The sequence below is a fragment of the Centroberyx affinis genome, unplaced genomic scaffold (genome assembly GCF_046629955.1).
Source record: "Centroberyx affinis isolate AG114_WGS23_722 - 3 ecotype Tasmania unplaced genomic scaffold, CSIRO-AGI_Caff_v1 ptg001495l_1, whole genome shotgun sequence".
In the NCBI taxonomy this organism is placed as follows: Eukaryota; Metazoa; Chordata; class Actinopteri; order Beryciformes; family Berycidae; genus Centroberyx; species Centroberyx affinis.
In genome coordinates this window covers 91,469-235,647 of record NW_027279960.1, presented here as the reverse complement: position 1 = coordinate 235,647, position 144,179 = coordinate 91,469, and the positions used below count along the sequence as shown (strand labels likewise).

Here is a 144,179-nt window from a genome sequence, read left to right as displayed (position 1 = left end):
AGACCAACACAAACCACTGCATCAACAAAGACAAGCAATATCGCACAAAAACTAAACAATCGATGGGCTGGTGGGGACAGAGAGGGGAAAATGGCACCATCCTCCTGTGTAAGGCCGGCCGCCAGTTTCCAGCAGTTATAAAGAAGTGTGGGATATTATTCAAACCAAATTGAGGGTTTATTTGCCAATATGCAATGCCAATATATTATTTCATAATTTATAATAAAATTGCCCCAGAAAAAAAGGACCAAAATGCCCCTAAATATTAAATCAAGGGGGCAAAAATTACCATCTGGAAAAAAAAAAAAAAAGTGATTTTCTTATCCTGGGTTACGTTTATCCTTTTCGTGTACTGAACTTGCAAAATAGCGCGACCTCTCCAGACGCCGCAGCAAACACAAGCTCCGCCCCCCCCCCCAGACTCGACAGGCAGTGAACTTGAACCGTCTCCTTTTTTATGTCTCCGTCGCCACGGTGACAGAGCGTCTCTCTGCCCCGCGTCCCTCCAGGTCACCGCCGAGCCTGCAGTCTAACAGGCCGCTTAAAGGTTGACTTCATTAGTGAAACGAGGATCTGACGGCTCGAAGACTGACGCTGTGTTTGTGTTGCCGCTCAGTGTGTGTGTGTGAGTGTGTGTGTGTGTGTACTCAACCTGCAGTGTGTACCTTTCTCTTTAGCACCTGGCTGGTTGTGTGTAGTCAAGGTGTGAAGCTTAATCCTGCTCTTCACAAGCGGGCAGAGTCGCTGTTTGATCCTCATCTCTGAGCAAACATCAAGGAGAGGGGCTCTGCAAATACACACACACACACACACACACACACACACACACACGCTCATACCACACAGATATGCAAGCACAGACACATACAGAATGAACATACACACAGACACATAAACATGCACATATGCACATAAACACACAAGCACTCTTCACGCACGCACACACACACACACACACACACACACACACACACAGTGTTGTAGTAAAGTGGGACGTCTGTTTATGTTGTTTGCAAAACTTTAAAAATGAAGACATTCCTGCGCGCTGCTTTGGCAATATACACCAATTCTTTTTTTATGATTTATATTTTATTAAAGTTTTCACATTTCTGTCTACACAGACCTTCATCAGATCATGGAGATTCTTAGATTCCTTCTCTATATTCCTTTGCACCTGCACAAAGAAGATTGGATTTGCGAGTTATCCTATTTTTCTTCTCAAAGTTTGCAAAAAAATAAATTTTAGAGGTCATATTGATTATGATAAAGTAAAGTAAAGTTGGTATATTATACACAGGTGACCACCTATGTAACGTTATTGTCACCAAATCATCATCAGCCATTTTTTTTCAAAATTTAAAATGGTGAAACATTACTGTATGTTTTCTACTGTAAGATATTTTATTGTGTTAAAAGAAAAAGAAATAGTTCAGGAATCCAGTCAAGAATACAACTTCCGGTTAACGGACAACTTCCATCTTAACGGGAGTCAAGACGGACTGCGGAAAACACAAAAGTTGAATTTTTCCAACGTATCCATCACTCCACCGTCAAAATTGTCTCCCATAGGAATGAATGGACTTCCGGTGTATCGTAACAGTCAATTGTGAACGAGGCCAACAGAGCGTGACACACACCCAGACACACAGATATGCAGACATCCATGTGCACACGCGCAAATACAGTGTTGACGCAGATTTCCACTGCGATACACACTGCCGGCCGGTGACACACACTCCTTCAGACAGATCAGAGCCAGCTGCAGAGTGCAGAGCCAGGTGCACAGACAGGGATTTATATGCTGCAATGATGAAACGCCGCACTGAAAACAGAGGATCCAAATATTTCGGGGGGGTCACTCAGATGTGGTGTGTGTGTGTGTGGAGTCAGTTTGGCACATGTTAACATACATGCCACAAACTGTATACACACACACACACAGGAATGTTGATATATATATGTTGATCTAAAGAGTCTATTCAGTTGATTTTTATCAGTAGGCACACACACAAATTTTGCGATCTTATACACATTGAACAAGTCCTTTAAGTAAATTTTATCAGTACAAACACACATGGAAATTTTATCATATACATTGATCTAACGAATCCATTCAGTACATTTTTATCAGTGCACACACACAAACACACACACACACACACACACACACACACCGGCATTTTCATTCGCGCATACCCCGTCCAATCAATCCTCCCAACCAGCAGTACATGTTTATATTCCACTGAACTGAATTTACACTAGGGGGTAGCTTTGTTTTAACTCGGCCGGTTATTTGGGTGAGCGTGTTGTTATAACGAACACATTTGTACCGGCGGGGGAAGGCGGACAGATGCGAGGCTGATTGGATCCAGGCTCGCCGGACTGATTGCGGTGATAAAACGGGTCAATCTGCGATGATGGCATGGTTCACATGTAATTCATGGCGTTTTAATAAAGAATCCCTGATGAGCCGCACAGTTACGATATGCTGGGAATCGTTCCTGCGAGCGGGGCAAGGGAAATGGGAATTGCTCCAGGATAATATGAGCTCATTAAGTGTGAATTACTGCAACACTTAGACTGACATGTATAGTCTACTGTCCACAGTCTTGTACTGTGTGTGTGTGTGTGTGTATTGGATGTGTCACTTGTCAACATGTCTTTGCACCAATTTCACCAAGACAAATTCCGCAGTTATTGATCTTGACAATTGAATTGATTCTGGTTTTATTTAGTGTCTAGTTTCACTGAGAAGACAACAACCACAAGATATAGGTAGATTTATTAATATTACAATCAAGAAAGTACATCATAATATTACAATACTTTTGCGAAATGCCAATGATTTCCCCACAATATCGTATCAAAACGTCAATGGAACCTATTAGTAGTTTCATTCACATTTCAATGATCTAAATGTTCTCTCCAATGACGCTCTCAAAAATGAAGATTATTTAAAAAGTGCCTGCAAGTCTGAAATGTCTTCAAGTTAATCTAGTAATTCATTCTTATCTTTTTTTACCCCCCCCCAAAAAAAGTATAAATGACTGGGACATTTCATTGCCCCGAGTGTTACTTGAGCTTTTTATCTCTGTAAAATTAATAGATCCCAATCTACTGCGGTAATAAACGGCCCGGTTTGATACTTAAGACAGAATTGAGAGTTGCAATATTATGGTCCGAGTGTTATAAAAAATATCATACCAGAGACTCAGTGATGCGTCCCGTCTTCAGTCGGGACCGCCGAATGCCTCTGAAACCAAGAGGAAGTGTGAGGAGAGAGGCTAAGCTGGATTAGCCGAGCTGTAAACACAAACACAAACACACAGGTATCAGGTGGAGGAGAGAAACAACACAGGATGATAAAAGCTGATTCAGAAGATAGTGTTAATCCTCTTATCTCATCGGCCAGGAGTTAAAGGTTCCCATCATTCCCATAACAAGTGTTTTTTTTTTTACAAATTACAGGGACAATAATCATGAAGCCTAGTTTTTATAGGCTCATAAGATAAGATGACAATAATATATGAATGCAGGGTTGATAGGGTTGTAGACCAATACCAGTGACTCCAGTGAATGATGACCTCGCCAGTTGCTGAGAAATCTACTTTCTGGCCCGTTTTGGATCAAAACCTCTCCACCCATTTTGATTTCAGGACGCTCCCAATCTCCTCCCCACCTACTCGCATTTGCCCAACAATGGAGGCCGATGCTAACCTGACTTGCCAGATGGTTTATTACACAGAACCATCTGTGAAGTTGTCCTTGGAAACTGTTTGGAAAAGTGCAGGCATGTTCAAAAAAATACTTGGCAGGTGATTGGATGAATCATCTGTCTATCACCGTCTATCACGGGCTAACTTCAACCAATCAGATCAATGAACCATATAAACAAACTCTTGCCGAAGCCAGGATCTGGCTCTACTCAGCTAGTTTACCTGTCTCAATGGTGAAAATGTGACTTTATTGTTTGTGTCAATTACAGGCCACTGTAATTTGAGAGAGACTTGAGTAGGAGGAGTTAAGTTCTATCAATGTTGTTGCAATTCCTGCTGGTGGCCAATAGATGTCGATAAAACACACAGATAACTGAATGCCCCTTTAAGTGGAAAATTTGAGTTTTGAACTAATATTGCTGGAAGTTACCCGTTTCAGCTGTTTTATAAAAAAAAAATATTGAAGATTTTGAGGAATTATTCAAAAATACGATTTGACCCAGGTCTGGAAATGAGATACTTTATCTTTTGCATAATTGAAAAAAACAAATCCAAGGGGAAAGATGAAAGTAAGGGTGGCAGTAAATAAACCTGAGGGTGTAATGTTCCTTAATTCCTCCCTGTAACCCCCCTCACACACACACACACACACACACATACACCACCACCACTACCACACAAACAACTTTATCTTTCGCCGCACAAACCGAAGCACTTCACCTCCTTGAGACCAAATGTCCAAACAACTGTGGGACTTTCTCTCTGCCCCCGCACCCACTGCCACACCACTGACCTTAATGGAGAAAAGCACTTGTCCTTTTTTTTTGAAGGCCAAGGTAAATAAACTGAGTTGCTGGAAACGCAGACTGAGGGGAGCAGAGAGAGACAGAGAGAGGGAGTAAGAGAGGGAGCGAGCGATCACACAAACAAGCTAAAGAGGGAGAAAGAGAGAGAGGAGAGAGGAACAATGGGCCAAAGATTCCCGTCACGGAAGGCTTGGAGGGGAAGAAGAGGCCGGCGGTCAGGTCGGGTCGGCTCTGTTATCATAACAGCAGCTAAAGCAGCGCTAATGTGGGAAAAACGAGTCGGAGATGTGAATGGAGCTAGCAACTCAGTCCTCTGGTACTGAGTGGGAGAGTGTGCAGCGGCTAGAGCGGCTAAAAAAAGCTCTTGAGGATGGAAACAAAGGTGATCGGATTTGCATAATGGGAACTTCCAGCTCAGTAATCAACACCCAATACATTAGAGCAGCGTGCAGGGTTGGGCTCGTTACCCCAAACAAGTAAAACATTACTCATTTCAAAAGTAGTAGTATTTATTTTACATCCCCCAAAATAGCGATTGAATCCTCTCTTAGCTTCAAAAACCAGGATAATTCCGTTTGATCTATGTAAATCATCACGTTAACTAATGTTCTTGTCCTTTCCTCCTTAAATAAAATCAAAGTAGTGGGAATACTTCCATTCAGAGAGAGAGTAAAACTTTCTGCTATTTCTCATCTAAGCTAGTGAGAGGATGATGATTCATTATGAGGGAGTAACAACATAGATTTTTAATTGGCAACTGGTATTATTACTGAAATTCAAACAGTAAATGAGCCTACTTGTTACTAGGACAAGTAGTAATATTACTTATTAAAATGTGTTGAGTAATGGGTAATATAGTAGCACCCATCACTGGTTACATGTGCTGTAGTTAGTAACAACCTGGAGGCCAATAAACAGCCAAGATCAGAAGCTGACAGTCTGCTCCTTTTTGAATTGGGTCGACTTTTTAAAAACAAAATCCAGATATCGTAGATGAGTCAACATCAAAATGATTAACCTTAGTTATGTATCAGTACCTAAGCTTTTGACTGTACTGGGAATTGGACTTGGGATTAGAAAACCCCCCTGTAGCTCTCATGCATCAAGTTTATGCACCAGCGAGCCATTCCTCACCTGTCAGCTGCAGTGAGGCACAGTGAAATATGCTGAGACCAAGTAAGGACAGTGTTAGTGGCCCTTATTGAAAGGCTGCATCAGTGGCAAATGTTAATCCACAAAACTAATGCTGCTACATGTACACAAGCTATCCTTCACCGCTGCATCTGAAACCATATCGATAACGGCACCTGTTGCCCTGATGATGGCTCTGTGGGGGATAATTCATGATCAGCTGAACTTAAATTGATGCACAGCACAAGGCTTAAGAGATTACTGCAGAGCAGAGGGGCTTATCAACACCAGCAGAGGTGTTCAAACAGGACAGGGCAGTGACCTTGTCAACCACTGACCCGCTTTCTTTATGTTTATTAGCCCTTCAGTTCAAGTGTAACACTGAAATATGGTCGGAGGAAACTTATGCAGATGGAAAACGTTTACCAATAATTGTAAATAGCCGAGAAAAAAAAAGTATATATATTGGAAGAATCTGCTTCGTCAAAGTCCTGCCTCCAACTTTTTTTCTATTGTCTATTAATTATTGGTAAACATACTTTCATATTTTCTTTGTTCCATCTGCATACGTTTCCTCAGCCAGATTTCGGTGTTTAGACTGTGCCAAAGGTTTTTTTACATTAGAGCTTGCGTTTCTGTGAAATCGACAACCACCTATTATTATATTTGTTAGCAATGCTAGCACAAGTCAATGAGGTATGAAACCATAACTCTTAAAATCACTTGCAAGCCAGTCCATATGCTTCCATAGCTGTTTAATAACAGTAAGAATAGTAGAACTTGCTCAAAGCACTTGAATGGGATTTTGAAGGCAGTGGTTTCATACCCCATTGACTTGCACTAGCATTGCTAACAAATGCTAACAGGAGGCTGGTGCTGATTCCTCCAAGACAAAAACTCTGATGTAAAAATGTTTTGAGTGTCATAATAGTGGAAATGGTCAGTGATGAATAGGCCTCTAAAATCACTGAACCTTCCCTTTAAGCAGCCAGTTTGCATTTCAGACATAGAAACACAGTTTAAAAAAAAATAGTTGGTTACCTGCCCAGGTGGCGGCAGACAGGCCCACCGGCTGGTTAACCGGCTGGATGCTCGGGCTTCACCCAGGCTTTTGGTTAACGTCAGACTGAACAATACAGCCAAGCGTCTCCGCCATCATTTTTTCCAGCCTCAGCGGTCGGGACTAATTCTGGGTTTGATTCCCTGTCCATCCCACACTCATCTTGGGCTCACTTCTGGTCGCAGTTTTGGTTCGGGTGCTGATTGCTGCCCCACAGCCGCTCCGTGCTCGAACACAGTGTTATGATAAAAACAGAAATTCTTACGTCCATATAGTGGCTAAGCTGTTTCCTTTTCTCTTATTTTTTTTTTTCTATCCATTATTTCACGGCGGTTGCTGTTTTTTTTCACTCAACTGCTGGAAAATGAATTTATAGCGCCGGTGCAAAATATTAGTAACGCATTTTCTAATATTGAGCTCCATCCCTCTTGTGCAAAAGCTGCGTCTCAGTTGTCTCGCAGATTAAAAATCCTCCTCTGACGTGCTTCCTGTCCTTCATCGCCTCACCTCATAACTGAAGTGGATTTAATAAGGAAAATCAATAAGGGATCATACAGCTTCCACCTGGATTCACCTGGTCAGTTTATTTCATAGAAAAGACCATGGACGATCCTAGCATTTTGTACACTTGGTGTTCAATAATAATAATAATCTTTTCCAGACAAAGTTACAAAGTGCTTCACAAGGGCAGATCAATAAAACAGAGAGCTCAGTGAGTTGAGACAGAAGTAAATAACAACATCAACAACAATAATAATAATGGAGATAATAATAATTATAGACAAAAAGCAAGATAAGTAGATGCTGCCATAGGGATAACAACAAGGTAACGGGGATAAATGAAGAAATATCAAGGATTATAAAAAGGCCTTATGATAAAATTATGTTTTAGGAAGAGATTTAAAAGTTGTTCAAGACGGCATGCTATGTATGTGTGTGTGGGTGTGTGTGTGTGTCGGGGTGTGTGTGTGTGTGTGTGTGTGCGTTCCTTGACGCATCATCATGTGTCCTTCTCTGCTCTCTGCTGTGTGTCTGCCTGCCACACCACAACCACATCATCATTTGTGAGTGAACGCAACTGTAAAAATGTGTATTTTTGAGCGTGTGTGTGCGTGTGTGTGTGTGTGTGTACGCGGCTGCCCGGGGCCACAGTGCTCCCATTATCCCTGTCATCTGGATCAGTCTGTTTACACGTGGTAACAGGAGGAGAAATCCCTGGCTATCGATCAACCTCCCACAGCCCGGCTTGCAGAAACACACTTATTGATCCGGAGACCATCAGAAGTCTCTCTCTCTCTCTCTCTATCTCCTTGCTTCTCTCTCTTACACTCCCATACTCCACTACTACAACCTCTCTCCCTCCCTAAATCTCTCTCTCTCTCTCTTTTCCTACAGTCAATCTCTCCCTTTACCTCTCCTTCCTCTCTCTCTAATTCTCTCTCTGTTTCAATCTGCTGAGTCTTAACCAGAGGAAAAAAAAAAAAAAGAAGTTGTGATTAACCTTGAGAAAAGGTTGAGATAGAGCGAGGTGGAGTGTGAAGTGTAAATGGGGGCTGAGACTGGGAATTAGCGACTGCTGTGGCTGGGAATCGGAGCAGAGGCTCTGATGCAATAGTGTGAATTTCGGGGGGGGAGGAGGGGGGATAAAAGATTGAGTGTGAGAAAAAAATAATAAAAAAAAAAATTCTGAAATTTTTTAACACGATCAAGCAGATGTTGGAGCTGGACTGAAATCAAAGCAGGAGGAGTGTAATGTTTGAAAAGGCTGCCGGATATTTTGTTAACTAAATTTCAAGTTTCATACTCAAGGCATCGATGAGATGTTGCTGCTCAAAAAAATTGCGAAACTAAGCGTGTAATATCATGCAACAACGCTTGAAATCCACCCGTCAACTGTCAAGAGCAACTCACATCTCTCATGACTTCCTGAGATTAATATTCCTTTCTGAAGCGAGCGCTATCTTTCAACTTAAACGGTTCCGGCTATAGAGAAAATGACCAGAAAATACTTTGATAGGAAGATTCTTGTAACAAAATATGAAATTGCTCTGTTATTGTCAAATTGTTAGTAACACCAATCCATAACACCAAACAAAATGGTGATCGCAATATAATTTAAGGCAAAGATCCAGCGAGGCAATAAGGACAGAGCACAGAGTGAAGGAGAGGAGGGCGGGCTGCTGGCAGAGGAGTCGACTTGGCTGGTTCCGCCGTGCATGACCAGACATGAAAGAGCGAGCTCAGAGCCGCTCTGAGAGGATTAATGTCCGGGACCGAGCGCTGCAGTCGGGGTCAAAGGTCGTGCAGCAGTTACAGGACAGGTAGAGGACAGAGGAGGGAGGTGGTATGTATGTGCAGGTACATATGCTTCTGTTTTTGAGTGCGTATGTGCACGCCTCTGGGGTGTGTGCATGTGAGTGTAAGGCTAGTCAACATGATAAGAACACGTATGTACATATGTGTGGCCTTCTGCAGACTTAATGTGAATACAATGCAGATTGTTATTGCTGTAAATTCACACACTCGCTTCTTCAGTTTTCACATATCTTTCTGCATTTTCATAATGGTTCTACTAGTTCCTACTGTAACACACTGATATTTTAGATTCCATCAGCTTATATTTATGCATACTTACTTATACACATATATTTATATCTATATATATATATGAGTAAGCAATCATGTCTGCTGGTAACATCTGTACACTTCCCACCAATACAGTCTACTTAACGTGTTTCAACTGTCACCAGCATATGCTTACATAATGGCACAACTATTTATATTTTATTTTATTGCTGTATTTGGATTTTGACCATTTTTATTGGTCATGGTAGCATCGAAACTGTTGGCAAAAGGAATGGCTTTAGATAATTTTCATTTACACTTTTTACCAAAATGTCTCATTACTGAGCGAGCAATCAATTTATTAAAAAAAAAAAAAGCTTTGGATTCTTTTGGGGGTTATTTTTGGTGTCCATTAGCCCCATAGGACTGTAGTGGAGAACTGTGGCAAGATGTAAGTAACTCTGTAATGAAGCAATTCATAAGATTTTGGTCAGAATTAATTGGTGTGATGGAAAAAAGATGGGAAAATTTGGTCAAAAGTGATTGGAGCTATTCTATAAGGGCCGTATTAACAGCATCCAAGGACTTTTAAGGCCTTGAGTCTAAGCAATCAAGCTGAAGACATTTGAAGACTGTTTTAGGACGTGCCGACACACCCTGGCATGCTCCCGATGTCCACAATATGTATCGCAGGAGACCTTCACATGTTTCCCCCTCATCTCTTTACTGTTTGACAAAGCCATATATCAGACAAAACTGTTACTTCCCTTCCATCTTATAGCCGTGACCGTCCCTGCCTGTGATGCTCTTCCAGAAGTCTGAAGTCTCCGCATGACGTTATAATCATGTCATCCAAATCGAATCCCCGTTTCGTTTTTAATGAGTGCTGCATGACATCGTGAAACACTTAACCGCAGCGCTCTACAAGAAAATCCACTTCGCCTATCATCAGCTATCTGGACATCAGATTTGTCTCTCTAATCAACATTCAAGGGCCTAATGGACATTCTTGGGTTTCGGCAAGGCTATCAAATGAGAAAAGGGGGAGGTTTTAATCTCTCCAATTACTCTGTATCTCCTGGTAATACAATCAACCCGCACAGGCATGATGGCAAGCCTTCCATGACTGCAAATCAAAAACAAATGCCTGAGAATCGTGTATTGTCTGCCGCTCTGCACCCTCAGCTCTTCAGAGGGAGAGGGAGGGCGAGAGAGGGAGCCGGAGAGTGGGAGACAGAGAGAGAGAGAGAGAGAGAGAGAGAGCAGAAAAATCCCTCAGCAAGTCAGATGAGGGAGCCGATAAAAAGTTTTTTTGGAACGGAATTGCACACCACCATGAAATAGGATTTTCTGCCCCAAATCAAGAAACGCTGGAGCTCCTATCACAATTTTTTCTCTCTCTCTCCCCCCCCCTCTTTTTTCTTTCCTTTAATCTAATTTGAAAGTTTTAATGGGAGTAAGGAAACGATTTGGGGTTGCTGGATCTCGCTCATCTCTCATTGCCTGAACGCTCGTGGATGTAACTGCGATCCTGCACTTAGGAAAAGTGCTTTCTGAGCTGGCTCCTCCGCCGGTGAAAACGGTGGTTTTGGACGGGAGGCGGAGAGGTGGGCCTCCGCTGGCACCGCCAAACCACCGGGCCAAACCCCCTTTCGCTCTTTACACCCCGTCTACTGACTCACCTCGCGCCGGAGCCAGAACCACAGAGGCGTTTGGAAAGAAAACGAGTGCAAAGGGGAGAAAAATTGAACGCGAGGGTGTGGAGAGATGGAAAGGAGATGAAAACGGTCGGAGAGGACTGGCAGAAAGTCAGGCTCCGGTTTGAATGCGGGGCTGCTGCGCTCTCTCTCTCTGTCTCTCCAGGTCCCTCTTTCCTCTTCCTGGAAACCAGATCCTCTCTGTATCACACTCCCAACACTGCAGCTCACATCTTGCCTCCGGATTTCAGCTGGATCCAGTCTGCAAGGCCAGCGAATAAATCAAGCCGTCCCACTCATCCCTTCTTTCTCTCCCTCTCTCTCTCTGTCCTTCCATCGCTCCATCTTTCCAGCCCCTGTCCCTGTAACCTTCTGCTGGCTCCGCTTCAAACTCAGGAATGGCAACATAAACCACGATTATGGGCAGATAGATCGGACCGAGCTGGCCGCAAAGACCGGGAGAGAATGGGAGATGAGGAGAGAAAACAAAGTGGAGAAATGCCAAGTTTAGGGATAAAGAGAGAGAGAGGGAGAAGTTGTTGGAATCTGAGGAGAAGAAATAAGCATGGGAAAAAATTTAAAATCTACTGAGAAACAGAAAGACACAGAGAGAGAGAGAGAAATGGACAAAGCGAGAGATAGCAGGATGACCTTTCAGAGAGAAAAACAAAAGGTTATCGGCAACAGAAGAAATAAGGAGAGAAAAAGATGATAAAAGCGGCTAGAAAGACAGCGTGAAAACAGAAATGGAGAGATAGTTTTGTGAGTTATCGGGGAGAAAAGTTGCGGGCGAAAGAAGCCTAAACAGAGAGAGAAAGAGCAAAAGTCTTCTGAGACCGAAAGCTAGATGGAAACAGACAAAAATCGAGTGCGAGAAAGAGAGAAATGGAGAAAGAGGGAGTTATCAGAGGAAAGAAAAGGCTGCAACAAGAACAAAGCAGAGAAAAGGGATACAAATCTGAAAGAGATAGTTATCTGAAAGAGAAAAAGAAAAGTTGTCAGCAACAGAGAAGAAGACCTAAAACAGAGAAACGATAGAAAAATATCTAAATCTAAAAATGTACTGACAGACAGAAAGACAGAGGACGAAAACAGTGAAAGAAAGAAAGAGATAGCAAAGTGAGTTAGCCATGAGAGAAAGAAAAGTTAAGAAAGGGGGTAAAAGTCAGAAGGAAAGAGAGGGAGAAGACAGTGAATGATTAACGGAGAAAGAGAGAGATATAGCAAAGCAGAGAAAAAGAGATAAAACACCTACACATGGACAGAAAGAGAGAAAACAGAGGGAAAGAAAGATAGTGGAGTCAATTAGCTGTGAGAGAAACAAAAATTGAGCAAAAGAAGAAAAAGTGGATAAAAATCTACTGAACAGAAAGACAGACAACAGAGATGGAGAGAGAAAGAAAGCAGAATGACTTATGAGAGAAAGAAATGAAAGAAAGAAAAAAGAGGGTGAATATCTACTACGAGACAGAAAGATAGAGAATAAGAGTTAGAACCCAATGAGAGAAAGACTAAGAGGCAATGAGAGGAAAGTAGAATAAAATAAAAAAAAACAGAGAGTTAGCGGAGTGAATTATCCATGAGTGAGAAAAAAAAAGAGTTGAGAAAAAGAGGTTAAAAAAGAAAGCTAGAGAACAAGAGGTACCAGAGAATGAAAAAGAGAAAGAGAGAGATGGCGGGGTCGGTCATCCGCGTCTGCCGGCGGCGGGGGGTAATTCACCGGTAACCGTGGCGACGGCGGCGGAGCTCCAGGTGATGCTAATTGCTCCCATCCGTCTTCCTTAGCGCCGCCGCTAAAGCGCGTTAGCCGTGAGGCCTCGGAGCAAATCGCACAGATAGAGTACAGGTAGATAAATAAATAAATAAATAACTGCGGCGCGTGTATTGGAGGATAAATCTTCCTCTTCTCCCGGGCATCGGGACGGCGGCGGCGGCTCCGGCCCGGCTTTACAGCTGCGGCGTTTGTCATCCTGCCGGGTGGAGCGGCGTCCCAGTGGTCAGACTCCTAAGGTTTTTAAAAAAAACAACAACAAAAAAAAAAGTAGTAATGGAGATACAATAGTACTGAAGACAACCTGATCTCACACAAATAAGTGAAATCAACATTACTTGTGAATATCAAATTACGGTAAGGAAACAGGTTACATGAAGGAGATACGAATATTTACAGCAAGTGGAAGGTAAGGCTGTGGTGCCCAGCTAGCAGGCAACGTTCCCACAACATTGGCTAACGTTACCTACGAGTTCTAATTATGTTTTAAAGAAAACGTTTTAATCTAATGTTCAAAGAATGTTTGAAGAATGTCAGGGCATAATGTTCTGACAATGTTATCACTAAACATTTTATGAAGGTTATCGCCAAACATTGTTAGAATGTTTTTAGAGAACGTTATCCTAGAACATTCTGGGAACAAAAAAAAAAAAAAAAAATTCCCACTGAAAACGTTTTAAGAATGTCAGGGCATAATGTTCTGACAATGTTATCACTAAACATTTTAAGAAGGTTATCACCAAACATTTTTAGAATGTTTTTAGAGAACGTTATCCTAGAACATTCTGGGAACAAAAAAGAAACTTCCCGCTGATAACATTACTAGAACATTGTAGGTAACATTCTCAGAACGTTTGTAGAAAAAAAACATTTCTAGCTGGGTGGTCGGGTGTTGGATGGGCGGATGAGTTTGTCTTCAACACCGGTGACCGAGTTCAATTCCCAGCTTGTGCGAAGGAAATTTCTACCGTGAGTCCAATTAAAATTTTTAGCGAAAGTTTTCCTTATGTAACCATGACCAAAGTTTACATCTTGTTTCATGTCATGAACGTTTTCATTCAAGCATTCTTCCTAGTCTCTCCTGATTGAAGTTGTTTTAGTTGCCTAAATTGAACCGTTACCCAGCCTTCAGCTGAAAATGCTGTGCCCAATTCTTGCTGTTGCCACAGAATCCAATTAGTGGTGGAGGAACATAATTCGTGTCCACAGCACTTAAATCTGCGTTTCAGAGTCCGTGCTCATTTCACAACTTTTTATGAGATCATGTTGGCCGAAGAATTTGGTTGGAAAAAATAGAACCAAAATATACAGTACCTACTTGAAAACCAGTTCCCTAGATTTCAGACCTTTGTTCAACACCATGATGAGAGAGTTTTATATAAACACATAAAAAGTGCAAGGCCTTGGATGTTGATGTTGCTGCAAAACACCCCGCTTCATCCAGCTGTATCTGCACCCGGCATGAAAGAGATGCTATTTCATGTTGTGTAATACTTTCCACTAAGGGGACATGAGTTATCATTAATTAATGCATGAATTGCTGTGAATTAATGCATGATTTAAAGCTGCACTAGGCAAAGTTTTTATGTAAAAAATGCACCCATTTTATCATCTTAAATTACAAAGTGGGGCTGCAGTAGTGAAGAGCGTCCCGTCCCCACTAACTGAGACTCTGTAGATTCACCCAAATTTTCTAAACCCCTACAGCAGTGTTTTTCCTGGTCTTCAGGTCCCTGCTGGTTTTCACTGTAGCTATCTAATGAGGAACTGATTTGGGATGCAAGGAGAATGCAATTAACTGCAACTAACTAGACGGTAGGATAGAAAACCAGCAGTACTTTCAGGCCCGAGGACCTGGACCCGAGGATTGAAAGCCATAGAGGACCATGTAATCCTTCAGTTGAAGTGAAAATTGAGTTGGAATTAGAGTTACAAGGTTTTCACTGGACAGCAGTCATATTTTCCAGTGGGAAAGTTCCTGATGACACAATCGTCCTCCTCTGTTCTCTTGACTGATCCAGTCCAGTTACTGCAGTCAAGGCTCAAGTTTCTGGTTGAACCCATTGATGTTTGCTGTACTGTAATGTGTATACTAGTTATACATCTCACCTAAACTTACATGCAAATATAGATACATTGTGGAGAGTGTGGACTGTGATTAATTCTCAATAATTGATACATTCATTCATGAATTAATGATAATTCATGTCCCCTCATCAGTGTTACCCATCATTGTATAGATCTATTGACATAAATGAAATGTTTTATTATGTTAAAAGTCTGGTGAATAGCCATTGCAGAGGCCCTCCTTCATCCGTTTACCCTGCATCTCTCCATGCATTAGTACTGCTAACCACTCTTTCTTGAGTCTTACACAGTAGAACCAAATTAGAATACTGTAACACACAAACTAGCATTTCTCTATCATTCTAACTTGGAGAGCAAAGCTTGATTTTTCCAATTAATTCCTTTTTCAGGGTGGAGCCAAAAAGTGAGACCTTATACAGCTCTGTAACTGTTCTCTTTTAAAGCCCTGAAGTGATTCGTACATATCGTCAAGTGAAAACCTTGTAACTCCAATTTTGGTGATTTATACATGTTTGAACGTAGATTGAAGGATTACATTGTTTTCTATGGGTTGATAAAGGTCCATGACCCTTGTAGTTACGAAACCTTTTCAAAACTCCTTGGATAAACTAAAAAAAACGCATTGTCGTCAAGCTAAAACCAAGGCTGTTTCTCTTAATTCCTGTAAAGTCAACATTTCGGAGACACAAGGTTCTCACCTGACAGCGGCGACATGTTGATCTGTAAACATTGGCTGCTCCTCCTTCCACCCCTCCACACGGTCCATCCCCACCCTGGACTCCCATCAGGCATTAGACGATATTGATGGGTGCGCTCCACCAGCACATTAACTCTCATTACTGCTCCAGTGAACCGCCTGGCATTTACAATGACAAATTCCTCTCACCACAGCCCCACCAAGACCTGAAATAAAGATCTTCTTACCCCACACATATATCATCAGCCCCAAACCAACCTGCAGCGACTGGAGGAGTTTAATACTTTATTGTGGAAGGAGGGGAACATGGATAAACACACAATATATCCACATACCTGATGTTCACTGCTCAATTTAAAAAAAAAAAAGGAGATAATTAGATTCTTTTAAATGTCACTATTTTGCAGGCAAGGGTATAAGATAGTTCCTAACTTTAAATGAATGGCTGAACTTTGGTTTTCTAGCCAGCAATCACTTTATTAGAGCACGCATCCAATTTTTCAAATGGATAATATATCGCATTTGGAAAGATCACTCAACCCGTAATAGCACAGGCCAGTTGCCTTTTGTAGTATTGAGGTGTTTTATATTGGATATGTTGTGAGAATTACAGTTTGATTAATGTTTCCAAGTAATAAAGGAGATGAGGAGAGTAGCGGGACTTGTGGGGAAAAAAAAAAAAGTTTTTTGTGAACCTTCCTTTTGTGTTTCAAGCCCCACTTCAGACAGTCTGTAGACAAATTGAATTGTCCTCCCACAGAAAAGCTCTAGAACCTACTTCATGTTGATTGATGTCGCTCGGGTATGTGAAGGAGGAAGAGCTCAATTAATGTGTGTGTGTGTGTGTGTGTGTGTGTGGGGGGGGGGGGGGGGCAGAGTGTAATTGTGTTAAAGTCTCCCTAGGCCAGGATTGAATTAAGAGCAGATTAGAGGCCAAGTGCTGAGTGTGTGAGAGTGTGTGAGTTTGTGTATCCTTCTGGCGTCTGAATTGCTCCCTTGTGTGTGTGTGTGTGTGTGTGTGTGTGTGTGTGTAATGCTATTGAACGATGATAGCTAGAATATGGTTTGAATTTAAAGGCATGGCTGGTTATATTTTGTTTCATGACACCAGCATCCACAGGAATAGGAAGCGCTGTCCATAAAACAATAAATGGTTATTCAACATATAAGATGAAACTTTAACGATCCTGAGGGGAAATCGGATCATTGCAACAGCAAAGAGCAGCATATAGATGAATACAACAAATACAACATATTGAAGATTTACGATACAGCATCTTTATCATGCTAACACACCGTGTAACACACTTGTTGTGTGTGTATGTGTGTGTGCATGCATGCAGTGTGTGTGTCTGACTACTTGTATGACCCAGCTGCCCCATTGATGTCTAAAGTGCCACACCAGGTGCCTGCAATGACAAAAAAGTTGCCCCAAGCAAAAGTGCCCTGCTCCCATATAGAGGCTTTGCATTTGTATCCTAGCAACCTGGCGCCATCATGGAGGTCCAGTGAAGAGCTGGCTGTGAGTAAATTACAGCTAAATATTTAACGAACACGATAGAAAAAGAGAGATAGGCTACTTGAAAAAGACTGTTGCAGTGTGGTTGTAGGTCAACTCATTAACATTATAGGTCAAATTCTGATAAGGTAGATTTGTTTTCATTTCATTTAGGCGACTGACACAGTAAACTATCTTGGCCCATTTAGCTCTAATCACTGCTCTAAATGACCCAGCTGTCCCACTCATGTATGAAGGTGCCTGCGATGACAAAAAGTTGCCCCAAGCAAAAGTGCAAGTTAGCTTGAGAACAGTAAGTTCAGTTAACCTGAACTGTTAGCATTACTAGCTAGCTAACTAGCCAGCAGGCTAATAAAGCAAAAACGTATACCGCACACAACATAATAAAGTTTTGTTTATTATCCCACTGCACCAGAAAAATGCATTCTCTTCTAATGCATGACGTAAGTGACCAGCGTTAATGCTAGCTATATTAGCCACTAGCTTTGAGTAGATACGTTAGCTAGTGTGCTAATCAGAAGTGTCTACAAGACAGTGATGGTTAGCTGACCAGATCCTATGGTTAGCTACTAACAAGCTGACATTATCTAAACAAAGTTGATCCGATGTATCAATCGTGAAATGATTAATACCCAGTCAAAGACAGCATAGAAATTAGCCACATGTATTGAGACAGCTAAGTCAAATGTTTAGAAACACAATTAGCTGTCTACATCTATTGTTGCCCATGCTGAGGACCTCCAATATGGCTGCCAGAGGGTGCATTACATCACCTGGAAACCCCCTATTGTCCCACATTGATGAGGTAACTACAGTGACAAATGGCTATTCATAGTGACTCATAGTTGCATTTTGTGTGTCCATAGGGCCACACATGGGGGTTGTGTGTGTCTGTACAGTTATTCTGAGTGTGTTACCTGCACTTGCCAAGATTTCCAAACGTGCGTCGGTCTCACAGACAACGCCATGAGTGCTTGTCCGCAACTGCCCATCAAATAAAAGGTCAACTGACTGGTCAGTTACATGCCTTTCTTCAAAACTCAACACAGATGTAAAAACAAAACAAAAAACACAACTCATGTTCTGACTTCCTGCTCTGACTCACTGTCTAAAATGCTGAAACTGTGGATCGTACAGAAATATAAATAAGTAATGATGTCATTGTCCCGCCCTATATCTTGGCAGAATCTGGGCTAGATTAAGAGAGTGATGACCAGTCACATCTATTATTCTCGTTCACTTTGCTCAGCCAGGACTGTGTGTGTGTGTGTGTGTGTGTGTGTGTGTGTGTGTGTGTGTGTGTGTGTGTGTGTCAGAGTTTCCCCCTACTATTGAATAGGTGCAGTGGGTCACCCTGCTTTAAGGAGCTGCTAATCCAAGAAGAATTTCACTGTGGATTTCAGTGGAGACTTTTAGTGTCACATGATGGTTTAAATGCTGTCTCAGAGGCTTAAAACTCTAAGGGAAACACTGTTGTGTGTGTGTGTGTGTGTGTGTGTAATGTGTGTGTATCTGGCTGTTCCTGGATGCACTCATCTGTTTCCTTCCCCTCTTTGTGTCTGCTGTGTGACTGTCTACCACATCACCAGGCGTGTGTGACTGAATGCGTTGTAAAAATGTCGTACGACGAAGTGATAGAGAGTCTGTGCGTTTAATGCGCGGGTGCGTTTGATTTGCGTGCGTCGCCCGGCATGTGTCGTTGAAAGAGGATGGTGGAGCGGCTGCCCCGGGGCCATTGTCCCCTCCAGATGTTTCCCTGAGCCACCCAGAGTGTTGCAGCCAGAGAAAGAGAGAGAGAGAGAGAGGCCAAAACCACTATAGGCCATAAAGCCAGGCTGTAAATTTGCTGCATGCTTGGCCTCTATTTGCACCTGAATAGGGCCAAGCGGTTAGGCTGGGGTGGGGGGAGGGAGTGGAGAGAGGAGGGAGGAGGGAGGGGGGGCTCTCAGCTTGTGGTGGAGGCCTACCACACACACACACACACACACACACAGCACAGATCTGCGGGCACATTTCCCCCTCACTTGTTGACAAGGACGTGCGAGAGGGTTAAGATGCTTTTAAATGGTAATGAGAAACAATTGTGAGATTGCAATTCCGCAACGAGTCGGGCCAAGGATGAGCTAACGGGGGCAGCGATGACAATAGCCGGGGTGAGAAAAACCATTATCTTAATGTAATGACAGATTTGGTCAGCTGCTCTTTGAAATACATAAGTGTGCTGAAAAGTGTACTTGTTGTGATAAAATCGTTTTTCTGGAGGAGCGGAAACAAATGCATTCAAAGGTGAATGCGGACTCTTTTGCGAAGAAGATCTTTCAATCAGTTCAACACATGTGGTCCAAGAAGATTGGTGCCGGTTTCAACTCTGTGTGTGTGCAGGATTAAAGGATAATACTGGTATTTTTTATTTTTTTTAAGTTTCTGCCAACTGTCTACTTCCCCTCTCCTTTATATTCCTCCTGGTTTGTCTGCACACAGACAAACCATCAGCATCACAGCTGGTGATATCAGCACTCGTTTTCCTCCCTTCAGAAGAAGCCATTTGCTGCCATTCATTCTTGTACAGTATGAAAAACAGCTTCCACAGACTTGAATATTGCCTGAGCACCATCATTTTGGTGCACAATCTTAATTTGGTTTAGTCAAAGTTTCCGTTTTCTTGTAATTCATTGTGCCCAAGTTGAGTGTTTCCTTATCAGCGCTGCACCTGACACCCACAGGAAGAAATGGAAGTCTCCTCCAGGAAATAATCCCTCAAAAACATTACAAACTTTACTGTCACATCCTTGTCTTTTTATTTAGGGCGTCTTTGTTAGCCGGGACAGCGGTTAATTTCGAGCTATTTTCGACACTATTAAGTTTGTAGTCTAAAAACAACAAAAATAGAGTAAATGTTAAAAATGTAATTACATATGGCATGCATTGCAAAATGATTAGGGGAAAAGTAAACTAGGTGTAGACAGAAGTAAATGGACTACAAAACCAGTATTCTTCTTTAAGTGTGCTGTGGTGATTTGAGATGATGCGAAGCTTATGCATACTGGCCAGTACACATACTCAATGTGTTAAACCATAACAAACCGCCATAATGAGCTACCTAAATACTGGACACACAGAGGTGACACTGCTACTAATCTTCATGACAACAGCGAGTCGATCAATCAAAGAGCTTATTTGCCAAAGAGTTGGTGTTTTCCTTTAATCACACTCTCCAGCTCTCGTTCACTCCCTTCCCCCTCCACTCTCTCTTTCTCTTTGCCTCTCCCTCTCTTTTCCTCACACACACACTCACTCACATGCACGCATGTTTACCCTGTTTGAGCCGTGTACTGTGAACGCCACATTAACTCCGTTTTGTCACTCAGCACAGAGCGGTGTTAACGCCGTGACCTTTCAGCATGCAGACTGACGTATCATTACCGATGCTGGAGGAGCCTGGGACTCCACACACCACAGCATTAGAAAATCACCTAATGGGCTTCATGTAATGGCTCAAGTATTCCCTTACGGTGTAATAGAGGCACTTAGTGGAACTGCCTCATATATAGTAAGAGCAACAGTCGTACCTTAATCTGGGTTAGCATCAGTTAACGTAAGATCTGAGGAATGCGCAATAAATAAGGCGATCTCTTTTTTTTTTTTTTTTTTTTTAATACCCAATAGATTCACCGCAAAAGCCGAAATGCGCTTTTATGAGATGGGCCGCGGTCGTCTGGGGTCGTTGTTGGGCAGAGAAATTATAGCCCACATAGTCTGGAGTCAAAGGAAATGAAGAGCCTTATGTTTACTTAACATTTCTCTGCTAAGTCCAAGTAAAAAAGAAATGCAATTACGGCCTTTTTTTCCCCTCCCTAGTCGATTTTAGAGGGATGATTTCTAATGAAGGGGTTAGGAATTATTTGATGGTGAAGATGGGGAGACCGTTTGACCTACTTTTGGTAAAGCGACGAGAGAGAAAGCAAGTCGTTTTTCTTAAATGCTAACATCTGGGCCAGGCAACAAAATGGCCGACAGTTTTTAGGCCTCTGAGGGCCTAAAGATGGGACTGGCCCCTTGAGATGCTCTCTGAAGTCTAGAGCCGGCTAAAGCAGCTCTAAGCCGGCTTTTATTATGGATCGCACACACAGAAAGAATAGGGGAATTGGGAGTGGATGGTGGGGGGAGTGCGGTTAAATTTTACAGAGGCACACACTTGCAAATACACAGTGAGGCATGTATACACACACACACACACACACACACACACAACCTTCTGCATATATACGCGCACACACACCCCTCACATTTTGGGCTTGTTTGATTGAGAGAGCAAGAGGACATGCAAGGTTGAACTCAAACACACTAGTTAATTAATGTTTGCTATTAAAATTGTATGTTGCTGCCGGCGACCAGCGTTCCAACACACCACAGCCTCGGATGTGAGATGAATTTCAATGTTCCCAAATATGATCCCATTCACATCCAGCCAGGGGAATCGTTAGATATGTAAACATGGTGACGGTCCAAAAACAACCATCGTTTTTTTGTTTTTTTAATGGTGGCCTGTGCAGTCTTCCGAAGACTAGCCGCTGGTCAAAGAGTAACTAGTCTGGAACATTCTTCTTGCCTAATTAAAAAAGCAGACAGGCTGCCCTTTCAGAAACCGTTAGCCTTGATCTCCTTACAAAAAACCATGAGAGAGTTAACAAATAGTTCTCATATTTTGTTCTGCATCTTCATCTTCAGCTGTATGACTATTCTGCCAAACTCGGCTTAGCAGCTGTGGCCCTGAAATGGAATTTGAAGTTTCACTCGCATGATGGGTGTTGCAGTGCAGCGGCCCGTCGCCTCACGCTACACGACACACACAACATGTTTCCCATTTTAAAAAGCCTGGACATAATGCAGATCGTTCATCAGTGATGGCGAAAACAGGCGAGCGAGCTTAAGTCCTCCCAAAGTGATTTGTAACAATATTGCCTCAAACATAAATCAGGTGCTCCCAGCTCAACAATGCGAAGCCAAAAGCCGCCATTTAGGTTTCCTAATTCAAATCACTCAGCACTTTGGGGGGAACGGGGGAGTCTCGGTGACTCGTGGGTACCTTTGCCGAGGCAGCAATATCCCCCCCCATAATTTAAAATCAACAGGCCGGCGGCTCAGCAAGCCAGACGAGGATCACCTAGTAAAACAAATGCTTTAGCCCCGGTCCGCGGCTATCCAAACAGCCATTAGCATTTCCGCGGCTGGTAATCGCGGGCGTTGAGAAAACAGGGAGGAAGCCCTCGCGGCTGGCTTCCCACACATCGCTACAAAGTGGGCTTAAGCGCGGCTGCCACTCACTCTGGGAGCCGTGCACGAGCAGCCGGTGCACACCCGGGCTCACGCACATGCACGCCTACCCCTTGCGTGCACACACACACACACGCAAACATACACGCACGCATTCTTTCCTGAGGACACGCGCATACACAACTTGTTGCACGAATACACAGGGACACACATATGGAGACATTCTCTTGTGAATACACGCACACACACACGCACACACACACACACACACTCTCTGGTGAATTAATTGTCTCTTGAACACACACGCTGCGTCACCGGATTCCATGCCCCGAGGGTAATGGCAGTCGCGGCGGGTTCCCAGGGGCAGACGTTGTCGGCCAGTTTGAAAACCAGTAAGAAAACAATTAAGTCATCAGCATCAGCTCTGTGGAGGAGGAAAGGGAAATTGCCAGTAATAATTGCAAGGGGGAAATAGGATTAAAACCAGAACAATAGAGCATTCTGAGATATCAAATGGGTAAGTCTGTATGTAGATTCCACACCGGGACCGACGTCTCCAGTCTTTGATTCAGTCGCCTCTGAGGTGACCCCGAGGCTCGGGGACGGGCCTGCAGCGGCGCCCCGAGGCCTTCGGGGGGCGCCGCTGAGCGGGCGGGTCAGGAGCCGACCTTTACACAGAAAGTTTCAGGAAGTGAGTTAATGAGCCGGCGTCGCTCCTGGCTCAGCGTTACGTTGATCTTTCAGAACTAATCTGCAGAATGAGGAGAGAGTTTTAATACAATGTTCAGGTATGTGTGCTTTATTTTAAAATAACAGTGTTCTCTCCTGGCTTTCAAGTCTTCTGTTTGACTGCACTCATCACGCATTAATTACTCTTATGCATAAATCCAAAGAAAGAAAATACAGTACTTGAATTCATTGTATTATTTTAGGCTTGTGTTGCGTTGAGTGGCATTGTGTTGTGTAGGAGTTATTTACATTAATACATTCCGAATACATCAGATGAATAACAGCATTTGCATATATTGCATTAAATAAACCACACTTTGAACAGTAGTCCACCAAAAGGGGGGGGGGGGGGGGGGTTGGTATAAAAAAAAGAAAAAAAAAGAACAGTAGTCCACCTACACAAATTAGTATTTGCATATCTTCTTTCTGTTTTTTTACCACCATATTTTATTTTATTACTTCTATGATTTATCGTTGTGCAAATAAAGAAACTCTGTCAAGGTTGACTGTGGGAAGTTTATTAGTGTGTGTTCAGTCAGTACATGTGTTTACGTCTTTTCCTTAACACATTTCTTAGTTGTGGTAAGAAAAGTCAACAGTGAAATATACAACAGCGGCTTGTGGATTGACATTCAAGTAGAGCATTCAGCGTTCGAAAGAGGGGTGTCAAAACACACACCGACACACACCGACACACACCAACACACACCAATACACACACCGACACTCAGTCTACAAGTACACAAGTTCAGGTTGGTGTCCTTTTGCCTATCACCTAGTCTTTGAACTGCTAATTGTTAATTACTTCAACATTTCTCAAATGGCTGAAAGGCTTGGAGACCATCTGTGATTGATTGTGCTCTGAGTGTGTGTGTGTGTGTGTGTCTGTGCTTTGATGTTGATTTATTTCCTGATAGCCACAAAGCAGAGTCAAGGAAAGGGTAAGTCTAGTATCTGAAGATCACAGTTGTATATTCAAGTAAAGGCGATTTGCAAATCTAAACGATTGTTTAACAAATGTGCCGTGGATCAAGTGAGCATGACCGGCATCGGGGTTTGTGTCCGGTGGGTCTGGAGGACGGATGTCAGTGAGTTAGTGTTTCTGGCACGCATGATGTCGGTTAATAAGTGTGCATGTGAATGCTGACAGTACAAGCAGACCAGGTGAGACCACTTCCATCAGAATCTGGTGCTTGTGGGCGTTTCATTGGGTGTTTTGGGGACAAGCATCCGAGCAAATTCTCAGTTTGTTTAACATTGTTTATTGAGACTTTAAGACTGTATTTTATCATTTTCTTCATTTCATTTTGTGCAGATAATCCAATAGCATACTAACATACACACCAGCAATAATCCCCACATTTTTGACTGAGTGTCATTGGTTCTAATTTCTCAACTTTTCCCATTGCATCATGGGCTTGGTTTGCACCTATCACTTCTGATAGACAGTGAATGGAGTAGCATAAGGAGTGTGTGCTTGTGTTGTGTGTATTTGCAGGTGTGTATGTAAAATGTATAACTACAGTAGCTGTCGTCAAATGAGCTACCATTTGTGCCTTGTTAAGTATGTGTGTGCGTGCATGCGTGAATGCTTCAGTGTGTGTGTGTGTGTGTGTGTGTGTGTCTTTGCAGAGGGTCCAGGGAGACAGTTGAGCCATCTGTCCTCACCGCGGTGCAATTGATGAAGCTGTCAGACCAACTCCCTGTGAATCCTTCCCCTCATCATCACCTCCATGTCAGTCATTACAACCTGCATGTGTGTGTGTAGGTGTGTGTGTGTGTGTGTGTGTGTGTGTGTGTGTGTGTGTGTGTTTATGTGTGTGAGAGAGAGAGATAAGGTCATTGTTAATTCATGGTTTTATGAGTGTTTGCAAGCACATGGATCTGTAATGAATCTTGATGGGCCTTTGCAGTATGATGTGGATTGTGTGTGTGTATATGTGTGTGTGTGTGTTTGTGTTTGTCTGTATGAATGTTAGTAAGCCAGTTGCCCTACTGTTATCACATCAAGTCATTTTTACACAAATTAAGAAAAACATTTTAAGAGTTCTGTTCCTAAATGAGATATTTTGGAAGAAAGCGATAACCTGCTGTTACAGAAGAATATATCACACAAATTAACACTATATTAAGGATAGCAGATAAAATCAAACTGGATATATAGCAGTTTTAAAAAGTCTTAAAAGTTTTAAAATTACTCCGGGTTTTATTGGGTTTCATCCACTCTGGGGCGGTGAAACATATTTTGCAGGTAAGGTACCATGTAAACTTTTAGTTCAAGTGAACATTTTGTAGTTTTTGTAATACTTCCTTTCTGTAATGAATGCGTATAGGCCCATGAAATATTACTTTGGTTCAGTGTGTGTGTGTGTGTGTGTGTGTGTGTTGACAGGTAAATGCGTCACAGATGGTGACATCACAGCAGGGTGCTGCTCTCCAAAGCCGGTAGCGCGGCGGGGGAGGCGGTGCCGGTGAGGGAACGGTGACGGGGCCGTCGCTACGGGAGACAGATATACCCTGACAACGTCCTGGATACGAACACACCCACTTCCTTCCAACCTCACACACACACACACACACCTAAGAGGGAGGGTGACATTTTCACATTGCTTAACAGATCCTGTGATGCTTATGAACGTGGAGAGCTCAGCCGTGACTCTGACTGCAACTTCGGCTGTAGTTCCAACTTTTACGATTATCTTGCAGCTGATTTTTGGGCGGAGGTTAGGAAAGTACTTGACATGTTGAACTCTCATCCTGCAGCTTTCTGCTCTTCTGCTGTTATCCTAGATCCAAGGTGAGCTCATACTCACAAACGGGAGAAAGAAACTTCTCAAGCCAAGATGCTAAACTGTAAAGTTACCAGCGAGCTCAAGTGGAGAAGTAGTAAACTTTTGCATCAAACTCAGAAAAAATATGCAGCCTGGTTCCAGACTCCTGAACTGCATCCCGCCCACCAGAGAGTCTAATGTTGCTCTAGTCAATGGCTTGTTCTCACTTGGAGAAACGATCAAACCAATCAGTGCCTTTGTGGGCGGGACTAAAGTGTGAACCGTTCGTGCGACGGTTTTTCATTGGCGTTTCGGCAGAACAGATTTGTTGAAATCACCTCCTTAACCAACATATTTGTCTTTGCAAAGATGATACTTTTGTTAAAATTGACTGACATTCTTCTTAACTGGCTGCAGCATCAGTTTGACTGAAGTGACATCAGAGCAGCCGGATACGTCAGTCAATAGTGATTGGTTCAGGGAAAATCAACAGAAATCAGCTAACTAGGAGGCAATCTCAGGCTGAATAATGGAGTGGGAACGAAATGGCCGTTCAGTCTGAATATCAGGCTATAAAATATGGTAACCTTGGATTTTAACATCACAGTTTGACTTTGGTTTTCTTCTATTTGTGAATGAGTCCTTTCATCTTCATTGGACTTTTGACCCTATGCATGGACTATTTTTGCACATCCAGTTTCAGTTTGTGCTACCTTTCTCCATATAATGTTATAAAGTTTCAGGATACCGATTACAGCAGGATCAGGTATGAAACTGCAGGAAAAAACAGGATTTCACAAGCTTGAGGGGATCACTGATGTAGAAATGGAGTCTGTTGAAAAAGTTCTCTAAGTTCTCTGGAAAAATCATAAATGTCCTTGCAAAATTAGTTAGTGGTGTGTGTGTGTGTGTGTGTGTATCTGTGTGTTTCTCATGGTCATTAGGGAGGCGTGTTTTGGCTTGTGACCTATTAGGCAATACATCTCTAGTTGTGACATGCATGTGTCCTTATCTGTGTGTGTGGTGTGTGTGTGTGTGTGTCCTGCTGCGTGTGTGGCAGTGGGAACCTGTGTGTGTGATGGTCTCCAAGGTCATTTCTCCTCCTCATGACCTCACTCTTTTCTCAGCCCCGCTCCGCTACAATATCACTTCCTCTGCAGGCAACAAAGGGACTATTTTAGAGTACAATGATCTTCCTCTGACAGAGACGGAGAGAGACAGAGACAAGAAAACAGAAAAACACATACAGAAAGTGTGTGAGACAGAGAGAGAGAGAGAGAGAGGGTCAACGAGAGAGAGAGAGAGAGAGAGAGAGAGAGAGAGAGAGAGAGAGAAATGTTGCTGCTTCAGCTGCATGGCCCTGACATTAATGACTGTCTTGGCAAGTGCACACACACATGCACAGGCACACACTGATGTACACACACACCCACGGACATGTACTTTCACAAACACCCACGCACATAAACACACACACACACAGATCAGACAATGTGGTAAACAAGATCAAAAATAGAGCGGACTCAGATAAACAGACTAATGGTCCATTGATTTAAACTGGATGTTTGGCAGTGTCACTTTGGCTGCGTTCACACTGCAGCTGAAAGTGTCAATTTTCTGTTTTTTTCCCCTCACATGTGACTCAGATCTGATGGTTTCTAATCAGTGTGAACAGCAAGAAGCTGCATGGAGTTGCATTTTTTCAGATCCTGAGGCATGCAACCAAAATGCAAATTGAACACTCAAATCGGAATTTATCAGTGTTGCCATGACAATAAGTAAATATTACGTCTTTTACCTGAGACAACTGTCATAATATTGGTGCCACAACATCTTGGCTGAGCAGCGTTAGCATGGAGGAAACGAGACAACCATGGAAAGAAACCAAAGCCGATTTGATTGGTATTCGGGGAGGCGCCTCGATTCAGTCAAACCTCAGAGGCACAAACTGTAACTTAATGTGTTGGAAACCAAAATGGATGTGATGTATTTTGTTGTTGGTACTGTGCACAGGCATGTCTTTTCCACATCGCTGCCAAGTCATATCGGTATCAGATATGGGCCCCAATAAACATGAACAGTCATCCAAAAAATACGATATGACGAGTACTTTGGAATTGTAGCATGAGTAGAAACTGGCTCTTGTGAAATAATGTGATTATTGCCAATACTCTGATCAAGCTAACAGAGCGACTAAGCCCTTTACATGATTCTTTAAAGCAATAACTCCCCTAATAATCTGTTTACATGTGACATGAGGTTATTGTGAGTATATTCAGACGGAAATTATGACAAATTGACAGAACAACATTTGCTTCGTCTCCCACAACACACAAGCAGCTTGCACACACTTAAAGAACTATAATGAATATGTATACATGTTCTGACTGGTCTCTTTTACAGTAATGCCAGTAAAATTACTGTACTCCACATATGCACTAATGCTTACTTGCATTATTATCTTAATTGCATTGCAATTGCATTTTTGTGTGTGCATGTAAACGTGTTGCACAGGGAGACGGCTATGAAACAGACGTCATTAAATGAATCGACGACAGTTTGATAAAGAGCACCATCTGCACTTAGTTGTATCTCTGTTGTTTTTCTGTTTTCCGTAGATGGGTGTGTGTGTGTGTGTGTGTGTGTGTTTGTATGTTTTGGCCAGAACACACACACTACCTCTGATACTTTGGTGGTCTGCACAGTGTGGGAGTTTGAACAGAGAATAAGAGCAGATGGAATGTGTGTGTTTGTGTTCCTGCACGTGCGTATGTGTGTGTGTGTGTTTCTGACCTTGTGGGTGTACGCACACATGCACATGCGAGTTCACATGCATGTGCGTGTGTTTGCATGTTCACAAATTCCTGTGTGTGTCACTGCATTTCTGTTATGTCGGTACAAATTTGCACTCCTGTCCGCATGTAATGGCCAGAGAGAAAGTCTAGCCATGTGTTTCTCACTGTGTCATACCTCATTTGTCTTTTTGTGTGTGTGTGTGTGTGTGTTTGTGTCTGTCTGTCTTCATTCTGTCGAGGTACTGTGCAAACCTTAAGGCCACACTGCAGAATAAAATCCTACTAACTGCCCGTTCTATTTTATCAGAAATTCAATAAGGAAAATTCCATTTTGCCATTATTGAAGTAAACCCTAAATCCACCATGGTTTCCTGTATTAAAGCTACATTAGGCAACTTTGCACGTTGTTGGCTTGAAATGGCAGCAAGAGGTAACTGTTTGAAAAATGTGGACTACTTCTGAATACCCATAAATCCTGTAAAATTATGTCAGTAAACTGCACACAGCTCGCTCATATTTACCAACCCGGCCGGTCTGTGATGCTTTATACCAAATGAAACCAAAGAGACGAGAGAGGAGAAGATCTAACGCTGGTGAATCCAGCTTTCTCTGCACGGAGCGCTGCTCACTGCTGGTTAGAGAATGTTTGGATTTCACTTTTAAGTTTGGATTTGTCACTTCCGGTAGGCGGAGAAGTGACCAAACCCGACACTAGAATTTTATTTGGGCAAATAGAGCGAATCTACAGGAGGAGATGGGGATGAGGATGGGAGGCAACTTTACCATCCTGTTTTATCTTTACTGTAGGAAATCCTCGCTGCTGATATCAGACTTCTTTCTCTTCCAGTCCGTTTGTAAAGGCAAAAACCCTGAGTTGCATTCTTGGGAGAGAGGAGGTTTTGTGGTTTGGATGTTTCTGGCCTTGGGGCCACGGATCTGCCGGAGTGCGTCGTTCAGCTCCACCTGGGCTTTGAACCTGTGACCCGCCGAGGCAAAGGTTAGAGCCCACAGGGCCCGTTGCCACCCCCGCAGATCCGCCCGGCCTGCTGCCAACTCCCACCCCCCCCAGCTCACCCCCCCGCACCCCCGCTCCCTCTTAAACACACACAAGAACCTGGTTTTTCATCAGAGCGGCTGCTTCATATTCTTCTGATTTCCTGAGACAGCGTTCGCAGTGTGTGGCAGAGGCAGCTCGCCTGTGTATGTGTGTGTTTCTGTGTTTGTGTGTGCTTAGGGGAGGCACACACACACACAGACACACACACACACACATAAACAACTACACAGAAGACCTTATGCACACAAAGCATGCACACAGCTTCGCAGACCTTTGGGTGTGTAAGAGTTGTGGCTCTGGTTCCTTGGGAGAGGGAAGGTCATGCGAAGTCATTACTCTGATCCAGTGATCTGAGCTTGGGAATTAAAACAGTTTAGTCAGCTACAAGTTCTGACATCAATCTTTCCCAGATCAAACAAACAGTGATAGCAAATAGCTGCAACAACGGCTATTTGAACAATAAAACCAGCGAAATGTGTTGTTGTGGTAATCTTCTATTCCCAAGTTTGCTGTTTTTGTGATAACTGACTTTATCATGATGTTTGTTTCGCACTTTTCAAACACAGAGTTCACACAGTGCATCGCAATGAAGAACAAAGACAGAAACAAGGTTACACAAGAACAGAAGAGGACAGTGGCAAAAAACAAAGACACAATATTGGAAAAAGAAACATCATTACATAAACTCTTGTCTTTAGACGTACAGTAGGTCTTCAGAAGTGATTTAAAAGACAGTGCTGTCTCCCATGTGTAGAAAGTGTTTTGAAACCTTGTGACCAAGCCAAACTGTTGAAACTACATTGTGAAAATACATGGCAGTCAAAAGGCAAAATGAATCAGTTTTCAAAATTCCTGAAAAACTCATTTTTTGGGATGCATGCAGTGTTCCTGCAGGTTACTGAATATAACTAAATATTACATACGTACTACATTCACAATGAGTATGAGTAAACAGTACAATAAGCTATAAATCCTAGATCACCAATGTTACATGCAACCAATAGAGATTAATAAAGAGTGTAGAGTCAGAGCCATAGTGGCCAGAAAATATTCCTGTGTCCTTAGAATAATGATGAAAGTTGTTAGGGGAAAAAAAAGTCAAGGGGAAACTTTTTTTTTCTTTTACATCAAGATAACAGCTTATTAAAGTAGCAGAGGAAGAAGATAGAGGGATATGAATCAGGGAGAGAGGGGAACATGATGTGCATCTGTATAGATTGCTGCTATGGATCTCCCACCATGCCGTCAAGTGAATCTATCTCGACTGAAGGCAAAGACAAGAAAGCGTTCGACCCCTTTCTCTCAGGTCTGAGGTAGGGGAGGGGGAGGGGGGGGGGGGGGGGGGTCGTTGCTCTCCCACAATGCCGTTCTCCGCATGGGGGGGCAGAGAACAGGAAGCGCAGGACTGGGCGTCGCTCCTCGGCGCAGGGATGGACGCAGCGTTTGTATTCTTTTTCCCAGAGGCTGCTATATTTATGGCTATTGTTTTGGACAGGGAGCTCCCCTGTCTCTGAGCGTGTGTCCAATGTGTGTGTGTGTGTGTGTGTGTGTGTGTGTGTGTCACTGTCTCTGACTGTCTGGCCGAAGTCCAGTAATGAAAATAACATCTTGACCAAAGGATGACCGCAGCGACAGAAGATGACAACGACGACTTTCTTTCTTTTTCTTTTTTTTTTGTGTGCGTAAGATGTGAGATTCCCACCATAGGTCACTGAATAGAGTCATAAACAAAGGCTGACAGGCAGCAAAACAATGACTGGGAAGATGTGTGTGTGTGTGTGTGTGTGTATGTGCTCTGTGTGTATGGGTGTGTCCCCTTTTGCCTAAATGTGCTTCTGTCTGTTTAAAAATGCAGACGTTTTTACATTTTAGGCATTTAGCTGATGCTGTCGTCATGACAGCATATCTGGATACAGGTCAAGTTTTAATACCAGGTGTAAATGGAGCCAGCGTCAGATATAAGAAAATGAACACTGGAGGTTTTGGGTGTTTGCAGGACACTAATCACAAATGCACAAACTCCTCCTCTGTTTTTCGTGTAGCTTCACCTGATCATATGGCATCAACAGCACACTGGAATCCCCATTATATCCCTGCTCATTAGGGATGATTCCACATTTTTTGGAGTCAATTCTGACTCTGACTCCTTGTAAAGGAATTGATGGAATCGATTCTAAATCAATTCCGATTCCAAATGACAAACAACACAGAAATGTAAGTTTTACACCGGTTGGCATTCAACCAATGAGCCTTGAATTTCTCCCTCTCCCCTCCACAGTTGTTGTGAAATGGATCGGACCAAGGCAACTGAACACAGATTAGTATAGATAGGCCTAAATCAGAATGAATTCATTACAAATTCGTTTAAAGGGTTAGGGGTTCTTCGATTCCAGAGTTTGGAGTCGAGATTGCAACAGGAGACAACTCTAATTCTGTTTATTGGTAGAATCAATTCCCAGAATCGACGTGACGGAATCCAGAATCGACTCTCCATCCGTCCTGCTCATGTTTTAGAGGTGCTATGTCCCTGCAGCTCTGCCTCTAGCCAAGCATGTCACTGTAGTCCAAATTGGGACTGTCGCTGTGACCCAGAGAGACTTCTGGGCTCGCTCAGCTGAGTGGAGTTCAGTGTTCGCAACGGAGGCTGTTAGCTCGTTTTAGTTCCAGCCTCGTTACCCATCAAACCCACCTTTGTGCATCGTTTCTCCGAGGTTTAAGCGATAGATGAGGCCCGGCTTAACCCCCAGACAAACACTCCACCTGAGCTGTGAACTGCAGGTTAACCACACTTGAGCATGAGAATCACAAAGAGGGAGAGAGGAAGGAAGCGAGAGCAGAAAGAGGGAGAGAGGAGGGAGGAGACGTAGAAGAAGTGAGGGAAGAGGAAGCTTGAGAGGAGATGCAGAAACAAGCAGAGGAGGGGAGGGAGAGCGAGCATGGAGAGAGAGGGAGAGAGAGAGAGAGAGAGAGAGAGAGGGTAGGCAGTCATAAAAGGGGGAGAAAGAGAACCGAGAAAGAAAACGATGACAGGGAAATGAGGGAGAAAGAATGGGGCTGGTGGACGGCGAGAGATAGAGAGCAAGATAAACAGATGGACTATGAGGGGAAGAGAAGAAGAAGAGCCTGACCTCTGACCTGGCGCAATGATACAATGTAAGAGAAAGAGAGAAGGTGGGAGGGGAGTGGAGTAGATAGAGAAGCGGGGGAGGGGAATTTAATAAAGTGTGAGAGCGATGGGGGCAAAAAGGGAAGAAAATAAGTGAGAGGTGCATGGTCGCATAAAGCAATTATGACCCAAAAATATAATAAAATGTCGCTTTTAATGGATCGTAAAAGTAATGAAACCTGACAATGTGATAACACCTTCAGGCTGATGTTCTACTAATCAAAAAAGATACACCTCTTATGATTTTTTTTTTTTTTTATGGCTTTATTTATTTACAATGATGACCTGGCCAAGAGGCACAAACAGAAGGCAAGTCGGTGCAAGACATTAACACATAAATACAGCAAGTATATAACAGCTTTAGTCAAATTTAAGACATCACAATATATACAGTATATACAACAACAAAAATCTATGTACTATGGACCAGAAGAAGAAAATTCAAAAGCATTCAAAAACTGGAATGAGTGCCGGCCAAAGGAGGTGCGGACTTTAGGAATGACCATAATAATGAATTTGCCAGAACGTAAATTGTGGTTACTGATGGAGATATTGAGTAGTGAGCGGAGGTTGATGGTTGATGATGATGTAATAAGTATGGTTGATGTGATGATGTATTACATTATTAGGAAAGATTATCACAATATCAGGTTTTATTCAATTCTGGACTCATTTAGAAAGACGTTTTATTACATTTTGACAAGTTACATTATCAGACTGTTATTACGTTATTAGTTTTGGTGAGGGTGACATGTTTTGTAAAGCACCACAAGTGAGATCCTGCCAAGGCTTAATTGTTGACATCTTTATATTTTGTCATGGTCACAGTTTCGGTCTATAAATGCACATGTGCGGTAAGCCGGCGTCCCCCGTCCCTCTTGCATTTGATACAGTCCATTTTCACGCATTCTTTGTCATCTTGCCTCCATCTCTTTCCCAGTGTGCTTCCCATGGCTAATCCACATTAGCTCTGACTCATTAGTCTACACTTGTGTGACCAGACTATTGTCTCCTGTGCGGGGTAATCCTGTCTGCGCTTCCTCCCTCATATGGTAACGATAACATTACATTCCGCGGCGGCTGAGCGGGGTGCACGGCTTGGAGTTCGCTCTTTATTACAAACAGAAAGTGTGCCGTTTCATTCATAACTTAGAATAATTCAGGGTGTATAGCTTGACTAACGCTGCCAGGCTTGGGGTTTGATTCTAATCAGGGCCACCCATGCTACAAAATGCGTGCGCTCATACATCAGGTAAGGTGTTTCGGTTTAGCGTCTCCCAGATGGCATCTGTTACTCAAATGACATATATCCAGTGGTGGAGAAAGAGCTCAAATCCTTTACTTAAGTACAAATAGCAATACCATAATGGAAAAGTACTCAAGTAAAAGTAAAAGTATAGAAGTATTAGCAGCAAAATGCACTTAAGTGTCACCAAGTAAAAGTATTAATTCTGATGTGTTTATTTATTGATGCATGAACCTGTCAGAAGTATTTTAATGTTGTCGGTCTAACTGCTCCATATACTGTTGGGGAGTTTAAACTCTAACAATGCAACGTATTTTATAAGCTTATTGTATGTTTTGCATGCAAAACCTTATTCTGCAAAGCAACTAGTAACTCCAGCCGTTAGATACATTTAGTGGAGTAAAAAGTACAATATTTACCTCTGAAATGTTGTGGAGGAAAAGTAGAAAGTCTTATGTACTTAAGTTGATTGGGAAAATGCCACAGGTATCAAAAACTATCTACATAAACTCCAGTCTTGCAGCACCTAATGTACAATGCCTACCTCTGTATAAAGAAACACTTTGGAAGATTTTATGGAGTTAAATACATAATGTATTGAGGAGCATCAATGTGAAAAACCGTCATAAATATCAGCTCTAATTGCTACAGCAATTTCAGAATCTGATGTCTAAGTCAGATAGAAAAGAAAAGAGAAATCTCTCTCACGTAGATTATCACAGCTACACGCATCAGGCACTTTGCCAAAACATTCAAACAGCATCTTTAAATAGTATCACTGGTGGGAAAAAAAACATTTCTGAGTGCTGAATACATTTCCTACATCCAGAGCTTTAAAAAAAAAAAAAAAAGCAGAAAAACACTTTGAAAATGCATCATTCACACAGAATCAACAGCACAGTTGCATGGAGAAAAGAGGTTAATAACTGCATTTTGTGCACAGTTTGTGGAGTTCATTTCCAAAATGCTATATATTACCATTTTTGGAGAAAAAAAATATGAAGTTCTTAAGTGTAGAGTTACTGAATGATGAAATTTAAAGAAACTTTTAGTTGTTCCATAGTCTAGACAGAAAACTAGAGGATGCAAGTCTGAGATTTTGTCAACAAGGGACTGAAATGACCCACTAAATAAAAAATAAAAGCACCATAATTTGCTTTATTTGTATTATTCTGCAAGGGTATGTGACACTTTTTTTCAAATTATGGGACTGAACATTTCATTTTCGGTCCCTGCTCCGCCTTTACAAGCACAGCCCAGGCAAGTAAGCAACAGTTGTGAGTGAAATGACACGAGGCAGTGGAGCATTGTACTGTAACCGGGTACTGAGTCTGAGACCGGGAGGGTGAGGAGAGGAGGCGAACGGTTTGCTGCTATAATTAGAACCGAGCTCCGACTCCAGCAGCCGACCGGAGGAAATGGCGTCAGGCGGCCATAAACACAGAGGTGGAGGAGCTGGGAGCTGGAGCGAGGCCAGAGGCATTGTCTTCTAAAGTCACAGCCAACAACTTCACTTTTTGGAAAGGGGGTTGGGAATGGAAGGTGGATTTGTATGTGTGTGTGTGTGTGTGTGTGTGTGCGTGTGTGGGTAGGGGGAGTTACGCCACTGCTGGTGCACTCACCTTGGTTTAACTTTGGAAGAGTTACATTCAAAACTGAGATCTTGGCTCTTGCAAAATGATCGATAACACAAAATGAAAATTATTTATAGTGCTTTTTACAGGGAAGTCGGCAGCATAAATCAATGTTTGACAAAATGATGACACTTTAACAGATTGGATATTTTAGAGATATTGAATGATGAATTTGAGGTAGTGATTTTTCCCTCCAAAATAGAAAACGAATAGATTTGGCAATTTACTCTCTATTTGTTATAGGAGCACGTCTATAAGAGCCAGGCGCTGAGTTTGTGTGTGTCAGTGTGTGTGTGACGCTTTTTACAATGCACACTGCTCAGGGGAATTACAGTCTGCAGTGTTTAAGCTGCAGAGCCCCGGAGCCAGCTGCAGGAGGAAAATCCAGTGTGTGCTCGTACTCCAGGCAGTACGGTAGAAGTCAAACAAGCATCAACCAGCTGGAGGCTGGAGGCTGGTGGCTGAACATCCACAGACCAAGAAGTAGTTTGCTGACCTGCTAGTGGCTAAGTCAACGTTTATTCTAAGGATCCCCTTTGGCTAATGGCGTAGCAATCAGCTAGTCTTCCTGGGGTCCAAAGTAAATCTTCCATGTAATTCACATTCAAATATGCTCATAATGAGCAACATCAAATACATCATTCAATATTTTTATTCAGTGATTCTCTTAGTTCCAACAAAACTGTGTCACCACAGCACTTTGGTGTTAACAGGTTGAGTTTTTTATAGTTTCACTCTCTCCCATCATGCATATCCTCCCCCAGTCCACTCCAAGCACCTAAAATCGCTCGTACACTTGCTGAATGCAGATCCACGTTATCCTTGGGGATGTTGCTTACTTACTATCTCTGTGGTTCTGGCAGCCGGAAAATCAGAAACACAACATAAAACAAGAGGATTTCAAGGCCTTTAGCACCGAACACCTGTAGGCTGACAGCAGTGGGAGAACGTTCCTGTTTGAACCCACCGAAACTCAGTTTATACTGAGTTAGCTTTACTGAATAGAAAATAACCCTCAACTCCCCAGATTGTTGTCGACAGGGTGGCCTACTGGTTAGAGACACCAACCTGCGGTCAAAGGGTCACAGGTTCGATCTCTGTATCAGTCGACATGTGTCCATCAGTAGCCTTGGGTCCTGTCAAAGACTGCGTTCACACTGCAGGCCTTCAGGCTCATATCTAATTTTTATGGATGACTGTTAATATCTATTCTAGAATGTAACTGATATGTGATAACAATATGAACTGACAGCGATTTCCAAAAGATATGCAGAGTAACAATAACATCTGTTTTCATACCTACACTTTTCGGTTACAGCACATGCCTTTGAGTTTTGACTGAATACCAATCAAGTCGACTGTTTCTCTCTCTCTTTCTATTGTGTCTCATTGTTCTCCATGCTAACGCTGACTCAGCCAAGCTGCTATGGCGGCCAAAATGATGACAATTGTTTTAACTTTACTGAAAAAATGCGACATCCGATCTGCATCACATGTGAGGGGAAGAAAAAAAATCACAAGTGGGACTCTTTTAGCCGCAGTGTGAACGCAGGAATCCCCACCAGCTGCTTCACTGCAAGTCCCTCTGGTTAACAGTATCAGCTAAATGCCTGAAATCTATGTAAGTGCGTCAACCTGTCATGGCGTACAGTGAAAAATAAAGGCCACCCACCATGAAGGAGACCAACAAGGTAGTGCGCTCTGGGTGCTGCTGAGAGCCTCGGTGTTATCTCAGGACCCTCCCGTGTTGTGACAGTGGAGCGGCTGTCTCCAGCAGCTCTGCAGGGACGGGCCATACCACTGCACTGAGAGGAGGGGGAGGAGTGGGGAGGTCAGACCGAGGTTCCTCTGATTGGGTAGCACTTGTTCCTGTTTGTTTTGATTGCGATTGGACGGTTAATTGTTTCTGAGGAGGTCGTCGCCGGGCTGAGAAAACAGAGGAGTTTGTTGGAGGGAGCGCCGTGTCGGAGGGACGCTGCAGGCGGATCTGAAGCCGCAGCGGTCGAGTCCAGTCAGATTTTATTTATACAGCTCAGTTCATTCGACACGGATCTCGATGTGCTTTACACCGAGAGAAAAAAAAAAAAAAGGAATAACAGGTTAAAACAACAGTAGTACTGAAAGGGAGAATGATTATGTTTTGCTTTTCTGCTTGCCTCTTCTCTCTTTTTACACACACACACACACACACACACACGTACACCCATACACTTTGCCTCACCCTGTCTAATGACTAAACCAGAAGTCTTACATGTGCAGTGGGGTGAGAGTCTAACCTCTGTGTGTGTGTGTGTGTGTGTGTGTGTGCATTTGTGTGTTTGTCTGTGTATGATATATGAGCGTACACACACATATATCTGTATATATATGTGTTCCATGTAGAATTTATGTGCAATTCCAGGTGTGTGTTCGAACATTGCATGAGTATATGTCTGTCTACGTGTGTGTGTGTGTGTGTGTGTGTGAGAGAGAGAGAGAGGTCACCTGATGGATGCTCCCTCTATCCTGATCACTCTTCCTCTCTGGACAGCAGATCCGCCTCTCCATCGATTACACCTCCTTCTCCTCCGTCGCCCCCTCTTCTGCCCGTCCTCCTTTTCCCACAATTCCCTCCTTCTCGCATCATCGCTCTCTCGCATCTTTCGCTGTTTCTCACACTTTCTATCTCTTTTTTTCAGTCTTTCTTCTCTTTGTCTTTCCTCCTTTGATTTCGGCTCTTTCCCTCCGTCGCTTTCTATCTCCCTCTTCTGTTTCTCTTTATTCCCTCATATCTTCTCTCTCTCTCTCTCCCCCCCCCCCTCTCTCTCTCTCTCTCTCGCCATCCCAGCTCAATCCAAAATCAGAGAGTTGATGATCTTGCAAGAAAAACTCCATCGCCAACACTAAGGAAATCAATAATGTGAGTTAATGCCAGTTAATGTGGAGTAAAGGCCGTTTGCGTGCCACACTGCATCGAGCCTGATAACATGAGAGGATGGCTCCGACTTAATTCTTGGTTTCCCTCTCTTACTGTCTCATCTGTTTCACATAATGACTTAATCTGATGTGAAGTTCATTAAGAAGCAACAGCCAGGCGTTTACACTATGAGGATATAATGCAGATAGCTCTACCATCTGCTCCTCCGCAGTCTTGACAATCCTATTAATCCATCTCAGCCCGTCCTGAGGTTGACAGTCATTACTGAGGCTTTCAGAAGTGAGCGATCATTAGCTAAAAAACAGAGTGTGTAATCTCACTGATGAGTTAAGCAAGTACCATGCAACCTACTATTTTGTTGTTTAGCTTTGTGTAGAGAGGCAGGTAAGGTGTGTGTGTGTGTGTGTGTGTGTGTGTGGAGGGGGGGGTGACGTGAGCAGCCCGCTCTCACGAAATGTTGTGAAATGAAAGTCTTAAAATGCAAATGGCGCGCTCCGAAAAGTGAGAGCAATCAGTTCCCCCCGCCACCGACGGATTACATGGAGGAGACATGGCTGGAAACAGGCAGGAGCTTGACACTGAGGCAATGTGTCGCCTTCAACTCTGATAACCTGGGCTCCATTCCCGACTCATGCCAAGATGTTTTCTACTGTGAGTGGAGAAGTTTTCATTTTCAGCTCAAGTTTTTCTTATACCCTTTTACACCAAAATTAGCACGTGTATGTGGGTTTTTTAAATGTGGGTAAACCCGCTAAAAATAGGCAATTGACTCCTTTCCCATTGCCAGTAGACGAGTTTGCCTTTCTGTTTTTTTTCTGGTGTGTCACGTTCGACATCACGAACGTGCCGGAAAGCAAGGTTAGCAAACAATTAACCGTCCAATCGCAATAGTAAATATCTTTTACTTCAGTCTCTCTTTCAAACTCAATGCCGACTGAACGGTGCCATGCCATTGTTCCGACGGCCCATTATTCCGAATTTTCTCCCCTCCTTTCTCAAACAAACAGAAGCGCATGGCTAATTATTATGCAGAATGACGTCATCGGACATTCCCGGGTGCAACAGAGGAAGCTGGCTGTCGGACTTTGCGGTCGGATATTTACTCTAACAATCCTTCTGGTTGGAATTATGCAGCGTTCCATGCAGCAGTGATATTATGTTGGTAGTGAGGGCTTAATCCCCTAAGAAGAACAAGCTACTCACGTTTTCTTCATGGACGCACATGGTCTGATGTTTGGAGCAGCCGAGTGGTGTAGTTGGTAAGTTACCGGACGTCAGTTCCGACAGCCATATATATAAAAAAATAAATAAATAGCAATAAATAATTTTCCTGCCTGGCTATGTACGCGCCAACGTCCGGAAATTCAACGCGCGTCATAGCGTCGCGCCGGAAAAAGGAAGGAAAATTTGCGTGTCCACCCGAGTGTCCTGTTTCCATCACTGCCGATCGGAGCTGGAGCCGATAAATACCTGTGACTACTGCAGAGTCATTTGACCCGGGAATGAATGCTGACTGTACTCTTTCACACTGAAGACAAAAGCCAGATGTTAGTGGGTGTTAGTGGGTTTTTTTGTCCAGTGTGAAAGGGGCTTTATTTAACCTTGGCCAAAACATCACCCTGACCTAACCTAATCAGAGTCCAGTCAGAAACACTTAGGTCAAAGGAGTTTGGAGCATCTATAGTGACAAATAGTTATGTTTCTGTTATTTTAGGGCGTAGAAACTTACAGAATAGACTTTGTAATGATGGAGATCTACAACACAGAATGTACCAACTGCTGATAGATCCTCCTGAGTAGGGAGCAGACTGTCGCTCATGGCAGGTTTTCACATCTTGAGATACAGTTTGGGACTTCGCCAAAGTCTGAGTTCAGGCTCATGATAGTAACTGCCAACATTTTTTCACTGTAGCCTGAAGCTACGGTACGGTTGCTTGTTCCCTTTGCAGGAGATGGAACATTCCAGCTAGCTGATCACCTGCAGTTCGGTATCTAATTTTGTCATTCCTGTGAATAATACTAAATGAATTTTTATGAAATGAAGCCTAACGAGATGTGTTGATGCTAACTACAACATATTTCAAAATCAAAGTCATATGCTTTTTAGATTGCTTATATGAAGTAACCTCCCATACACTGACAGAGGTATAAAGTAAACCTCGGCTGTTGAGGATGCTCCCCAATAAATCCAGCAGTATGCCAGGGATTCTGCCGGGAGCACAATAGGCATAGCAGACATTTATAATTCAGTTATAAGAAAACCAAAATAAAACCAGATATAATTCGGAGATAGCTTGCACGGGCGTCCTGTGTACAGATAACAGCAGCAGGAGGTTGGGGAGGAGGGAGGTTTTGAATTGACTTGTCAGCAGCAGCAGTGGCACGAATGATCAGCAGAGTGAGCTGTCAGATTCTAAAGAGTGATTGTGATGTGTATTGAATGTGATTGGTGATTATAAGAGTCAGCTGATACTGATCAGCTGATGTGCTGTTTGGATGGGACAGCTGATAGCCGATCAGCTGATGGCCTGCACTACTTCATGCGTGTTCTGTCTGAACTTATGTGATGATCCATTTGTTTTAGTTCCCTAACCCTAACCAAAGTTGTTTTAGTTCCCTAAACATAACCGTCAGCTAACCTTTGTTCACATGACGAACTCGTGGAAGTGGTATATTCCTTTGTGTTATTGTCACATAATCCTTTCCTGGAACATAAGCTTCACATTATTCGTTTCTACAACATACAGTTGAATCCAGTGGTTCTCAACCTTTTTCATATCAAGGACCCATAATTTAGTCCACATTAGGGCCACAGACCCCCATCTGATGCAATTTTGTCCCTCGGACCCAAATCTGAGAATATTTTTATTGTTAGATATGATTTTGTCCAGTCACTCCATGACTATCTGTATTGTAGGGAGAGAGATAACAGTGAAAGTATGATATAGTCACTATGAAAATACTATGAAAATAGTCAGTCTCCTACATTCTATAATTGTTCTTGAAAATGAAATAATGAAGTTTAACGATTCATCAGTTTGCTGGGGACCCCCTGGGATGCCCTCAAGGACCCCTGGTGGTCCCCGGACCCCACGATGAGAACCACTGGTTTAATCTGCCTTTCAGTGTTTGTGCTCATTGTGTGAAATCTTGTCAGACGGTGTTGCATGCAAGCTATGCAGGTTATGACTGACATATTTTGAAGTTGGCGGAGGTGGATGAGGTGAAATAGGTTAAGGCCTGGATTTGAACCAACATCATAAGTCCTACATGGTCTTTGCCTAAGCCTGTTGAACCACCAGGACGCCCCGACGATTACATATTTTTTGATGAAATCATCTTCTCAGTTATCAGAAAAAATGGCCTAAAGGGGAAAGCTGACAAGACAACACATACAATTTAGTGAAGCAAGCACTAACTCAGACACGCAGATTACAAGTTTACACCCATCCACCCCCCTGAACCCCCCCCCCCCCAACATACACACACACACGCGCACACACTTTCCACCACGCAATTTCAACATCTAACTACTGCCTGTTTCTAGTCGTGGGGAAAAAATTATGTTTCCCCACCTTGTCTAATCCTTTCGTGGTGGGGAAACGTACTTCTCTTACTTTTTGTGCGCAGACCACATTATTTGCATTTCAAGACATCATGCTCATTTCACAAAATTTCAAGACCCCGGGCTGAATCCGAAATTAGCGATGGAGTTCTTCCTCTGCTGTAGAAATGGAGTTCAGCTGAGGAGGCTGACAACCAGAGCGGGCAAAAATATACAGTACAAGTTTGGGTGCAATTCCCCCACTGCTTCCATTCACAAACACACACACGCACACGCACACACACACACAAACAACACAAACACTAGCTGGCTCAGAGAGGGGGGGAAGTGAAAACACTGTCAAATGTTACTGTCATTCTCTGCAGGCTGGACGCAGAGGTATAAAACAAACATGCAAGGTGGGCAGCGCCAGCTGGTCGAGGGATTATGCGTATTCACCGGGGTGCTGGATCTGCCATAACACCTCGCAGCCTTATTCACAGTCACCTCCTGTTGTGGCAGAACATGTCAGCCGGTATATTTAGATCCCCCTTCTCACAAACGACTGGCAGGAGATGTGAGGAGAAGTGAGAGTGAGATGAGACACGCGCTCTCTGTCGTTCGCTGTGTGTGTGTGTGTGCGTGTGTGTGTGTGCGTGTGTATACAGTATTTGTGTGTGTGATTGACAGCAACAGATGGCAGTATGGTCAGGGTGATCACTTGCAGGCCTGACCAGGGGGTTTCCTCTGTTGACTCCAACAATCACCACTGGACACAATTAGTTAGTTCCAGTGGTGAAAACACACACAAAACTCACAGACACACACATACACACACACACACACACACACACACACACACACAGAAATACACACACACAGACACACACTGTCCCCGCAGTCACCTCATCCTCACTCCACATAATGCAGCTATACTCCCCAGTCATTTGTAAAAGGTGATCTAAATATACCAGGTGACACGTTCTGGCTCAGCAGGAGGTGACTGTGAATAAGGCTGTGGGGTGTTATGTCAGATTCTGCTCCCCTGTGAATATGCATGATCCCATGGCCAGATGGCACTGCCCATTTGCAGGGATTCAGCGCCGCTGGGTGTGATGCCTGCGCACGATTCTACTGATGGATAAGCCAATAATGCTAATGTTAAAACTGTGTCACGGCTGCATTGCTAATTAGGCGTCGCCACGTTTAAGGATTTGACAAAACTGGATTGTGTGAACACATGTCAGCATGTAGGTACATGAGGGGGTGTCAGATGGTGCAGAGCCAAGTCACGTTCCATAGCTTTAGGCTTGCGAAGTTTATTTCTTCACTCTATCAAAACTTTTAGAACATTTGGATGTCATGAATCTGACTTAATACTACAATTTAAATTGAAAAACCTCCCTAAAACACTAAAAAAACAGCTACTGGTGCTGTGCCTTGCATTTCTGGGTTCATGTTGTTTGGTTCCAGTGCAGCAACAATGGAGTTTGATAGTAGAAAATGTTTTAGGATCTAAAACATTAACGGTAAATGTCAGGTTTTGGTGTCAGTCCCTCAGAATCAAAGATTAATTTAAGTGCATATATATAAATTCAAGTAAAACAGCAGCAGACATTTATGCTAAAAACCTAACATAGTGTATTAAGTCTAAAGACCTAGTTAAAAGCAGCAGTAAAAAATAAATGTTTGAAGTCTACTTTTAAAGGAACTAAGTGTTGTGGCCCCTCTAATGTCACTTGGCATAGTGACATTATGGAGATTATAGTCATATATTTACAGTACAACCTGACTACACCTGCTCTATAAAGGAAAAAGGCAGTACGGTGTGTGAAACTGAGAAATAAAACAGCTGTGATCTTTGGGAATATGGTGATTGGTTGCTCTGAGGTTATTTGAGGGGATTTGTTGACGCAAGACGATGCTCCTCATCGATATTAACTCTGACCTAACGCCGACTAAAACGGCAAAAATCAAATTTTCGACCACAAATTGAAGTTATTGCCTTTTTCCTTTGCGGGGCTCTCTCTCTCTCTCTATCCCGACTCTGCTTTCATCTGCCAGACTGCACACGAGGCAGCAGACGAAGCCCGGCCCGGTCCTCGTAAGCAGATTCGTAACAGCCATTATCGTTATGCAATCCCGCCTGAGTGTTAATGAGACCTTCCCCCGGAGTGCTTGTTAACTCCTAATTTAACACCTGGGGAATGCGGCGGCGGCGGCGGGGCAGATAGGGCCTTATCTGCTGAAGGCTGTGGGAATGCCGGGCGGTGGACGTTCCCCAGAGGCTGAGGGCGAGCAGCAGGTGACCTCACGGGGGGGGGAATGGGAAGTGAGAGTGGCTGGAGGGTCGGCAAAAGGTCGCATACTGGAGCGTACGTACGTGAGGGTCGTCTTACAGTAGAGAGAGAGAAGCCTGTACTGACTCGGGAGGGTCCAGTCAGCGAGACAGAGGGAGAATCAATGCCTGTTCACACTGCAAGCGAATTGGTTGATCGGTCGCTTTATTCTGACCGATTGTGGGTATATTGCAACTATACTGAACAAAAATAATAAATAAACGCAACACTTTTGTTTTTGCTCCCATTTTTCATGAGTTGTAATAAAAGATCTAAGACTTTTTCTATGCACACAAAAGGCTTATTTCACTCAAATTTTGTTAACAAATTTGTTTAAATCCGTGTTAGTGAGCACTTCTTTGCCAAGATAATCCATCCACTTGACAGGTGTGGCATATCAAGATGCTGATTAAACAGGCCACTCTAAAATGTGCAGTTTTTATCACACAACACAATGCCACAGATGTCGCAGGTTTTGAGGGAGCGTGCAATTGGCATGCTGACTGCAGGAATGTCCACCAGAGCTCATGTTGCAGCATGATAATGCACGGCTGCATACTTTGGTATTGATTATCATAACCTTACATCATAACCTTACATCGTTTTGATGAGTTAAAACAGCTAGCCAGCAAAGGCTATTTAGAAAAAAACTAAAAAAAAATCACCTGAGAGCTTACCATCGACCCCAATAATGGATGTTGAATGTTATATTAAAGTTGGTGGAGGTAGATGAGGTGAAATAGGTTAAGGCCTGGATTTGAACCAACATTATAAGTACACGGTCTTTGCCTAAGCCTGTCAAACCACCAGGACGCCCCAATGATTAAATATTTTTTGATTAAATCGGCATCTCAGTTCTCATTTGAAATGGCCTAAAGGGGAAATCTGACAAGACAGCACACAAAATTTAGTGAGGCGAGCACAAACTCAGACATGCAGATTACAAGTTTACACCCATCCACTTCAATATAACGTTCAATCAACTTCAATATAATGTTGAATGTTCAATCAATCAATCAAAATACTTTATTCACCCCTCAAGTGGCTATTCAAGGCAGCGAGTTCATAAACAACAAGAAACCACAATATACAATCACAGATACACATAAAGACAAGAAGAAAACAAGATCTAAAATAGACAGATATTTAAAAACAAATGTCTTTTCATCATGTAGTCTTTCAAATAAAAGTGACTGGGAAGCTTTGAACGGCCGTGATCAATTTCTCGGCTGTTTTGTACTTGCCAATCGGAACTATTGATTAAATGAAATCACATATGGGGAAACAAGGAAGTGTGGAAATCGGATTGCCGATAACCGCAAAAAGTTCCGCCATGGCTAACTTTTCTCGAGTTTCCCTAGTCGCTCAGCTCTATAGGAAATTAAAGTGACTTGTTGATGGCGTTGCGGGCGGTGTGAACACACGGTAAGAGAGACGTGGAGAGAGAGATAGAGAGAGAGAGGAAAAGACAGGAGAGTGAAAGACTGAGACAGCTGTCCTGTCCCTGGCATGCCGTTACCACCTAGAGAGAGGCTATCTCAGGTCACAGAGAAAACAGAGGGACACACACACACACACACACACACACTCGCACACACTCCAGATGGTGAAAGTGTATTTACAGTAGCGCTGCCTGGCATCGAGCGTGCCGAGGGGCTCGGCTCGCTAATCAGATAAGACTCGGAGTTTGCGTTTGCCAAGAGTATACAATGAGAATTGGCCAAATATGCATTTTTGATCAAGGGCATGTAGTTATATTTTATTAAGCCTTAAAGTGATAGATGGGCGTATTTACTGTGGAGACGGTTGGCATTTTTCAACATTATGCCTTTGTGTAGCGGGAATACTTCAGTGTATACAACTAATGTCATGCAAGAGGATGCATGAGAATGGTTAGGTTTGTGTGTGTGTGTGTGTGTGTGTGTGTGTGTGTGTGTGTGTTTGTGTGTGTGTGTGCCTGTGCTGTTTCTGTCTGTGTGCATGACATGTACTGTATGTGGTATGTATTTAGTTGAAATGAAAATCTGCAAACTCTTCCATGGCACAAGACTGGACACCACTGGCTTTAAGGGAGCACTGGGCTGTGTGCATGTATTGAAGATTCAAGAAAACTTTATTGTCCATTATCGCAAGCAACATGGACATTTTTCTTCGGCTTGTGTCAGGCTCATCCAACACAAACCAGAGCGACAGCAATCAGAAACAAAGTTTAAAAACAAATGTAAAAAAAAAACAACAGACAAATCAAATGTATGTGTTTGTGTGTGTGTGTGTGTGTGTGTGTGTGAGTGTGCATATACGCGTGAGACAAGGTGGGGTGACAGCGCTAAAGAGCTCGGTGTCACCCGGGAGGTGTCATCGTCATTTCATCGGGGTGTCATAAGGCCATTGGAGGCGTCCAAATCAGGCCGCACCACTTAGACAGCCAGTGTCACGCCACTCACAGCTCTCAATGCGGCTGTCAATCACAGCAGCCCCGCCTATACAGAGCCTGACACGGGGGGAGTGGGGGGGGGGGGGGTCGGAGTGTGAGAGAAGAAGAGTGTGTGTGTGATAAGAGGTCCTTGGCACTGGAATTTGATTAGTCAGTGGTTCCCAAACCCCGGGATGTGGGAGCTTCTCCTAGGAGGGCTCCAAGTATGTCAGGGGAGGCACAGGAGAGCGAGTGGGAGTGTGTGAGAAGATGTGTGTGTGTGTGTGTGTGTGTGTGTGTGTGACATGAGGTCCTGCGCGCAAGAATTGATTAGTCGGTGGTTCCCAAACCCCGGGCTCTGGGGTCCCATCTAGATTTTTTTTTTTTTAAATATGTCAAGAGTACAAAGATGTAGGAAAGAAACCAAGAACTTGAGAGCATCTGGTTATCCAGTCATTTTGAGATCTTACATATATATGTAGTAAAGTAAGTATAAGTATTCTACTTTATTTAGTTGAGTAAGTAAAAGCAAATGATATTAAAAGCTGCTTTCTCTGACTTTTCTGGCTTGAGTGGAACGAATGACACTCCACACATTTGGTACCAGCAATTTAAAATGACTGATATATTACAGATATGGTGCATGAGGATGCATGAGAATGGTTAGGTTTGTGTGTGTGTCATGTGCGTGTGTGTGTGTGTGTGTATGTGTGTGTGTGCATGTGTGTTCTATGTATTTGGTTGAAATGAAAACCTTCCATGGCATGGTACAAGGACCGATTATCTCATCAATCAGCACAAGCAGGAGTGGTATTATGCAATCCTCTCTATATTGTTTTAAGATGTCTAAACTAATGAGAAAATCCCCTTTTTCATTTGAAGAACTGTGGGGTAGTCGTTCCAGTTGGTAGAAATTGTTTATAAAAGAGTGAAAATTTCCTGAACGGTAGCCGTGAGAACACAAGCAGCTAGAGCTTGAGGATGGATCCCACTCTCCAACATCAACATCTTGGGGTTGAAAGCTCTCCAGACTGCTGTTTTCACAGATCCTGGCTTTTCCTTTCCTGTCCTGTCCTCCAATTAACAATCTTTACAAGACCGGGACGGGCCTCGGTTTATGGCTGCAGGTTTGGGAGGGTTTACGTTCCGAGTCAAGGGGTCAGCTAAGTTTAGCAGCGCCCTAGAGAGGGAGCGAGTGTTTCATCAGAGAGCCAGGGAGCAGAAGCCACCTCTTGCAGGACCGGCCAGCTCCATATTGAATGTGAATTAGGGCGGGGGGGCCGTCCCAGCCTATTGTCTGGATAAAAAGAATAGGTAGTCTTTCATGTCCCGGAGTTAGCGGCCCTCTGGCTCTCCTGGTATCAACCCTGCTGATCTGCCTCCTGCAGCAGGGAGGGACTTTGAAAATGAAAATGTTTTAGCTGCATGCCACTGTTATGATAATTCAGATCAAACGGTCAAATGATCAGTCCAGAGTGAGGCTTGATGAGAAATCTTTGATAGTTTCGGCTTGGCGGCATACATTTTTCATGAGCTACATCTTCATAGCACACTTTGATTTGGATAACAATAGATTTTTTTTTTTTTTTTTGGAAGGAGGCGGACAGATGGAAAATGATTATTGCATATTCTCAAAGAAACAACACCCTTTGTTAGTCTAAAATTTGACTTGCCTTTGCCACTTTTGCAGTGTCTTTTAAAAAGTTGCTGCAGATTGTGGAGTGCAGACAAAATCTCCTTTTTTCCATTTGTCCCTGTCCTCCTGACCCTCCCTCCGCTTCTCCGGTGGAGCTGATTACCCAGAACTTCTCTCCACCCATATTCCCCAACCACACCGGGGTCAAACACTTTTGGAAAGTAATTCTTAACATTTTTTTCGACCTGCTGGGAGTATCAGATGGGTGGGGATTACTGCATCATCAAGACAATTTGAGTATGGTCAGGTAAGTCAATCACAGAAAAGTAGACCAAAATGACTTTCAGTTGCTTTCCTGTGATTGTCTCCACTCTTGGCGCTTGTTGTGTTGTCTTATGTGGTAAACTCCACCCATCTGGTACTCCCAGCAGCTTAAAACAAACACCAAGAATCATTTGCGAATGCTATTTGAACCAGGTTTGTTCCCAGCTCTCCTCCTCTGTTTGCCTTTTTCTCCTTATATCCTCCACTAAATCACTGGCTGTGACACACTGGAGTCACCTCGGGTTTTTCTTGAGATTTTGTAAAGAAAATAGAGAAAAAAAATATTTCATATATTTTCTCCAAGATAATCCAAGTTGGGCTGTGCTCAGGATCGCCCGCTTTGAATAAACTACCCCAATTTAGTATTTTTTTTTTTTTCATTTATTTGTGCAGTGATAAAACACAAAAATAACAGAAACACAGTGATGATAAAAGCTCATACAATATGAGGAAAAATATGCTAATTTGTGCATGTGAGGCAAATAATACTCCAGGGGCTTTTCAAACTGCTCACCTCAAAAACAAACAAAAGAAACAAACCCAGATGACAGACAGAGACACGACTGAGTGTATGATTAATATATGAGCATTCATTGTGATATTTAATAAGTTAATGTGCTGTGAAGCCGCACCATGTGTCAACATCTGTGTTGGGAGGAGCCGACTTGATAAGCCTCAGCATACAGTACCTGCTTTCACTCACCTGGGTTTCCTCTGACATTCAACATTGGATCATTCAACATTGTTCAAAAGTTTAAAAATCCTTTGTGCATAATTTTGCGCTGTCACAAATTCCGGATTATTCAAAATGAATAAACCATGGTGCTTTAGGAAAAAAGGAAACAGGGTTTTTCGGGGGTGAACGCCCAAAAATGCAAAAGTGAAAGTTGAAAGTTGTGAAGTGGCGGGTTTAATATGATTGTTCAAAAATCTGTGACAGTGTTATTAGTTAGGAGATTTTATGCGGACCAACTGGTACATGATGATGTCACCACTGAAGATACGCTGTTTTCCCAGGAAGTAAAAGTAACAGGATTTTGACATAAAAATACGAGGAAAAAAAACTTTTGTCATCTATTTTTGGCATTTATTTATAAATAGGTGTATGTTACGATAAGTAGAATTAGCTAACAAGGTGAAAAGGAAATTTCTCATTTCACTGTGACTTTACAGTAACAGCACATGGAATAGTTACATCAGATGATTTGTATTAGTAACATTCACAGCTCTGACAAAGGTGAAGGGTCACTGATAAATATCTCAATATCCAGCGGACAAATGGGTTTGGAGCTGACGGCGGTTGAGCGCGGGTCCATCCAGAGGTCATCCAGTGACGGTGGGGTGTCCCGCACCAGCCTGCCGCACCGTGAACAGGCTTTCTGCAGCGGACAAGGCCTCCATACATACCGGGCCGGGCCTCCCGCTGTCAGCCGAGGGCCTGCAGCAGCGCGCTGGGAGGCTACTGTTTCTGCCACTGTCAGTGAGATGGATGAGGGGGGAAACACACGGAGAGAGAGAGTCTATTTAGGCACGGTGACATCTCAGATTGTGTTTGACACGCGAACACAAAACCTCACAACCCCCCCCCCAACTCCACCGACGAACATATGGCGCTCCCAAAACACTTAACCGCATATGCAAAAGAAATTAGATTACCGCTGACGATGATGGCCAAATTACATTTGTCACACTCACACGTGGGAATGGATAATGCTTTGCACACACAAGGTGGGGAGCACACATGTATGCACACACACACACACACACACACACACACACACACATATACACACATACACGTGTGCAGTACAAAAGGCTGGAATTCAGCACAAAGGGGCAAAGGGATGACACCATACTGTGCCAAAGACAGACAGAGTGATGGATATGACGGATCAATCATCCCCTCTGTTTAATCAGGACATCAGTCACCTAACCGGACTGGGGGGGGGTTGCAGGGCGGGGAGGGGGATGGAGGAGAGGCAGGAAAGGGCCAGAAACAAGCTCTTTATAACCAAATTTAACCCCTGATGGGAATCTTTATGGGTCGATGGAATGAGGACTCTCTGTCAAACTGGCGACAAGCACACACAGCTCCTGTTAACACTAGAAAAGGAAAGGCATTTTGGGGAGAGAAGGCCAACAAGAAGTGAGGTGATGGTGGTAAATATAATTATCATCACTATTTCCTTATGTGAATTTGAAAATCCAGCAGTACTGGTACAGAGATATTTCAATTCTAACCTTGAAAACTGCTGTCAGCTGATGGTGGCTTGACCTTTCAAGTGTTACGCAATCAGTGGGCATAAGTTTTACATAATGATGTAATAACTTCATAAAACAATTGCAATGATAAATGTTTTTACTCATCAACTAAAGCGATAATTCAGTAAAACTATTTGTACAGACCACCTGGAACACAACAAACCTGGGAAGACTGATCCGACGAGAAAAAAAAATATTAAGAGAAAGTGTTTTTTTGAGAAAGTTGACTGAACATGCAAGCTCTTTTTTCAGTCAAGTCCTGCTTCACACACACACACACACACACACACACACACACACACACACACACACACACACACACACACCAATACACACTGTTCACACCTGGGAGCTGCCCAGTACAACCAGTCTTCTGCTGTTCTACTTACAGAAACATACTCAACTCTACCCAGGACTGATGCATTAGTGTGGAAATAATAATAATGATAATAATAAACCATATTTATAGAGCACTTTTTAAAACAACTGCTACAAAATACAGAGAAAACAAGAGCAGATTAAAAAATGTACATGTGGCCATTGAATTAGAAATGAAAGAGGAGAAATGGGACAGAGGTAGGCAGGGGAGCATTGATTTCTGCTCGGGCAGTATGTGGGACGTCCTGGCGAGAGTCTCAGTGGGACCCTGCTCCCCTACCCCCACCTCCACCCCAACACCCTCTTCAATGACTAAACCAAGCCTGACGAACACACTGTGAAATTAGCCTAGCCCCCTTCCTCCATGCCTTCCGACTGGAGAGCGCTAATGAAAGCTAACGCGATCAGCCCGCTTACAAACCGGCCAACTCCCCGTCACGCCCTCCATCCATCGCCACACATACACACACACACACACACACACACATTTGCCCTGATCTCACACAATTGCTCCAGAATCATGTCTGAAACACTTATCCTTTTCTAAGAAAGAGCAGGAATCAGAAAACGGGGGCGGGTGGATCAAGGTGAGGCGTCAAACCCATCCACTAACCAACAGGCTGTCAGTGTTTTCACTTAAAGACAGAGGTGACACCAAGTCCACTTAGCTCGAGTCGCAAGTCAGTCCCAAGTCTTGAGGCACAAGTCTAAAAGTAGATTACCAAGTCAAGTCCATGTCATTAATGTCAAGTCTCAAGTCTAAATGTAGAACACCAAGTCAAGTCAGAAAAAATCAGAGAAAACTAAATATCGAGGACTTTTCAATGCAATATGGTTTTAATAGGATAAAGAAGGATAAGAGCATCATGAGTTTGATTTCTATAATCAGTTTCAACTTCAATAAATTCAATCATTCCATACCAATTCAGAAAACAGAATTTAAATTCAGTCGTCTGCTGGAACAAATCTCATCACTTTCAATCTGAGTCATTTACACAAACACAAGATCTCAAGTCAAGACTTTAGAAACCTTTTCAAGTCATCAGAGTACAAGTCAGAGTCAAGTCCCAAGTCACCAGAACCCAAGTCCAGTCTCAAGTCTTCTCTTCATGCATCAAGTCAAGTCTCAAGCAATTAAAACTGTGACTCAAGTCCAAGTCATGTGACTCGAGTCCCCACAATCTGGATAACAGCCTGGGGGACAAAACTACCTCCTTCACTCCATTGTACTTGTTGCTCTAAAGCAACATTACAACACATCAAACTAATGGAACGGGTTTGTGGCCTTTGTGTTCGGTTCTTTCATCTCGGTTTGAATAATCGTTCATATCCACTCATATGCGGAGCGCGTCTACAAACCGGAGCCAATCTAGATAACGTGGTTTCTGTACGGCAGCCAGTCAGTCCATATCTGAAAGGTGAAGCCGCGTCTCTCCGGCTACGGCCCGTCAAACGCCTCAAAATCAAGTCGGCGAATGGCGTCTCCTCACCCTCGGGAAATGTTTGCATAATGCCGCGACGATGAGTGTTGAGTGAAGGAAGCGGTATGTGTGTGTGTGTGTGAACATGAAAACGGCTCGCTTCTTTTTTTGTGCGGGTTTCTCGCTAAACGCCGCTTTGACTGACGGCTGGACGTTGAGTAAGACCTTGGCTCCTTCCTATTCGCCGGTTCTCCAGCTTTCACACACTGGCGGCTCGTTGCTCGCGACGTCACCGTGACCCCGGCCTTCAGGAAATGTCCATTGTTACAGTGGAGAACAAGCAAAGAGAGTGAAAAAGTGTGTGTGTGTGTGTGTGTGTGTGTGTTTGGTGGCAGGAGGAGGAGGAGGGGTTTTTTTTTGCTTGTGATAGATGTGTCTCTCTTCCTGTTTGTAGTTTCTCAGGAGTGCTCTTTTTCCCATGCTGTGAATCTCACACACACACTAGCACACACACACACACACACTGGCACACTCACACACACACACTGCCACGCTCTCTCTGGGCACGCTGTGGGAGAAAAAGAGGGGGGGAAAAGAAGAAAGAGAGGGAGGGAGATGAAAGAGTGGAAAGAGTAAATCTCATTCCCCTTGGACCAAAGGATATGCCAAAGACGCACTCAGGAGGGCTGGAGAGTCTTTTAAGTCAAATTCTTTATTCCCCCCTGTTTTGACAGAAACCTCGGCCCCCACGGTCGACGCGGCGTGCTGACACACCGCGCAATTCATGTTCCCATCAATTCCTTTTTTTTTTTTTTTTTTTTTTTTTTTTTGCCCTTTCATAGAAGTTCTCAGTTGAGCAAACACGGGCCCCGCACTCCCCCACCTCCCCCGCTCGCTCACTCGCAGTTTTTAAATTTCAACCGATAATTGCCTCCTCCTCTCACACCCAATACCCGACCTTTGTTCGTTTCAGTTTTGAACGGCGGGGGAAGAGAAGAGGAGAAGAAGAGCAGAAGAGCGTCCTTCTCCGATGAAGACAGAGACAAGAGCTTAACCGGATCAGCTTCCCCAACGTCCAATACTTCAAACCCGACCTCTGACCTTTCCATTCGGCCTGTCAAAATCACCTGTCTCTCTCTCTCTCTCTCTCTCTCTCTTCGTCCAGCTCCCCCCCCCCCCCCCCCCTCCTTCGAGAAAGAAGATCCTCCCTCCCTCAACGCTGACCAGCGCTCCTCACATACACACACGGTGGTGACAGCCCCAAAGTCTTTTGTGGCCGGGGGGGGGGTCATCTCTGAAGCTCCTCTAACACTTAATTACATCTGAACTGAGGAGGAAGCCCTCCGCCGGCCTTGACACAAACAAATCGTCGGGAGGAAGACGTTAGACATATGGCCATCGTCGTGAATGGAGGGATGTTTTAAGGGTTAGCGGTTCTGAATTGAGCCAATCGTCATGGTGGATGTTATTGAGTGATGGTCAGTCACAGGATGGACATCTGGTCAGTGGTTTTCATGTGAGGCTGTCTGGGTCTGGGAGTGTGACGGTGTAGGAAGGTGGCAGAACAGATTATAGAGCAGAAGAAGAAGATAAGCACCACACTCTGTCTATTAAAACCATTACACTTTTAACTTTTGAATATTTTAAAGTTTTTTCCACTCTGGTTGTTGGAGCGTTAAAACTTCTTTCTCAGGGCAAACACACATTAACTATGAGGTGATTAGCTGAGCAGAACATGCAAATAAGCAAAAAACACTTCCATTCGCAATGATTTTATGCAACATTTCAATTTTCCTGTACATTTTACTCTCCATCAGGTCACATGACCAAACGAAAATGGAAACCGTGTAGCTTTTTGCTGAGTCTTTGTCGTAACAATGGAGGTACAGACTAAAGACTGGACAAATGGAAAAGGACAAGGGACGACATGATGTGGTTGTTACTTTCCTTCTCGTTTGATGAGATTGCGGCCAACTGGGAATATCTTGAGGGAAGTGACAAAAAAAATAAATACAGCTTCACTTCTTCATTATGGCGAGAGCATTGCAAAGATATCCAGTTCAACTCCAGGTCAAGCTGCAAAGACAGACCGCATTATTATTTTTGCCTTACAGCTGAATGAGGCAACTTTATACACTGTTGGCTCCAAATGACAGCGAAGGATAACTGTTAAATACCCCAAAACCATGTGATATGATGTCAGTGAACGTCACACAGCTCGCTCATGTTTCCCAACCCAGCCGGTCTGTGATGCTTTATACCAAAGAAACCAAAGAGACGAGAGAGGAGAAGATCTAACGCTGGTGAGTCCAGCTTTCTCTGCTGCTGTTTTAGGAGACAGTTTGGATTTCGCTCTGAAGTTTGGATTCATCACCTCCTGTGGGCGGAGAAGAGTTGACAATAACCAACAGCAGAATTTCATTTGCATAAATAGAGTGAATCTATGGCGTCTCAATTAGTGGTGATGGGACGGTTTTCTCTGTTGCTTTGTGATTGAGGCTGATAAGACGGGTGTATTTTTATATTCAAAACTTAATGCAGCTTTAAAAGTCAAGTAATTCTCAATAAAAGATAATAGATAACAATTTAATAATCAGTAATAATGCTGACAATAACAAGGTACCCCAAGGATACTTTTCCCACAAATTAGTACAAATTACTCCTTATTTTATAAATTAACTCCATGGGCTACATTGGTTTTTTTGTGTTCTCCACTCGGTTAAGCAAAGACCTGATTTCCAATTCTTTGTGACTAATTTCAAAAGCCCTTGTCCTCAGTATCCTCAATAGATATTCATCACTCTTATCTGTGATCTGAGCTGGCGTGATTCCCAGTAGTATAAAGTCTGATTTCAAATGGAAAGAGGTTTTAATAATGTGTTCCATTTCTTTCTTAATACCCTCCCAATATAACTTTAATATAGGACATGACCAGAGGAAGTGACTAACGTCCGCTTGGTTTTCTCCAAACTCCCGACAAACACTTGGAAGACACAGAAGAGTCAAATCTAACTTGTTGAACCGGCGTCAGAAAATAACGCATCTGTATCTTCAATAGATTTTTGAAGATGAAGTGATTTTATTCGATCTTTTGACTTTGCGGTTTTGGCCATAAAGTGAAAACCATTTTCTTGTACTTCTAACTAAAGGTGACTCAGCATTAGTCTTGATGAAAAGTAATAGAGTTCTATTGAATGGGTCAGTGACTTGTGGGAAGATGGTGTGTGTGTGTGTGTGTGTGTGTGTGTCAGTTTCAGTGTGTGTGTTTCCCTATCACTTGTCAGTAGTGTGTAGGGTTTTAACGATTCAGTCCAACAACAATTTTATTCGATTTTGATTCTTTCAGCAAAGATTCAGTGCATCATAAAATCTCACACTCTGTCCACGATTTGATTCATTTTGATACTTCAATAAAGTAAAATTTGTAAAAAGTAACTTTGATTGAATCTGATTAAACTAATAATAATAATTAAACATATGTAACCCTTACATCAAGGCACTAGTTCAAAGCATTATATTTATTTTTGAGGCAAAACTTAAAGCTTAAAATGACAACAGCTCAGTGTTTCTATAATATTTTTTCAACTTTTTCTAGCCTACACCCTTCCCACCTTCTGTTTAGCTCTGCAGGACAGAGAGTTCAGAAAACATTTTAATGTGATATTAATTAATATTAATCGGTCCCAACTTTTCAAATCCACGCAGTTGCCTTTCCAACTTCAAATCAATACATTCTGATGCATGGATGCTTTTTTACACCCCCAGTAGTGCGGGAATGAACACTGAACCCAGGGAGACTCTCCACTCCGCTGACCCCCTAAACTACCTCCTCCTCCCCTCTTCTCCTCCTCTCCTCCTCATCCTCAATCGCCTCCTTCTCCTCCCCATCCTCCCCCTCTGTCCCCGGCCGTGCGTCTCCCCTCCGCTCCTCACCTCTTCTCCCCATACGCAGCCTGAGGTGAAAGACCCGTTCCCATTCAGGGCGGCGGAGAGGGGGCAAAGCTTGCTTTCAGGTCGCCCTCCTCAATGGCTCTTTATGCCCGGGACCCCTGGGCCATCAACATGACAATGTGACAATGCGCCGGGGCTTTTTAAAAGAGATCCTGTGTTTGTTAAGTGTTTCTTCCCCTGAAGAGCAACCACGGGGCTAGGGGCAGGGGGACCTGAGAAGTGGCCGTGAAAGGAGAAGGCCGACTTTGATCACACAACTATGAAAGGGACGGACTTTTTGATTAACTCGCGCCGGGAGAGGCCGGGTTCGGTTTCTTTGGGGTGAATCGGAGTTATAATAATAATCTATAATTCATCAAAGTTATTCACGCTCAAGTTTGAAGATTTGCGCCAAGGAATGAGCTACCTTTACACATTTAACTGACAGCCGTATCAAGAATGACTTACAATAAGTAGAACAAGCTTTAATTCCTTCATCACCAACATTATATATATCACCGATAGTGAGGAGTGCAAAGGTCAGAGTCATAATGTCCTGACACTTTGAAATATTCCTGAGAGAAATAAAAACAAGATTTAAGAGGGGTTTTTTTTTTTGGCGATGTGGAGAAGAGTTGAGCTTTCATCTTACACTTACTTTATTATTACTTTATTAAGTGACACTGCAGATTTCCAGATTTCCGCTGATGAAGCTTGACACCGCCAATCAGTCAAATATCGCTTAACCAAGTCGCTCATCAATTTGGGCCATACCTCCATTTTTTTCAAAGGGAGAGGTGGTCCCGCTGCGACACAAACACCTTTCAGCCTTGACTGACATGTGGTTATTACTGACATATCCAAATTGTTCCTCCAGAGATTACCTCCGTGTGGCATCCTTTCAAAAAAAAAGGATTAGGGAAACATGAAACCTGCTCTCTGGGCTCTTTGAACCCCTCTGTAAAAAAACCTCACAGCTTCACCTCTCCCCCCGCCTCCAACATTCACCCCCAGCCACCCACCAGCAACGTTACAACCTCAAATTCTTTCATTTAAACATCCACTGTTTCTCTAAATCTGCTTTAGAGAGCCGCGCGGAAACTTTTTTCCCCTCCACCTCCATGAAACACTCTCTATTATTCATTAAAAAAGGGTTTTTTTTTTTAAGCACCTCCTTGTCCCCTCCAGTCACAGGGCAGCAGCAACTGAGTGGAAAAAAACAAGACATCTCCTTGGCTCTTTAATGCCGAGCCCTCTCATCTGCGGGAACAGAACTCGCGGATCATTAAAATAAAACACAGCCCAAGTTCCCGGGCGAAATCGATTCTCGCGGCTTCCAGCAGAGGAATGAGAGAGGGAGGGCAGGAAGGGGGGAAGCTGTGTTCCTGGAAGGATGAACCCAGACTTGCCCTCAATTTCTGGCGCTAAATTCTCTTTGCTTTAATTCAGAGGAAATTTGTATTTCTGCGGTGGCGCTTCCACTCAGTATGACAGCGCCTGGTAGGGGAGGATAGTACAGGCTGGTGAATAAATGCAGAGTGATGAGCAAAGCGTGAATACAAAGGCCTGTTTTTTTTTGGGGCTGTGCGGGTAATGAAAGCCACTCAGCTGACAACTGTTATCAGTTCACTACGACTAAAAGTATTCTTGATCTACAACTGAAGCCGCACGCCAAACGCCGCGATGCTAACAAATTATTTCCTTCGACTAAAATTAGACTCTGAGACGCTGAAAGCTGCAGGTAATTAGAAAATAACAAAACGACAAAAAAAAAAAAAAAAAAAAAAAAAAAAAAAAAAAAGATGCTTCTGAAGTTGGAGCACTTTCATTTTTAGCTTGAGCGGTGTGACCTTTTTTTTTTTTTTTTTTTTAAAGCTGATTCACTGGGCCTTTGAGTTATGTGTTTTTAAATATAGTAATGCCAGTTTATTTCGAGCGCACAGCACTCCGGGGAGAGTTATCACAATGGCCTCATTTTGCCAGAGAGGGATGGTAATCTTTCGTGCAGGATTGTGTCATTGTCGTCATTTTTTTTTTTTCTTCCCTTGTTCTGTCTATCGGTGGGTTATCTGATGTCCCTGTGACTATATTTGCAAACTCAAGATAAAAAACACCACTTTAGCCCCTGATAACACATGAAAACAACATTTAAAAAACGGACATAGGGGAAGATAATTATAGGTCATTACCACATTTTTCAGGGTTCAGATAGGGACAAAGAGTGAAATCGATGTAGATTTAAAATCCTGTCTTCTGCTTCCAGAGAAGGCAGCGGAGCAACACATGCAATTATCCATTACTGTCTCAATTCAGACTTCCAAGCTTCACTGTACTGTGTGCAACAGTTTGGGAGGTGAAGTATTTTGTGGTTAAAGAAAACTGGAAACCTAAAGTGACAGGCGACCGTGCCTTTTATTCTCTCCCAGAAAGAAACTCATTCATTGATTTGTTCGTTTAGAAGTCTATGAAGAAAAGACATTATGTGTCCTGTAAATGCTTGTCTTTTCATTTTAGTGTGGTAGAAATATATACAGTGTAAAGAGGCATAAAACCTGGATTTGATTTTGGGTGATTTGCATTGGAAAACAAAGAACTGTAAGTCGTATTCACTCAGCTGATGGTGTGTTTTATCTGTACCATGATGAAGGCAGAGGCTGAAACATGTTGGTAGTCTAGCCCAATAAATAGTTTCTTTCATTTGCAAGTGTGCAGTCTGCTACTTTTGGATTCAGCTGGACCGTTGACCTGCACCTTCCTTGGGTTGTCTGTTCTCAACCTTTCAATATTTTCAATACAAGTGTGCATTTTATTATCACACTTCGAAGAGAGCTATTTTTTTATAGCATTACTGGCTGAATCAAACTTCAAACCTCGCTTTGGCCCACTACAAGCCTTCAAGGACTTAAAGGAAAACACCTGTTGTATAACTGATTTGTGTTATTGAGTGGTAGGTGCTAGATAGGCCTATACTGCTGAGGAGGAGGTTGGCATACAGTGATCCCAGTAAATACAGTATTTAAGCTGAAAGGTGAGTAGGTTTTATATGCCCCAGAGAAACAATCGGGTATTCTCTGCATGTATCTACACCTCTGTAAATCTTGACCTCAGTACTGTAGAAACTAGTCCTGCCTCATTGCAGACAGGTGCATGGCACAATGTGACCATCATGCAGCAGTTAAAGAAGCTAGGAACTGACTGTACAGGTGCTGCAACACCTAACTTCATGCACATTTTTTTTTTGTTTGTTTGTTTTTTGATACCACACATGCCATTTTACAGACCTGTTTTCCAAAGCACCTTACAGTACTATTAGTGTATACAAGTTTAGCATGTGTGACCCCAGTGGAAGCCCTAACTCAGGCATAGGTAATATATTATTAACTCAGGCGGCATTAGTGCCATTCTCTACCCAGTGATGACAGCTAGACAGTCCCGCACAGTCAAATACACTGCTGATAAACTGCTTTCCAAATCGAGGAATCTCAAGAAAATCAAAGCAAGTTTGGTGTAAGAAGGGTGCAGGTGTGTGTATACCATGTATATCTGATTGTGCAGTTTATTCGCAAAATCCCGACGACTGCCGGAAAATGCCGAAAGCAGCGGTGTCTGCTGGGAAACTACAACCTGTCGACTAACCGCCATCTTTCTTTACCGCAAGTTAGCAGGGCAAAATAACAACCAGTTTCGAATGAATATATCTCAAATATACAATAATTTTAGCCACTCAACTTGACCAATTACTACAAATAACGAGTTATAAGAGGAGTCGGTGGGACCCAATTCCAGATATCGTACACACATCGGCCATAAGACATATTAGTTGTGTGTAAGCGCTCGACTTGTGGAGGTGGTCGACATGGGCCGCTCTCGGAGCCGCAGCTCGTCCCGGTCCAAACACTCCAAAAGCAGCAAGCACAGCAAGAAACGGAGTCGGTCTCGGTCACGATCCAGAGACAAGGAGAGGCCCAAGAAGCGATCCAAATCCCGGGAGTCAAAGAGGAATCGGCGCAGAGAGTCTCGCTCCCGTTCCCGGTCCACCACAGCCTCGTCCCGCAGAGAAAGAGCAGCCTCGCCGCCGGAGCGCATTGACATCTTCGGCAGGACGTTAAGCAAGAGGAATGCCCTGGACGAGAAGCAGAGGAAGGAGGAGGAGGAAAAGAAGGCTGAAATAGAAAGACAAAGGAAGATGTGAGTCTCTATTTGTGAGAGACTTAGTAGCAATAAATGTCCCTCTTGGACTGCAGTGTGTGCTAAGCTAACCTGCTAGGCTATTTAGCCCTATTTATGGTGGTAAGAGGGCTCCCTATGCTAGCAAGCTAATGCTAGCGAGCTAGCCATAGCATGCTAACGTTAGCCAGCCTGTCCAGGGCCCAGCGTTGCACACTGTGCAGATTACCCACGTCAGAACAGCAGGCTGCACCGCAGGCACCAGGTCACCTTTTCAACTGGTTGGCACTAACAGTGAAGTTAGGTAGCAAAGAAGATTTTAAGATAAAGGGTTTGGATCTTGGCTTAAGCTACATGATGGCGTGTAACTTAAACATAGTTGTTTTATGGGTGTGATCACTGAGTCTTTTTCAGGATGCCAGTTTGATATAACTAACTGCTGGAGGGAAGTCATCTATATTTACATATTTGTGGTTACATTCCCAGGTGGGAAAACAGGTTCATGAAAATTCACCTTGTCCCCCTTTATAATGCATGGAACAAAACATTAGAAATAAGTTGACCTTAATTCTTCCAGTGTTTATCATAATTTATTTATGTAAACCAGAGATCCATTGTTTACTTCCGTTACCCATGTCTATCCTTTCTGCACACTTACAGTATGCAAATTGGGCAAACATTAGCTTTTTCAGAAATCTATTCCCCCAAACATTTCAAGATGAATTTGCAACAAAAGCAGGTTCGGCTCCTGCAGCAGTAAAGGAAAGATGCTGCTTCAGCAGGTGCTCACAAAACTGCAAACCTGTCACCAATGCACGTCTTAAAACACTTCAGCGCTCGCCACACATAATCACCACGGCCCGTTCATTGTCTGCTGACAGGTGATATCTGTCGGACAGGGAAGTTGCTATTGTGGAGGTGTGTGTGGTAGCCAGAGGCACACAGACACCTGAGATCCTAGGCACTGTCCCACACCTGGCCTCCTGAGTGGCTCTTTTTTACTGCTTTGTAGCCACAGGGCCACTTAACCAGGCATACAAATGTAAATATCAAGACATAGACACTCGCTAGATAAGGAAGGACTCGGGCCTGGGTTGGGTACGGTCTCTGGTTTCCCAGTGGCTGACCAAATGAAATCAAATCTAGGGAGGGTGGGTTGTGTGTTTATAGTTATGCCAGAAGCGATGTGACAACACGACTCCCAACTCTTAATTGCTTCCTGTTCAGAATGCAGTTGAGAAAAAGGCAGAGTTTTAAAAGCATTCTGGATAGGTAAACAGGATGACAGGTGACCTCCACCTGCTTTAACCCTTCAGTCTGCTGCTGCACTGGACAGACTCACTGACTCCTGTATGGGTGGGCTGGTATACTAGTTGCACTATATACCACGCTGAAGCACACTAATGGTAGTGACACCACCTACAATTGTATTACTGCGAGTCTGTGACTGTGATTACTACATTGCTCATTCTACAAGCAAGTTTTCGGGCAAGAAAGTAGTGGCATGAAATATATACTGGCACATAATGGCTGACATATAACATGAAATACTATTTCTAACTTAAGCCTGGCCTGCTGTCTCTCTATTCTCTTGTCCTACTCTTCTGCAGCCATTAGTATTGAGAGATGAAAACCTATATTTAGGCTTGTGTTTGACAAGGTGGCCATTTTTCTTTTTTTGGCAATGCAGTGTTCTTTGGGCATTCTTATTTATTTTGGAGTTTTCTTGTTTCTTTCCCTTTCTCCCAGATTTCCTATCTTGTGTTTATGTCCACGGTATGACATCAAGCTACTGCTTTGATTTGCGCACACACAAATTTCTTCTGTGTTATATCATCTATCAATATATATCAATATATCCCTGATTTGTAATAAACCCTCCCTCTGTATCTCCTCTCCTCTTTTCTCCTGTCCGGTCCTCCAGCCGCCAGCAGGAGATCGAGGAGAAGCTGATCGAGGAGGAGACGGCGCGGCGCGTGGAGGAGCTGGTGGCCAAGCGGGTGGAGGAGGAGCTGGAGAAGCGGAAGGACGAGATAGAGCGGGAAGTGCTGCGGCGCGTCGAGGAGGCCAAGCGCATCATGGAGCGGCAGCTGCTGGAGGAGCTGGAGAGGCAGCGGCAGGCCGAGCTGTCCGCGCAGAAGGCCAGAGAGGTAACGCTCGGTCGTTTGGAACGCAGTCCCTCCCTATCTTCCCCTCCCCGCCTCCCTCCCGGTCACCCACTCCCACCGGTGCCCCTCCACTGGGCACGTGGGGTTGGTGGAGGACCCCCTTTACTTTCCAGAACCTAACCCAGCCATGGTACAAGTTTCACAGCAGGGAGGGTAGATGCAGAGCCTGGCAGTGGCCGTCCTGTAGGGGGAAAATTGTATTTTGTGGTAACAAAGTAGTAATTTGTGCGCACAACATGCTATTGTGTGAGCAGGAAATATAAGACTTGCACTTGAGTTGCATAAAAAATGTGTGAATCTATGTAAAATGTGCACACACAATAACTTAATAGACCCAGAGAAACCGCACTACTCTCATATCTGAGAATTGGTGTTGGAGAGCTTGTTGACCAATTAAGTGTTGTGAGCAGGTAATGCCTTGATAACTCAACTGTGTTTTTTACCTTAAGTAAAATTAAATTGATAAATCTATTCATTATTCCTTATAAAAAGCCTCATTCAACTAAACCTTTATTCTACAAAATATCAGCATAATTAACCTATCAATGCATTTAGTTTATGGCAAGTGAAAGTAATATGAAACTTCCTGAAGGAGTTAAATCGAGCACACGCTCTAAAACACGTGTGCACATTTTATTCACTTGGGAGCGTTTGAAAATGAGGGTACAAATGAACCAAAATTAGGGAACAGTGTGTATTTAGTGCCCATGCAATACCATCTTGTGCCCTTGATATAGTAAACTGTGGCCCGAAATACATATATTTTATTCTCCTGCGGCTACTCCCGGGCTCCGCAGTGAGAGGCTAGAAGTGCGGGTGTCGGGGGTTGCTAACAGCAGGGGCCTTGTTGAAATTGAAGAGGCAATTGAAGCTTGAAGGATGATTATTGCCGGTTTTATTCTTTGAGGTGGTTTTTGAACATGGCCACAGTTAATTTTGGCCTCTCGAGGGAATTTTCCAAATTGTCACAGACAGCAAACGATGGGGCTGGTGAGAGTTTTGCCATGGCCGAGTTAGAAAACTTAACTGACTTCATTCTTTTTCATCACTCTTTCCTGGTTCAGTTTGATCTTTTACTTTGATATTTGTAAGCATCTCTATTTATGTCTGTAATGAAGAGCTCTCTTTTCAAGATGACACCCTGTTTTTCAGTCCCCGTCTCTGTGTCCATCAATTGCCTTTTTTTAAATATTCCCATTAGCCGAAAATCGATTTTCCTTCAACAACTAGCCCAGCTCTCATTTGTCTCTCCAAGCTTGTCGATTTTATTTTACTTAGATTCCTAGTTGTATTTGTATCTGTGAAAAGGGCTAGCTGGCCTTTAGGTCAAGCTCTAGTTAGCAGCCCAAGCCTATAAGCACCTTGGGGTTCCTCACTAGAAGGCTGGTCCCTTTATCAAGGGGTTCTTCAGGGATCCTTCTCGGGCTCCCCCATGTTTGCTGGAAGCCCTTTTTACTTTCCTGCTTTTTTACTTTTTAGAGAGTAAAGGTAGACAGCTTTCTGAGGAACCCCTTGTCGTCCCTCCCCAGGCTTCATTAAGAAAAGGGGGTTTGTTTACACTACAGTAATAATGCATTGTGAATGAGAGGAGCAGCTAATGCCTAGTGACCCCGACTTGCACACGGAGCAGCCAGTGGCTCGGTACTAATGGGGTGAGAAATGTAGTCCCAGCGCGCCTCCTTTGCCTGCTTGGACTTATTCTGTCACCAGCCTCCTCCCTTCTGCCCTGTTGCTGCTAGTCAGCTCTTCTCTAAATCCTCCACTAGACATTGTTTACCAACAGGGTTTCCCAACAGGGGCGGCTTGGTAGCCTAGTGGTTAGCAAAACTGTCCTGTAACCAGAAGGTCACAGGTTCAATCCCTGCAGCTACCAATGCTGTGTCCATCAGCCTTGTAGTATTTAGCTGGATAAGCGTCAGCTAACCGACTAGGCACCACTCCAATCTTTCTCTTCGTAGGAGTTGTAGAAAGACCAATGGTCAAACTTAATGCCTCTATTCATCTGGCATTTAGATAAATAAAAAAATTTGATGTGTAGAAATATTAATCAAATCTGTTTGATTCACAGACAGTTTGACACTTTGTCCTGCACAGTTTTTCTTTACCATCCCTCTCCCTTTTCCCCTTAACAATCCTTGTTTTGAGAAGCTCCTATTAGATGGCATCCGCTCTGGGATTCATAACAATGACGGACCACCACATTTCCTGTTTCCTGTTTGACAAGGTTAACAATCTCTGGTCTAACCTTCTGTCTGTTAACCCTGATTATATATCTATTTTTCTAATATTTCTTTTATACAGTTGAAAACCTTTTTTTCCCCCCCAGAAAAACAAATGTACTCTGTTTTGTCCTCATCACTTGCTTCTCCTATAGGGGTGCTGCTTTTATATTGTTATTTACATATACATTATTTGTGTTTATTTTTTTTATTTTTTTTGTTTTTTTTTTGGACACACAACTTTGTGTTAACACCACCACCTTCCTAACAAGCATTTGACCTGAGCTGGCCTGCAGCCTCCCAGCTCGCCCATGACTTGTGTGCTGTACTGTAACTGTACCGCGGCCCGGCCCTCCCCCCAGCACACACAGACACCACTTTGTACTGTACTCTCCTTCACTCTGCTCTTGTCTCAGTGGGAACTGAGCGGCTGTAAAGAAAGGAAAAGGAAAAAAAAGAATGCGAGCTGGGGCTGCAGGCGCAGGCTAAGCAGTACAGAGATCAGAGTTATAAAGAGGAATGCCGCGGGCGCGGTATGGCGTATGGCAGAGTCCCCCCCTACCTACCTACCTACCTACCTACCTACCCACCCCAGGAGCGCTTCTCTGTCTCTGCAGGGGCCACACAGTCTGGACGAGACAGTAAATATTCAACCGTTTAATGCCGAATGCTTTCACCAGTTGTGTAGGTACACAGGCAAGGAAAATGCGTAGGTATACGTGCATTGGTGAGCCAAAACTATTCCCTCCTTTATTTGTATCCTTTTTTCTCTTGCTTATAATGATGTTAAGAAAAAAAAAAGAAGCAATTGTTTTTTCTTCTAGAATGTATTGTCTGTCATTTATATCTGTCTTCTATTTATGAGTGTGATGAGTGGGTTTCCCCCCTTTTGAAGTCCTTGTTTTAAATGTCTTTCATAATGATCCAGTGAAGGCCCTAGGTGTGGCTTAGCCATTCTTTATTTTTGTGGGAGGGTATTATCACCATTAGAGGGAGGAAAATAAAACAATAGCGGGTTCATTTTTTTCTCCCCCCATTCCTATATATTTTGTGCCCCCACTGTGTATTTTAAAAACAATTTGGGTTGACTGCAAAGTATGCCAAAGTGTGGTCATGTGCGAGAGAGGCTAAACAAACTTCTCTGTGGTGTAATGAAGTAGTTCTGTGTGCGAGTGTGTGCTAGCGGAAAGAGTGCGTGTGACAATTAGAGGGCAAGCGTGTGTATGTAAGGGTGCTGTGCGGCCGAAGCCTGTTCGTGCGCTAACATGGCACCGTGTCACCCGTCTAGGAGGAAGAAAAATCCAAGCGGGAGGAGCTGGAGAAAATCCTGGAGGAGAATAACCGCAAGATCGCCGACGCTCAGGCCAAGCTGGTACGCCCTGCTCTCTGCTCTCTGCTCTTATAAATACTGCCAGAAAAGCAAAAGATGTTTTTCTTTTCTTGTGAAACAGCGAAATGCAAGGATGACATTTTGTTTGCCTTTCTTTGGATACGGTTCTTTTTTTTTTTTTTGTCGAATTCATAACCCTCAAATTACCGTTTTTGTATGCCGCCCTGATCACATCCATAATGACTAGCGCCATTCATCCTTGTTTACGCAACATTGAACTGTAGTCAAAAATCCCGAGAGCCAATTATCCTTGTGTAACCGTATAACACAACGATGGGATTGTTTTCTTCCTTCCTCGATTCACTTCTCATGTTTGCGTCATATTCACATCCCACAAATTACTGGGTTTTTATTTTTTTGGGGGGGTTGAATTTGAACTTCACCTTGATCAAATCCAACGATACACAGTGCCGCTCATAACGTGCCAAATGAACTTTCAGTTATCCGAAATTGAAATGTATATCGGGCGAGTATGAAATTGACACACGTCATGTATGGTTTATGTGTTTTTAATCACAAATCTCTCTCTTCCGCTGATTGAGACCTCGAGGCTCGGTTCGACCGCACCACAACATGACCGAATCGCTTAATAGTCCTTTTGGCAAGGAACCGCCTCTATTGAGTGGCTCTGAATTGATGGTTATCAGCCGTGGTTAACAATCCAGTGGGGCTTTTTTTTCCTGCTGGCTGTTTAGGCTTAACTCTGACTCATGACTAATTTGTAAAGTAGTGTTTATTTGATTCAGGCTTGATTTGGACAAGATGAGGTTGTAGTAAACAACAGCACACAAAAAAAAGCAAACCGTATTGCTGTATCTTAAGGGGGGATAAAGAAAATGCTAGCAATTTGTGGGCACTTGGCTTGAGGGAGATGGGTGTCTGTCCTTATCTAACCCTGCTGTTTTTTGCTGCGCGCCTGTGTGTGTGTGTGTGTGTGTGTGTGTGTTTTTGTGTGCGTTTTCCGTCAGGCCGAGGAGCAGTTGCGTATTGTGGAGGAGCAGAGAAAGATTCACGAGGAGCGCATGAAGCTGGAGCAGGACCGTCAGAGGCAGCAGAAGGAGGAGCAGAAAATCATCCTCGGCAAGGGCAAGTCCAGGCCCAAGCTCTCCTTCTCGCTCAAGGCCACCGAATGAGAGACTGGACCCCTTCGTCCACGCGCCCTCGCCCCATCCAGCTCTCCCGCCCCGCCATTCCACTCCTCCTCCTCCTCCTCCTCCTCCTCCTCCTCTCTGGAACGCTCGCTTCGTTTTTGGAAGTGCCGAAGGAAGGCCGAGGGGAAGGGCAAACCCCGGTGTGTCAACTCGCTCGTCGCTTTGGGCCCCCCCCCGCCCCCTCCCCCCCCATCCTCATCGACACACCTTCCCCCGGTCCCGGCCTCGGAGAGGAGGCGCCTCTTCGCCCTCGGAGGACCGGACTGCCTCCCCCCCACCATCCCTCCCCTCCCCCTACCGCACAGATGACTCTAGTTTGTGCTTTCTTTTTTTTTTCGGTTTTATTTTAATTTTTAAGGAACTTGAACTTTTTGGTGTAGAATGCTATTACTTGTCCCTCACCCCATAGGTCTTAACTCTGGTCTAACAGCGAGCGCCTGTCCGCCCGCGCTCCTCTTAACTTCTCTTCGCAGCCAGCAAAGCTAGGATGACAGTACGTAATCTGGAATATGTGTGACTGTGTCCAGTTCAGCTTCACTTAAAACCTCATGTGCAGCTTGGGAGTTGGCCTGTGGTTTTCCTGCCGTGGCTGTTTTTAAATATATATATAAAAAAAAAAAAAAAATCGGACTCATCGTTCGCAGCCGACACAGGGGCAAGCAAATCACAACTCAGCCCTTTAAAAGCACACAGTCACCTCCCGTCCAGACGACAGGTTTCCCTCCTCCCTCTTCCCATCTGCGCCATACACATATCCAGCTCCTTCCATCCACTTCCGCTCTGCTCCGTCTGCCACACACACATATATATTTTTTTTTCCCCCAAATGACATTTCAACATTTTCTGAACCTCAACATTTGAGCGTTACGTTGCCGCGGCGCAGGTGAACCCAGGCTCGAGTCCCAAACTGCCACATGACTGAGCCGCGAAAACCGGCGGGCCCCGCAACAGGATACGTGTCCCGTCTGCGATAACGGTGGGGGGGGGGCCCCGCGGGTAACGGAGGAGAGGGGACATTTCCTGTATGATGTAATGTTATTAGCCTTTGCTGTGATGTGCTGTCCCACCCCCTGCCCCCCCTGTCCCTCTCCCCCCCCCCCCTCAGTCAAGAGTGTGTTATGAAATGAGTCCTCACTCAGAAAAAGAAACATATGTCACAGTTAACGGTATATTTGAGCATTGTTTTATCGAACTCTTTTGGGGAAAAAGTCTCTTGGATGAATTGTACAAAACGCCCGACTATACAATCCACGTTCTGTCCCTTTTTGGTTTTTGTTGTAGTAAATTAACTTGGCAACGTGCCTCAGTTGATAACTCAATTCGTAGAGGATGGACAAGTTCAGGTAAGATGAGCAGCACAGGTTTGAGGTCAGCAGAGTGTGTGTGTTTAGTGGTGAGCGAATGTATGTATGCGTGTGTGTGTGTGTGTGTGTGGTTCAGACTGACAGGCTGACCTCAGGTGGGTATACAGATTTTTTTTTTTTGTTTTGTTTTGAGATTTTGAATTTGTCTTGTAATTTTCCCCCAATTGTCAAGGGACTGAACAATTCACCAATAAATCCATTGAATGCGCTCCACTGACTTGTGTTTGTGTGACTGATGCCGACTCTTTTAATTTGTTGATTAGATCTGAGCTAAATGAATAAAATCAAGGATGCAGTGGAGGGTAAACCCACCTGAACTCAGTTTGCCCTGCATTTAATTTGGAGAAAAGGGTTTATACCTTTTTGCTCTGGCATAAATCTTACTGAGGCACACTCTTAGTATCTACCATAGTAAACGACGGCTTATCAAACTTTATAATTATATGAAGAAAGGGGTTTTAAAGAGAAAACTGCATAAATCAACTTAAAAATAATATACGGAAAATAAAATGTATTTGTTTATAAAAAGCAGTTGTGATCGTCACCAACTGGAGATGATGGTTTACCCACCTTGTTATTTCCCACTGCATCAGCTGGATACAATGAAAAAAGAAATAGTTTGCTGAAAGGCCATTAATTCAAGATGAAGGATATCACTCTTCAATCAGTCACTTTAAACAAGAAATAATTTGACCTGGTCAGTGATATGGCCTGTGACAAATTTTAATGGCATTACTGGCAACATCTCGGATTTTTGTCAACGGGTTATTACACATTACAATCCATTATCTGGCCTTGAGTCATGCGGGTCCTATCTATCAATGTCAAGTTAACAAAATGCCCTGTAATAACAATCGCCTAATTTGTTGGCAACCCCGGCTCGAGACCTCTGCGGCGGCTGGTGTGTTTCCAGGACTTTTCCAGGGAAGGTTGATGTGAGAAGGATTTGGAAATCACTGCAAACCGACCGTGAAGAAGTGCGCGCGCCCTCATTGAACTCCCATTCAGAGTCATTGGAGTTTGGGTGAAAGTTGATGACAAGTTGAACAGTCCTTTTCTTCAAGTTCCCCTCACCAGATACGGCGGGTACAAGTAGGGTACAAGTGGAGCAAATGACTGACAAAATATTAGTATTTGATGAATAATTAAACGCAGGTCACCAGACTAACTTGCACAGACGCACACGGATTAAAGGGAACACTGATCCTGAATGTCCCTTCTCATGTGACTTCTTACAGGCCCAAATACATTTCTGACATGTTTTACTTGATCTTTCCTCTCTGTCATAATGCCAAAAACTACAGGATCACATTTTGGACTCGCTCAGGCTTAACGTATGGCGAGTGCGCACACCTCTCCAAACCCAACTGACGCGCATGTTAGTCTTCCCAAAGTTAGTTTTTGCAGGACAGCTCAACCTATAGCGCACACCGGCAGAGTCTATCGCCTAAATAATCAATGATCTGAGGTGAGGTGAAGTGTGAAGTCCCCGGGGGCCCCGTGCGTCCTGCAGGACACACACCAACTGAATAAACAGGTCGCACTCGGCCTGTGTGTCCCCGTCCCGCTGGTTCGAGTCGCTTTCAAGTCCCTTTCAGCCGTGTAATTAAAACCAGGAGGAATTTAGTGGGTGAAAATATTATTTTTTGACGCATTTTTCCCAGTCCGGTTTAAAAAAAAAAAAAAGTAAGTTGGATAAAAAAAATCTATATGTAATTAGCCATTTTTTCTCTCTTTTTCTTTTTTTTTAATCAAAAATAATGCAATGGAGAAAATTCATTTGGCAGCAGGCTGAGCTTAAAATGTAGTTGGAGCAGTAATAGGCTAATAAATAATACTAATAATAAAAATACAATAAAAAATGTATTTAAGTTATATTTTAATTACTTTCCTAATGTAATCTATAGCATACTTTAACTTTTAGCAATAAGTTTTGCCATTTAATTTAATTGAATTCCATCAGCAAAGGCGATATTATCAGGAGAATTTCCACTTGATTACTTTTGTTTATTTTTTAACATCAGGGAACAACGGCAACAATGGATAAAGCCCCGTCCAAACTGCTTTGTATCCTGTTTGAAAGTGTCAAAGTAAGATTCACAGACCGACGTTGGAGTGCGTGGGTGCGTGTGTGAGACTGAGTGTGTGTGTGTGTGTGTATTTCCCAGTTCTCTGTCAGCCTGGCTGATATTCAGGAAAGACGCTCTAAAGCAATCATTACCCGACGGGTTCGGTCTTATTTTAGCCACGCAGAGGGAGAGAGGGGATATTTTTAAAAATAAAGAAACTCGCCGCTTCCTCTGTTGTTATGCTGACACTTCCCTTACGAAAAAGAGTCCTATAATCATTTTAAATAATTTTTTACAAGCATGAAATATCACAGCAAAACTTTAAGTCCCTATATGAAATTATAAGGATATTATAAGAATATTATAGTGATACTAAAGGAGATAAAAAAAATAGGCCTACCATAAGGTCACTATAAACTCACTATTGAATACCACAGACACACTTTAAGTCCCTAAAGGAATATTACAGGCATATTATAGAAATATTATAGTCCAAGTGATACTATTGGAGTAAATTGGAAAAAAAAAACATAAAGTACAGTTAGACATTTATAAAGTAATTATTGAACACCACAGACACACTTTAAGTCCCTATAGGAATATTATAGTGACACCACAGGAGATAAAAATACCACCAGGCACGAAAAGATCAATATAAACACAGTATAGGGACCTATGAGTAACACAGACGCACTTTAAATCCCGGAAGGAAAATTATAGGAATATTATGGTGATGCAGTAGGTGATAAGAATATCTCAAAGTATGATAAAGTCACTGTAAACTCACTACCGAGTGTCACAGACACTTTTTAAGTCCCTATAGAACTATTACAGGAATATTATAGTGATTTTTCGCTCTATTTCTTCCCATTGTGCGCCGCTTAATGTGACTAAAACACTCCTAAACATTTAGAGAAACTTTGTGCGCAAGTTTGACTCTGCCAGAGCCGCACGTCTGCCCGTCTTGTTAATCTAATATCTCTGTTGTTCCTTTAACCCTTCTTTTCAGTTGAACTACTCTAATGTCCAGCTGCAATAAACATCCAGTCGGTGTCGGACCTGCTGCCACTCTGTCTGTTTATTCCAAGAGGAAGGAGAGAAGTTGGGATCCCCACATTTCGCTGCACTCCTCAATTACCTCCCCGGTGTTATATCAGCCTGATTATCAGCTAAACAAACAGCCACAATCCACAGCGGCTGCCTGAACTGCGCCCTGATTGAATTAAGCAGTTAAAAAGTGTCAAAACTTCACACGTTTCTTTGAGGAGTTGTAATCTGCAGCCGTCAGAAGTGTGTGTGAGCCGCGGTGGCTCGTCAAATTAGAGGCCATTGACTAAAATCCTGCGTTTTCAGTGAGTGTAAATGTATGCAATTTCAATTATAAAGCAACTTTTATCTGTGGATAGGTTAAAATAATGTTTTAACAGTGCGAGGGGCAATAATGGGTATCATAATTAAAATAATTATAGGTTTATGATAATATAGGATATAATAATGACAAAATAATCAAAAATCAATAATTATTATGACAAGAATAACCTGATGTTTTTACCTCTACAAAGTTTTCCTTTCTATTTAGTTCCGTGATAAGAAACAAAACCTTTTGTTCCCCAGTAATAGGCTTTGTTGTTGTGATTTTATGCTTTATGTTGATATGAAACTGGATCTGAAAATAAAACATATTCGATTGTTTCAACTTTTCTCATCTGTCTCCATGCCGTGGTTTTTCCGCTAGTGGGCGCTGTTGCCTTTTGGAAAAACTTGAAGTGCTCTATGGCAGTCAATGGAGAGGCATCCAGCACTGTCTGAATATACATATATATATATTTATTTATATAGGCCTTATGGGACCAAATGTTTTCTCATCGTTTTCATTATGGGACTGTCCATAGAAACCATAAACACGCGAGAAGTGCGTGTTATTCGCTGTATGAGAGCTATAATGCCTTTATAGGGAATAAAACACATTTAATCTATATGGCTTCCCGCTGGATAAATTGACTCTAGTCTGTTCAATTAACCTTGTATCATTTTTTTAGAGGTAACAAGACACGTAATTCTTATTATCACCAATACTTATTTTTTATTTTATTGCCAGTAGCCTAAATTAGGGTATCATAGACCTTTAATTATTTGTTATATGTTTGTATTATTTTTAAAAATTTTATTATTATTCAGTAATGACACTGTTGTTATCGTACTATTTTAACACATAAATAAATAAAAGTGACATTTGCTGTAGTTGAAGTCAGCGGCCTCTGATTCACCCGCTCACCTAATGACAAAAGTGGGATTCAATCGCATTTTCCACATTTCGCTCAGCAGTAGTAACCGTGCCGAACTAGTTGCCCGCTTTTGACTGACAGGAGCATTCCTATTGACTTCCACGCCGAGGGACCAATCAGGGGCGGCGCGGGGCGGGGCCTGGGCAAAACCAGCTCTACCAAATATTCCCAGTCGCGGTTCCTTGCAGTTACTTTCCATCCAGGCTCGGAGCAGCGCTGAAGCATCATCCCTATGTTGTGTGCTGGCGCTCTGGACGGATCTGCAGGATTCAGCCGCAGCAGTCGCTTTGCGTCGGGAAAAGGGGACCTCTAGTATGAGAACTTCCATTCCAGCTCGTTTGGTTTCCTTCATTCTCATATTTGATCATTTTATTAATTTTGCTCATCCGACCTCATTGTCTCCCCCTTCTCATTTTTCTACTACTGTCATCCACAGTTTGTTGCTCACCACCACCAGCACCAGCTGAAAGGGGAATATCTCACCATTCCAACACCAACCATCAGTATCTTTCTCTCTGCTGCTGTTGCTGCTGTTGCTGCTACTTTGGATTGCTACCTGCATTGCTGGACTATAACGCAGGGGGATTTATATTTGTATTGATTTATATGTGCCGCCCGGTCCACAGTGGACACCGCCACCTTTTCTCTCTGAGGGATGTATTACACCCGGTGAAGTCTGCGCTCTGAATCGGGGGAGAATACTAACGCACTCTCCGTTGAATGAACTACTGCCGTGCGCCTTTGGTTTTGGAGCAGGTCTCTCGTCTGGAGATGCTCTAATACATCTGGTCGGGGTTTTGTGGTAACCGTGCGTATCCCCACTGGATCGGGATATAGGCGAAGAAATTGTCGTGGTCTCGTTCTTCCCTTTTTTTTTTTTTTTTTTTTTTTTTTTTTCTTGGACATACATCGTTATTTTGAGACGGATTGTGCACCTACCCCGGAGGCGGTAACCATGGGGGACTCGATGTGGAGATATTATTTTGGAGTTTTGTTTATTGCCTGCAAGGTGGACTTGTCCCGGGCGCTCATCCTGGAGTCCATCTACTGGAACACAACAAATACCAAGTAAGTGCAGCTCCAGTCGCGCTCATTATTGGCCCCCGTAGGTGCCGTTCTCCCGTATGGAGAGGACGTCACGCAAGACTCCATTCAAAAAATCTGGCAGTTTAATGTTGCCGTGCTTACTGACAAGGGTATATGCGTAGTAGGATATGACTTAAGCCCTTATATGAATCGTCAGAAATCACTCTTCAATTCGGCATACATCCAATACACCAACCTGCGCTCATTCCATTGTAATTTCAACTTTTATAAAAGCTTCGCCTCTTATTCTCACAGTCTTCTTCCAGCATAATTCACCGTGGCGGCTGGTAGCGAGCAGTTAGAATCGATTCTAAAATTTAAGATTTTATTGAAATAAAGCGCTGCTTGGTGGTTCATCTGTATGCCGAATGTACCAGAAGACCCTAACGACTCGTTAAGATCCTAAGTCATGTTGCACCCAATATGTATTTTGCCGAGCAGGCAAGGAAACCTTTACCTGCCAGACTTTTTGAATGGAGTTTGGTTATGTTCTTCCCACACGGGAGAACGGCACGTATCGGGGCTTTACTCATTACCAGACAGGATAATATGCCCAACGTGATGAAGCCATCTAACCCGCCCAAAATCTCGGGATAGATATATTGTATTTAGCTCTTGTCTTATGGTTTTACTGCCTAACCGATAGATTTACGGTTTGTGCCGTGTCACCGTTGGAGACAATTTACGCGCAGTGGACGGCGAGGGCCCGGTCGGCAGTGCGTTATGGTGGCAGCCTAGGCTACAGCAGACAAAACCTCCTCTGAAGGAAACAGCTCAGTAGTTTGTATAATTAATCGGTTAATTATTATTTATTGGCATTTTTTTTCTTTTTTGCGTGGGCGGGATATATTTGACTCGTTTCGCCTCTGCATTGATGTTAGAAGCAAAATGACTTATGAAATTAATTTTACGCTCCACTTCCTCGGTCAATAATAAGTTTGGCTAGGCATAACATGAATCATATTTGAGTCTAATAGGTCCAAAACAATTAAAAAAAGAAACTATAGCAGACCTTTGAAGCTGCATCCGACTCATTAGCAGGCCCATTTATTTCCTCGCTGATGTTTGTGTAGGGCCAAATGTTGGATGTTATTTTTTACCTTCCATAATGAAGATAATATTAATGAGATGAATTAGTCCCGTTTGGCGAGAAATGAATCCGAGTTGTGCTGACATGGCGAGGTGAAGCTTCCCTCAGCCGGTGGGACACCCCACGGGCCTCGGCTCGTACAGGCTGCTTTGGTATCCAACATTTAGAGAGAAATGGAGGCAACCATGACGCCGTAGAGCATGGAGTTACAGGAATAAATAATTAAAAAACGGAATAATGGCCAAAATACTGAATGAATTAGAGTGGAAATATGGTTGGAGAGATGAAAACTTTTAATAGGTCGGCGTGCGTCACCCCTTTTCAACCCCTGTCTCATTTTCAACCATCTCTATTCTGTCAGAAGACTCAATGTCGCCCTTCATAACATTAACCATAGGAGCTGAATTATCATGCATTCAGACGAGGGATTTCAGGGGGTCCCAGACAGTGATGTAGCGGTGAATAATACAGTGGATCAGCTATGACCTCCAGTCGGTGAACCACCAATAGGCCATGTAAGAAAAACAATCGTATGAAACCATTAATTCATGTTTTCTCTCCCTGTATTGTATCTCCTAAACCAGTCAGATGTGATGTAGACTATAAATTCACCTCCTATATATTTTTGCCAGCCCAAAAAAGGCGGTTAGACTCTATTCTGCAAATATAAAGGTGGGTGAACCGGGCTTCGCTGGGTTCCTCCTCCACTAGCTTCACCCCCGGTCTCAGCCCGGCGGGGGGCGCCTCTCTTTGTGCCCGTTTCGTCACGGCCAAACTCCAACTCGCTTAATAATTCAGCTTTTGGCTCCAATTCAGCCTAAAGCCCCCCTCTCTCTCTCTCTCTCTCTCTCTCTCTCTCTCTCTCTCTGCTTTTTCCGAGGTTCTCTTCCAACGCTGCAGCAAATAAACGCAGAACAACATTACAGTGGAGACGCTATCATGGTCTAACAGGTGTCCGTGGTTGCTCGGTCCTGCAGGCCTTAACTGTTGGGAATGAACCCCCCCCCCCCCCCCCCCCCCCCATTAGGTTACAGTTGTGCGTTTAACATGTGCGTGCGTAATCGTGCGCGCCACGTCGTTTTTGTGCCATTTATTTCAGGAGATACAGAGAGAGGTTATGCTGTGCTGGCAGCGGGACTGCGCTCTGCTGTCTGCTGCTGTATCCACGTACTCCTCGGCCTTTACAGCCTCCTGACTGCCACAACCATCTGTGACCCGACGCGTCAGTATCCAGGCTACGGCAAATGACTTATCAAGTACACATACTGGCACACTACGCAATTTAGAAACAGAATGAAACGTATATTTACACAGTTGAATCTCGGTTGAAAGGAGTTTGTTTCACTTTCAGGCCCGTGTTACAGCCGAAATCGCATTGGGAGCAGAGATGTAGGCTAGTCAGTTGTTTTGTATGTTGGCCGCCGCGTTTACTGTGGCCGTTTGATCACCATTTGGCACATAGACGCGCAAGGGTGACAAGAAAACAGCCACCAAACTGGTTTTAGCGAGAAAACATTTGGTCGCATCTGATGTGCAGAGAGAGTTCAGTCTGAAGTCAACACATGGCGACACCAATGGACTGCAATGAATAGTTTTAAATTAAGAATCTTGTAATATCATGATATAAACAGTCAATGCTAGGTAGGACATATTGCATTTTTCTTCCTAGTTTGAGTTTAAGCCTGCTTTCTATATCCAGATCACCCAACAAGTCATTTTGGGCTTTTCTCATTGAGCCAGAAAAACGGAACCTTCCTCATTTGGAGCAACAACTGCCGCCTTTCACATGAGTATGTCATTTAACTTGGCGTGTCACTGTTGATTTTGAAAAGGAGCAAAAAATGCAGTCCACCCTCGGAGCAAGTATAGGCCTCGGGCTGCCACAAATGCAGCGGGCATTCCGCGGAATTAGCGTGTGCGCGCATTCTTCGCGTTCTGTCTGGGTGAGGAGTTCAGAGGTAAAAGGCCACGGCTGATATTATTGTGTGACCAGACACCTTTTTGAGTGAATTGCCTTTTGTAGCTTGGCTCTTTATGGAGCTGACAGAGACACAACGCTAAAAAGAAAAAAGAAAAAAAAAACACACTCAGCTTGTAGTTCAAACACTTTCACAAACACTGACCAGTCCCATGGCTGAAATTGCACTTATTTCCTACATGTGAATTGTTAATTTAGCAAAATTGGCTCACACACTGAATATTCAAAATGAAGTTCACTAATGAGGTGAATCCAGGTAAAAGCCATTATCCCTTATTGATTTCCCTTATTAAATCTACACCAAGCACAAAGGAGGAGATGTAGATAAAGAGAAGCAGACAAGTTAGAGAAGGATTTTGAAGATTTGAGACAACTGAGATGTGGATTGAGCAAAAAAAGGGGCTACAACTCAACATTTGTGTGTAATAACCTTTCTGTGGCGGACTGAGTCGAATAAACGACACCCGAACCTTTATCCCTTTAGTTTGGTGAAAGGCCTCATGCCTATATGTCAATTATCCCTCCTCAGCAGAAGAGAAACCCAATGCATGAATATCTTTATTCCGGGAGTTGGGCAATATGCTCAGCAGACCGACCTCTCCCTGCCTCTGCGTCTCTCTTTTAGTTTGCGTTAGTCCTCCTCTTTGACTATTCAGGGAGGATGAATGTTAGAAATGTGAAGGCTCCAGGCCAGTCTAATGCCTTTGTGTGTAGGCTGGGGGAGAGGATAAAGAAACAGCTAGGCTCCCCTGTGTGTGTGTGTGTGTGTGTGTATGTGTGGTGTGTGTGTGTGTGTGTGTGTGTGTGTGTATGCATCTACAAGCTGGTAAAAAAAAAACAACAAAAAAAAACACACCCTCCCTCCACAGGGCCTACGGCTATGTCGATTAAACCTCATTGTTGTTTGCGCTTTACTACTTTACTGCCCTTATGCATGAACCTCTGCAAAAAAAAAAAAAAAAAAGAAAGACTGACCCCCCTCCATATCTCCCACCCCTATCACCCCCCCCCCCCACACACACACACACACACACACACACACCTCCTTCCTCTGGTAATCCATTTTGTAGTTGGGAGGGAGAAACAAAAGAGAGGCCTGCTCTACATGGTTTATGTAAAAGGAGCGCTCCCTCTCCTCCACTGCAGTTCATTAAGAGATTACATAGAAACCCAAAGGCCCTTTGTGACCAGGCAGCGACGGGGGCACCTCCATGGGTCCTTTTGTGAATGGGGCGGGGGTGGGGGGGGGGTGGATGATAGAGGGATAGAGAGACAGAGAGAGAGAGGGAGGGAGGGAGCATAGAGATGCAGATCCATCATGAATGACTGACGAGGCCCGATGCTGAATGCTGTAACGCTGCCCTCCCTCTTCCTCTTTCTCCTCCTCCCATCCATCCATCTATCTATCCTTCCTCTCCCCCTGTCTCTCTGAAGCCCCCTTTTCTTTCTTTCTTTCTTTCTTTCTTTCTTTCTTTCTTTCTTTCTGTCAGCGCCGGGAGAGAAGATCCCTTGTTTTAATTTAGCTACATCTTGACCGGCGGCGAGCGAGCGAGGGCGAGGGGCAGAGCAGAAGACTCGCCGAGGCAAAATGGAGGGAGAGAGAACGAGGGAAAGAGAGAGAGAGAGGGAAGGAGAGGGAGAGAGAGAGAGGGATTGAGGGGAAAAGTTAAATCCTGCCATGTCGGACACAGTGTTCAGAGTAGAAGGGTTATGGGGGTTGACGTGGCGCTTTTTTTTTTTTTTTTTTTCACGATTACTGCCAAGAGAAAAGTTGATGATTAAGATTGTGTTTTACGAAGAATAGGGAGGGAGGAAGAGAATAGGGAAAAGCTGCAGAAATGAAACGGAGAGAGAGAGAGGGAGAGAAGAAAGCGCGCCCGGGCCCCTTGGGGGGCGAGGGGGGTAATTACGTCTCGGCCCGCTAAGATCACATAGGCCTGGATTACTGGATGAAAGGTAGGGCCGAAGGCAGAGAGAGGGAGAGAGAGGGAGAGAGAGAGAGAGAGAGAGAGAGGGGGGATAGGGTGACAGTCGGCAGTGGAGGGATAAAGACCCCTGTCCCCTCGGCCGACAGAGGGCGAAAAGCCGGGGCGCTGCAAAGCATTGTGGGTGGATTAACCCTCGCCGTGCCGCGGCCCGGCCTCTTTGTCCGCATCCCCCCACACATCGCTGCAGCCGGGATTGAAAGGCGAACAGTTGCTGTGATCTACCGGCCCTTCCTAAATATTACAACCCCTCCCTTCTCTTTTTTTTCCACTTTGTTTTCTCATAACTTCAGAGCGGAGGGGGGATTCGGACGGGGATTACGCCACCCGGGCCACCGCCACTGTGACTGTGTTCTGTCCCCGGGACGGGCCACACAAATAGCAATAAGGGCAGAGAGAGAGAGAGGGGGGGGCGGGGGGGAGAGAGAGGAATGATGGGGGTTAGAAAATAGAGATGTGCGACAGCGACAGGAGGATGCAGGGATTTGATAGAAGAGAGAGGGAGAGAGAAGAGGGAATAGAGGGAGGCCGAGAGGGGAAGAGGGGTGAGAGACAAACAGACAGAAGAGAGAGATCTAGCTGTTTTTTTTGGGGTTTTTTTTACTGGCGACAGATGTGATGGTCATAACCTCAGGAAGTAGGTCTATACAACCCTCCTCCTCCTCCTCCTCCTCCTCCTCCTCCCCGTTCTTCCCTTTGCCCCAAACCTTTCCCTCTCTCCTCCCAAATCCACCGTCCACCCCCTTTCCTCTCCCAACACCCACACCCACTAAAAAAAGACACCGAAAAGTTGAAAGTGAAGAAAGAAAGGAGGGGTGGGAAGGGAGGGGGGGGGGGGAGGGGGGGTTTGGAAGATAAATGAGAGAAACAGATGTCACCCCCTCTCGCTGATTTACTTTCAAGCCGTCAAAACTCACCCTGCCGCTCCCCGGCCTGTCGCCCACCTGTGCGCCCCACTCCTCACGAAATCACATGGGATAGAGATAGAGATGTGTGTGTGTGTGTGTGTGTGTGGGGGGGGGGGTATGGAGAGTTATGCTCACGTCACTTTCCCTTATCTCAGATCGCAAAAACATAAATCAAAACGGCATACGTTCGAAGGCTTTCATTCCAAAACGCTCCGTATCCGTTTTTGAAAAGTAATTGCCACCTGAAATTCATCGCTCAGCAAATTCATAAACAAAGATAATTTTCATCGGTATGTTGCTATTTTGCAGGCAAAGCGCTTAGGTCGGCTTGCAGCTTCATTCCTCTCCTGTAATGAGTTATGCTGTAATGCCAGCAACACCATCCAGTCAAACTGCCAGCAAACGTGAGCTTAGAATTATAAGGTTCTGTCTGCCTTCAGGATAATTCTGAGATATTGAGCTTCAAAGTTTTCATCATCCATTGAGTTAAATGGAGATGGGTCCTTTTGTTTTAGAAATTACAGACTCAAAAATCATTATTTTCAAAAAAATAACACCACACATATATCAACAGGCACTCATAGAATAGGTTAATGCAACTAACTCAGTTTTGACAAAAAGGTCAGATAGAACCTTATAATACCAAGGTCATATGCAATCATCTTCTTAGAGGTATTTTTTTTTTTTAATTGTAGCTGTTTCATTTTTTTGGACTGAAACCCCTTCAGCTGCGACAGAGAACTTCAGTAACTTTTTTTTTTTTTTGCAGTTTGCATATGAGAACCTTCTTATTTATCATCATGGTAAAGGCTTTCTCTCCAGCTCTTCTCCAGAGAAGCAGCAGCAGAGGCACCTGTGGCTGTTCTCACCTTCCTCACCAAACGGCCCGACAGAGCGGTTAGAAGCCGAGAGAAACGAGGCCAACCGACGGGCCCCGTGGCACTTCTGCTCGTATAGCTTCTCTGTTACTTTTTCCTCCCCGAGCCTGTCGAGGCAGTTGGCGTGCGTTTGGAGGAGGAACCGGGGGCAAATAGAAGGATAAACAGAGAGATAGAGAGGAGGAGGAGGAGGAGGAGGAGGAGGGGATGGGTTAGTGTTGATTTAGTGTGCATGAGGTGGCGCTGCTGAGTGCTACGGCATCGTATGTGGAAGCCTCTCTCTCTCTCTCTCTCTCTCTCTTTCTCTCTTTCTCTCTCTCTCTCTCTCTCCCTCTCTCTCTTCCCCCGGCCGTGATAATAAATGGCGTGATGAACTACATGGGTGCGCTGTCGGGATAGTGTTGCCCTCAGCATGGGGAAGGACAAATGGCGCGTGACGTGACAGAAAACTGGCAGAACACGCTCGCTGTGGAGCACGTATACGAACAAACAAATTCATCACACAAGTTCTCTGGGTTTTTTTTTTTGTGCTTCAAAATGTGTGCGTCACCCTTTCCGAAATGTCTTAAAGAGTCCGTCTCTAAAAGTTGCATATGATTATCTCTCCTTCTCCCAGTCAAAATGGTGCCCGTCTTCATACTCCTGCTGTTTTATATCAGCATGAATCAGCTGTTACTCCTATTTCACCTTGTAATGTTCTTTGCCTTGGCACATAATGCACATAATGCTGTCTGCATCTGTATTGACAAAGTCTACAGTTTCTAAAAAAAAAAAAAAATGCACGTTTACACACTACAACATACATGATTATGGCCTTGTTAATGTGAATACGACACACATTCACACATGTATATAGCCATAAATTCACATATCTGCTTCCTTCAGTTTCCCATATTCCTCATTTGTATACCGACACAAATGCTTCCACTATAGAGCGCATATGTCATATTTAGTAATCCATATTTAAGTAGGCAGTTAAAAAAAAAAAACTTTAACATGTTAGTAATCTACACTCTTTCCCACACTTCCCACTCTTACCGTCTGTCTGACATGCGTTGGCATCGGTGCATGTCTTTACATAACACCGTATATTAGGCTATATTCTATTTTTATTGTTTTTAAATGCTTTCAAAGCCTGATCTGGAGACGGAGCCTGGTGATAAATGCGCGGCGGCCTCGGAAACCCCTTCGCTCGGCCCTGGGGGAATATTTATGACGGAGAGAAAAAAAAGAGTTGAGGAGGAGGACGGAGGGGGTGAAGGGCCAAGTGTGCCTTAAAGCAGGAGGGGGGGAGGAGGTGGGGTGGGGGGGGTTAATGCCATTTACAAACATGAGATGGCAGGGCAAGCTTTTATCTGTTTACGCCCCTTCCTCCCTCCCGCCCTCCCTCCCTCCCTTTATTCCCCCTCTCTATCATTCTGCCATCTTCTCCTTTCGTCATCCCCTTTGCTGGCGTCTCTCTCTCTCCCTCTCTCTCTCTCTCTCTCTCTCTCTTGTTGGCCAAAGTGTGAGAGATGCAGCTGTTGAGTAGGGGCTGTCATGACGGAGAGAGAGGGAGAGAGAGAGAGAGAGAGAGAGGGAGGGAGGGAGGGAGGTGTAGTGGCTGGATCAGTCTCCTCAGCCTGTCTGGGTGACCTTGTGTACCTGGTGTTTTGTTCTAATGGCTGCCAACGGGGGGGCCAGGTGTATCTCACACACACACACACGCACACACACACACACACACACACACACCCGTACTCGTCACGAAACACAGGCAGGGGAGGAGACGGAGCGCGGGAGGGAGGCGAAGAACAAATGAGCGAGTGTCCAACTTGACAATCTCTCTCTCTCTCTCTCTGCCTCTCCTCTCTCTTTCCTCGCCTCGCCATCTTTTTTCCAGTCCTTTTTGTCTTTTTCTGCATGACAATCCAGACTGGCCCAGATTTCCCCTCGATCAGTCTCTTGGCATCTTATCCTTAACCACTCTTTCAACCTGTTTTTTTTTTTTTTTCCTTTTGTCATCGCTTCATTGGTTCCTCTCGTCATACAACATTTAGCGTTAAATCGGCCGGGTTAAAGGACACAGGGGTGTAATGGAGAGGAAGGTGTGTTTGTTCGTTTTTTTTTTTGTTTTTTTTTGCGCCCCTGGCCAAGGCAGATCTCAATTTGGATTGTAAAGAGAGAGAAAGAACAGGATGCAGCCATTATGATACCTGATCTGAGCATATTCTATCAAAAAAAACATAATACAAACCCTATGTGTGTGTGTGTGTGTGTGTATGTGTGTGTGTGTGTGTGTGAGAGAGAGAGAGAGAGAGAAAGTGTGTGTGTCAATATGTGAGAGGAGGAGGTTTATCTTGTATTGCATGTTTGCTTTTTTGAGTGTGTACATATCAGTGCTTGTGTCCGTGTGTGCGCTTATGTGTGTTTTCCGGCTCCCAAGTGTGTTAGCTTTATGTGTGTGTGTGTGTGTGTGTGTGTGTGTGTGTGTGGGTTTGGTCATGTTTGATCTCACACTATAGGTGCCCACTCCCTGCAAAGATAGCATTCATGCGACGCCCTCGCTGATACGATTGTCAGCCAGGTGGTGATCAAATCTGACGTCAGAAATGCCCGAAATATATCGAGCATGCGGATCTGTACCGGTGTTTGTGTGTGTGTGTGTGTGTGTGTGTGTGTGACAGGAGGCTACAGCTGTGTGAGAGAGCAGTGAAGCGGTGCGGGAGGCATTTTGTCTCCGACTGTCCTCCTAATTGCCTCATGTTTAGCAGTAAGATGCATGTTTGCTCTGCTGTGCTTGTGAGGACCTTCCACTGGCTTCCGTTCATTCCCCAAAACTTTACTCTGAGTTTAACCTAATCCTGATTCTAACCTCAAATCCTAAACCCAAATCCTGATGGCTGTTTTGAGTTTTATAATTGACATATCTGCTTTCTTAAGCGACTTTTCCCAGACACACCCTCTGTACAAACCGGTGCTGTTAGATTTCCAAAATCACACCGGAAAATAGCAGCTGTATTTACAGTATATATATATATGAATTATATTTTCTTCCATCAACTGAGAGCTTGATGGCCTTCTTAGACCCTCAAAATCCATTTGCCTTTCTACTGTTAAACTGGAAGCCCCTGAAGAAGTGATGACCCTCGCTTAGCAAAAATGTCTCAACTGTTTCTCAACCAAAACCAAACCTAACCTTAACCTTAATCCACACCCTAACCTTTACCCTAACCTATATTTAATCCTAATTCTAATTCTATCCCTAAACCTGAGTCCTAATCCTAAACTATTCCCTTGAAAAATTGAGGAGTGGACAAAATGACCCTCACTGTGCAAAAATATCCTCTCTCAAGGTCTAAAACACAACCTGGTTCTCACAAGGATAGAAGTACAAGAATATACACACACACTGATGCACACACACACACACACACACAGATCCTGACCAGCCGAGCATGATGGGACATGGTGATAAGGACGTGGAGCTGGAAGATAGGAATCTGGTGTTCAGCTCTTTTGTTGCTGGTTGTTGTCATTACGGACGGGATTCAAGCTATTCTAGATCTTTAGATAAATAATGCCCACCACTAGCCGCACACACACACACACACACACACACAAACACACACACATGCATGCACACACTTGCACCCCTGTATAAACACACATGCACCTCGCACGCATGAATGAACTCAGAAATACACACATACATACACACATAAGGTTCAATGCATACACATACAACTCTATTTGTGTATTAGCAAAGCCCCCTGAGGCCTCTCTCTCTCTCTCTCTCTCTCTCTCTCTCTCTCTCTTCCTCTCTCTCTCTCTGTGCTCCAGTTCTCCTGTCCTCTCTCTTGCCCCAACCTGACACACACACACACACACACATACAAATGATGAGAGGCAGGCCAGATGGCTGCAATGCATAGACATACACATTCTCTTCCCCTCTCTCTCTCTCTCTCTCTCTCTCTCTCTCTCTCTCTCTCTCTCTCTCTGTCCGTCAGTGGACAAACTGTACCACCGCTGAGTGTGTCCCCAGGGGGCAGAAGAAATATTCGCTCGGCCTAGTTGGCTGCTGTGTGTGTGTGTGTGTGTGTGTGTGTGTGTTAGTGTGTGTATGTGCATGTGCGTGTGTGTGTGTGTGTGTGTCTGCACTCTCGGTCGTGCACGTGCTTGCGCCGGAAGCAAAGACGACGATGATGATGCGTGCTCTTGGAGAGGGAAGGAGAGATAATGTATGTGACTGTATCTGTACGTTTGAAAGGCAAAGAGAGTGTGTGTGACTGGAAGAGAGAGGGAGAGAGGGAGGGAGGGAGGGGAAGAGAAGGGAAGAAAAAAGGAGAAAAAGCAGCCTGTGAGTGCTACCAGCCAGTGTGTATATATATATATCTAAAACTGATTATGCGTTGAATTTTTTCCCCCTACTATTCCATTTAGCGCTCTTTGTTAATTATGAATCGGCTGTGCCTTGCCACCGGTCCCCAGTGTGAAGGCTCCCCTGCCGCCCCGCGGTGCCTGTCTTTGTAGTCAGAAAAAGGAAGAAAAAAAAAAAATATAGAAAAAGGCGTGCGCTGGCGTTCAACTTTTCGCTCTCGCTGCTTTTGTACCGGGCCCGACGAGCGAGAGCCGGGCCTCTGCTGCTCTCCTCCTGCACTCTCTCTTCGGGGGTGGGGTGGGGTGGGGGTGGGGGGGTGTCAAAGGTCGCATGGAGCCGGCCGGGCCCACGGCCAGCAGCCCACACTGGAACGCGTATTATTTATACACTCTCCGCATACGTGTAAGGATGGATGGTATGGGTGGATGGAGGAGTGTGAAGGACGGAAAGAAGCAGAGAAAGACAGTGGACAGTGGACGAAGAAATGTTGCAAAACAGGGAGGTGGAGGGAAGCGAGGGAGATGAAAAGCAAAGGGGCTCCTTCTGGGTGTGTGTGTGTGTGTGTGTGTGTGTGTGTGTGTGTGTGTGTGTGTGGGTATGACTAAGTCACTTTCAGGGACACACACCGGACTTAAGACCAGTTGATTTGGGGACGGCTTGTGCAATTGGGGACAAAAGCCGTGTCCCCAATTGGTAAAAAGCTGATTTCTGGGTCAGTGGTTAAGGTTAGGGTTAGGTTAAGGTTAGGGTTAGGGTTAGGTTAAGGTTAGGATAAGGTTAGGGTTAGGGTTAGGCAAGTAGTGGTTATGGTTATGGTTAGGGTAAGTCTCCAGGAAATGAATGTAAGTCTATGTAAATACCCCAAAAGTGACATAAGTAAGACTGTGCGTGTGTGTGTGTGTGTGTGTGTGTGTGTGTGTGTGTGTGTGGAGAGCATCTACCGCTATCCACAAGGGGAACAGTCAAAGTTTCTTCAAACTAGCAGTCCACCTTTGCCAGAAAACCCTCCTCAGCTATCAGACACACTGCATCAGGTACAAACAACACACTTAACCCATATAGTTCCACTAGACATTCATATCATTTACATTAGTCTGTTAATAGCAGTATCATTTGGGAAGTATTCCTGTCTGTTTGCTCTTACTCCTACCAGTATTTTGTGCATGAAGCCTCCTGGGCGTTCACAGTTAACATTTAAAAATGTATTCATGCGTGGGGCAAATCCGTTTAGTGGATAAATACAAGGTTTCACCTCCAACTCAAGCTTCAGCTGCAAATGTATGTGTGTGTGTGTGTGTGTATGTGTGTCTGTGTGTGTGTGTGTGTGCAGTCACAGGCATGCTGCAGGGGCTCTCTGTACTTGGAGTCTAAATGGCAACATTATTTTACTTTTGGGAAGAATTTAGGGAAATTCAACTACACTCCCAGACAAAAGCCTCTAGGCTGTGTGTGTGTGTGTGTGTGTGTGTGTGTGTGTGTGTGTGTGTGTGTTTGTGTCTGTTTCTGTTTCTGTGCCTGTTGTTGTGCATTTGCCACACGAAGCCGAGCTCCGGAGTTTTATTGTTTTTTTATTTTCCTGTTTTGCATGCCGGCACCGTTCCGTCGCTTCGCTCGTATTCAAGAAGCGCGCCGCCGCCTTCTCCTCGTTTATCCGGTTAATTATTCGTTCTTTCCATCGCCGCCGCCGCCGCCGCCGCCACACTGCTGAAGTGAAACTGTGCTCTGCGATTTTTATGTTCAGATCTAAGGGTCACTCGCACTACACTCTCACGCAACAGACACACACACACAGCCATTATCTTTCATCATCAAAAATTAATGGACCCAATCAGTAATTACCACATCAATAATTAAGCCGACTTCTCTTTTTTTTGCGAGATATGCAGAGGTTCAATGGCAAACACTCCAATCCCCAATACATAATGAATGGCACATCATCCATTTACTGTGACTAACTAACTCCCTTCCCTCTCCCCCCTCCCTCCCTCCCCTCCCTCCCCTCCCTCCCTGCGTCTCCCACCAGATTCGTGCCGGGCCAGGGCGTGGTTTTGTACCCGCAGATCGGGGATAAGTTGGACATTGTGTGCCCCCGCGTGGACGGCGGGGTGAGCGACGGCGTGGAGTATTACAAGGTGTACATGGTGCCCAGGGAGCAGCTGGAGAGCTGCACCATCACCAAGGCCGACACGCCGCTCCTCAACTGCGTCAAGCCCGACCAGGACGTCAAGTTCACCCTCAAGTTTCAGGAGTTCAGCCCCAACCTGTGGGGCCTGGAGTTCTTCAGGGGGAAAGACTACTACATCATCTGTAAGTTCACAGCACATGATAAGGGATGCCTTGTATGTCTGAAGGAAAAATCCACCCTAAACACAGATATTGGCGACCTACTTTGCATTTCTGGGTTCATTTTGTTGTTTGGCGGTGTGTTTTTCTTATTCGCGCAACAAGTTCACACCGAAAAGCATTGTGGGAATTGTGAGGCACTTATTACTTAGTGTCTGCTAAATGACATGTAATGTAATGTAATGAGGCATGTTGAGGGAAAAGTGGGTACAACATAAAGGTACATTGCAAAAACTTTATCACAAAATAACTCCTGGAATGCGGTAAACCAGTGGTTCTCAACATGGGGTCCGGGGTCCGGTTAACACCATTAGACAATGTAGAAGAATGACTGTTGTGATCATAGTTTCACTGTTATCTCTCTACCTACAATACAGACAGTCATGGAATTCTGTACAAAATCATATCTGACAATAAAAATATTCTCAGATTTGGGTCAGAGAGAAAAAAGATTCTTCAAATGGGGGTCCGTGGCCCTAATGTGAACTAAATTAGGGGTCCTTGATATGAAAAAGGTTGAGAACCACTGCATTAAACATCACTGATTGATGAAATCTAGCAGTGTTAAAAGTATCTCAAGGTGGATTTTTCCCCTTTAAGAAGAAAGATCCTAGAGGTATGAACGGATTGTAAACATTTTATATCCGTTTGAAGTTATGCTAAGATGCTGTCTGACACAGTGTGCAGTGTTTTCAGAGATTCTCTTTGGACTGTCTCCCCTAGGGATTTGCATTTTGTATGTATCAAGCCTCTAGCAAGATACAACATTAATATCTTCATGCCAAACTGGTCAAAGTTGTTGGAAAACTTTTGTATTTTTTTTGCACTGGGCAGTTCTGATGCGTCAGGCTGACTAGCTGTGAGATCCTAAGCAGCTCACCCTCCGTCCCCTTGGCTCCTCACAAGGTTAGAGAGAGACTTGCCAGCCAGTCCTGTGGTGCAGGTGTGGCCGCACTGTTTCCCTGATTGCCTGCGATGTACTCGCGCCGTCCTGGGAGGAAGTCGTGATGGGGTTCAGTGACGGCCCCCCGGTTTGAAACACGGGAGGTGGACCGAACCATCTGTGTGGCGCTGACGGGGGGGTGCCGCGGATAGGACCATCTGTGAGGCTCTGCCACAGCCATCTGTGAGCTGTCACAGTAGGGGAAGGCCATATTTCTGACTGAGTGGAAGGAAGGGGAGGAAGGAGGACACGAAGGGGGGAAGGAAGGGAAGATGAGAAAAAGAGAAGATCGGGGAGAGGAGAGGACAGGAGAGGACAAGTGGAAAACAGAGAGGCAGAAACAGGAAATACTGCACTCTAGCCAAATACTGAGCTACGGTTGAGACAGTTGGATTTTGCATAATGTGTATGCAAGGTAGCAACAAATGCGGCCATTGTAAAAGTCCCACTTGCCATTGTAGAAGTCTCACTTCATGCATGCTGCTGCCTTGTTGTTTCCACAAGAAATTACTGGAAAATGTAAAAATTTTCTTCCGCGCTCGGCACAAGGAACGACCGGGCGAGCGGCCGTTTGAGAAAAAAAAAACAAAAAAAAAACCAGGTTTAGTGTTACACTGTGCTTATTCAGCTCTGCTTAACAGTGTTTAAACAGTGGCTGCCGTATCACTAATGTGTCATAGCTGCGGGAGAGTTGCATGATGGGGCACGCCGTCGTCTGCACCCTAACAGCTCCACGCCTAGTGCTGCAGATGAGACGCGTGCACATGCAAATAATATCGGAGCAAACAGAGCGGGTTCAATCCATTACACCGACCCACACGGGCCGGGTGGGGACGGGCTTTAGCTTTTGAATAGTCCAGCTGGTGGTAAATAAACTGTACGGGGGGGGTACCTGATGAGGGTGGTCACACACACACACACACACATGCATGAGCATCCACACCCACACGCACAAGCTGAGCAAACACTGTTAGATATGGTTTGTGTGTGAAGGTCGGGAGGGGGGGGACTACAAAGGCTTTTGCTCGAGGAGACACAGACACGTCCCCCTGATCCTCCTCCTCAACATCCAGACTCTCCTTCAGACACACACACACACACACACACACACACACTGCGGTTAATTATTGATGAGGCTGGTGCTGGTGTTTACTTCCCCTGGTTCTCCTGGTGCTCTTCCTCTCTGCTCCCGCCGCCGAATCACGGGGGGGGGGGGGGGATCAGAGTCTGGAAGACGGGGTTTTCGCTGATGTCAGTGTCGGAACATGGGTGGGGAAAGGCAGCACACACACATGTGGATATGCGTTTGGCGGCAGCGGATGGAAGCGGAAGGGGCGGGGGCACACACACACACACACACACACACACTGTCCCTAAGGAGGCCATAGCTGTAGCTGGGAGCATCTGTGCACACACAGCTGTACCAGTGCATTCCCCCCCCCCCGCCTCTGTCAACAACAATAGTCAACAACCCGTCTGTCTCTCTATCTCTAATTCTCCCTCCGTCTATCTATCTGTTTTCTCTCCGCGGCGCTCTATCGCTCACAGGCGGCTAGAGCTGACAAGCGCATTCAATTTCCCACCGCCTCCTGAAACCTTCCTCTTCATCAGCCTGCCGAGTCGACAAGTTGGTTCAGAGAGAGAGAGAGCGGAGGAAAGTTCAATCCGGAACTTTAAAAAGAGGGCTAGGAAATCCAATTTTGCAGTTCTTGCAATTTCACAGGTCCCCCCTCCCTCCCTCCCTCCCTTTCTCCCTCCTGCTCCCTCCACCTCCACCGCCGCCACTATCCCATCCCTCCCCTTCGCCGTTTACCCGAAAATGCTAATGCGTAGCCTAAAGAGGAAAGAGAGAGGGAGCGAGAGAGGAACAGAGGGCTACTTCTCCGTCGGAGTGTGTCGCGTTTTTTCCGCCGTTAATTGCCTCTTCTTGGCGAGCGCTGGCCCCCGGCCCTCGCGGCTTAAAGCGGCCCGGCGCGCCCCGCGTCGCGGCGGTTGTGTGTTGCCTCTTCTTAGTGTTGTTCCCGTCTTGAATCGGTGGCTTGGAGAAGCTCCAGCCTCGCATGGGTAAACACCAGTAGAGCACACACACACACGCACACACACACACACAAAAAAACAGAGACAGAATAAGAGAAATGTGGAGAGGTGTGCGTAGGTGGAGGAAGATTTGTGTGTTTGTGTTGTGTTTTTTTTTTTTTACCGTGCCGTGTAGGAGCAAGCCAATATGTGCCTCTCTCCGCTCGTGGGTGTATTTGTGTGTGTGTGTGTGTGTCTAGGTCTGTGTGTGTGTGTGTGTGTGTGTGTGTGTGTGTGTGTGTGTGTTTGCACGCGAGGGCGAAAGAGGCACGGGAGTGAATCGATGTATATACTTGTCTTGCCCTGCGTACGTCCGTGTGTGTGAGAAGAGTATCTCCATCTCGGTGTGTGTGTGTGTGTGTGTGTGTATGTGTGTGTCTTCACCCCTCCCCCCCCTCCTCCTCCCCCTCCTCCCCCTCCCCCACCCCGCGTCCCGTCCAAGAGCCGTGTGGAGTGTGCCGCCGCCTCCGAAAGTTCACCGCGAGGATTTCATTAGTCTCTTTGGAGTGAGCACTCGATACGTAATTAATTAACCGGCGTTTAATCCTCCCATTTTCTTTCTCACAATCGCCAAGGCCCCGCATCAATGCTGCGGATCTGAATCTCAACCAATTGGATTAGCGTTGCCTTGTGTTAAGTATTGTGCCAAGGCTAGACCTAGATTAGTCCCCCCCACCCCTTCAGATTCAAACGACTGCGACATTAGGGCTCAGAATTTGACATCCTATCCTATTGGAGCCATGATGGAAGATTGAAAAGGCAGTGAAATCCATTTCCCATGCGGCGAATGAAAAACACACTCACACCCTTTTGTCAGCCGCTTAATCTGTTAGTGTGGTGTACAGTATATGCATTCTGGCATGCTTCATTATGTGTGTGTGTGTGTGTGTGTGTGTGTGTGTGTGTGTGCATGATGCAGCTCCCCATGCGGTTGCGAATATGCATACAGCATGTCCTTGCGTTTGCTTGAGAAACCGCTGTATTTGTGTGTGTGTGTGTGTGTGTGTGTGTATATACGTATCTCTGCAGATTTCTCTGACTGTGTATGCTTGCTTGTGCATATGTGTGTGTGTGTGTGTGTGCCTTTTTAAAGTGGCAGTGCACAATGCTGCCCGAGTTGAGAGCAGATGAGTTTGACGTGATTGTTTGAGGCAGCATGGCCCGCAGCCGAGAACCTAGTGAGCTAGATGATTACATGAGCTAAAGAGAGAGAGAGAGAGAGAGGAGGGGAGGGGAGGGGAGGGGGGGGTCGAGCGAGAGAGAAAGACATAGAGAGAAAGAGAGAGAGAGAGAAAGCGAGAGAGAGGGCAGAGCGACATAGAGATAAACGGGGAGGGAAAGGGGGCAGAGAGAATGAGAATGACGAGAGAGAGAGAGAGAGCGAAAGAGAGCTAAAGAGGAAGGGAGGGGGGGAAGAGAGAGAAACAGGGAGAAAGGGAGCTAAAGAGAGAGAGAGGGAGGGAGGGGTCAGAGAGAGAGATAGAGAGAGAGAGAGAGAGAGAGAGAGAGAGAGAGAGAGAGGGAGCAGAGCGACATAGAGCTAAAGAGGGAAAGGGAATGGGGGCACGGGAAGAGAGAGAGAGAAAAGAGCTAAAGAGGGCAGAAGAAGGACGAGGCTGAATTTACAGTCAGAGCAGACATGCATGGGGAAATTCCATTAAGATTTTAATCACCTTTTTCTTCAGTCAAAACAGAAAATAGTCCTGTCGCCTCCCCAGCTCCCCCTCGATTGTCTTGTGAATCTGGCGTGAGCTCTGGGGGGAAATTCCTCTCATTAAATTAGACACGAATTGAAAATGCACCGCCGGCCTTCTGGCTGCATCACGGAGGGCGCATACCTCCACTTGTCAGAGAGTCAAACGGCGTTCAGTCACACAGATGAAGATTTAATTGTGGATGGGTGGCAGGATTAGTCAGAGGCAACGCTAATGTGTGTGTGGGGGGGAAATATGTAAGGGGTAAAAGGGGCAAAGTGTTGTTGAATCTCCGCAGTAATAGCTAGTCGCCACTGCTTTTTTGTCCTTAAACCACTTTCCAACTTCTGTAATAATTGAGTGAAATTGAGTTCTAATTTAGTGGATTTAAATAATGGATTTGTGTGTGTTTGTCTGCTAGTAGAGAGAGAGAGCAGGAGACGAGGAGTGGAGTGATTATTCCGGGGGCTTTGGTATTTGGGGTGACCCAGCTTTCCGGGGGTCGCCGGGGTCACTAAATGCGAGGGCCCACCCCCTCTCTGTCACGGGCGATTAGGGACGCACGGCGCTGACGAGGGCCCCGCTAACCGGCCCGCGACCCCGGCGCCACGACGACGGCGGCGGCGGCGGCGGCGGCGGCGGCTTCACGCTCGCGCGGCAAAACCGACAGACGGCAATTACGCTCGCCGTTTAGATCATAGCCGCCTCTCCTTCTCTCTCCTCTCCTGCTCTCTCCCTGTCTTTTCGGAGACACATCCTCATTCGGTCCGTTCGCTCATTATCTCGCCCTATCTGGGATTTACTCTCTCGTTCTGTCTCTCTCTCTTTCCCTCTCTGTCTTTCTGGGATGCCGCCTCAGTCTCTTTTCCTCCTCCATCCCTTCCCTTGTTGCCATGCCTTTGCTCTATTCCACTATTTATGAGCGGCCCAGCATTGTCTTTCGGCGGTGCATTGTGTATTAATTATACCCACAGAGGTTGGCAGTGTCGGGGAAGCTGCTCTGAAAAGTGCAGTTTTACAAGCTACCAGTTAACTTCACAATGGAAGAAGTTGAACTACAGCAAATACAGGTTTTGTTAACTTATAGTTACTTAGATAAAGTACGTAGAATTACTCATATTTACCTCTGTAGTGTCATATAATACAGAATCACATGACTGCAAACAATAGTATAACAATTCTGAAAGAAAAATTGCAATTCCCTTCATTTCTCTTGTAGCTAATAATAGTTGACTACACCTGAAAATGACAAAAATGCAATAAACCACTAAAAACACAAACACAATCTGAATTTATCTGAGCTAGACACCCAGCTACAGCAAAATGTTAAATGAAACAAATAGTTCAATTACATGTAGTACTGGAGGTTGGCTTGTTACTGGGGAGTTACATTAGCAGAAAGCAGGAAATCGAGTTAGGAGCTCACACTCTTTCTCTGGATTGGAGCTCACAATTGACTCTGTCTCACTCTGTCTTCGTTAAACAGAGGGTGATTTTCCACCGTCTTGATTTGATAAACGGGAGTAAATTAAGTTAAGGAGGGTGAGGAGGACTATGGGGAGGGGGTGTGTGTCTGTGTGTGTGTGTGTTGGGGGGGTTTGGGTGGGGGGTGAAAGGAGATTGGAGTGGCGCGTGCTTGAGAGAATGAAGTCTTGATGTTTTATGCTCGTGCTAATTTTACAGGTGGCTTTCACACACACACACACACACACACTGACACTCAGTGAGGACACTTTGCTGACACACTTCTACCATTTGTTTGCGACTAAGTGTTAGAGTAGTTGTTGCATGCTTGTGGGTGTAGGTGTGTGTGTGTAAATGTAAATTTTTCACAGACCCACTTGAGCTGTCACTTTGCTCTAAAGCGGCACTTTGTCACAGTCAGCGAGTGATTTTTCTTTCCCCCCCCACCTTTGCCGAGTGTGTTTTTGCGTGTGTGTGTGTGTGTGTGTGTGCGGTAACGTTGCGGTCGCAAGCCTTTTTTCAACCCCCAAGTGCCTCAGTGGGCCGTCCCGTCACAGCTAACCCCCATCTTAAACCATACAGCCGGAGCGCAAGCTGTGAGAAAATGGACACAGTGACGTTTGGTGGAGTGAATGTGTTGTGAGGGAAGAAAAAAGAAAAAAGAAAAAAAATCACACTCTCTTTCTTTCTTTCTCTGTCTTTCTTTCTCATTTCTCACTTATTGTTTCTCTCTGGGTGTCGGGGGGGGGGGGGGGGTCAGGCAGAAGCTGAACCGGTGCTCTCTCTCCCTTCTCTTTTTCTCTCTCTCTCTCTCTTTCTGAGATTGGTGGGTTAATCTCTCTCGCCCTTTTTTCTCCGTCCCCCGTCAGTTTTTCCCTTCTATGTATGTGCACCCTCCTCACCTCTCCCTCTCTCTCCCTCTCTCTCTCTCTCTCTCTCTCTCTCTTTCTCTCTCCCTTCCTGTGAGTCTTATCTGGGTGCTGTAAAGCCAGTGGTAGTTGGGGAGTAAATCCATTTGTGCGGGGCCTTGTATGAGCCAAGTCTATCCTCCCTCCACCGTGTTCCCTCAGCATTACGGATTAGCTTCTCCTGGTTAGCTCCAGCCTGTAGCCAGCTAGTCTGTCAGCCAGTCAGCCCGGCTTTGGCCCGGCTCGCCCCGGCCAGTCATTCAGCCGGCATTAGCCGATTCAACAATCACATTCTGTTTAAATCCAAGTCAGGCTTGCCTGGGCTGCAGCTGAGTGTGTGTGTTTTACCCTTTAAAGGGGAAGAAGAAGTTTAAAAGTGCTGCGCATATAAAGACTTTGTGTTTTTTTTGTTTTTTTTTGAGGGGGACTTTTTGTTGGGGGAAATGTTGCAGTGTGAGTCTGAGTTTTGGAAAAAAAAAAAAAGTGGATGTTTTTAGGAGGTGTTTCTGGTGTTTTTTCGAGACGGGTGCTGATGTGTTAAACGGGTTTTATAGGGCAAAGGGAAGGAGGGATGTGAGGAGGGAGGAAAGGAGGGCAAGAAGAATGGAGGTAGTGATATGAGTGGCAGATGAGGCCTACATAAACCTTCTGTTCAGTTCACTGGCCTTGCGCAACCTCTGAACCCTGACCTGTTATGCACACACACACACACATATGCATTCACACACACACACACACACACATACACAACTGCACACACACACACACACACACTCATCAATTAATCGTCAAACAACGCTAATCACACAATCAAGTAAACAGTGTTAAGACGGTTAATGACATCCTGCCGTACATCAGGATTGCAGAATCCCTGTCCGTTGTGCTAACAGGTTTATGAATTGAACACACACACACACACACCCTCACACACACACACACACACACACACACACACACATAGGCACAGAAGCACAAGCCTTTAAGGAGCTTTGTCTGTAATGTGCTTTTGGGCCTCCACTAGAAATCCATAGGTCAGCTAGAGAGAGAGAGAGAGAGAGAGACAGGAGCAGAGAGAGGAGGCGAGGTGGAGGGAGGGAGGGAGGGAGGGAAGGAGGGAGTCCTTGTTAACATGCTCTTTGTGTCCGCTCCCATCACCATCTTATTGAAGGCAAGGGGATCCGGATCAAAATGATTGGTAGCTGGGAGGGGGGGGGGGGGGGGGGGGGAGGGGGAGAAGGAAAGAAGCGAAGGAATAAGAATAAGAGGGAGAGAGAGAGAGAGCGAGAGGCAGAGCTTAATATTTCAAAGCTATATTTTTTTTGTGAATTTCATAGGGACTGCGCCGAAGCACCTGCCTTTAAATTCCCTTCCAGTTGATGAGAAGGGCTTGGGGGTGCGGCGGTAGGGGGCGGGTGGGGTGGGGGGGTGGAGGGGGCAGCGTGTCCAAGAGGCAAGAGGGAGAAGGGGATAGAAGTGTGGGCCGAGGGTTAGGAAAGGTGGTCGGGTGGAGGTGGTGGTGGTGGTGGTAGCGGGCGCCTGCGGATGGCGGTCAGAGCGAGGGGGCGAGGGAGGGAGGGGGCTGGGGTGGGGGGGTGCGGTGGGGGGGTAGAGGAAGAAGAGGAGGGGGAGGGAGTGAGGGGGCAGTTGGAGTGAATGCGGGCCACTGCGCGCTGGCGGGAAGCCAAGCCGCTAAGCCCTGGCAGCTCGTTAGCCTCTGTGTTACTGACCTGATAGACCACAAGCCCCCCCTCCACCCCATCCACTCCTCCATCCCTCCCTCCATCCATCCCTCCCTCCCCTCTCCACGCTTCCCTCCCCAAGCTAGCTGCAGTTCTGCCCTTCCGCCTTCTGGGGGCAGCGCAGTGTCCGGCGGATCAAAAAGCAGAGAAAATCTTGACTGGTGATGAGTGGGAGATCCAACATGGAGAGAGAGAGAGAGAGAGAGAGAGAGAGAGACGCTGTAGCTGCAGTGGCTGATGGGATTGAAACCAGCCAGCTGATGGTGCTATGGCAGGCCTAGCTCCAGCCTGTGTGTGTGTGTGTGTGTGTGCAGGCCACATCTACAGCCACATTTTTTGACACAAGTTTCTTTTATCAAATGTATAATCTCTCCGTTTTCTAATTTTAAAAGGCCTCGCAGCATCTGTTTATGGGGCCCGTTCTGTTGCCCCCCCTGTCGCAGGCGGGACGGCCCCGCACCTCCCACCCGGCTCCCTCTCCCCAACATCTGCTGCCGCTCCCTTTAAACACAGTGTTTAGCGGTGCGCTTCTGTTTTCTCCTGTGTTTAAACAGTTTTTTAGCTCCTTAAAGCTCTTTTTATCTAAGGGCCATTGAGGTATTTATCACCTCCCTCTGTTCCCTCTGTTTCGCCTCCTTCTTGTGCCTCTCCTGGAAAAGTGCCCTCTCTTTTTCTTACTTTTTTCTTTTTTTTACTGTTTTTCATCCTCTCTTGTTTACGTCGTCCCAATTTTTATGTTGTCAGCACATCTCTCCTCCGTCTTTAAGCCCGGCAGCAGGTTTGGGTTTTTAGATCTGAGCGTTTTGAGTGCTTTTAAAATCCGAGAGTGTGTTCTTTAATAACCGGCTACCACTCTCCGGAGTGTCGTTAGCGCTAATGTACAATAAGCCACCGCAGAATTTTCCCGCGGCTTGCCAAGATGGCCGCCGTTGTTCCCATCCGTTGTCTCGCTTTCACTCCCTCTCTCTCTCTCTCTCCTCTCTCCTCTCCTCACCTCCCTTAACTGCCTGCTTCACAGGGCCCATCAGCCCAGTTAGAGATATTACAGTCACAATTACTCAAGCTAATTGACTTTGGGGACGTGAAATATTCCGCCGGTGCAGAGCGACCGAGGTGATGAGGGGGTGAAATGTGACTTTATTAAGGGGCGGTGACTCACATCCTTCCCTGAGAGGCGCTTTTTCAGTGTCTCCGTCGTCTTCGGTAACTGGCTGCTTTTCCCAGATAGGCTTGAGATGGTCTTCCCTGTTGTATTTTGCACTATATGTTCGCGGTGACAGCTGATTCTAACTCTCTCTTGCTCTCTCTCTCTCTTGTCGTTCCGCAGCTACGTCTAACGGCACCATGGAGGGCATCGACAACCAGGAGGGGGGAGTGTGCAAGACCAAGTCCATGAAGATAATCATGAAAGTGGGACAAAGTGAGTATTGTATTATTGCGTTACGGTCGTGAGTGCCTGCAGGCGGGAGCGGGCAGGCTTCATGCATTGTGCAAAATTGTATGAGACTCCGAACATGCCCTAATAAGGTCATAGGAGGCTGTGCAGCATGCAGCTCCATCGTCTCCATGACACCTGGGGCTGCGAGGGGCATGAGATGTAATCTAGCGGAAGCCCTGGAACACACACACACACACACACACACACAATTGCACACGCATGCACGCACACATGCACTGAAAGCATCTGGTGTGATACTCCCTCCTCCAGAAGGCTCTCTACACATGCAAACTCAGGAGATCATGATCCACCTGCGTGCACATCACCACATGCGTCACGCACATACACACACACACACACACACACACACACACACACAGCCCCCAAGCGGGCTTTCTACATATGCCTCCTAAGTACAAAGGCACACACACACGCGCACAGAAACACACTCTTTCTCTCACACACACGCGCGCACAGAGCACAGCTGTCCTCTATGAGGCGGCGGCGGCACCCGGCCCTCGTTCTTAATTAATGGCAATGATTATTCATAAATCAGCCGCGCGGCCGCCACCCAACGCGGTAATTTCCCGAGGTCGCCCCTCTCGTCAACACCAGCCTCAGCGCCACTGAGAACCGCTGAAGGTCAGGGAATTAATCAGAGCCGCTGCACTCTGAGAGAGGAAAGAATAGGTGCCGAACAGGACTGAAAATTAGTTCTAGTGCTCAAAAAATCTGCTTAATAGCAACGGAAATCCGTTCTAGTGTTGAGAGTAGGTGCTTAACCTTACCCACAGACCTTTCAGCAGTACCTGGAAAACTTTTCTCCCATTTGGCGCTGCCGTCCTCTATCTTACAATCCAATGGACTTGAACTGATAGTCGCTGAAGTCTTCTATTCAGACGGTGTGGTTGAGACTCCACGGTGCATAGAGTTCAAACTGAGACTAGTGACAGCAGATGCTCAGACAATTACACCGCCATTCAGTGTGGCTATTTTGGGTCTGCTCAACTTTAGCACTACCCCAGATATATTGAGAGCCATTTTAGCACCATTGGAACCATATGGATCCATTACAGAACCAAAAGCAGCCATTAGCTATCCTTTATGGAACATTACAGTACCATCCAGAACATGAAGAGCCATATGTGGCTCTACAAAAAAAAACAATTTGCTCTTATATGGAATCGGTTGAATTGCAGAAATAGTGAAGAAAAACTTCACTGTGAGGAATCGCAAGGTGCTTTGTGGAACTCATAATGAGTTTTTAAATAGTAGTGAGGAAGCATTTAGAGGTTCAAGTGAGTTTTCAAGTTTCAAAATAGCTCCTAAAGTGCAATTTATTCCTCAAAGAACCTTGGAGGAAACGCCTTTTTTCAGATGGTGTGAATTCATTAATGGCAGGTTGAACAACTGTGGAAAAAAAAAAAAATCAATCCTCCATTAATTCCCGTGTTTCTTATCTGTGTTTTCCAGATCCCTCTGACCCTATTTCACCCAAAGACAACCCCACCAGACTACCCTACCCTCCCAAGCACCCGGACGGCAAGGACTCCTACAAACCAAATAACGAAGTGCTGGAGAAGCCAGGTGAGAGCGCCTTTTTTGCGGCTTAAATCCCGGGAAAGCGGTAATTGAGAGGAGGATTTATCGAAACAATGTGGCATTTTGGGACCGCGACCAGTTAGGCCAGCTAAGAGCAGATAGCGCTAAGAGGATAGCGCTAAGTGTGTGTGTGTGTGTGTGTGTGTGTGTGAAAGTGCAGGAGAGAAAGGTCAGCGATTCATCAGGCGGTAATTGAATGTTGCCCATAAAACTGATAGGCATCTCCGGCTTCTCAAGGACTTATAAGGTATCCCCGCCCCGGCCCCCATTCCAGCCTCGCCCCGGCCCCCGAAAGTGACATTTTCAGGAAAATGATCCGATCGCTGTCTACCATCTTTAACGACCGTGCACTCCTAGCACAGACACACACTTGTTTCTGCACACGAAAACACACACACACACATATTCGTGCAGAGTGTTCTTATCTCTGGTATTATATTGCAGTTAAAAAATCTTCCAAGGACAAAAAAAAAAAAAAAAAAAAAAAAAGATCAGGCCGGCAATTTCCGCAATGAGCTGCGTGTTCAGAAAAAAAATGAAAAGAGGAAAGGCCCAAGAACAAAAAACAAGCTGACCTACATAAACAGTCCTCCGGTCCTCGCGCTCTCTGTCCTGATTCGGGGAGGGCGCGGCGTCGCCTATCTGCCGCCCCGCCCGTTAAATCCACGCTGGCACCGGGATCTGTCGACATCAGCATCTTGCTCTCCCCAGTTTTCCCCTGTTTTTTTTTTTTTTTTTTTTTTTAACGTCTCATCCCTCCATTCCCCGGCCCAGAGAGCGCAGGAGCATATGGGCGTCAGAGTGCTATGGGCAGAGTGTCTGAGGCAGCATAATCCCCTTGTAAAACAACGGAAGGGTCCTTGCTTTGGGCTCACTGCCATCCCATCTCCGCTTCCCCCCCCCCCCCACCACCACCACCACCACCACCACAGGCAAAAAAAAAAGCAGTTTTAGGCCCTCGGGGGGGAACAGCGCCAGACAGGGGAGACACAGTAATCCGCCTGCCCAGGGAACAAGCTCGTATCCTGGGGGAGAACAGGAACAGACCCGCCCTTGAGTGTTGGACGTGGACCAGAGCGTCCATCGCTGGGAGTCAGAGCACAGCTTGGCTTTCATAATTGATGTGTCACGATGACATCGAGTATCTCTTTTCTTATTTTTTTTCTTTCCCCCGGTGCTGTTAGTTAGAAAATGAAGTTCCTTTTTTGTGTCTTTCAAAATGCAATTTATCTAAGTGCCATTTGCCCGTATCTACCCCAGCCTTTGTATCTTGTATCAGGCCGCGCTCGCCCTAGTTTCAAGGTTGCAGCCACCACCAGCTGAATTTGAATAGCCACCGATCGAATGTGACCTTTATACAAAAAGCCTTCTAGAGGCAGGCCGCACTCCTCAGCCATTGTGCTCCCGGCCCGCCTGCCTCACACCTGCCTGCACCGTGACCAGATGAAAAGATTGTGGAGAGTGAAAGGGAAAAGCAGGAAGTGACTGAAAAAAAGAAATAATCACTGTGATAAAATTGAAAGGAGGACCCTCTGCTAGGGCTGGGCGATAATTCGATATTTCCGTTTATCGTCTTTCAGTGGAATCATATCGTGATGATATGAAGATATTTTGATATCGTGACACACATTTCTGCTGTCTGAATTGATGATGACAAGCAAATTTTACTTAAAAACTCTCATAAAATGAGGTATGGTAGGAATATTATTTGAATATTTCTGTTTTGTTTGACATCACACCTAACATTACCATTCGGTTCAATGAGATGAACATTCATTTGATTATTTAATGTGATTTTGCATACATGAACCATATCGTGATATACAGTACTGTGCAAAAGTCTTAGGCATATGGCAAAGAAATCCATAAAGCAAAGAAACTAATGAAATGAAAAGTTTCTGAATATCAAAAATTTACAATAAACAGCAGTCTACTGACACACTAATGCAGAAAACAAATAAACATCTAAGACTTCTAAGAAATGTATATAAAAAATCTAGGGTGCCTAAGACTTTTGCACAGTACTGTATATTGATATCGAGAAAAATCCTTATGATTATCATGATATTGATTTCAACCATATCGCCCAGCCCCACCCTCTACTTCCTCCTTTAACTCCCAAAACCTCTAAGACCCCCTGCTCATTTGACATCTCAGTCCTTTAACTCTCTCTCTCTCTCTCTCCCCCCCCAAGGCGTCTCGCCCCGGGAAGGCGAGGGCGCCGGCGCCGGCGGCGGGAAGTCGTCCAGCGTCATCGGCTCCGAGGTGGCCCTGTTCGCCGGCATCGCCTCGGGCAGCGTCATCTTCATCATCATCATCATCATGCTGGTGCTGCTGCTGCTCAAGTACCGGCGGCGGCACCGCAAGCACTCGCCGCAGCACGCCGCCACGCTGTCGCTCAGCACGCTGGCCACGCCCAAGCGGAGCGGCGGCGGCGGCGGCAACAACAACGGCTCGGAGCCCAGCGACATCATCATCCCGCTCAGGACTGCCGACAGCGTCTTCTGCCCGCACTACGAGAAGGTGAGCGGCGACTACGGCCACCCGGTCTACATCGTGCAGGAGATGCCGCCGCAGAGCCCGGCCAACATCTACTACAAAGTCTGAAGCTTTTTTTTTTTTTTTTGTGGGGGGGCTTTTTGAAGCGAGAGACACACACACACACACACACGGGGATGGGGATCGAACCCCCAACCCCAACCCCCCCCCCACCCCCCACCCCCCAAAAACACCACCTGGCAGAGCGGGGTTTTTTTTTTTTTTTTTTTGTCTGGCGCAGCCGGCACACCCGCGAACACTCTTTCTCTCTCTCTCTCTCTCTCTCTCTCTCTCTCTCAATCTCTGTCAACCCTCCTCCTCCTCCTCCTTCTCCTCTGATGTTTTGTTGTTGCTACCTTTCCTCTTTTTTTTTTTTTTTTTTTTGATGCTTTCGTCGTGCTGGTTTGTTCTTAGTAACAAGGTTGTTGGCGGAACGGGACGGGACGGGGGAGCAGGCCGCCGCCCCGCCACTGCTGCTGCTGCTGCTGCTGCTCTCCGGGGCTTTTAAGGGAAGAATCGAGGAGGACAATCTCTTCTCCCCCCCACCCCCCCGGCCCCCCCGCCCACCCCCCCCGCCGATGTCGCTCCCCGTTTTGTTTTCCGTGCACTACGACCGGGAACTGAGCTGCGTGTTGTGCTTTGTGTTGTGGGAGTCAGAAAGACGGGACAGATGTGCCAGCGTGTGTGTGTTTTTTTTTGTTTTGTTTTTTTTTTTTACTCGGATGGGAAGGACAGACGGATGTACGGATGCGCAAAGGTTTCCCGGAGCGTGAGATGACGAGAGGATGAGAGGAGGAGGAAGGAGTTTTTTTTTTTTTTTGGGGGCCTCACCTTAAGAGAGACTACTGCTTGGCAAAAGAGAGGGGAAAGAGACCAAAAAAAAAACAAAAAAAGAGAGAGAGGAGGAGGAGGAGAGGTATAAAAGGAGGATACGGGCCGACCAATGAACTCGCGTCACAAATCGCTCGCTAGCCAGAGAGAGACTCTGTGGATTTACCAGCCGGAAGCGGAAAAAGGAGAGGGATTCCCAGCGATTCCTCTCTCTGGGACTTTCCCCGACTGACTCACGGAGATCACCCACTCACCCTGTCACCCACACGCTCACCGTCACACACACACACACACATACACACACACACACACTCACACAGACACACTCTCTTATCAGTCATTGTGAACTGTCTGGGTCCTAGCACGGACAACACCACCTCTCCTCATATCCCAGATTGCATTTTTATGTTTTTAGCGGAACAATTCTTTCAGATGTTACTTGAAGGTTTTGAGGAGAAAAAAAAGAAAGATTCCCGTTTTTTTGTATCGTCAGCATTTACTATTCTTATTTTTTTTTTTTTGGTCATATCTGGTTTTCATACCCTGGTATAGTTCAAGTGCAGATAGAGGTTTTGTTTTCCTTTAGTGACGTGTTGTTATCAGAACTCATATCGTACGTTGACGTTCAAACACAAGTGACCCACACATTGCGGCCCGCTGGCTAGGAGCGGCGAGAGCCTGAGGAGGAAGGAGGGAGGATTTTTTATTTAGCGCCCTCTCGCCAGGGGGGGACAGGGCGCACATCGTCGGCCCTCTGTGGACTCAGGTCTGCCCAGGTGGCTTCTGGGAAGGGTGGAGGACTTTTCATATACATAGAGCAGCACTTTTAACCCTTTTTGGTACCTCCACCCTCCACGCCTGTCCACAGAGAGACACAGAGACAGAGACAGTGATAGCTAGAGATAGGAGAGCAGCTGCATCCCGCCAGTCAGGGACAGTTAAAGGTTCATCTTTAGTAGCGAGAGCTAGCCTGAACTTTTCAGAAACTGGCCTTTTTCAAAATGGGAAAGTGTTAGGGCAATAAGAAATCCAACTCGCCTTACTGCCGTTTTTGCATCAAGTGAAGAAGAGGCCCCAGGTCTAGTTGAGGTTAGCGCAGCCGGCGGCTGAAGCTGCTCCAGGTACTGTAATGTTTACCCCTAGGGGTCCGAGGATGAGTAAGGGTGCCCCAAGGGCCCAAATCAGAGTGACCGGTGCTCTCCTATTCATGTTCAAAAAGCACAGGGACATCTACTTACATTGTCACTGTTTCTCGATTTTCATTAGCATTTCCATATTGTGAGTTTTTGATTTCCTTTTTTTTTTTTTTTTTTTTTACAAAATAGATGTACATTTAAAAAAGGACATTAAAAAGATGAAAAAGTAAAAAAAAAAAATACAACAATGAAAAAGCAGAATTTATTTATGATAGACACATAGAGCACAGGTGTTGTCAGGCGGTATGGAGAAGAAGAAGAAGTAACGTTAATATATTATGGTATAAGTGCACATTATGCAAGCTAGGTTTTTGATTATTTGATATCTCTTGACCCATTGAGTCCCATATTTTCACGAGCGCTCGCCCAGGCGGCTGCCTCTTCCAGAGACACAGGGCTAGGTCCTGGGAAGGGGACTAGGGGGGGCAGCCGGACCCCGGCCTGAAGGGAGAAGACTTATCTGACCCGAAATAGCTCACATGGGTGTACACAAGGGCAGAGTAGCTGTGTCTCCCACACTCACTCACTGTAGCATCTCCCAAAGGACGATTCCCACGAACACCCAGTGCCCCCGATTCTCCTCATAAACACCCTCCATGTTTTCTCAGTGCGTGTGTACGCGTGTGTGTGTGTGTGAGTGTGTGTGTGTGTGTGTGCGTGTGTATGTACCTCCTCTTGAGCAAGTCTATATCGTGGTAGACAGTAACTTCAGTTAACTCACACTCATTGTTATCTTTGGCTTAGGGACATTATGACTCGATTGTGACTTAGGCCAAACCCCAAACATACTGTATATCAGCCCGTCATTAACATTGTCATTCGTTCATGAAGAACATCAAATTTCACCGAAAAGCCAAGCCTTGTATGATCTGAGGTTTGTGCCTCAAAGAGGCTACAAAATCTGCAAATATGCAATTTTTATTTATTTTTTTAATCAATTCTGAGAAAAAAAAAAAACACCTATGGAAAGTGTTCTTAACCACTGAAAGATGTAACAACAAACAAAATGACACAAAACTAGCAAAGTACGTCACACGAGCCTGCTGTTAGTTTCTTTCTTTTTTTTTTCATTTGTAGTATTATTTTAACCTTTTCTGTTTTGACTATGTGCCGTAGTACAAAGGTAAACTGTGAAAAATGAAACCATTAAAAAATGTATCACACCTGGACAGGTATTTAAGAAAAGGTGAAAAAAAAAACATACACCACAAACAAATGGCTGTTTAGTTGCTGTCTGACTGCGGCAGAATATGACAATCTTATTAGTTTCTTTGAATCTGACGTCCTTCTCCTAGCCGTCAGTTGACTAACGCTCTCCCAGCACCGACTTGGTTTGATTCGCTCAGCCGCTCATGACATGCCACAGCGATGTTGTGGGAGTGTTGGCGTTCAGGCTAGGAGAAGCACCTCAGGCTACTGTAAAATGCCTTGCTCGTATGGTCAGCCCTTGGTCACTTGACTCAGTAATTTTGCACCGTACTTCTGTAGGTAAGAAACTGTAAATACATTAATGTTTGTATTGTATATGGATCCTGGGTTGTTACGATAGCCTTATTCACCTTTTTAGGAAAGTAAATGGAAAAAAAGTACAGAAAAAATGGAATACACTTCAGTAAAACAGAGCATACTACTTTTTTGGTAAATAGCTTGTGTAAATATTGACCAGAACCCAATAAAAACATTTTTTTATAAACTCTTAAAGTAAGATGTTTTGTATAAAATTTGAATTTTTTGCTATGTATTTTAGCTAGCGCTCGTTGGAAAGCCCGTGTCCTCCCACTCCCTCCCCTTTTGCACTGTTTCCATGGTAATTTGGTTTTAAAAAAAATGAGAGAAAAGTTGCCAAACCGACTGCTGCATATTTGTGCCATAAGTGTGTACCATAAATATTTATTGAATTAGTTTTTTTTTTCTTTTTTGTTCTGTTTATGATTTGATTTCAGTCCAGTTTGTAAGTAACACAGTATTATAATTGCATTGTTTGTTCGTCTACCCCTGGTTTTCTTTAGTCTGTCATGGTTACCGGGTGGCTGTTGCCCCTCTCTCCCCCCCCCCCCCCCCCCCCCCCCTTGCAGTATGAGATGGCCAGGCCGTGAAAAACGGTTTCAACATTCAAAAATTTAAAACAAATGAAAAGTGAGGAAAAATGACACACATTCCACCAGTCTGTTACGAACTGAAAATGTTTTTCAATAAAATGTTTTTCCTATGGACGTGTTGTCTGCCTGTGTTGCTTTGTTGTTCTGCTCTCACAGGAACACTCTCACATGAATAAATAATGTCTGGTTTTTTTTTTTAGTTTCACAGAACTTGACAATGAAAGAGCTAGGTGATATGGCAGTTTCATTTACTATTTTTTTTTTTTTACTATTGTTACTTATCTCACTGTTGTCTACAGAAACACGACACGGGGCGCTTTCATACCATCCACCATTTCAGTCTGTATCCAGTGTGGCCATATATCATTTACATGAACCACATATTTTCAGATTTGGAAGCAGCACTTGCACACTGGAAGTGTTGTGCAGATATGTGCATCTCCAAAAAAAAGTTTACTTTTACAAGAACTGGGCGGGAAAAAAAGAGAAAACCAACAGCAATCCAAATGTATCATGATCCAGCCCAAGGAGATACATGAGATACATTCATGAGATACACTGCCAGCTGTAAAACACAGTGAAAACAGGCAGACTTGAAGACATGGATAGCTGAGGATCTTAAAGGCTAGAATGAAGGCGAGGCCGTCTGGGTGCGGGCTGGTCAGACCGGGCCTGTTCATGTAATATGGAGGCAGTGATTAAGGGGCCAGTTTCCTATCAGCAGGGCTAAACAGGACTACAGCACAGGGCCAGTTTATCGCAGCCAGTGAGTCAGTCCTGTTGTTTTTTCAGCCACTGTAGACAGCCAGTAAATCCAGACAACTAGCCTGTATAACCTGCCAGTGACTCAGGAGGCCAACCTGCCAAAACACAGCCAGGCAGATAGTCATCTAGCCAGTACACCAGCAAGCCAGACATCCCTTCCACTGCAGCTAGCCAGTGCCGGTTAGCCAGCCACATCAGCTCCACCGGTCAGCTAGCTATCAAGCCAAACAGTCGGCAAGCCAGGATAGCTAGCCCCAAGCCAGCTACTAGATATGCCAGCCAACCAGACTTGGTGCTATCCTGGCTTGCCGACTGTTTGGCTTGATATACACTACCTGGATAGTGAGTTGTAATGTTAGCTGACAGGCTAGCTAACCAGCCAACAAACCAGCTAGCTAGCCAGCGTTCTTGGCTAATTAAGTCTAGATGAGAGCAGTCACAGGTCTTGGTTTGGTTGGGTATTGTTTTAGCCTCAACACTGGAGGCCATTGGGTCTACATAAGCTTTCTGACCCAGGTGGAACTGCTGAATTTGGGATTAAAACCTGGTCTCAAGGTATCAAGACAGCTTTCTTTACACTGTGGCTAGAAAAGAGCAGTCTGGGTTTAATGATGTATCTTAAACCTGGTTCTTCATCCATATCATCCTCCTGGCCATATCAAGCCAGGATTAGGAAGCCCAGCTATTTGACAAGCAGTTTCATATATCAACCACTCTTCAGTGCCTCTAAACTACAAAGCCATAAAAGAGCAGCCTTGTTGTTAGTCCTGCATTAAGCACTGCTCCAAATTACCTGGGCCTGTAGTAAGACATTGCCAATACAATACAAAACGTAGGACTATAGTGCTCACAGTCTTTTTCCCCATTTTGTATCATTATCTAATACACCATTATGTTCTCTGCCACATTCGTGGCGAGTATTGAAGATATTAAAGCTACTGGCTATATATTCATCATTTCAAACTACGTTGTCTGTTTATGAGGCAAAAGCCGAAAATGAAAATATCTTCATCCCTCTGGAGCTCTCCTTATTGTTCATCAAAAAACCGCCTGAGACGGCGAGATGGGAAAAAAAAAAACAGGAAACAAAAAGAGAAAACAAATTGTGAGCCACCCCCATCGCTCGCTCTCTCACGGTGGTCCGTCATCTCCTCGCATCTCGCTCCCTCTCTCATACACTTTGATGGGGAGGGAGAGGGAGAGGGAGGGGCGGGGGGATGGGAGAAAACTTTCTGATGTTTTCCTATTTAACGTTTCCGTTTTATCTCCCCCGCTTTCATGCCTTGGACCGCGGAGTGCTGTTGAGAGGCGACGAGGCGTTGCGGGTGTTTAATGGGTTTTTCATTTTGAGGAGGCTGAGGAGTTTGTCATAGGGGAGTAGTCAGTTTTTTAGGCCCTAACCTCACTCTGCATGTCTGTAATTTAACCCTATTAAGAACCGGAGGGCCAGCGTCTCAAACGCCCAGGAGGTTCCTGTGTCACCGCTGATTACGTCTCTGAAGACAAACACTGGGTCTGCGGTTGGAGTTGTTTGAGTAGGATGATATTTCCACATGTGTATATTGTGTACATATACAGTATATATGTGCATATTTTAATTAGAATTTTATTTTCTTATGTGATTCAATTCTGTGTATTGCTATTGCTGCTGGGATTAATAAAGTACCTACCTACGTACTGGAGGCTCGCTTTGAATGCCGACCCAAGTGTAGGCTCAAATAATGTGTTCTGGGGGTGTGATGGAGAGAAAAAAAAAAAAAACCAAGAAAACTTTACAGATTTTGCATATATACGAACATAGAACTTCTCATCTTCAAAACACTACAGTATGCACCGTGTCGAACATCGAGGGATTTCCATCTGATCCGAGACACTGCGTTTGAAGTTCAGCATTGATTTCCGCCCTCTCTCCTCTGCAACATTTGCAGGCAGACAAGAGGCAGACTCATCTGGACGGATAAGCTCGGTTGAGTAAGTGATTTGCTCAATCATGCATACAATTGTGTCATGTGGCTGCGGAATGCCAGCCTAGTTTCTGATATGTGAAGCGAGTAAACAAATAAGTCATAAGCGTGCATCAACATCTTAGAAAATAAGAACATAATCCTCATAGAAACTCTTGATTAATGTTCTGTGACTCATCCAGGAATATGGATTCCTCTCATGGGCGTGCATGCATGGACGATATTTATCATCATTAGTGAGGCTTTAACATGTAAAAATAGATTGCCTGGTCCTAGGGCTATACACATTAGATATGGTGGAAATTAAGTTGATACAGAAATGCTGCATTCTTTGACAACTCTGTACATGTAAACTTGTCATCAGGGCATCTTGGGTATTTTTAGTGCATCTTCTAATTCTCAAACTGACCTCAAGGAGTGTATAAAACAATTATCTACATGTACCAAATAACAAGTTTCATTTCAAAACTCTATATATCTATTTTGGGGGAAAAAAAGACCTGATTCAATATAAAGGCACAGATCAAAAGATCCACTATCCTACTATCCTTTAATGTAAAGGAAAAAAATAATTTAATTTAATAATAAAAAAGTGAGTTATTCTTTCATTCCAGGAGTCATTTTTTTCAGAGCAGGTAGGCCATCACATTCTTCAGCTGAATTTCTCATTTTGGAACGAAACTGCTCAACTACTCGTACATTTGAAGCAGTCCATTTCAAAACAGTATTAGGTACGAGCCATCTGATCGTGTTCCAGTGTGCTTGTTTGTGAAGTTTTGGGTGGCGACCTTGTTGACATGCCGCTGAGGCATGTAAACATGGCCAACACCTTCAGCTAATTGGAAAGGAGCCCTACGGTTCATGTACAAACACTGTTAAAAATGTGTCTCCGTTCCCTGCCATGGCAAATCTCCCTCAGCCTGTTGGTCTGCTGCGGTGTCATGCAGACACCCGGCTCCACCTTTCTCCTTTGTGTGGATGAATGGAGGGTTTAGTTTCTGTGGATCTCGGTGTTACGAGCAGACGGAATAGAAGAAGCAGCTTTCGAAAAAATCACTCAATTCCCTCTTTTCGTACCTCCTTCATCTGGCTTGCTCTTCCTCTCAGCCCGTGTTTCGACTCTGCTCTTTCATTCCCTCGCTTTCCTGTGATTTGATAACACATTTCAGCCCCTGAATTGTCGTCCCCTCTCCAGTCTATTTCTCCGCTGTTAGTCATACAATTTCAATGTCACAAGCGTCTGACGTGGTGAAACTCTCCGAGAAGGGAACACACCCAGATTTCTTCCGGTAATTGGGCAGCGATGGCAGTCTTTGCTTTTCTGTGCAGCCTTGTTCAGAGAGTTTCAGTCGCCCGTCGGTGGGGCTATTTTCTTGTTTGTCGCTGCTTTAATCAGCCGTAGCTGCGATCATCAGTTACTGGAAGCTGCTAACTGTAACTTGGCTGTTATTTCATCTTGTCTCGCTCAGGTAAATAGAGCACCTGTCATTAAAACATCAATGACACCACTATCTCAAAATCCAGGCTGTTTACTTGTGTTTTCTGTCAGTCCAGGTGTGTGTGTGTGCGCTTGCGTTGGTGTCGGATATGTGGATTTACATATCTTGTGGGTGCTTTCCTGTATTTTTCACAGAATGAATATCTGAGGGTTTGACTGACATATCTGTTTGCTATTTGCCTTGAAATATATTAAATATCAGATTTTGTCATTGTCGTCCACTGCTGATGTGATGGAGGTTCCTCCTTGACCGCAGCTACATGAAAACAGACTGGAAAAACTGCAATGAAACAGATTTTTTGCACATTTTCTTTTTTCATTCAAATGTTCAATTTCATTTTTTGTGCATGAATTCTTCTTTTAAAGGCAGGAATGTATCCCGGTGTCAGTCTTGATTTCAGTGGAGAGTTTTACTGTCTCATAAAGGCCTGAATGCTGTTTCAGAGGCTTTTCCACCCTGACAAGAATAGAATTCTGGTGGAAATATATAATACTTGTAATTTCGTGGGCATGAAAATCATCAAATTTAAAAATTGTATTGGTATTAAAAAGTATTGGTATCGGCCTTACTGGTTGAACCCTAACACACATTTTCTGTGCGTATGGATTGTGTGTATGTGTTTACCACTGCACTCTGCATTTGTTCAGAGTGAGTTTTTTTTATTTTTTTTTTATTTTTGCATTTTCTCTCTGCATATTTGCATTTGGTGATTGTTGGACTAGCTTTTGATAAAACGGGCCGGTTGAAGGCTGTTTTGAAGAAGATCCTAATCTCGTCGCTCTACCTTCACGGTGACACTCGCTGCCGTCAGAATGTAGAAGCAGTGTCATCATCAGACGTCAATCAAACTCACCGACAACAAATCAGGGAGGTGCGTCGGTGCAGGAGTCCCGCCCTCCTGCTGTCCGCGCCGACCCGGGGAGCTGTCAGTCAGCCTGTCGTCATGGGGATATCCTTCCCATGAACCCCTCTGCTACCTTTGTTGCCAGAGTCACAGCAGCATCATTAGAGCCATGTCTGTTCCACTATAATGGACCCCCAAGGAGCCTCAGCCCCCGTTTGAAGCTCACTCAGCTCTGCCTCTGTCCCAGTGATGAGTCACCCCAAAAACACACACACACACACACTCATAGACACTCACATACACAAGACACACCCACACACACACACTGATTCACATCTTCACATTCTATACCCAAATACATGGGTTTTTTGATGTTCAATATCTTTATTTGACCATTTTCGTGCTCCAAAATTTTAAGTATTCACTGTTTCCCTCCAGAATTGTATTCTTATCAGGGTGTAAAAGCCTGTGAAACTGCATTTAGATCATCATGGGACACTAAAACTCTCCACTGAAACCCAGACTAATGAAATTCTTTTACGGTTAGCAGCTCTTTAAAGCAGAGAGGCCGACCTCACCACTTTAATGGCATAAAACTATTACTATATTACTGCCTTTAATTGAAGACTGAATGTACAAAAAGCATTATCAAACAATGAAATTAATTAATAAAATGTGCAAAGGATGTAAAATTGAACTCCAGGTTTTACAGACTGTTGTATAGCTGTGATCAGTGAGGAACCTCCATCAGAGAGACAAAATGACTGCCTGATATTTAATAAAAAGTCAATATTGGCCCAATATGTGCTGAACAAAAATGTGAAAGCATTGGTTTTAATGTTCCATGAGTTAAAATATCCCATTAATTTGGCATGAGAAGCTTATTTATCTCAACTTTGTTTACATCCGTGTTGGTGTTCATTTCTCCTTTGCCCAGAATTTCTCTCAAACGATTTTCTTATATGAACTGTAACCAAGTAAAACGTTAAAATTGTTGGGTGGGACCGTCCACACTCGCCCGACTGAGATGCTGCATTTTGCGGGTGCTGGGTGTCATGGAGCCGGTCACATGCAGCACCCATGTGACCGTTAATCTGAAGAGTAATCAGCGTCTGTAATGTTTGCGGAATTTTCCTACTCGGCTGTTTAGGCACTGTTGTTTTTTGAAATGTGACCACTGCGCTGTGGTTTTTGGAGTAAAAAAAGATAAAAAAAAATTGGACAGCACGGCGCAAAAGTGTCTGAAAAATACCCCCCCCCCCCCACGCCTCACCATTCCAAAACCAATCTCCTTCACCTCGGAGAGCGGAGGATCATCTCACAGCAAGGCCGAATACAAGCACTTAACCAAAGGAATGCTATTCAGAGCCGCTGCCGGGCTACTGAGCTTCCACTTCCCCTGCTTCTCCTGGACTCGTCTCTTCCCCCTCATTTCCAACAGTTGGATGACCTTTTTCGCTCCAGTCAGCGCGGCGCAGTCGCTCCCCAATTTTTTTTTTTTTTTTTTCCGTCCAAGGCTGAAAACTCATCTCTTCAAGAAGTACCTCATGTTACCCTTTCCCCGCTAAATCATATCCCATTTCGTGTATTTTCCTCCTCCTAGCTCTAATATGATCTTGATGAAAAAAAAAAAAAAAAATCCCTGCCATCTCTCTCCTCAGTTATTATTTTTTCAATTCTTTGCCTAACACTTGTCTCTAAAAGGATCATTATAGGGTCACGGGGATATTGACAGGACACTACGGCTTCGACCCTTACATCCCTTACTCCTCCCCGGGTGCTTGTAATGTTAGTGATCTAGATACTGAAATGTACTCTGCTGTTGAAGAGAAGATGAGATACAAAGAGCACTGTGTATGAAAAATTAAGCTGCTGGTGTCAAAAAAGGTGAAAAAATTTGTTAGATAATGAAAACAGATAAATCATTGCCTCTAGTGTTGGAACATGCAAAATGTAAAAATGTAAAAATATATATATAAAAAAGGGCCATTCTCAAAAAATAATACCAAGACACACTTTTTGCAGTGAAAAATATTAAAAAGCCTTTATTGTATTGGCTTACCAGCAGCATATTGGTGGCTTATTGGTGGTAAACCAATACAATAAAGGCTTTTTTAATATTTTTCACTACAAAAAGTGTGCCTTGGTATTATGTTACATTGTTTTTTTTTACATGTTTTACATTTTTACATTTTGGAAAAAAAACAAAAACAAAGATAGCACTGCACTCTGTTTCTTCTTATTTTATTTTTCTTCCTTGTTTTGCGTACATTTTTTCCATTGTGCATGTTCCAGCACTACTAGAGGCCACGATCTATCTTTTTCCACGATCGTACTCGTACTGTTGCTCTCGTTGCTCAAGACAAGAGCATCATCCAAATGTCTAAAATGTAAAATGGAAGCGCCAGCATCCTGAAAGTTGAGATTCGGGAGGAATGCGTATCCAAAACCTGCACAAATAGAAAGGAACGGGCCTGCTATAGAAAGCCGAGTTGATGTCTGCATGTGCGCCTACAGTCTGTCCCTGAAGACATGTGACGAGACACTGAGGACATTAGGCCTTAGGTGGAAATGCAATACTGACCATTAATGTCAGTCACTCGCATTTGAAAGAGCACATTTTTTCTGAACAAAGGAACACTTGATATATTTCTATTGTTACGAGGATAAGTCTCGCCCAATTCTTATATTGTTCCATTCATTGTTATGCTTTATCCATCAGGGAATTTTATCTTAGGCCATTTGCTGCCTGGATTTTATATCGCTGAAATTATATGCATTGTAGCTTAGAATAACTTGTTGTAAAATGGGCAGTTGGCTAATATGGAGCTGAGATCAAATGTGATAGGCAGACTCTTTTTTTCAGTTGTAACTCACCCTGCGTATGTGTGTGTGTGTGTGTGTGTGTGTGTGAGTTACTCCACGTGTTGCTAGCTCCACATAAATCCCTTAAGGGAAAATTTCTTGTAAATTCCTGAATCATCCCCCATTCGATCGCACCTCCACACCTCTTCCAGGCTTGGCAGTGTATTATTTAACACACACAGTCTCCTCTTCTGCTGTGGCTGAAGCCCAGTCGTTCCAGTGATCAATGGTAATCAATAATACCCATACGGTCACAATGGGAAATAGTGGAGGGCCAAACTGGTGTCTCCCCTGCAATTTAACAGGCAGGACAGGCCACTGGTCCTTGGGGTTTGGGTTTCCAGAGGGTCACCATTAAATGAGGATTAGTTCAATTTCACTGTTACTTCATTCAATAGAAGCTAATAGAATGAGAAAATGTATAAGAATGACTATTCTAATCCGAGGTTTCACGCTTTCCACTACTATTCCCCTATCTGCTGTGGAGATAGACAGCAAAAATCTGCTCAGATGGGTAAAAACTAAATGATCAGATGGGGGTCTGTGGTCTAGAGCATCGGTTCTCAAACTTTTTGACTCGTGACCCCTTAAAACAAAGTGATGCCCACTCATGACCCCCGTCACAGGTAGTGAACAGTTCAGCCACAGAATCATTTTCCTTTTTCAGGTTGTTTAATTTGCTTAATTACCAGAGGAAGCCAAGAGGATGAAAACTATTCAGTATTTCACAAGAAAAAAGCAAAAATTTGAGAAATATCTGAAAAAAAAAAAAAAAAAAAATAGACATGATAAAACATTTGTATAGTAGAAATGTTTTTTCCTTATAACATAAATCATGTCGCGCCCCCCCAAAATTATCCTGCGACCCCCTGGGGGGTCCCGACCCCCAGGTTGAGAACCGCTGGTCTAGAGCATCTATCTACCTGGACATCCTTGATATGAAAGAGTTCGGGAACCTCTGGGAAAGCCTTCTCCACTTTGCTTTAAAAGGTACAATAAGTCAGATTTTTACTGTCTCACAGCACAAAATGACCATAACATATCTGTGGGGGGTTGATAGGCTTGTTTTCAAGCTGAAAAAGCAGATGACAAAGCAGCGTTATTATTGCAGTATTTTGCATCGGGATATATATATCCTCTCCACTAGACTTTCTGCTGGATCTCTGCTCTAATTAGCTAGCTTGCTCCACTCCAGTGTGAAAATGGGACTTTATTATTTATGTCAATTACAGGCGAGAGACCTGTTGATGTCGTTGCAGCTCCTTGGTCGCCAATAGAGGCTGTGTAGAAGTCAGATTACTTAATGCCCTTTTAAAAGAAATGCATTCCTATCCGTCTCAACAGCAGACTTCAGTGTCGTAGGATCTAAACGCCGGCTCAGACTGCTTTCCACCACCTCCAAAACCATTTTGAATCCAACTCCAGTCCCACTCCCTCCCAATTTTCTCTCAGCCTACCTGCCAGCCTGTCCCTGGCTGCAGCGCTGACTCCTCTGTCCCTGATGCTGAGATCGTGGACTTGTTTCATCAGTGTTATCGGCTCACAGTGTTTTTGTTATTTCCTGATGTTCGGCGGCGCGTGACTAAAAGCAGAAAGGTTCCGATCCACATCTATATCAGGGCTTTTCGGAGTATGGAAAGAGACAAATTAACAAGGCGATTCAATTTCATTTGCATTGTTTTAATGGCAGAGTGGAAGGGTTTTGCATACATAAATATAAATGGATGAATTAGCTCTTTTGGCTCTGGGAGTGGAAGCATTAATGACAGGTTTGGTCCATTGTGGCAGAGATGGGGAAAGGAGGAGCGCGTCCGAAAACAATAGGTCGCTTTTCTTTCCTCGTGCTCCAGCCGGATCATCGGCGCTGATCCGTATGATTGGCTGATGATGAGGTGGCACACACACGTGCGTACACACACACACACACACACACAGGAAGCTTGGATGCAGTGCTAATCATAAGCAGGGTGACAGACAATTGGATATTATGGTAGAATAATGAGAAAAAACATGGCCGATGAAGTATGGGGGGGGGGGGGGGGGGGGGGGGGATGAGGAGATGGATGAAAGGGAGGTGAGGAGGTCGAGGTGGTGGACAGATATCTGTGAAGGGAAAAAAAACGAACGAAAGAAATCCAGCAAGCAAAGGAAGCAGAGTACAAAAGAACATGCTACGCACATAAGATAAGGGCAGAGAGAAAGGACCGCAAGGGAGAAAGAAGGAGAGGAAGAGGATGGTGGAGAGGGGAGAAGCACATATGGATGGGGATGATACTCTTTTATACACATTACTGTGTCTCAGCGCGCACATTAATAATCTATGAATAACTTTACATACAGCTCAGTCCCCTGTGCTAGAGGCTATATCTTCTCCAATATGTGCTTGAAAATGCACAGCCATGAAATTATACGGTCGTAGGTAACTAGCTATAAATACCGACCTCGGTGCTGTGTGGCCTGTCTTACTGAAACATGTAATCCTATAGAGTAATGTGTCTAATATGTCAGAAACCCCAGAGCCCATGCAAGGGGAATCGCTCCCCCCGTGATGGTACTACATTAAAGCGAAAATAATCCAGGCTAAAACTGGGTTCGCATATATTACTCTGATGAGCTCAGTCTGTTTTTATTAAGAGCAGGAACGAGTCTTCTCTCAAAGCTGGAAATCCAGAGGACCAAGACTTCATTTGCGATGTCATCAAGAGACAATACCTGGAGCTGCTCCGCTGGGGATAAATTGGAAACTGACAGTGGAGTCGAGGTGCGTTCACACACAGCGTGTTTAGAAGCAGTTTATTCGAACTCCGGAGCGTTTAACCCAAAGCCTCCTGCAATTAACTGCACCAAGACGCCAGAAAATGCAGGTTTCCTTCTTCTTCCAAGCAAACTGTAGCGCAGTCTGTTAAGAGTGAGAACTTAATCCGAACTAACAACAGAAAACGACCCCAAAACACAAGGGTTTATGGGTAGGCAGAGGTGGGGGACTCGAGTCACATGATTTGACTCGAGTCAGACTCGAGTCGCAAATTTGAGGACTTGAGACTTGCTTGACTAACATTGATAAAAGACTTGACTTTGACTTGGTATTCATGACTTGAGACTTAACTTAGACTTGAGACAGATGACTCGAAAGGACTTGACTTTTAGATATTGATATTGAGAAGTTACTATTACCTGGCTGAAGGGGAGCCAGGGCAGGAGGCTTAACATTGTGATGTAAATTTTTTGTTTTGTACTTCTGTTTTCACTTTAGAGCCCTTTAGAGCTATAGGGCTATATTATAATTTCAGAGCCCCACTCTCCATTGTTGTTCATTTAGAAAGCTTGTTATTGATTGCCACAAAATGTCAAATATCAGTAAGATTTATAAGATGTAAGCAGGCTGCAACAGTTTTCGTTAATGCTGAAAATAAAACTCAACTTTTCATGACCACTGTCTTTTAACTGATTTAAATGTGGAATCTGGGGTAGATCATCAGAATTTCGTATGACTTGACTTGTGACTTGCTTGAGCTGAGCAATGACTTGACTCGTCTTGCTTGACTTATAGCAGGGACTCGACTTGACTTGCTTGATTCTCACCACAGTGACTTGGGTCTGGCTTGAGACTTGAAGGTTAAGACTTGAGACTTGCTTGTGACTTGCACATGTGTGACTTACTCCCACCTCTGGTAGAAGGACATGGAATGTTGACATCTTTTAGCCAGCAGGTCTTCATGCTGGGAAAGTCTGGACTGATGCTCATATTCAGCTATTTCTTCATGTGTTCTTACCTGGTGTGAACTCCAGAGAATGGAAATTATGGCAAAGAGCACAGACAAGTCCGTCATGCTTAATAAGTAAAGTTGCAGGAACTGGAGTCAGATTTGTTTTGCTGCCGCCAAAATCTCATGACGCCGTGACAGGTTTACCAAAACTCTGTCCAGTAAACAAGCTGCTTGTGAGTCCATGCAACTTTTGTTTATAAGCCCTGGTTCACTTGTAATCGGGCAGCGTGAAGATAAATGAACCAAATCCCAAAATGCAACAAAGTAAACTTTTCCACTGTTGTTTGGACCAAAGGAAACAAACTGTCAGCGTGATTGCATCCTTATAAACTTTGTTTGAGCTTTTACCACCAAATGAGCTGCGTTTTATGAGAGAGCTAACAGTTGTGAAGCATAAAATGTGCCTAGATTAACAATAAAATCTCCCTGGGCATTGTCACAGCGTCCACAAAGTCGCATTGATTGTGAGTAGAGCAGTTCAAGGATTTATCCCTCCACGGCACCAACAAGAGACACTTGGCCCTCTTGTTAGTAGCTCTGGAGAACCTTGCTCATGTTTACAAATCAAGACCAAACTGTCCAAAGGAGATACACTATATGCCAATTCTGTTTTAAGCTGGACTGTCCCTTTATTACCATATTGTAAGACAGCATGCTGCTAAAACACGGGTATCCAATTAAAGTTAGTCGAACAGCAACAGGATGCCTGTCTGGTGGACTTACACAAATTTAATGTAAATCCACAGTCCTGTCCCGAGATTATGAACAAACTAGTGTATAGGAAAGTTTTGTCAACAGCATCCCAATGCTTTTTCACTGCAAATAATGTAGTACCAAGGCTCAGTGTGTGCTCTCATGCATGTTTTATAATTGAATCAGTATTTCAGTGTGTTGCAGTAGTATTGATGAATGAAGCCCCTTGTGTGTACATTGTGGGAATGTGCAAAGATAGGCATAAAAATGGGATTATACGACATCCACTATATGTTCACTCATATAATGTAAACAAAATGATGCGCACTTACTATTTTCACCCACAAACTATGATCGTGCATCTCTTTTTTTTTTTTGTACTGATGAACACACCTTTTCTTCTTGCTTTTATGTGTTTCTTACAGCGGCACAATGTCAGTTCCAGTTTGGCTCTCTTTTGGTTTATTTGCACAGTGATAAAACATGGGAGTGAAGTGACAACAAAACAGGGATAAAAATACAACAGTAAAAAAAAAAAAAAAAAAAAAAAAAACACAAGAGAAGAAAAATTACAAATTGGTGCAGGTGACATAAAAAACCCCAGGGGGCTAATGAAAACGTTTCCAAACAAACAAACCAAACAACCAAACAGAAAATGAAGATGAGACAAGCAAAAGACACAATACAACCCGCTGTTTACTGTGGGAGGTTATCTCCGTTTTAGCTAGTATTCACAAGTTCATGCGCAAAACCTTCAGATAACGTCCGACAGAAAATTGGGTGGGTTTTGGTCACGCTGGGTTCTGAAAGGGCTGTAAAGAAACTCCCAAAAACCTGTGGATGTGTGTGTGTGTAGTGGACCGGTCCCGCCTACTGACACACCACTCTATCTGTCTGGAGTCTGAGGTTGCTCTCTGGCCGAGTCTGCGGCTACGGCTCACTGAGCTCCACCATTGATCCTCTCTCTCCTCCGGACCGGCCCCGGCGCTCTCTAATCTGTGCTGCACACACACACACACACAGAGAGAGAGAGAGAGAGAGAGAGAGAAAGAGAGAGAGAGAGTGATTGCGTCCAATCAAGCTGGCAGGCAGACAGACAGCCCAACAAGATTACCTTTCCACCTTTAATGACTTGCCTTTCGTGCATTGGATCAGACGCCTGTCAATCATCCTGCGGGGAGCTGAAGCCTCTTGTCCCGCCCCCTCGGTCTGCTGGTGCCTTGTTTACAGCCGCAGCCTGAGAAGAGAGCAGGCAAGGTGAAGCGCTGGATGCCTAGTGCTCCGTTCACACTGCAGGCCTTCATGCTCAATTCTGAATTGCTGCTCATGTCATGTCATGATTGTTTTTGGATGACGGTTCATATCTGTTCTAGGATGGAACCCATATCTGATACCGATATGAACTGACAGCGATGTCAGAAAACATGTGTGTGCAGAGTCACAATAACAAAACCTGTCACATCTGTTTTAGCCTCCTACACATTTCGGTTACTGTGTTTGCCTTCAAGCTTTGACTGAATTGAAGCGTCTCCCCCAATACCAATCAAGTCGGCTATTTAATTTTCTTTCAATTGTTGTGTCTCATTGTCCTCCATGCCAACGCTGACTCAGCCAAGCTGCCGTGGGTACAAGATTGAGGACAACTGTCTCAGGGGAATGGTATAAGATTTACTTATTGTCATGGCAACACTGGCAAATTCACATGTCGCAAAGTCACATGTGTGTCTCATGCCTCAGGATGCGATTTTGTAGCACGTATCCATGTGGTCCAAATCAGAATTGAAAGAAATGCGACGCCATGCAGCTTTATTGCTGTTCACACTGATTAGAAAACATCAGATCTGTTTCACACACAAAATCAGAATTGGGACTCTTTCAGCTTTGAGTCTGAGCTTTCAGTTTGGCAGTTCGGCGGTGTCTTGCTCAAAGGCACACAGCGGTCTGTGCAGAGAGAGGGGAGAATGCATCTCCTTCACTTCCAACACAGATTTTCCCATAATATATTAAGATAAATACACTATTTTTGTGGCACTTTTCAAAAGAGAGTTATAATGACCTTTACAGACAATAAAATACCAGAAATTAATTAAAAACAGGGCTACAGACGAATAAATCAGGCACATACAGTGGGAATAAAATAGGTAAAACAATTTATATTAAAGCCTGTCAGTAAAATGTGCTTTAAGCAGTGATTTAAAAGATTACAGTGATATCTATTGCTGATCTTGGCATTAGACACCCTCAGCTCTTTGGTTCCCATACTGATCCTGTTCCAACAGACAGAGGATATTGATCATTCTGTGAGCTGCAATGCGATCCAGTATTAACATCTGCACTATATTAGTAGATTTAAGTAGAATGAGAACATTCCTGGGTTTATTTTGATATACACATGAGTGTAACAAGCGAGCATCTGGGATAAACAAAGACATGCAAATCCCAGAGATAGCACTAAACAACAAAGTGTTCCAGTTTTTTTTTTTTAAAGCTGCGAGTGAGGTCTAATAAGTAAGATCATTCCTCATGGTGACAGTTTTCACAGATATTAGCCCAATATATTCGCGTCTAAATATGAATTTAAATATCTTCCCAGGGAGATGCAATGTGGCCCATTTGTATACACTCATATACATAGATAATATGCATCAAAGAGTTGGTTGGGAGAAAGAGGGGAGAGAGAGAGACAGAAAGAGAGACACAGAGATAAAGAGGGAGAGAGACACAGAGGGAGGGAACGGGAGGGGATCATAACTCAACATTACAAGGCTCATAACTCAAATTACAATAGCTACTTAAGCCAAGGCTTTGCTGTTCGATAGTAATGTATGCAGGCTGCGGGAGGGAGAGTGTATACATAGATGAATGAGTGATGGTGGTAAATACAGCAGAGTGGTAGGACTCGCAGTGATGAAGTGGTTCATCCTGGTGAATAGAGATCCAAACTGTGGCTGTTTTTTTTTTTTTTTTATTCCCTTGCTTACTTGTATAGCTGCTCTCTGTCTTTGTCCACAGAGACAAAACGTTCAGAGGCTAGTATCGGTGGTTTTCTATACCCATCCTCTGTTTTTTTTTTGTTGTTGTGTGTTTTTCATTCCCTTGTTTTCTAGTGTAGCTGCTCTTTTTCTGTGCAGTTAGAGCGTGTCCACTCCAAGTGTGTTTAGAGTGGATTATTTGAACTCCAACACAAACAACGCGACACACACTCCAGCAAATAACCGCAACCGAAGCGCCCGAGGATCGCCAGGTCGCCGTCTTCTTCCAAGCGGACTGCGGTGCGGTTCGTTAGGAGTGAGAACGTAATGTGAACCAACTACAGGAAACGACCCCAAAACACAAAAGGTTCATGCGTATGAGGAGAGGGATGTTGACATCTGATAACCAGTTACTTATGCTTGGAAAGCCTAGCGTAATAAAATGAACCGAGGGCAAACCGCAGTCTGGACTGATGCTCATATTCAGATATTTCTATGTGTTTGAACACTAGAGAAGGTGAAGTACAGCAAAGAGCGGAGACAAGTCCATCATGCTTTGCTTAAGTTACAGCGCCCCCCCCCCCCCCCGCCACCAAAATCTCTAACCTGGCAGGATGACAGGTTCCCAAAATTCTGTCCAATAAACAAGCTGCTTGTGAGTCCATGTGACTTCTGTTTACAAGCCCTGGTTTGCTTGTAATTGGGCAGTGTGAACCTAAACGAACCAAATGCAAAAATGCCACAAAGTAAACCTTTCTACCATCGTTATTTCAAACCCTGGAGCGCTTTTCCCCCCTTACTTTGGTTTGTTTGGGCATATGCTTTGCAAACCAAAACAATCAGACCTTGTTGACAGCGTGGTTTCTCGTTGTGTTTCCAAACGAGCGGTTCGTGGGTCTCAACCGTGTGCCATTGATGAGTTCCTCCTCCCCCAGTGTTAAATCAATCACATCAGCCGGGCGCAGGGATTGGTTGGAATGAAACCTGCGTACCCCTTGAGCCTCGATGGCGCTTTGGTCGGGAGTTTAGAGTGAGAATGTGATCCGACTGTGATCCGACCCGAGCGCAGGAAGCGGCGCTGTGCATTAGCTGTGTCAGATCACATTCTCACTCCGAACACCGCTGATGCTCCACCTTTGTTAAGTCCTTTCCCACACTATATACCTGAGCAGTGAAGGAAGCGGCTGCTCTCAGGTGGCTTTTGTTACACTGCAAAAAAACGTCCATCTTAGCAAGTCATTTAGTCTCATATTCAGCCTTCAAATCTGCAAAATTCTGCCAGTGAGGTGAGATAGCTCCACTTGTTTCCGATGCAGTTTCACTTGTTTCAGGAATTTTCTAGAAAAGAGTGTCAATATCTAAGTCAGAATAAGGCAGATCATTGCACTGCTATCAAGAAAATTACACTTGATTCTACTAAATTCTTGAAACAAGTTGATTTGCATTGGAAACAAGTGAAATTATCAAACCCCACTGGCAGATTTTTTCATTTATTTTGCGAAAATTACAATTTTTGGACTCAATAATAGACTAAATGACTGGTTAAGATGGAAAGTTTTTGCTGTGTATACTAAATTATGATTCAGACCAAAGCAAATAGGGTTGAAAATATCAAAATATCAGTGGACCCAGAGGGTGGTTTCTATGTGTATATGTGCAATTATGTGGGTGTGTGCATACATCATTTCTGTCTGTGTCTTTGTGTGTGTGTGTATGTGTATGTGTGTGGGTGTGTAAGTGTGTGTTAGAGAGTCTGTGAGAAGAGTTTTCCATGACTTTACATAATTAAGACTAGAACACTTAATTAAATGACCTAAACATTTTTATTCCTTCCTGGTTTGTTGATGTGGTTTAAAGTGGTTAACAGTCGGGTTTCCACTACAGTTGGTGGGCTTGAAGTGGAGAAAAACAGCTGAAAATCACCATCGAACGCAACAAAAGTGTAAAATACATTCTGCTATATTCCTTTACAGTGACCCATTTGTAAACCTCCATGAAATTCATTGATTTTTCCCCTGAGAATTTCCCTGATTTTTCCCACACCTCTCTCGAAATTCCATGATATTCCAGAAATTCCATGACCAGTGGGAAACATGGGCAGTGCGTGCAGCAAAACGGGGAGGAGAGCGAGCGAGGAGAGAGGAGGAGAGAGAGAGAGGAGAGAGGAGAGGATGAGGAGGAGGAGGAGGAGGAGAACAATGCGAGGCCTGTGCAGCTCGACTGGGCCGGGCAGCAGAGATAGCATCACCGCTCCAGTCAAAGAGCCGGTCTGTCTGCCTCGACTCTCTGAAGACCAGCCAGCGAGAGAGACATATATAGAGAGAGAGAGAAAGAGAGAGAGAGAGAGAGAGAGAGAGAGACACTGAATGGGCGAATCACCAAACACAGTCCAGGTTCAGTAATGCTACAGTCTCACGCAAATGTGTGGCGATGACATATAGACCTAATTAGACTAATTATTAGTTTACTTGAATGTGATTTCAGTTCCTTGGCTCCCTAGTCGATCAGCTTCATCTCTTCTATGCAGAATACAGTAACATTAGGCTACTGAGCTTGCTAGCTAATGTTAGAAACTTAGCAAACATAGCTCATAGCATGTTACATAAATTAAATGGGTATTATCAAGGAGCTCAAGATATTTACAGTTTTTTACAATCACTTTGGCATTAATTTCAGAACCTTGTGGTCATTTTTCAAAACTCAAAACGGTCATCACTTGTAACACAAGCTGTCCAGTGTTCAGAACAGTGCATTGTGCATTCATATCTTTAAAGAAACCTTGCACTTGCAGAATCATCGGTTCAAATAACTCATTTATCATGAAATACCATAGGAACACTAATTTAGATCACCCACACACAAGATACCGATAGTTTCACTGTTTAGTTGTTCGTACAATCATTAAATATTGTAGTACAAAATATGTGATACATGTTTCATTATGGTACTACACGTAAATACATCACTGTAAAAGGACTAGTAGAGAGACTACTACAGACACAGTGGAATCATTGAACAAAGTCTGAAATTTATTGATGAAATTTATGTGTATTGTATCCAAGCAATCGGAGGAAGTGTTAGAGTTTTGAAAAATTAGCATTTTGATCATCGGTTGTGAGTTTTGTGTCTTGAAAGTTTTGAAAAATGACATCAAGGTTGTGAAATTAGAGCCAAAGTGATTGTAAAAAACTGTAATTTAGGTCAGATGTATCCATATTTGCACTGTCGCTACTGGGTGTGAGTTTCGTGTAGCCTAATCAAGGTTGTATTAGAACACCTGTGAAGTGGTGTGATACATACTGTAAAAAGTCCCAGCTGTTATACTGTATATCAGCACTCATGGAATGTCTCTTGTCCAATCAAATTACTAACTGTTGTATAAGATTCAATATCAATACTGCGGGTCATGATGCGATACAATATGATATCAATATTGATACAGTAGGCTACTTTGTATAAATTCAGACACATATAGGCTATATAGAGAATGTTTTTCGTATTGTGATACATTATTATTGTGTATTATCTATTTTTATTTGAGGATAAATTAGGCAAAACTGATCATTTTTCCCTTCTTTATTCCTTGATTTGTCAGGCAAATTAAATGTAAACAAAGTGTGCTGTAGTGCAAGTATTTTAATAGTAATAGTATTTTAATACTTATAATACAGACTGATAATACACATAATGTTACTTTTATTACTTTTATAGAGTGCATGTTCCTTTTTGATGTGAGATCTGAAACACACCCACATATCAGCCTTGAGACTTTCTGGCACTGACTCTTTATTACTGACAGAAGTAGTTTGATCAAGTGGGACATCCGTATGTCTCCACATTGCTTTGAAATGTCTTTACCAAAGTGAAAAATGAAACCTGTTCTGTAAAGCAACAGGGATTAAGTATCGATATCAGGATTGATTGAGTTGGAAAAAATAAAATTGTGATGTATTGGTGCATCGATCTTTTAGCCTCCTGCTTCACTTCCCTGTAGTTTGACAAAATCGTCTGACAGTTTCTGTTTATTTATTGATTTAGTTGGTTTGGTTCCACTCTTCATCCTTTCCTCCTGTCTTGTGGATTTCTGCAGATGCCTGAGTGGGGAAATCACGTTACTCTGTTTAGATAAAACACACTCTGAAGAGTTTTATTCGTTTTGCAAAACCCAAGAGAGCGCTGCTTTAAAACGGCAAATCAAAAGTTCCTTCAACAAGGCAGTTTTTTTCCTTTAAGATTATTTTCATTGGATAAATTACACCGAAGACAGAAAGAGAGAGACTGAGCTGTCGGTATAGAGACACAATTCACAACTACTGATTTCCAATAATTCACACAACACACATGTCTAACCACTGGAAAAATGGGTTTATTGAGAATAGATTGACCCATCATTCACACAGCTGAATGGACAGGCGTGCACTGATGGGAAAGCTAGATGTGAATTAGCCAGTGACCAGTAGAATTGGCGTTGTGCTCGCTGAGATGAAGGTGCTGCATGCTGCAAAAATGACACATCCAACTGCCAAGAAGATTTTTTTTTCCCTCTCCCCAGACAAACCATTCCTTTTTGAAGCACGAATTAGCCATCAGGATCCCAATTGTTTTGCCTCAGCGTGAGTCACTGTGCTGCCGAACAAATGGAGCTCCATTTGACTATCGCTGCTCTGTCATCTTTATCGTTGCCAGACAAAGAAATCTGTTTATCCCCGTCAAAATGTGTGCTCTCTGCAAAACCAATTAAATGCCCATTTACTCAATTGCTCCAACAATGTACACCCACACATAATGCACGCACGCACACACACACACACAGTGGACAGTTTGTTCAAATTCCCCATGGCAGATGATGGGCATTTCCCCCTAAAAACAGTAGTTCACAATGTTGAAGCCATTTCATAATTTCTGCTCACAAGGGGAATCCCATCTGCCTCCATCTTCTCTCAAGGGCCAAGATTCAATAATTTACTGCCACGTCAACCAGGTTGCCAGGAATTTGTCTCAAGTTGGGATAAAAAACGAGACACTTTAGGTACAAACATACATATCATACCCATTAAAATAGCAATTGTAACAGTAAAATTCACAAAATAGTCAAACAAAATAAACTTTTAGTGCTCTGCTGTCAGATATCCACCTATCACACATTTTCTATTTGGTGGGTGTTTTTATCTGGGTTGCCAAGGGCCTTGAAAGCCCAAGATGAGCTTATATCAAAACCTCTATATACTAATTACTGTAAGTTACAATCACTGAAAGTTCATTTTAAGTAGTAACAATAACCAAGATACAATTACTGAAATGTAGTTATATAACAGTGTTTAGTGAACTGGTACAGCAAGTCCAAGTGAGCGTGGAAAGCCTATTTTATCCAACGCACCTTACAGTACCATCTGTTTTTAGCATGCACGGTCCAAGAGGGAATCAAACACCTCACCCTGGCAGTGTTGATGCCTTGTCTCATCCAACAGGACCAGTGGAGCTGATCCCTCCTGGCCGCAGTGTGAGGCCAGATGTGCTGCCTCTGACCTGGCTCCATGGGACTACCAGGGACAAAGAAGGAGAGGAATAATCCCTGTAATTAACTTTAAGCTGAGGAGAACTCCAGCAAAGACTTCTCCGTGTCTCTGCTCTCTGTCACTCTGTCAAATGCACCCACTCAAACATACTCACTCACACACACACACAGATCTGGCACCCAGTAGACTGACTGATCACTGGTATATGTGAACACGCTTATGTGAGTACAAGCACACGCGTGCAAACACCCACATACGCTGGCACTCGGGCATGCAGTCAGGTTCTCACGCATGTGTGCTCACATACATTTCAAGGTTTTACTGCTAGATAATTGAAACCCCTCCCTGGTGTGTGTGTGTGTGTGTGTGTGTACATCAAGGAAAGAAACAAGGAACCTAAAAGAACCAGAATCTCTTTAAAGTGGTAATCCGCGGGTTTCTCAGTGTTTTGATTATGGCGACATCTTTGTTGCTCAGCGCGCTCATCGCTGTGGTGTTTCTGCACCGCACTTCCCAGAGCTCACCTGTCAATCAAACAGTGTGGGCGGGGCTTGGATTTCCCAGGTGTTCAGAACAGCAAATGTAAACGCTTTCATGAACTGCCTAATGGGTTGAATCACTTTTGTGTCAGCAATCGTAACAAAACGGACATTTATTCACATGAAAACGTTGCCGATTACGACTATAAACTTTAAATACGTTAACACATAACTTTCAAACAGACAAAGAAGAAAATAAGAAGGCAGATAATGCACGTGCAGAGCCATCAGTGTAGATGTTAATTGTTCAGCGGTGGTATGCATGCGTCTGAAGAGGTGCTTGGTAACGGTGTGTGGGTGTATGTAAATATGTACAGGCAGATGAACCTGGAGAGGATTTACTGTTTGCACAGTATGACCATATGCTTCGCCACATTTTATTGGGGTTTTCTGTATGTCTGCAGTGGCTTATTTATACCATCCATCTATTGTTTCTGATCATGTGTGTGTATCTGCATGTGTAAAGGTATTTCTGTGTGTGGGTGTGTCTATGTGAGTTACCTCTCATTTAAACAGGTGCTCATTTAACCCCTACTTTACAAACACACACACACACACACACACACACACAAATGTCCTTAAACATACACACACACACGCCCACATGCATACACAGACACAAACATGCACAAACACATGTAGACGCACATTTGCATACTCACATTCCGGATTTCACATGTGTACAAACATACTTATATGTACAGTATGTGTGAGTGTGTGTGTGTGTGTGTGTGTGGGTACATGCATATGAGTGTGTGTTTATGTGCAGGTGTGTATGTCTATCTCCGTGTGTGTGCGTGTGTGTGTGTGTGGGTACATGCATATGAGTGTGTGCTTATGTGCAGGTGTGTATGTCTATCTCCATGTCTATCTCTGTGTGTGTGTGTGTGTGTATGTGTGTGTGTGGGTGGGTACATGCATATGAGTGTGTGCTTACGTGCAGGTGTGTATGTCTATCTCCATGTCTATCTCCATGTGTGTGTGTGTGTGTGTGTGTGGGTACATCCATAAGAGTGTGTGTTAATGTGCAGTTGTGTATGTCTATCTCCATGTATGTGTGTGTGTGTGAGTGTGTGTGTGGGTACATCCATAAGAGTGTGTGCTTATGTGCAGGTGTGTATGTCTATCTCCATGTCTATCTCCGTGTGTGTGTGTGTGTGTGTGTGTGTGTGTGGGTACATCCATAAGAGTGTGTGCTTATGTGCAGGTGTGTATGTCTATCTCCATGTGTGTGTGTGTGTGTGCCTAGGGTGCTTGTGTCTGTCTATAGATGTGACTCTCTGTGTATGTGCACCGTCTGCATACATTTGCACGTATGTTCAGGTGTGTGTGAGTGTGTGTGTGTGTGTGTGTGTGTGTGTGCGGTTGAAGTGTAAAGTGGGGGTTTATACGAGTGGCTCTGTGGCGTAGGAGTAAGTTGACGCTGGCGGACAGATAAGGGTCTCTTCAGACAAAGGCCCCCATTGTGAGGCCTAGACCGCTCTCAACCGCTGCAAGACGATCCGCCGCGGCCCCCCGGAGCATGAAAAACCCGCCGTGTCCCAAACCGAGCGAAACAAAGTGGCTCCAGACCCGCTAACAAGAGCCAGGAGCCACTTCCGTACACTGGGGGCCAGGCGAGGGGATGGGGGTGGAAAAGGATGGATGGGTGAAGGGTGTGGCGGTTAGGGTGGAGGGTACAGTATGGGGACGGCAACAGTCTCCGGACCCAAAGTATGTCCGGAAGTTTCAAGAAAGGGAGGATTCCCATGGGAGACTAAATTTACCCTGGTTTGGTTGTGTCTGAGATTGAGAGTACAGTTGAGCTATTCTGTAAAGAGCCATGATGGAGAAATAGAGCCGGAGGGCATTCAGTAGTACAGCGAGGAGTGAAAAGTTGCTGCGGAAATGGGATGGAGAGAGATCTTGGGGGAAGACCGGAGAAATGTGGAGAGGAGTTTGGAGTGGGAGTGAAGAGTCTCTCCGCAGAATGAGATATCCACTGTTTGGGTAAATGACACCGTCTCCTACAAAATGAATTGCCGGTGTAATTGAAAAGCGTATTATAGGTTTCTATTGAAGTTATGAGTCATTTTAATAGTTGTGAGGATAGACTCAGATTCGGAATCAGTTCTATCGGCCAAGCAAGTTTGCACACAATGAATTTGACTCGGTGGGATGCTCATTTCGGTCATTTTAATCATAACACAGAATTCTAAAAGTATTATATAAAAAAATGGAAGTTTAGGAAATAGGTCTCTTTTAGAAGTAGTATATATTAAAATAATCATCTATCTTTTTCAAATATTTACTGATGAATTTCAAATTTTGGCTGGTGCATTTCAAAAGCTTTTCAAAAACATTTCAAAAGGACAAATTATGAGATGCATTGTGCCTGTTAATTACAGTTTTGAAGTGAAAAGCAAGGGGGGAAAAAAAGTCAAATTCCCTTGTTACCATGATCCTTGTTGGATTGGAACAAATCGCCCACAGGGTGAGCTATTTCGAGATACGCGCTACCGGGGAAACCAGCCATCTTGACTCTGTGGGGGGAGCTGGATTGGAAAGAAGGAGGCAGGAAGGGTGGAGGAGGTAAGGTGGGGAGGGGAGAGAAAAGGAAAGTGGGGAATAAAAGGAAAGAGGGAGGGAGGGGAGGCACAATGTAAAGCTCTATACTTCAGGACCTTTTAACAGTCGGCTTGGGAACCTAAGAGGGGAGATAGACCTGTTTCAGGTGCATCGCAAGGTTATTATAGTAAACCAAAACTAAAACTAAGACGAAAACTAGGTGTTAAAGATTGATGTAAAGTTAAATTAAAAGTAAAAAAAGGAGAAAACAAAACTAAAATGGAACTCAAACTATCTTGTCCACTTGTAAAAGTAAAAAATAACACAACTAACATAACTAAAATATCAGTGAAATTGTGTTTTTCTTTTGTCTTTTTGTTTATAGGTGGAGTGAAACAGAGAACACATTTGGACAGCGAACCTAATTCAAACATTCATGTAAATATATCTTAAAAATAATCTTTAATTTATTGTTTGGATTACATAGCACCTGTTCTGAACTTCATCTATCACTATCATGATACCTTTAAAAAACACCACCACTACCAAAAATACTAAAACTAGAACTAGAATTGAAACTAAACTGAAATCTATATACAGTATATGTATAAAAACTGAAAAATCCCACACTATACTAACCCTGAGCCCCGCATACCAAAAGAATACCATGTTTTCATTATAGCGGTGTCCGAGGGCAAGACTAAATTTCTCATTTGGGTGGGAAAGCTGCAGCAGGGATACCATCGTTGCTGTTGGGCCCGAGAATAATCATTTAAGACTCTATACACTCCCAGAGCTTCAGGCACCTTTTACAATTTATCAGACTCTCTTGAAAGGATTCAATCAGGACCTGTTTAAGGCGGTCTGGACTTCAGGCCCTCTGGTTTTGTTGTACTTCTTCATGGTTTTTTTTGTCACAAAGCCTGAAAAGACATTACGGTAAGTTGGTGCGCTGGCTTTAAGCGCAACCACCTGTTTTCAATGGAATTGTCATCAGGCTCATACAGTAAAAGCCCCTTATTTAAGCCCACAAATGCGGTGATGCATTAAGTCTCGCATAAACACTCCCACATGCACACGAACAGACACACACACACACACACACACACACACTCACTCACAGACATTAGTCTCATATGAAGGCATACGCAGGCAATAAGACGCACGTGCAGACGGGCACACACACACACGCATACACACACAACCACACATGCGGTGATGCATTAAGTCCCACAGAAACACACACAAGCCAAGAGAGACACATGTACACACACACACACACACTTTTGTACGTTTGAATGCGCTCGCAGTTATACAGATACACAGTGTCCAAGCATGCATAGCAGACGAGGGTTGAGAGCGGCATGGGTCAGGTTCAAAGTCTCCGGCGTGTGTGTGTGTGTGTGTGTGTGAGTGTGTGTGTGTGTGTGTAGTAAATGGAGTGTGGTGGCTGTGGAAAGCTAGAGTGCCGAAGGGTGTTCTGCTCCAGCCGCCTACCGCCTGATCTCTCTTTGAACTTTGCCATCAAGCAACCTCTCAGCAAAACATAGCAAAGTCTGTGTGTGTGTGTGTGTGTGTGTGTGTGTGTGTGAGTGAGAGAGAGAGAGAGAGTTAGAGAAAGGAGGGAGACATTGAAAGTGAGACAAAGAAAGAAGAAAAAGGGAGGAAGGGGAGAGAAAGAGGAAAGAGGGAAAGAGAGTTTTTCGCACTGACTTACGTTGCCATCTGTTTGTATGTGTGTGTGTGTGTGTGTGTGTGTGTGTGTATGTGTGTGTGTGTGTGTTCGCATATTCTTGCATTCACGCGTGTAGGTGCATGGAAATGTGTGGGCTATGTAGGTTAGCGAGCCAATTCAGGTGATCAAGGTGAAGGTGTTTATAAATTCAAATGAACAGTGAATGCTCCACTTTAAACTGGTGCAGGGAGGGAGAGAGAGAGAAAGAGGGAGAGAGAGAGAGAGAGAGAGAGAGAGAGACGCACAAAGACAGAGACACATACACCATCAATAGTGTCATTTTTGGGACAGTGACCAAAAAGTTGTTTTGCTTTGCTGCGTACTTAATGATATTTCCATATGGTTACAAAACTAAAAGATGAATAGGAGGCAAAAAACCACAAGCTGTTATGTTTTTGATTGTGACTCTTTACTGATGCAGTGTTGAAACCCAGTGACGCCAGAGAAAGTAGAAAGAGATCAATTTAGTGTCCTGTCTCAATATTGAAGCTGTTGGCACCATCTGAACAATAACAACAGTGAGAGAAAACTGCAACGCCTTCCCCAGCGTCTTCATCACCCCATTTGAATGTGTGTGTGTGTGTGTGTGTGTGTGTGTGTAGCAGGGTGTATCAGGGCAGCGGTGCACAGCTGTGCCTGTTTCCATTGGCAGGAATCAGTTGCTGCTCCTACTTAGCCGTTTGTTTGCTTGTAACTATATTCTTCAAAGGAATTTTCACCAATTTCCAAACAGCTTATGAGGCTTTCGCTCTTATTTCCTGCTCTCCGCATGCCCGGGTGATTCATGATAAAGCGACCTGTTATCACGCTGAGTCATGATGCTGACTCCTTGGCTGCTCTTATGAGCTGATGTTTATCTGGAGGATATTTGTCTTATTGGGTTTTCATTGGTTTTATTATGGTTTTTATTGCGTGTTTTCACTGTAAACCCTGTCTTACCAATGAAATTTCCCCTCTGGGGCAACAAGGATTGAATTGAATTGAATTGAATTGAATTAAAGTGAACTGATCGTGCCATAACAAACGACCTAGCTCCAAAAACCAATCAATAAACCAATCAACCAACCGTCCTGAACCCCATTGCTATTGAATTGGCTGACTTGAATTAAATTGAATTGAACAGAATTGAATTGAATTGATGCCCTGGACTGTCTCTGCTGTCTTTAGACCCTGGCTAAGGCCCTGGAGTATTACAGTTTATTGTTTCTAAATAGAGTGCTTCCTATGTATCAAGAAAGATTTTGTTTTGATGATCTTTATCAAAATCATCCTGTCTTATCAGTCCAAATCACAAAGTAGAAGCAGGAGCAGAAGAAGAGCATCCCTTCTTCTCTACCTGAGAGGAGATTTATCCTATTTTCCCCTCTGGTGCTCGGTACGGCTACTGGCGAGAAAGTGGCAAATCAAAATTCAAGAGTGAAGCACAACACTGTCTCCTAAACAGCAGCAAACCAGCACTCACTGTCCAGAGAAATCTGTATTCACCAACCACGATTGAATTTGCTGTGAAAAGATTTTTTTTTACCATCTCCACTCCAAACAGCCACCAAAGAAGGTGCTACTTATTTCCAAATCTTGCCTGTCATTGGCTAGCTGGCTGACCAATGGTGGCCCAAACCAAGTGTTACCAGACCATAACTAGCCCGAGGAAGGAGACAGGGTGGAGGGTAGGTGGGTGGTGTGCGTGTGTCTGGGAGGGGAGGGTGGGGTGGGGTGGGGGGGCTGGTGAGGAAGAGAAGAAAGGAGGGAGAGAGGGTTGATGTCTTGTGGCGGGCTGAAAGACAGGTTCTCAAGATGAAAGACTGGCATGTGCAGAGAAGGAAGAAAAATAAAATAAAAAAAAAGGCCCGGGCACTGGATTGGAACCGGTGTGGGATATCATTAAGAAACGCCCCCCCTGTCCTCCTCCCCTCGCCCCTCCCCCCTTCTACCATTCACCTCCTCTTTTTTTTCTAGAAAGTGGGTTTGATTTTCACAAAGCAGCATCAAGAGAGTCGTGAGATTATATAGCGATAGATTATAGAGAGACAATAATCCAAAACTGCTGTCATGTGAAAACCCCACAACATGCTTTCACCTCAATTGAAAGATTGCATGGTCTTCTATGGGTTGACAAAATTCCACCATCTTTAGCCTTATAAAACTCCTTCAAACCCCTTTGGATAAACTCAAAAATACATTGTCGTCAAGCTAAACACAAGGCTGTTTTTCTTCACTCCTGAGAAGTTGATTTTTTTGGAGATACAAGGTTTTCACTCGACATGTTGCGTGCTTTCGTCTGCGGCTGAGTGCTTATGGGAGTTTGTTAGTGCTACTGCTAGTGTAGGTGTGTGTGTGTGTGTGTGTGTGTGTGTGTGTGTGTGTGTATAAGATGCTGACAAGAGTGTAAGACTAGTCAGAGAGCCACGAGGGTGGAAGGCCGTCTGCGTTGTCAGCAGTTTGCAGCGTGTGTGTGTGTGTGTGTGTGTGGTGTGTGTGTGTGTGTGTGTGTGTGTGAAAGAGATAGAGAGTGTGTGTGTGTGTGTATAGTTTGGAGGGTGTGTATTTTTGTCTGTGAGTGTGTGTGTGTGTGTGTGGTTGTCATAACAGATTCATCACTTTTTCTGTCTTTCTGGTGATGAGCAGAGGAAGAGCGGACATGACAGTGTTGTTTTTTTTTAACTCTCCCTTCTTCCCTTCCTTCCTTCCTTCCTTCCTTCCGTCCCGTCCCGTCGAGAACGGGCGCAGTGGAAATAAAGTTTTACGACTCGTCCGTGTTTTTGTCCTTGAATTTCATTTCACCCCGCACACTCGCTGTTTTAACTTTCAAATCAATCTAATCTAATCGAACGTAATCTAATCTAATCTAATTTACATGGCCACTATCTCTTTCCCATTGCTGTCTCTCAGTGTGTGTTGGGTAAGGTCGTTCTGTCTTTAACTATTGCTCTCTCTCTCTCTCTCTCTGTCCTTCCCTCTCCCTTTCCCTTTCTCTCTCTCTCTCTCTGGGATTGGTGGAAAAATCTCTGTCTTTTTTCACTCTTTCCATTTAGGTTTTCCTTCTATCGCTGTTTTTCCTCTCTTCCTTTCTCCCGCTCGCTCTCTCTCTCTTACACACACAAACACACACAGACAGAAAAGGTCCCCTTCTTAACCCCTGACCTGCTGGGGTATGCGAACACACACACACACACACACACACACACACACAGAAAAACAGGGTTACTCAAGGGCTCTTTGGTTAGAGTCGTAGATCTATATATAACCACCGTTACACAAAGATCCCTCTGATTTGTTAAAATAAACAGCAGGCAAATCAGTATAAAGAACCCAATGTTCTTCTTAAAATGTTCTTTTATTGCTGCTGATTTGGGCCGTTTTGGGTTCTTTATAGGACCATAAAGGGTTCTTCTATGGAACAAGCTGTAAGAACCATTTTCTGCTACTTTATAGAGTGTGTTTTGTACACAAACACAGAAGTGTATTTTTGGATCTTTACTCAATTGTTTGAAATGCTTCTCAAAGTTTGTTTTAGTCAACCCGAAGTGCCAGGTGGGTGGGGTTTGCCTTTTAGTACAATTGTGTTTTTGGGTAGGCATGTTGTAAGTATTCCCATAGCTTTCAGACCCCATTCTCTGATTGGATGAATGTGGCCTGGTGCTAAATATCATTACATGTGGCAGACTCCGCCCACCTGGCCCTTCAAGCGGGGCGAAACAAATTCTAATATTAACCCTAAACCCGAGGCCTAACCCTCATAAAAATGTCCTCACGTCGGACGATTTTCCTCACCTTTCTACCCGCGTGAGGACACACATACGCACACACACACACACACACATACATACGAGTAACCAGGTCTTTCAAGGACAGAGAGCAGAAGGGAGAGAGAGAGAGAGAGGAGAGAAAGGAGCAGCAGATGAAGGGAGAGGAGGTGTATAATAATAACTCTACAGAGTTGCACTGCCCCCCCCCCCAGCCTCACTCCTCTCCGTACACACACATACACACACACATTCTGGTTGCCATGGGGACCGGCCAGGGCTGCAGATTGCTCCGTGGGGGGGGGCAGGGGTCCGGCTGAGATCAGAGAACTCGACTGTCGTCATTTAGGATCAATAATAAAGCCCCCCCCCCACTCTTCACACACACACACACACACACACATACTCCCCACTTGGTACACACCCAACCCTGAGTCTGACCCCACCCCGACTGTCTCAGCATCCACACCACACAACTCCAACAGACACTAACAGCATTCGAATCAGCATCATGATCATGGAGCTGAGAAGACTCCCTAAGTTCATTCTCCAGGCAAATCTTGGTTTATGAAAGGGGGGGTAATTATGTTGCCTGTGTGTGTACATGCACAAAAAAATTGCTTGAAAGTCAAATACGAAAACAGACATGCTCACACACGTAACGCAACACAAACTGACAGACAGACAGGGAGTCAAGTGGAGGGTAAACCCACCTAGACTCACATTCTCTGGGTTTATTTACCTTCTTATTTGCAGAGTTTATATACTTTTGTATAGACTGCCATAAATCTTTATGGGATATATTCACAGCATACATCCAAGTAAGTAGTAGGAAACCTTTGTGACTTATATGACTCTCTCCTGAAAATATAATGCATTTTTGTTGATATTGGTGGTGGTGGTGCCTTATAATGATCACCGACTGACACACACACATTTTTATTTAAAACTGTATTCATGCATATGGCTTGTACTCACTTGTCAGTGGTTGGTTGTCAGTGTTTATATTATCATAGCTAATCTTAAGATTGACTGATTTCGGCGTAAAACAAGTGGTTGGTTGGGTTGTGGATTTCTGAATCTCTTGTTTAATGTGTTGTGCGGTGTTATGCGTGTACATTGTGTGATGTTATGCAATTGTGATCATGTATAAAGTAGGCTATTTTTAACATTTCTGTACTTTTTATTAGCCTATAGTCATTTTAGATAGTTGTATAATCTATTTAAAAGCTAGGTACTAGCTTTAAGCCTAGATTTAAGCCTATGGTTTTAAAAGTGGTTACAGTTGGAGCATGTTTAAGATCATTTGGAAGTCTGTTCTAGTTGTATGCGTTTTGTTCTGACTCTTGGAACGGTTAATAGTCCAGACCCAGCTGACCCTTGATTGTGTTTAGTTAGACCTAGCTAGACATATTCTCTGTAAAGTCCTCTGAGACATGCTTGTGATAAAGGGCTATATAAATAAACTTGACTTGACTTGACTTAACTACTACAAGACTATAGGACAATAGTGCAATGGTGCAGAGTGCAAAGATGCTGGAATAAATATGGAGTTGTTGGTGTAACAGGTTACATTATATACATGAGTTATTAGATAGAGTGAGAGAGAAAGAGAGAGAGAAAGACAGATAGGCAGACAGACCCCCGCCTCCACCATTGCCACCTCCTACACACCACATGCTGACCAGGTCAATACGCACCCACAGTCTCTGCATGGCTAAAGACAGAGAGCACATTTCAGTCTGTCTAAAGCGGTCCGCACACACACACACGCACACACACACACACACACGCACACACACACACACACACACACACAAACCGAGATCCAGCAGGAGTCGGGCAGCAAAAGAGGAAGATACCAATGAAATAATAAGAAAAGAGTGTGAGAAAAAGAGGACTGTAATTGCAATTCATTTCCAGCCCCGGCCCCTGGGGTGCCGTGAGCGCGTTTGATCCCAAAGGCGAGCGAGTGTGGAAAATGGAGAGATGCAGTCATATGTATGCAGAGGGAGAGAGGGAGAGAGGGGAGCCGGGGAGTTGGAGAGAAGCAGAAAGCCTTTTAATATTCTGGGCCATGGGTTGAGATGAGAGACTGCTCTCATACCTTCAGGTTCATGAGCATAATGAGATTTTTATTTCGCTGAGTGCAGTCTGTGTGCATGCGTGTGTGTCTGTCTCTTTGTGGCCACGCACAAAGCACTTTCTGATCAGTCCTGTGTGTGTGTGTGTGTGGGTGGTGTGTGTGGGTGGTGTGTGTGTGTGTGGCTCAGCCTGTGGGCCTATACGTTTGAGTTTCGACGGCATCTGTGAATACGCATTTGCATTTGTGTGTGTGTGTGTGTGCCGAGACACATATACACATGTCAATTAGGGAATCAGGGTCATTATTCTCAACGCTTTCCCCCCTCGGCTCGAATGACGTTCATTGACTACAATTGACTTAACTCGCACAATAAATACACATAACATTAACACACTTCCATACTTCCCCGTTACACTCCCACCGGGTGCTTTCCCGAAAAACACTATCCCACTATTCCCGGTCTCCTTAGGGCTGAAAACGGATCGGTCGCACGGCACAGGACACTTCTCCCACACACCCGATCCATGTGTGTGTGTGTGTGTGCCGTAACTCTACACACACACACACACACACACTTCCCCACCCAGTGTGTGCGAGTGTGGTGTAGGTCTGGCGCGGAAAAAGCACACACACACACATACATACACACACACACACTCTCCTGTCCTTTTGTCTTGAAACGCCTGCTGAGTTCTTTGTTAAGAGGGATAAAAACAAGACAAGAGTCGTATTTCTTCTGCGGTGAGGTGTACACTACAGTAGATCTTTTGTTTATTGTGTGTGTAGGTGTGTGTGTGTGTATGTGTATATATGTGTAGTTAGGGCAGGCCGTTGTACTATTGTGTGGGAGAATGTTACGAACAAGAAATCCATGGGGTTAAAGTGGTCTTGGAGCAAATATCATGTTTATTAACATCTCTCTCAGGGTCAAATAAAAGTCATAAATCATAAGTAAGGCTTGAAAAGGAAGATATCACCAGAGAAAAGTGGGAAAAAAAAGAAAAAAAATGTCTTTCCCTGAGAGAAATAAAAGAAAAACATCTTGACCAACCCGCTAAACACTCAGGCTTCTGACAAACACTCACATTTTTTCACAGTTTGCTCATTATCAAGTCAATATTCTAGTTTTCAGCCTGTCAGTCACTCACTCAGCCAGCCAGCCATCCATAATACTGTTGCTACAGCAGGGCATGCACACACACACACACACACACACACACACACACACACACACACACACACACACAGACGCACAATTGTGTTAGTTTGGTTTTGCCGAGCCCAGACTTTTCTGACACATACATGTGCGTTTCATTTGTGCCGTCTGCAAGACTAAGCCTTAATATTTATGAGTGTCTGTGTGTGTGAGAGTGTGTGAGTGTGTGTGTGTGTGTGTGTGTGTGTGTGTGTGTGTGTGTGAGAGTCCGCGACGCGAGGGTGACAGCCTCTCAACACTCTCCACACCTGGCTGTGCTTTAAATAATCAAAAGCCAGCATCTACTCCACCTCTCCCTCTCTGCATTCTCCATCTCTCTCCTCCTCTCTCTCCCTTTCTCTTCCCCCTTTTATTGTTCTCCTTTCTCCCAGCTGCGGCGTTCCTCCTCCTCCTCCTCCTCCTCCTGCTCTGACACTTCCCATTTTAATTTCGACCTCACCGTTCGGTGTTTTCAAACCCACTTTCAATACCTATCTTAATCATTCGTCTTCATTTCCCTCCCCTCTCTGGATTTTCCGTCTCCTCCACTTCCCTTGTTTTTCCTCTCCAGAGGTGGTGCTGGTGATGTGTGTGATCTCGGCGTGTCATCAATCCTCGGCGAGACATTGAATAATTAGACCCCGCCCGCATTGCCCATGCACGTGGAGCCCCTAATCCCCTGGAATGGTGCAAAGTAAACCGTCGTCTCAACGCCCCTCATGACCCCGTGCCTCCCCCTCGCCTCCCCGTCCAAACCCTCCCCTCCCGTCGCCCTTTTTTAACCTCGACGCTCCACATTTCCTCCGCCCTCCCCTCTGGCACGCCTGCACGGACGCCTGTACAATAGATCAAATTCCTACTGATAGTCCGATCCGAAAAGAATGCAACTGCCTGTATCGCCAAGGCTGCAATATGTAAATCCGAAATTCATTTTTAGTCGCGAGAATATAAAGTGTTTCTCAGGCACATCTCCCTAAAATCCAAGAAATATAGGGCTCTGTGTATTATAGGATCGGGTCTTTGGTACGACATGGGAGCTATTCCCACAATCTACCGTTGTGAATCAAGTGAAAACGTCTCCAAACCACACCTTAGAGTTATACAGACTTAAAGGAATAGTTCACCCAAAAATGAAAATTCTGTCATCATCTCCTCCCCCTCATGCCAGTTGAAACACAGGTGAAGTTTGTTCATATAACACACAGGGAGGCTGCCAGCACAACTCCATAGCAGCCTTCTCCAAAACAACTGAAGTCAGTGGGGACCAGTTCTTCAGAGTTCCAAAAAGACCTACAGTATATTTACACCATCATTTAGTGCAAATCTTAACTACAGCTGATTGATTTGCAACAAATAATGGTGAATAGGTCTTTCTATTCACAGTGTGATTGTTTGGCTGTTTTTGTTTTGGAGCTCTAAAGAACAGGTCCCCATTGACTTCAGTTGTTTTGGAGAAGGCTGCTACCAAGTTGTGCTGCAGCCTCCCTGTGTGTTATATGGACTAACAAATTTCACCTGTGTTTCATTTGGCTTGAGGGTGAGTAGATGATGACAGAATTTTCATTTTTGGGTGAACTATTCCTTTAAAACTTTGAAGCTGGTTAGGTGGTGAAGTCCTCTGGAATCGCATTTGCGGCCCCCGCTGGCCTGAGATCAAATCCTGCCACAGCTTCCTCTCCTGCGTCTCCCTCGCTGCTTATCCCATTGTATCTAAATACAAAATAAAAACGCTAATAAAAATGCAGTCCTTTTAAAACAGTACGGACTTTGAAAAATGAGATTTTGTCCGTTTCGTGCGGCCCGACTCCCTCGCTCTCTCCTTCTTCCTCCCCGTGGAAAGAGGCGTGGACGCCGACTCGTATATTTTCTTTAGCATCCATCATGACTCTGCTTACCCCCTCCTTTTTTATCTTCCGCTTTCCATTTCTCCTTCCTCCCTCCATCCTCTCTCTCTCTCTCTCCCCCCCCCTCTCTACCTACTCCATCTCTCCTCTTTCCCATTTCTCCCCTGCCATCACATTGCCATTCTTCATTCCTCCACATCTCCACCGCTCTCCGCTTTTCATCACATTCCCCTCTCTTTTTTGGTTTATTTTCACATCCCTTCGCTCTCCCCCTCTCTCTCTCTCTCTCTCTTCCATCTCTCCTTCCCCTGGCGACAGAAACGGACAGGAAGACAGGAAGGGGGTCTGGGCCCAGCAGGCCTGTCAATCAGAGTGACCTTCCCCAGCTCCGTGTATCAGTGCATTATGGGTACATTAGGATGAATGCCCGTTGTCAGGCCGACAGTGCGATTACAGCGGTGCCGTGTGGAGGGCGATATTAATGGGGCCAGAGCGGCTGGCTCTGCACCGCCTGCTCAATCGATGGGTCGCTCGCCGACTGTTAATCCAATCAATGGCGACAGAGAGGGGGGGGGGGGGGGGGATTTCTCCTCTCTTGTATTTTCTCATCAAACAGCGAACCGATGATCTCCCGATGCCTTGGCATTTTCACCAGTGAGCCTGCTGCGGCTATAAGCCCCGGCTTCTGCATGTGTATTGCTTCCATCTGAAAAAAATCCCCCCCCCCCTCCCCCCCCCTAGACAAAACACTGAGCCGCCTCCGGAAGACTTCTGCTGCAATGTGTTTACCCCAAATTAGCGTAAACACGGTTCTGTGAAGTCTCAGCCTACAGCACAAGGCTGAGTCACCGCAAGCAGACGCTCAGCACCTGCTTGTGTTTACTGGCAGTTCAAAGATATCGGTTCTTGACGCTCTGAGCGCACGGCGAGGACGCCACGCCCCCTCTCTTGACCTCGCACACGACGCCTCTCCGGTCTCCGTGAGCGGCGGCGGCGCGCGGGTCTGCAAAGGTCGAGCTGCAGAAGGAAACGGGCCGATTAGCATGCGTGATGATTTTGCACCAAATCTATTTGTATGTACACAGGATCAGCTCCTTGGAATAATCTGCCCGCGGCAAACACAAATTGAATTTAGATTACTTGCTTCCTCTGGTATTCTTTTGCACATGAGTGGCAGAAGTGTGTGATTTGTTTGTGTTGACTGCTGGCTACAACAGAGTCCCACTACACTGCAGATGTAGCATCCACGCGCACTCACAGAGCACTTTATTAGGAACACCTGCACACCTGTTTATTCATGCAATTATCCATTCAGCCAATCATGTGGCAGCAGTGCAATGCATAAGATCATGCAGATACAGGTCAGCAGCTTTAGTTCATGTTCACATCAAGCATCAGAATGGGGAAAAAATGTGATCTCAGTGACTTTGACCGTGGCATGGCTGTTGGTGCCAGACGGGCTGCTTTGAGTATTTCTGAAACTGCTGATTTCCTGGGATTTTCACGCAGTCTCTAGAGTTCACACAGAATGGTGCGAAAAACAAAAAAACATCCAGTGAGCGGCGGCTCTGCGGACGTTAACGCCTTGTTGATGAGAGAGGTCAGAGGTCAGAGGAGAACGGCCAGACTGGTTGGAGCTGACAGAAAGGCTTCAGTAACTCAGATAACCTCTTTACAGCTGTGGTGAGCAGAAAAGCATCTCAGAATGCAACACGTCCAACCTGGAGGCGGATGGCACTTTGGTAGCTGTGGTTGACACTGAGCTGAAAGCTGATACCTACCCAGTATTAGTATGGTGTTCCTAATAAAGTGCTCGGTGAGTGGAAGTCCTTCTCTTTGCATGCACGCTGCGTTTTTTACTGCGCCCAAAGGGGGATAGTTTGAAAAACATCCTACAGTGCTAATGCAGGATCGATGCGGGGTGGGTGGATAGCCGCAGGGTCTCAAATTAACAACCACCAAGCGCCAAATGCCAGTAAAAGTTGTCTTTGGTGGGTGAATCAATAAGGGTCACCCGCCACACTGGCTGGTAACGTTTTGAGACAATAACACTTGAATCCCTCGGTTATACATGCTCTTTGGTCTTCGTCTGTTCTCAAAATGTGTCCCCGCTGGCCACCGTACACTCTCTCACTCTGACCTAACCAATGCTTCTGTATCAAACAGGCTGCTGGCTCTTTATTGGATGTTTCACACAGTATCTGATTCTACCCTTACAAAAAAGTCACATGTGAATTGAAAGCACATGTGCTTTTTGGACACGTTGGTTTTTCATGAAATTTCGCACTGACATTTTCATCCGCGAATTGTCTTTTTGCAAGTGACATTAAGAAAGCACATGTGCTTTCAATTCACATGTGGGTTTTCACATGTGACTTTATTTTGTAAGGGATATACAGGAAATAGCATTGAAACCAGGTATAGAGTGACATATTTCTAGCCAAAATACGCATTCATTAATTTGGCCGTTAAAAATTATTCTTGGAAGGTAATTGTTTTAGTTTACCAGCCCCTGGCAAAAGTTAATATGGACTCTAAATTAAAAAAAAACCCTCAAATTAAAGGCTTAGCTGATGAAGACTTGATATACAGTTGGTTTGACTACTGTTGACAAAATGCAAGTCGCAAGTAGCACCTGCTAAATGACGCAATGTACTGTAATGTAATGTAATGTAACACTGGTTGGCCTCCACTTTATTAACCCAAGTGGTTTTGAGCGTACACTCTGCCACAGATAAACCGATAGT

General features: G+C 44.3%; 2 protein-coding genes across 5 annotated transcripts; both read left to right on the top strand.

Annotated features, from left to right (window-relative positions):
- The first annotated feature begins 60,542 nt into the window (after positions 1 to 60,542).
- On the top strand, positions 60,543 to 69,558 carry LOC139650476 (arginine and glutamate-rich protein 1). The gene is made up of 4 exons (XM_071527159.1): positions 60,543 to 61,074; positions 62,978 to 63,203; positions 66,729 to 66,812; positions 67,799 to 69,558. Exons 1-4 carry the CDS (start codon positions 60,743 to 60,745, stop codon positions 67,961 to 67,963), a joined length of 807 nt encoding a protein of 268 aa, XP_071383260.1. The 5' UTR covers positions 60,543 to 60,742; the 3' UTR covers positions 67,964 to 69,558.
- Positions 69,559 to 74,564: 5,006 nt separating this feature from the next.
- On the top strand, positions 74,565 to 102,801 carry efnb2a (ephrin-B2a). 4 transcript variants are annotated; one of them, XM_071527165.1, is made up of 5 exons: positions 74,565 to 74,767; positions 88,011 to 88,294; positions 98,482 to 98,574; positions 100,066 to 100,179; positions 102,407 to 102,801. In XM_071527165.1, the coding sequence occupies exons 1-5, from the start codon at positions 74,655 to 74,657 to the stop codon at positions 102,799 to 102,801; spliced, it is 999 nt and encodes a 332-aa protein (XP_071383266.1). In that variant the 5' UTR covers positions 74,565 to 74,654. The 4 variants fall into 4 exon arrangements, with proteins under 4 accessions (XP_071383266.1, XP_071383264.1, XP_071383265.1 ...); XM_071527163.1 differs by having other exon boundaries at positions 102,389 to 102,801; XM_071527164.1 differs by having other exon boundaries at positions 98,482 to 98,583; positions 102,389 to 102,801.
- Positions 102,802 to 144,179: the final 41,378 nt, after the last annotated feature.

Excerpts from the sequence above, each read along its gene's own strand:
- LOC139650476 (XM_071527159.1), top strand. The coding sequence starts at position 60,743 with ATGGGCCGCTCTCGGAGCCGCAGCTCGTCCCGGTCCAAACACTCCAAA. Across the intron at positions 61,075-62,977 it reads ATAGAAAGACAAAGGAAGAT|CCGCCAGCAGGAGATCGAGG; the intron begins GTGAGTCTCTAT and ends CCGGTCCTCCAG. Across the intron at positions 63,204-66,728 it reads CCGCGCAGAAGGCCAGAGAG|GAGGAAGAAAAATCCAAGCG; the intron begins GTAACGCTCGGT and ends TCACCCGTCTAG.
- efnb2a (XM_071527164.1), top strand. The coding sequence starts at position 74,655 with ATGGGGGACTCGATGTGGAGATATTATTTTGGAGTTTTGTTTATTGCC. Across the intron at positions 74,768-88,010 it reads TGGAACACAACAAATACCAA|ATTCGTGCCGGGCCAGGGCG; the intron begins GTAAGTGCAGCT and ends GTCTCCCACCAG. Across the intron at positions 88,295-98,481 it reads GAAAGACTACTACATCATCT|CTACGTCTAACGGCACCATG; the intron begins GTAAGTTCACAG and ends GTCGTTCCGCAG.